Source organism: Danio aesculapii, chromosome 13 (assembly GCF_903798145.1).
Source record: "Danio aesculapii chromosome 13, fDanAes4.1, whole genome shotgun sequence".
NCBI lineage: Eukaryota > Metazoa > Chordata > Actinopteri > Cypriniformes > Danionidae > Danio > Danio aesculapii.
In genome coordinates, this window is record NC_079447.1 from 8,324,657 (window position 1) to 8,468,835 (window position 144,179).

At 36.6% G+C, this 144,179-nt stretch overlaps 5 protein-coding genes and 4 non-coding genes across 10 annotated transcripts in view; all 9 read left to right on the plus strand.

The window, feature by feature from the left end:
- Positions 1-4,303, plus strand: part of si:dkeyp-2e4.8 (oocyte zinc finger protein XlCOF15) — an 8,362-nt gene extending 4,059 nt beyond the window's left edge. For both annotated transcript variants that reach the window (XM_056471625.1, XM_056471626.1), the window contains exon 2: positions 1-4,303. This exon is cut by the window's left edge. In XM_056471625.1, the coding sequence (XP_056327600.1) occupies positions 1-155 (155 nt within the window). In that variant the 3' untranslated portion in view covers positions 156-4,303.
- A 502-nt stretch (positions 4,304-4,805) lies between these two features.
- Positions 4,806-6,371, plus strand: LOC130240188 (oocyte zinc finger protein XlCOF19). The gene has a single exon (XM_056471629.1). It carries the CDS (start codon positions 4,925-4,927, stop codon positions 5,513-5,515), a length of 591 nt encoding a protein of 196 aa, XP_056327604.1. The 5' UTR covers positions 4,806-4,924; the 3' UTR covers positions 5,516-6,371.
- A 5,427-nt stretch (positions 6,372-11,798) lies between these two features.
- On the plus strand, positions 11,799-28,630 carry glo1 (glyoxalase 1). The gene is made up of 6 exons (XM_056471630.1): positions 11,799-11,956; positions 16,502-16,584; positions 19,854-19,994; positions 22,778-22,845; positions 26,133-26,222; positions 27,746-28,630. The coding sequence occupies exons 1-6, from the start codon at positions 11,888-11,890 to the stop codon at positions 27,835-27,837; spliced, it is 543 nt and encodes a 180-aa protein (XP_056327605.1). The 5' UTR covers positions 11,799-11,887; the 3' UTR covers positions 27,838-28,630.
- A 3,793-nt stretch (positions 28,631-32,423) lies between these two features.
- On the plus strand, positions 32,424-60,848 carry btbd9 (BTB (POZ) domain containing 9). Its single transcript, XM_056470987.1, has 11 exons — positions 32,424-32,842; positions 35,591-35,794; positions 38,712-39,075; positions 41,492-41,759; positions 44,015-44,237; positions 50,905-51,024; positions 51,929-52,038; positions 52,754-52,943; positions 55,082-55,189; positions 55,313-55,391; positions 60,024-60,848. The coding sequence occupies exons 2-11, from the start codon at positions 35,610-35,612 to the stop codon at positions 60,183-60,185; spliced, it is 1,809 nt and encodes a 602-aa protein (XP_056326962.1). The 5' UTR covers positions 32,424-32,842; positions 35,591-35,609; the 3' UTR covers positions 60,186-60,848.
- A 7,083-nt stretch (positions 60,849-67,931) lies between these two features.
- On the plus strand, positions 67,932-68,004 carry trnav-aac (transfer RNA valine (anticodon AAC)). The gene has a single exon. It is a non-coding gene; the product is annotated as a tRNA-Val (tRNA).
- Positions 68,005-68,297: 293 nt separating this feature from the next.
- trnav-cac (transfer RNA valine (anticodon CAC)) lies at positions 68,298-68,370 on the plus strand. The gene has a single exon. It is a non-coding gene; the product is annotated as a tRNA-Val (tRNA).
- A 282-nt stretch (positions 68,371-68,652) lies between these two features.
- trnav-aac (transfer RNA valine (anticodon AAC)) lies at positions 68,653-68,725 on the plus strand. Its single transcript has one exon. It is a non-coding gene; the product is annotated as a tRNA-Val (tRNA).
- Positions 68,726-69,229: 504 nt separating this feature from the next.
- trnav-cac (transfer RNA valine (anticodon CAC)) lies at positions 69,230-69,302 on the plus strand. The gene has a single exon. It is a non-coding gene; the product is annotated as a tRNA-Val (tRNA).
- Positions 69,303-87,809: 18,507 nt separating this feature from the next.
- Positions 87,810-130,605, plus strand: zfand3 (zinc finger, AN1-type domain 3). The gene is made up of 6 exons (XM_056471080.1): positions 87,810-88,147; positions 115,443-115,483; positions 115,571-115,750; positions 116,180-116,245; positions 120,194-120,361; positions 129,412-130,605. The coding sequence occupies exons 1-6, from the start codon at positions 88,077-88,079 to the stop codon at positions 129,564-129,566; spliced, it is 681 nt and encodes a 226-aa protein (XP_056327055.1). The 5' UTR covers positions 87,810-88,076; the 3' UTR covers positions 129,567-130,605.
- The last annotated feature ends 13,574 nt before the right edge of the window (positions 130,606-144,179 follow it).

The following is a 144,179-nucleotide window of genomic DNA, read 5'->3' on the forward strand; positions in this document are numbered from 1 at the left end:
TGTGTGAGAGTGGATTCTCACGCCTTTATTCGCTGGAGAAACACATGCGGCTTCACACAGGAGAGAGACCTTACTCCTGTCCTGAATGTGGAAAGACTTTCCCTTTAAAATACACCTTGAAAATGCATCTTAAAACACACTCGGCCAAAGGTTGAGCATTCATTAGAGTTGTGGCGAAAAATCTAAACGGTTTTCAAAATGCATCGATATTCTCTCTTGAAATGATTGTAAACTTAGTTTTTAGCAGCAGATGAAGCTCTAGGCTATTTTAAAACGGCAGACGTCGCTCTAGGCTAGTTTTTAACAGCAGATGGTGCTCTAAGCTAGTTTTTAAACAGCTGATGGCGCTCTAGGCTAGTTTTTAAACAGCAGATGGCACTCTAGGCTAGTTTTTAACAGCAGGTGGCGCTCTAGGCTAGTTTTTAAACAGCAGATGGCGCTCTAGGCTAGTTTTTAAACAGCAGATGGCACTCTAAGCTAATTTTTAACAGCAGATGGCCCTCTAGGCTAGTTTTTAACATCAGATGGCGCTCTAAGCTAGTTTTTAACAGCAGATGTTGCTCTACGCTAGTTTTTAAATAACAGATGGCACTCTAGGCTAGTTTTTAACAGCAAATGGCGCTCTAGGCTAGTTTTTAAAAGCAGATAGCGCTCTAGGCTAATTTTTAAACAGCAGATGGTGCTCTAGGCTAGTTTTTAAACAGCAGATGGCGCTTTGAGCTAGTTATTAACAGCAGATAGCACTCTAGGCTAGTTTTTAAACAGCAGATGGCGCTCTAGGCTAAATTTTAACAGCCAATGGTGCTCTAGGCTAGTTTTTAACAGCAGATGGCACTCTAGGCTAATTTTTAAACAGCAGATGGCGCTCTAGGCTAGTTATTAACAGCAGATGATGCTCTAGGCTAGTTTTTAATAGAAGATGGCGCTCTAGGCTAGTTTTTAAAGATTAGATGTCGCTCTAGGATAGTTTTTAACAGCAGATGGCACTGCAGGCTAGTTTTTAACTGCAGATGTCGCTCTAGGCTAGTTATTAACAGCAGATGGCGCTGTAGGCTAGTTTTTAACAGCAGATGTCGCTCTAGGCTAGCTTTTAACAGCTGCTGTCAATCTAGTCTAGTTTTTAAACAGCAGATGGCGCTCTAGGCTAATTTTTAAACAGCAGATGGTGCTCTAGGGTAGTTTTTAACAGGGGATGGTGCTTTAGTCTAGTGCTGCATCCCAATTTGCATTCTGTCTATCCTAAATAGGATGCAAAAGTAGAATTGGTATGTCCCAAACCATAGTATGTTGAAAAGAGTATGCCAAATGTTCCCAGATGGTTTACTATTTCCAGTAAAAATTCGAAATGTAGAACCGTCCATACTCTAATTGCAAATATTGCCCACAACACATTGCACATTGTACGTGAATTTGATTAGAACTACAAACTTGTGTGTAAAGTCTAATATCTACCCAACTGGATCATATTTAAACCTCGTTTCCCGTGTTATATTTCATTTGCAACAACAATGTGAACTTGTATCAAGATATATTTTGACATTACATTCTGAATTCATAATTACCCATAGACCTGGGGAGATTTCTCTGCATGAAAGACTTGCAAATGGCAGATTGTCCTGCTGCTGCTTCTCCAATAAAGTAGGTCATTAAAAAGGAAAGAAATGTTAATGATGTGTCAAGATGATTGACAGGAGACGTAACTAAGCAACTAAGTAACTAAGCAAGGAAGTAGTATGTTCCTAAGCTTGCATACTCTTGTTACACACTCAAAAGTATAAACTTTTCCGTTACAAAAAAAGTACACAATTTCTTACGGCGTAATTGGGACACGGCACATGTTTTTTATGAGCAAATGGCACTTAATTTGGTTTTTAACATCAGATGACGCTCTAAAAAATGTAAATGTCCTAAATCTAAACTCAAATACTCATGAGGGGGAGCTCTTGTTGGTTTGGTGTGTCATATAAGATGGCTTTTATGTCACAAGTTTAATGTAAACACAGCTCACTGTGAACACTCTTGTAATTCCCTTTCTGAAATTTATTTATGATTATTTTTGGTTTAAGTGGTATTTGTTAGGAATTGGATGCAAGATGCATGGTTGTTTGTAAAGTAAACTATAAACTATCCTAGAGTGCCATATGCTGTTAGAAACTAGCCTAGAGCGACAACAGCTATTAAGAAATAGCCAAGAGCACCATCTTCTGTTAAAAACTAGCCTAGAGCGCCATCTGCTTAAAGAAACCTAGCCTAGAGCAACATCTGCTGTTAAAAACTAGCCTAGAGCGACAACAGCTATTAAGAAATAGGCCAGAGCACCATCTTCTGTTAAAAACTAGTCTAGAGCAACATCTGCTGTTAAAAACTAGCCAAGAGGGCCATCTCCTGTTAAAAACTAGCCTAGAGCGACAACAGCTATTAAGAAATAGGCCAGAGCACCATCTTCTGTTAAAAACTAGCCTAGAGCGCCATCTGCTTAAAGAAACCTAGCCTAGAGCAACATCTGCTGTTAAAAACTAGCCTAGAGGGCCATCTCCTGTTAGAAACTAGCCTAGAGCGACAACAGCTATTAAGAAATAGGCCAGAGCACCATCTTCTGTTAAAAACTAGTCTAGAGCAACATCTGCTGTTAAAAACTAGCCAAGAGGGCCATCTCCTGTTAAAAACTAGCCTAGAGCGACAACAGCTATTAAGAAATAGGCCAGAGCACCATCTTCTGTTAAAAACTAGCCTAGAGCGCCATCTGCTTAAAGAAACCTAGCCTAGAGCAACATCTGCTGTTAAAAACTAGCCTAGAGGGCCATCTCCTGTTAGAAACTAGCCTAGAGCGACAACAGCTATTAAGAAATAGCATAGAGCGCCATCTTCTGTTAAAAGCTAGCCTAGAGCACCATTTGCTTAAAGAAACCTAGCCTAGAGCAACATCTGCTGTTAAAAACTAGCCTAGAGGGCCATCTCCTGTTAGAAACTAGCCTAGAGCACCATATGCCGTCAAGAAAACTAGCCTAGAGCGCCATCTGCTATAAAGAAAACAAGCCTAGAGCGCCATCTCCTGTTAAAAAACTAGCCTAGAGTGACATCTTCTGTAAATTAAACTAGACTAGAGCGACATCTGCTTTAAATAAAACTAGCCTAGAGCGACATCTGCTGTTAAAACTAACATAGAGTGCCATCCCCTATTAAAAACTAGCCTAGAGCATCATTTGCTGTAAAGAAAACAAGCCTAGAGCGACATCTGCTGTTAAAAACTAGCCTAGAGGGCTATCTGCTGTCAAAAAAACAAGCCTAGAGCGACGTCTGCCGTTAAAAACAAGCCTAGAGCACCATCTCCTGTTTAAAAACTAGCCTAGAGCAGTGTTTCCCAACCCTGTTCCTGGAGGCACACCAACAGAACATATTTTGGATGTCTCCCCTATATCACCCATTCACTTCAGGTTTTGGAGTCTCTTCTAATGTTCTGGTGAGTTGATTCAGGTGTATTGGATTAGGTAGAGCTTGAAAATGTGTACTGTTGGTGTGCCTTCAGGAACAGGGTTGGGAAACACTGGCCTAGAGCAACGTCTGCTGTTAAAAGCTAGCCTAGAGCAGCATTTCCTGTAAAAACTAGCCTAGAGTGCCATTTGCTGAGAAGAAAACCATCCCAGAGAGACATCTGCTGTAAACTAGCTTACAGCGCCATCTGCTGTTAAATACTAAGTTCAAAATTTAGTCATTATAGAGATGCATTTTGAAAATTCCAGACTTGTTTTCTGGATTGTCTCCATTACTCCAACATTCATGTCACATGAGTTTTACTGGAAAATGTATTATTTTTGAGCCACACCCTTTTTTATTAATCTTTGTTCTTTATATTATCTTTTCAATAAAGATTGTGAGTGCACATGGTTTCCTTTTGATCAGTTTTTTATTTTTTCCAAGTTGTTTTGAGTGTGAATAAGTTCTATTACAACCACATTTTTAATATGTAAAATTATATTTTATACAAAGTTATATCTTGCTTTAATGGATCCTTTTCCCACTATTTTTACTTGCAAGTCAGTTTACTGGAATGCTATATTCAGCATTGTTTTGGTCACAGTGGCATCACGTAAACGTAAACCTTATAAATACTTTGGCAATACATTTGTCATGCCAATGAAGCAATTTATTATGCAAAATGTGTATTTGATGAATGAGTAGTGGAATATTCTGATTTGTGATATTATCAGGCTAGTTTTGTTGCGAAAATCTGGCAATCCTTCAGGAAAGACGTGACCATAGCCTCTCCCATGTATGTCATGCCAATAAAATTAAGTGAATTGAATTTGAGAGAAACTACTATTTACTGTGTTTACTATGTTTTTTTATATATGTATGTTCTTTTTAATGTAAACTTTATAGATGCATTGGCAATACATTTGTCATACAATGGATATTGTCATACAAATGGATATTATCAGGCTGATAATATTTTGTTGCGAAAAATCTGGCAACCCTGCAGGAAAGACCACACCATAGCCTTTTTACTAGTACTATTGTATGTTTTTTTTATATATATATATATATATATATATATATATATATATATATATATATATATATATATATATATATATGCACGTTTTTTAAGTTCTTTTTAATGTAAACTTTACAAATACTTTGGCGATACGTTTGTCATACCAATAAAGCATTATTTTTACAACATATAGGAGTAGTGGAATATTGATTTGTGCTATGATGGTAGTTTCGTTTTGTAGTTTTTGAAAATTCTGGCAACCCTGCAGGAAAGAGCAGACCATAGCTTCAAGTATCGGGGTGGTGTCTGTTTAGTTAGTTGGTCGCTGTTGCTCTGTTGGAATAAACCGGATTGTTTTGCTTCTCCAATTCAGTTAGTCGTTTCAAGGTTGCCGTTTCTCTTGGTGTCCTGACAGCATCGATATTAAACATGAAGCATGCTGTTAAAAAGCACGAGGCGACTGCGGAACGGGAAGGTCCGTCGAAGACTCCTGCTAAAAAGTTAACCTGTAAACTGTGTGGCAAAGAGTTCAGCCGTAAAACACATATGGCGAGTCACATGCGCATACACACCGGAGAGACGCCGTTCGTCTGTGAGTTCTGTGGGACCGGGTTTCGCTGTAAAGCATGGCTTAAAGTTCACAGGTTCATCCACACGGGCGAGAAACGAAAAGACGCGAAGAACTACCCCTGTGATCAGTGCGGGAAGAAGTTTCACTGTTCAACCTCACTGCAGAGTCATTTATACAAACACAGAGGAGAAAGGCCGTTCGCCTGCTCTCACTGCGACAAAACCTTCTTCAGTCAAACCAATCTGAACAGACACCACAAGGACTGCCATTGTGGGAAGCAGTTCAGCTGTCCCGTGTGTGGAAATGGATTTTCACGGCGCACGACGATGGAGAAACACATGCGGATTCACACAGGAGAGAGACCTTACTCCTGTCCACACTGTGGAAAGACTTTCCCCTATAAATACAGCTTTGACATGCATGTTAAACGACACTCAGCCAAAAGCTAATATATTGAACGATATTGCATGTCACACGAGTTCCTTATTTACCGTTTTAGACGTTGAAGTGCATTTGTTTACATTGTAATGGAGCAGAAGCTACTTACAATTGAGGATTCAGCAATAAAACGAAGAAGTAATACTCCCAAAAATGACTAACTGTTCAAAGGAACTGTATAGAGGTAAAGTTGGTTTTATATTCGCACATTCAAGTTGTAGTAGTACAACTTTATTGTCCTTGACAGAAAATTTGTTTTGGGCATCGATGGAAAAGACAATTGTCTCGCCATATTGCTGCAGACATTCACTAAAACAAGCAATAAAAACAATACAAAATACAACAGTTACAACATTTATAATGCTAATTAAGATAGACTCTTATTAAATAAACCCACTGAAACAGGTACAAAGGATTTCTTATAACGGTTTAACCTACACTTTGGGACTCTATATCTTCTACCAGTGGGAAGCAGTTCGTAATGTGGAAACAAATATTAGTTGGATCGTTTACAATCCTTTCCACCTGATTGAAGACACAATTCTCAAATAAAACTGGAGGATTAAAATATTCATCGTGCCCAACAATTTTCCATGCTGTCTTCAAGAGATGCATCAATTTAGATTTACACTGGATAGATAGGTTGCCAAACCACACTGTGATACCTCACCTGACAATGCTTTCAAGAACTGCTTTATAAAACAACATCATATGTTTCTTGTTAACTCCAAAAAGATGCAACCTCAGCAAAAAATACAATCTCTGGTGTAAACGAGAACAAACCCACTCAATGTGTGTTTTCCATGTGAAAGAACTGTCAATGTAAATGCCCAAGTACTTATAGGTTTCTGACTGAGTAATAGGATGGTCATGTACAACCACTTGGTCACCTATACATTTTGGGTCAAATACCATCTCTTCTGTTTTCTTAGTATTTATTTTTAGCTTATTTCTGTCACACCACTCAACGAACTGACTAATTTCTGACTGATAGATAACACCAATATCATCATTCTCATAAAGTAAGCTTAGTATGGCTGTCATCGGAGTATTTAAAAATACAATTTTTATTTTTGTTATTCGTATTTTTGTTATTGGTTGTCATTCATTCGTTTTTAAACTGTGACAGCTTCTTTCAGTAAAGTTTCCAGGTTGTTTCCTTTATTTTTGTCATTCGAAACATCACTAAAGATTGTTTCTGTTCTTGCTGGGTTCGATATATAACCTAATTTCGTTCTGTACAACATTAGTGCATCAATATACATACATTCACAATCTTTCCATCCTTAATAATAACAATAATGATAATACACCATTTATATAAAATAACAAAAATTAACAAAAAAATAAATAATAAGGTAAAATATGTAGCAGGGTGGTTAAAGTTCTCAAAATATGAAACCAAAATCCTCTAATGATGAATATAAACTACTAGTCTTGGGGACATTTTTTTAAATTTACATTTATGAATATAACATTTTAATAATAACAAATTATTCATCATATTAGATATCTTTTTATCCTTAAGTATTAAGCCAAACTTGATACTTTCCCATGAGAAGAAAAGTCAGACAGATATTTTTATGTTATATCCAAACTAATACTTCGTCCCAAATCTTTGTATCTCAGTACATTGGAAAAACGTGTTCAGTTGGTTCAATATCTAAATCACAAAACTGATGTACATTTGAGTCACCAATATTGAATATTAACCTTAGAAATTCTTTTGCAGGATAAATGTGATTCATCATTTTAAAGTGCACTTCTTTACATTTACATTTAATCTTTTTCTAATACCGTACACATTTTTCTTATTGTAATTAGACAATATTAAAGCTCTTTTAACAGGTCCTGGAAAACAACACTGTGTTAGTCAATATCCAGAGCCCATAGATTGTAATGCAGAACAAAATTACGTTACATCGAACCCAGCACTAACATAAAAACCTAACATAATAATTAAGCTTTTGTAATTTCATAAATGTATAAAAATATAAAACAATCACAAAAGGGAATAAATACTAATTGCACAGTTTGTTATATTATTGACAATTTGTGCTAATTTATATATTTATTAATACATAATTGCTATCAATAGTATTGAAAATATTGTCTAATTCAAAAGTCTTTTAATAACAGTATAAAAACTATCATGAATCCGAAATGATTTGCTTCTCAGGCTTCTGTACCACCTGCTAAATGGCATCAGCTTGAGCAGACTACTGTATGTCCAGGGTGGGTTGGATCCCTTAAAATGCTATTTGCCCTAGACATTGTTGTTGATACAGTTCCTCAATATATGCGGTTTTTACTAATAGACCTTAATATTTATCATCTTCTTGATGGTGTTCTTGTCAGATACACTGCTGTTCACATAAAAGATGGAGATGCCATTTGTCAGAACCCTCTCAACAGCGTCTCTGTGAAAAGTTTTGAGCATTGATGGGCTAAGGTGTGCTCCTTCATTCATTCATTTTCTTTTCGGCTTAGTACCTTTATTAATCTGGGGTCACCACAGCCAAATGAACCACCAACTTATCCAGCATATGTTTTACGCAGCGGATGCCCTTACAGCCGCAACCCATCACTGGGAAACCCATACACACTCGTTCGCACACATACATACACTATGGACAATTTAGCCTACCCAATTCACCTGTACCGCATGTCTTTGGACTGTGGGGGGAAACCGGAGCACCCGGAGGAACCCTACACCAATGCAGGGAGAACATGCAATCTCCACACAGAAACACCAACTGACCCAGCTGAGGCTCAAACCAGCGACCTTCTTGCTGAGAGGCGACAGCACTACCTGCACCAGCACTACTGCACCACTGCGTTGCCCTGCTTCCCTTTATATTGTTTGTTAATCTTCTTTGAATATTGGGTCAGAAATCGCATGCAAATATGACTTCAAAACAACATTAGCACTATTTAATTGACTGCAAACATTGTTGATAGCTGCTAATATGAGTTCAGTATTTAGATTTTGCAAAGAACACCCTTCTGAAATCATACTATTAATGAGTAATCCAAATGTGCAACTATAAAACCAACTTTACCTCAATAGAAACTGTTAGTGCTAGAGTTAGGAGGAGTGAGTGTTTTTTTTTGTGTACTGTTTCTACAGGTGGTTTGTCAAGCCCACTCACCTTTGTGAAGTACACTTCATAAAATCAATTATTTATTTATTTTAGATATGTAGTGATTGTAAGAAACTGTCGGGTTCAAATGTGGGTTAAAATATCAGAGAGATGAAAGAGTGTGTTTTCAACTGGTGGTTTGTTAAGCCCACTCACCTGTGTGAGGCACATTCAGAATTGCATGTTTTGAGGTTGTCGTGTGATGTGATTGCAGTAAAGATTAGTTTGTTTTAGTTATCTTTTTAATGATACTTGTGAATCAGCAGTCCGTGTGGGAATGGGAGATAGATCAGTTTAAACATTCAATATGTCAATGTTATGATAACTTACGATTTGAACGTGAATTCTTCAAAATACTACTAAGTGATTTATTATTTATGCTTTTAGAGTGCCTTTTAAGAATATTCTAATTGTCGTTTTCATTTTCATCGCTGCACCAAATGCTTATTTTAAAACATTTTTTCATGTTAATCATTCCCTACAACATGATTGACGAACATGATCTTGATTGAAAATCTGATTGTTAATTGAAAATGTACAATAAAGATTAATTTGTTAAATGTATGCAGTTAAATTCACAATTAAACTTTGAATTATTAATCTTGTGAGATGTTTAATAATAAAACAAGCTCATTTTTAACAAGCTAAAACAAAGTTTACTGAGTTTTATTTATTTGACTGAATCTGTGTTTAGCGTTTACTTCATGTGTTGCTTTAAATACATTTTGACAGTCCTTTTTTTGATCAAGCTAATTAAATTAATTTGCACGTTTTTCTAGTTAAAACATTGACAATCAAGTTTGTATTTGTGTAATGTTAAGGTTAATATATCTACTAATCAGACCTTATTGTGAAGTTTTGGCCAGGGGCGTAGCCAGGGGCGGACTGGGACAAAAATTCAGCCCTGGCACTGTAGCCACACCAGCCCACATTACCACACCGACACAGCCCCACCCATGGACATGCACATCCACACATTATATTAGTGTACAGATGGTGAAATAATATACGCAGTGCCAAATGTAATAGATATTAAAACATTTAAATGTATGTGACTGGAACAAAAACAACCTCTTTATAAAAAATGTATACATACAGTAAAAACTTTAAAAAATGTTTGTCTGCTATTATATGATAGAAGTAACCTTTGAATGTGTCTCACGCACACACACACACACAGAGCTTTACACACAAATGGACACGCAGCACGCAGCATGTGCAAAATGTCCTGTATGTCCAAAGAATTTTGTCAGTTGTTGTGTCTGAATGAGAAAAGAATTGATGAAATTTGAGAGATGTAATCATTAAATGCATTTTGTGCCAAAACAATGAGAATTGATCCCTAATTCAGCCCACATAGACTTATGTTGTGCTCACTGTGTCAAGAGTTTTGCAAAAGTGTCCTATATAGAGAAATGTGTCCTAGCGTCTGTAAAAACTATGTTAGAGACAGATCATTTAGAAACAGGGGATTAATAATTATATGAACGTATGATCTCATACAGCCGTCCCCCCCACTTTTAAAATGTCTGCTACGCCCCTGGTTTTGGCTTATTCTTTTACAATTTGATTTAATTTGTTTAATGTAAACATTGCTCTACAATAAGATTATGCACATAAATGCAGATAATTTCTTATTAACCTTACCTTACCTTACCTTTTGTGTGTGTGTGTGCAGTCAGTGTGACAATATTGTCATGGTATGTTGTGAAAAAACAGTTATAGCGACAAGAAAATGAGATTCTGTTATATGCCTTCTCTGTCTGTTGTGCTTACCAGAGTGAACTGTCCTTTCAACATATTTAGACAGAATCAAACAAATTAAAAACAGCTAAATTGATTCAAATGATCTGTGCAGAGTGAGTCTCAAGTAAATGATTCATTGAATGTACAAACTGATCTGAAAGGGATAGGTTTTATTTAAAGATTAAATGTAATTAATGATTGTTTATCCAGAGCGAGCAGAAGGGCTGCCAAAATCACTCTGGACCCCTCACACCCAGCACACTGCCTCTTTGAACTTTTACCTTCTGGTCGACGCTACAGAGCACTGCGCACCAGAACAGCCCGACACAGAAACAGTTTCTTCCCTCAGGCAATCCATCTCATGAACACTTGATGATATATATTGTTGAACCAACATCACTACTTGCCATACACTTTTATACACATATACACTTATTTAACAACACACTTTACATGCCAATTTGCACATAACAGCTGCACATATAATGTTGTATATAGTAATAAACATGTACATACACTTGTCAGTTTGTATATTTGCACTCACTACTTCTATTTTAAAAAATATATATTTATTATCTGTTTTTTGTCCTGTCTCTGTAATCCTGTTGCACTGTAGAAGCTCTGTCACGAAAACAAATTCCTCGTATGTGTGAACATACCTGGCAATAAAGCTCTTTCTGATTCTGATTTGTTTGCTCCTGTAACATAATGTACACTCACTTTCCACTTTATTAGTTACATTACACTATTACCGGATTGGACCCCTTTTGCCTTCAGAACTGCCTTAATCCTTCATGGCTTAGATTCAACAAGGTACTGGAAATATTCCTCAGAGATTTTGGTCCATACTGACCTGATAGCATCACGCAGTTGCTGCAGATTTGTCAGCTGCACATCCATGATGTGAATCTCCCATTCCACCACATCCTAAAGGCGCTCTATTGGATTGAGCTCTGGTGACTATAGAGGCCATTTGAGTACAGTGAACTCATTGTCTATCATCTATTTATCTATGTCTATCTATCTATCTATCTATCTATCTATCTATCTATCTATCTATCTATCTATCTATCTATCTATCTATCTATCTATCTATCTATCTATCTATCTATCTATCTATCTATCAGTCTGTCTATCTGTACGTCCGTCCGTCCGTCTGTCTGTCTATTTTAAAGTTTACACTCAATTCATTAACTCAATTAGATATGAAAAGTGAAATTGTGCCTGTATATGAAAAAAACACGACAACAGTGTTTGAATGAACAAATTTAGCAAATCCACTCTCTGATAAACACTTTTTTTTCGCCCTCTGCAGGAACAGAAGTGAAAGCACAGCACCATTTCATCATTCATATACTCCATCATCGCTCCTCCCACAGACACGTCATACCGGCGCGCTGCTCTGAGTGGCCACGCCCCTCCGCGAGGTGTCTTTCCGTCGGACTGTCTTTCTGTCAGCCGCCAGGTGACCAGCAGGCCGTAACACAAGTAAAAATGACCGATCAAGGGGTGACAAACGAGGCTGCAGCCGCCGCGTGTAAAGAGGGAAGCTCCATCACTAAAGTAAGACGCTTTTTTGGATCCAGAACAGGGCGGGACCTGTCGATCAAACACGAAGATCGTCGCTTTCCCCCCTGTTCTGCTTTAAGTATAACTAACAACAATTGAGGTAAAGTTTGTTTCTTATTCGCACATTCGTTCATTTTTTGAACAGTGACAACTTCTTTATATTGTTTACGAAGCTTCTTTGGAGATTGGGTCAGAAATCGCATGTAGGAATGGCTTGAAAACAACATTAGCACTATATTATTGACTCTAAACAATGTTGATCGTCATTGGCTGCTAATATGATTTAACTCTTGCAAAGAATACTTTTCTGAAATGATATTATTAATGACAAAGTCCTAATGTGCGAATATTAAACCAACTTCACCTTAATATTCACAATACTGCAGGAAAAAATCGATTCATAACAAATAAGTTAAGTTAAATGCTATTTAATAGAGCTTTATCAGCCTCTCTGTTAGCATCTCAGCAGACTTTGACTTTGAGTTATATATTTGTGTAATGTTGTATTGTAATATTACTGAGTCATATGAGAAAGAAAATAAATATAGATATAAGTTTCTCCAGTGACCTTTGACATTTTACAGTAATAAAAATCTTGACCTGTGACCTCTCTGGTGTCCCATACTTTAACTAGAATGCTACATATGGATATATCAGGGAATTCTCACAAAGAAATAGACATGAAATGGATTGAACAAGAATTTAAAAAGAAATTATCTAGCATTCCCGTTTTTTTTACACTCACCGGCCACTTTATTAGGTACACCTATCCAACTGCTCGTTAACGCAAATTTCTAATCAGCCAATCACATGGCAGCAACTCAGTACATTTAGGCATGTAGACAAGGTCAAGACGATCATCTGCAGTTCAAACCGAGCATCAGAATTGAGAAGAAAGGTGATTTAAGTGACTTTAAGAGTAGCGTTGTTGTTGGTGCCAGACGAGCTGGTCTGAGTATTTCAGAAACTTCTGATCTACTGGGATTTTCACGCACAACCATCTCTAGGGTTTACAGAGAATGGTCTGACAAAGAAAATATCCAGTGAGCGGCAGTTGTGTGGGCACAAGTGCCTTGTTGATGTCAGAGGAGAATGGCCAGACTGGTCCCAGCTAATAGAAAGGCAACAGTAACTTAGATAACCACTCGTTACAACCGAGGTCTGCAGAAGAGCATCTCTGAACGTCGAACCTTGAGACGGATGGGCTACAGCAGCAGAAGAGCACCTTTAGGATGTGCTGGAACGGGAGATTTGCATCATGAATGTGGAGCTGACGAATCTGCAGCAACTGTGTGATGCTATCATGGCAATATGGACCAAAATTTCTGAATAATATTTCCAGTACCTTGTTGAATCTCTGCCACAGAGGATTAAGGCAGTTCTGAAGGCAAAAGTGGGTCCAACCCGATACTAGTAAGGTGTGGCCAGTGAGTGTACTGCAGATTTAACCAATAGTCAAGTTAAGCAGCCGCTTGGGGGCTCAGGAAATCAGGGGACTCCCAGTAAATACCTAAAAGTTTCTATAAATAATATGTAACATATTTTCTATGGTGAGAGTCTAACAAATACAATTATGTAATTATTACATTCATGCAAATGTGTCCCTCTGCCCCAGTCATGGATTAGTCCAGCAATACAATCAGGTAAAGATTTTGTTTTTAAAACGAAATGTTTATTTATTATTTTTTGTTTCATAATTTTTTTTGGTCTTTTAAAGAATCAATTAAATGTAGAAATTAATTTAAAAATGTAGAGTTGTAGAGGCTTAGTCCCTTTTTTCATCAGGGGTCGCCACAGCAGAATGAACAGCCGACTTATCCAGCATGTTTTACACAATGGATGCCCTTCCAGCTGCAAACCAGTATTGGGAAACATCCATGCACACTTATACACTACGGCCAGTTTAGTTTACTCAATTCACCTGAACCGCATGTCTTTGGACTGTGGGGGAAACCCACGCCAACACGGGGAGAACATGCAAACTCCACACAGAAATACCAACTGACCCAGCCGGAACTGGAAGCAGTGACCTTCTTGCTGTGAGGTGACAGTGCTAACCACTGAGCCACCGTGTCACCCCATGTAGAGATTATATTAAGATAAAAATCTAGAAACAAGATTGGATGGATGGATGGATGGATGGATGATGGATGGAACAACCAACATACATGGATGGAATATAGATAGAAAGATAGAAAGTTGGATGGATGATGGATGGAACAGCCGACATGGATGGATGGATGGATGGATGGATGGAACAACCAACACAGATAGATGAAACGATAGATTGATGGATGGATGGAATAACCAACACTGATAGATGGAACGGTGGATGGATGGATGGACGGATGGATGGATGGATAGAACAACCAACACATAGATGGATGATTGGATCAACTGGCAAAGATAGATAGATAGTTAGATAGATAGATAGATAGATAGATAGATAGATAGATAGATAGATAGATAGATAGAAGGATAGATATACGGTTCGATGATGATGGATGGATGGATGGAACAACCAACACAAATAACTGGATGGATGGAATAACCGACACAGATATATATATATATATATATATATATATATATATATATATATATATATATATATATATATATATATATATATATATATATATATATATATATATATATATATATATATACACACACATACACACACAAATATACCGCATGAAGCAGGTTTGGATGCATTAAAATTATCCTGTATAAACAATGTCAATAGATTACATCACAATTTATAGATCTCACAAGAATTATTTCTTTTTTGTTTGAGAGATTTTTATTTGCAAATACATGGCACTCCAATGGGCACCTCATTACCACCAAACCATGCAAATTTATTCATGGGAAACTTTAAACATGATCATATTTATAATAATAATAAGCCATTCCAGTCAAACATTAAGGTTTGGATGAGATCTATAGATCGATCTATAGGCAGAGAACAAGAATTAGGCTCAGTTATAACTTTTAGAAATGCAAAAATTACTTCAATTAATTTACGACAAAAAAGAGCACTGATTTGGTTTATTTATTTTATATATTTTTTTGGATGTAGCAGTAACTGAAGTTAATAAGACATTACATACAACAATATATTGAAAATCAATGGATAAAAACACAATATTATCTATGGACATTTCACCATACAGTTCATATAAAACCTAGTTTGCCAGTGAGTCAATTATATAGACTGAAATGTAATTGCAGTACTGTAGAAAAGTTCAATAATCAGAAAAATACATAATTTTGATGTAATAATGAATAATGCATTGGATAAAGTGAGTAAATTGCATCAACAAGATTGCACCAAAGAGCAACAAGATTGTTCCGTAAATTGCTCATTAATATATGAAAGTATTGTATGAATTAATTCAGATATAGTAGGAAATAACTATATCTTCCATGTAGCAATTGTGCCAGAATCTAATAAAGTGTAAAGAATATTTGAATCTAGTAGCAGGTAAATGCATTCTAATAAAAACCTGCGTTACCTGCTCTACCCGTAATGTGGTCTGTATGTTAAAATATTTCTGCCAGATGTATATAGGGAAGTCATCATGTCTGTTGAAGTTGCAAATAGTGAGCATAAATCTAGTATACGACAACAAGTTATAACTTCGGCAGTAGCAAGACTAGAACAACTAGAAGGTATAGGAATTGAGGAAGTACATATGGGGATGTAGAAGAGAGAGGTAATCTAAATAAAAAATGATTGCAGAGAGAAGCTTTCTGGATTCTTAAATTAAAATCACTTGCACCAAGAGGAATAAATAAGGAATTGGATCTTTCTGTGTTTCTTTAGTGTATTATTGTTTTCTACAATGTTGTGAATAATGTATTTGTTGAGTGTATAATGAAAAAAAAAAACAATGATAATATATGTAAATGTATTTCTAATGTTTTGAACAGTTGGAATTTCATCGGATCAGTTGCAGAATATACGTTGGGGGAAATAAGTATTGAACATGTCACCATTTTTCTTAAAAAAAACAAAGCTGTTGTTGACTTGAAATTTTTACTGGATGTTGGGAACAACTAAAGAAATCCATATATGCAAACAAAACTAATTTAATTAGTTTACAAATTAAGTTATGCATAATAAAATGAAATGACGCAGAGAAAAAGTGTAAAACACATGAAGAATGGAAGGTGTAGAATGGCAGGGAAAGCCCAGACAGCAGCTGAAATCTCTCAGTAGTTCTTCAGCATCCCTCTGCCCTTCGTCATTGTAAATTAATATTAGCTGCTTCAGTCCAACATCTACATTAGCAGGGTGATGAAGATAAAACCAGGGTGGACATTTCAGCAAGGCAATGATCCAAAACACGGCCAAAGAAACTCTCAAATGCTTTCAGAGGAAGAAAATAACCTGCTTTTCAAAATAAGCTTTTTGTTCCCCCATTGTGTCTCAGTCTTTTGGATGACATTTAATATTTTATGTGTTTTAGCTTTTTTTTTTTTTTTGCCATAATTAATTAATAAATAATACATTTAATTTGTCTCATGTAGGACTTCATGATGCAGCAGACAATGCTGCGGGTGAAGGATCCGGTTAAATCCTTGGATTTCTACACACGGATCCTGGGAATGACGTGAGTGTACTAGTGTAAAAGATACAGATCTCACAACACACAGTGTCTTGGACTGATTTATGTTAGTCTTAATTACTTTGTAAAAGCCCAATTGTTGAAAAAAAGTGCACGTAGAAACAAAATACATTTTAGAGGTATTGATCAGATGTTGTGATTGTGTTGCTTAAAGTATGTGTCCAAAACCGAACACCTATTATTATTGTTAGGTCTTAATTACAGCACCAGCATTTCTCTGAATTTTAAACCTCCTACAACGGTGCTACAAACTGTAACATTGCTTTTGGTTTGACTGTGTCAGTTAGAACAGAGGTGTAAAACTCATTGTCGCTGGCTATTTTTTGCATTTTAGATATGTGCATAAAAAAATTGGTTGATGGAAATGCCAAGACGTGCATACATTTTGAAAATGTAGGATAAACTCTTTATTCGATAAGAAAAAATGTGTAGAAAATGCGATGGAAACACTTTTACCGCACCAATTCCAGTATGCGCATAAAAAAAGTCATGTGATTTTGTTATAAGAGATCATGTGGTGATAAAAATGTGTATGAATGGACAAATTAGCAGGCTGAGCACATTGAAAACATCTGAAATGTTGTTCTGGTCATTTTAAAACACCTCAGTATTAGTGTTAGTATGTTATTATTTACCTCCAGAATTGTCAGGATCGTCAACGTCTCATGTCTTCAGAGGCCACCGTGCGTTCAATACGTGTCGGCATTGTCTTCTGAGGCGCAAGTCATTTATTAAATAAATAAAGGATTCACACAGCTTCTCCTACCTCAGCAAACTACGTTTTTACTTTTGATATTTGCCTTTAGTAAATCAGGAAGTGACGATTTTGTTCTCTTTGACTCGTTGGAAGGAAACGCTGCTTTATTTGCACGTCTTTTATGCGATATTCCAGTTTGTGCACACATTTAATTCACCTTTTTGAATGGAAACATAGCTACCGAGGGCCACTTCAGCATTATGGCTGCCTTTAAAGGGCCAGTTATAAATGTTACTACTCCTTAACATACTGTTAAACAATTGTTTATTTCATGTATTTGCATAAATCAAACACAAGTCATGAACTTTCTCTAAAACTCACACATTTAAGTGGAGCAGAATTATGAAAAAACAAATAAGCTGGGTCTCAAAACAAACATGCATTATGGGAGATGTAGTTTATATTCAAGAAACAATATAAAGCAGCATTGATTTTATTATAATGCTCACACCATTATAATGTTCACACCAAATGTGAAGCACCACATCAATTGCTCTAGATTACTCGAGAGACACTTTTTGCCTTAAGCACATTAATCAATAGGGTTAAATATCTTGAATTTGTAAGGAAGAAGCAATTGATGTGAAAGGCAATGAAATGCACATTGCATTTTGCATTGACGCTGTCCAGTTTGCATTGACTTTGCACATATAAATGCCCATTTTTGCAATATTTTAGATAAATGTTACATATATGTTCATATATGAGATGTGCTGTATATCTTTGAAAGCCAAATATGAATTTGTATTCTAAACATGTGATATGCACATATGTCATATATAAGATTTCTATCAACTGAATTGGTTTTCTAGGTTTCCACAGTTTGTGCACTAGAGAAATCCTGCTTGCCACCATCTGAAGTTAGTTGGGAACAACTTCTTTGCAAAGTCCAACATTGACTGAAAGTCAATCTGCACACAGAGAACAGCTTTATTCTACATTCTTTATCCAAACCACAAGCATGTGAAACTTGCACAAGCTCATATTCTATGTCCCGCGACATTCGATTCACATCTAATTGAATTAAATCTGAGGTAACATAAACTAAATGCAAAGCACACCGGCGCCGCTACTTGCTAAACAAATGAATTCATATAAAGAAAACATGTGCATAATTTTACACGCTACACATTTTGCACTTGTTTAATGTTAAGGTTGCAAAATGCCAAGAGTTGCTATGCAAAAGTGCTTTTTTAGCTCTGTGTCTGGCCTGCATTTTGATTTTTTAAGGATTAGTTTACCCTAAAATGACAATTGTTTTAATTCCTCACCCTCATTTCAATATCCTGAGACCTTCATTCATCTTCAGAACACAAATGAGTTATTTTAGGTGAAATCCCAAAGCTCTCTCAGATTGCTTTCACTCCTGTTTTGTTCTGAAACAGGGATTAAAATTGTAACACGTTGCACTTTGTACTTGGTGCGGTTTGCTTTCACACGGCAAAGTTTCTAAATGGACCAAAACAAGTCACGTGCGAGTCAACTCTCCTCACGTTGGTCAGAGTTTCACGGTTTATTTTGCAGAGTCTCGCTCGGCTGTCATGCGTCCTTATTTTAATTTATGACGATGAGCAACAAGACATTACAAGCGACAAGCTGCGTTTTAATTTTGAATGGTGACACCCACAGACATCGTCACCAAGTATAAATCAGAGGTAAGACTTTCTCATACATAGCTATTGGCTAAAATTACGCATTATAGCCTTTACATGATAGAGAGAATTAACAGATAAACCAAGACTGCTGATAAACAGCTCTCGTTAATAGTTCAGCATGCTTTCACTTTCGTATTTGACATGAAGCGCACATTTACCGGTAGGAATGATGACACCCCGCCCTACTCATAATTCTCTCTGCATATAGCCATATATATGCATATATATATATGAAATGCTGTGAAATAGCCGGTCTCGGATCGTTTTGCTTTCTCACTACAATCGATCCGCTCCAGAGTTCGCTTCAATCGAGCCTAGACCACCTAATTCAGGTGATCTCGTACCGATTGTTTTGGCGCAGATCCAAGCCCGATTGCTGGATTCACGTATGCCAAACGAATCGCGCTAACTGGGGAAACGAGCCAGGTTCCGAAACAAAAGTCTAGGTGTGAAAGCACCCTCATTCTCCAAAGACTGCAACCGGATGTTCAGAATCCAGAAGAGGAACCGAAAACAAAAGACTTTGTTTTGTCAAAATTGTCAAAAGATTTCAACTGTAGTGATACGAAGCTCCAAGAACACTTTTGCGCACCAAAAACCTTTCCACATGGTGCACATTTACTATGGCCAATATGATGCTTGTGTTCTGCTGCTGACTTTAATGGTAGTTTTATCGTATTGCCCATAGTAAACGTGCACCCTGTACTGTTGGGGTGTTTTTGGCGCACAAAAGTGAGTGAACTAACCCTTTAATCATGCACGCACACCTGGGCTTTGAGCGTCCCTCCTTGAAGCATCAGTGAAGCATTGAGGTGACCTTAATGTGAATGTTTTATTTGTAGGCTGTTACAGAAGTTTGATTTCCCCTCGATGCGATTCACCCTCTACTTTCTGGGTTACGAAGATAAGAAAGAGATCCCTGCAGATGTGAAGGAGAGGACGGCCTGGACATTCTCCCGTAGAGCCACTATAGAGCTCACTCAGTAAGTGTGTGTGCAATGTTTTGCTGCAATTTATCACAACACTTTATTTTAAGGCCGTTTGACCACATAAACATTTATTCATTCATTAGCAGATGCTTTTTATCCTTATAAGCGACTCGCAAATGAGGATAATAGAAGCACTTTAAATCAACAGAAAAACAACAATATGTTAATGCTGTGACATGTCTCAGGTAGTTAAACATTGTGTATGTATGTGTATGTGAACTGTGTTTTTTAATACAAAGGACAGGCAGAGAAGAAATATAGTTTCAGAATGGAGTAGGGAAAGTAATAGGGCTGCCCAATATATCTAAAACCACAATAACAGCATATGCAATATCTGGATCGCAAAGAGGTGCAAGTCAAGCATTATGTCTGTTGCATGCATGCATTGGTTGTTTATCTAGATTACCAATCAGATGGAGTTTTACTCTTTTTCTACCCACATCCCCAGTAAGTGCTATTGACTAAACTAAAATTAAACCATGCCACCAAAAACAGCACTATTGGTTAGACTGGTCTTAAGCTGAACCTATTTTAGAGCTTTAGAGCAGAAAGCTGAAAGTAAATACTAAGGGTGCGAGTAGAGACAAGCAAAGAAGAAAACAATTGTGATTCATTTAAGTTTAAGAATTAAATTATTATTTATGTTTAAAAGTCGTAATATTTGCACCATGACACGACTTTTTTTTTAGCCTGAATTAGATTTTAGAATTTAAGATTAAAGAATAAGCGTGTTTATTTTACACGTGTTTACACGCTTGTATAACCGTGTTTATTTTACTGTTTACGGTTTATTTTACTTTAGATTTTTACAATTTTACTGTTTGACAAATTAGCAACAAAAAATGGTGAATAAAAATAGCATTTCTCTAGGGAAGTTTATATTGGGAGTTAATACCTTTATCACAATACTCAACATCTATAACTTGTATCATGTTTTCCCAGTGCAGGAAATTAAAGAAAGTAATAAAACCCCAAATCAGAAAAAGTTGGGACATTATAGAAAACGCAAATAAAAAAAGAATTAATGGTGCCATCACAGAAGTGCAAGTTACCTTTGCCAAGGGCACTGACACAGGCATGACAGACCCTGGCTTTTGGTCTTGTTGCTGTAACAGTCTGGATGATGCCATTCTTTGGTCCGGAGCACACGGCGTCCATTTCTCCTATAAAATACCTGAAATACTGATTCCTCTGCCCGCAGTACACATTTCCGGTGTTTGATGGTCCATCCCAAATGCCTCTGAGCCCAAAGAAGTCGATGGCGCTTCTGGACACTGTTAACATAGAGTTTCTTTTGGCACCTGTTACGACTTTATAGTTTTGCTCTAGGGTTTAAGAGGTAACATTTAAAGGTGGTTAAAATTTGTGGTGAGTTGGTGGAAAATTTTCAACAACAACAACCAAAATACTTCAAAAAATAAGTGAATTTATTTACAATAGTGAAAAAGTCCAACAGAAAAGAAAAAAAAAGGATTTTTTACAAGATCCCACAAAAAAAGAATAAATCAACGTATATTATAGTTGGAATTATAGTAGAAACGAGAATTAAGTGGCGCCAAATAAATGAAAGCAATATAACAAAACGCCCAAATCTAGCTAATATAACCCTCTAAACTATCTAATAGAAAATAAACAAACAGAACATCTTCAGCGTTTTCACGCTATAACTAAACCTACTCTACTAACCAAAATTATGGAGAAAACTTACAGCGGGTGGCGCTCACTTCTAAACTAGTGTGTTTAGACAGTGGAGTTATCTACGTGATGCAAGATGTATGTCACGTGACCTCTAAACTCCTCGAATCTCAGAGAAAGGCGGACGCCAGAGATCAGGGGATTTCCACAAGCACACATACAAGACGGTAACAGCTATGAACAAGAACAAGACCAAAATCAAAACTCTAAACTAACATCAATATCACATAACAAGCCAAAACACACACAAAAGCAAGCAACATAAGGCAAGCAAGACAGAGCAAAAAGCAGAACGAGCTTCCCCGCTCGCGTCCCTTTAAACTGTGAGCTCCTATTCTGATTGGTAGCTATGTTGATGACGTCACCGGGTGCAATAGAGATTGACATCTGCACGGACGAATCGGAAACTGGAATGGGCGTACCTGAGAATTGTCAGAGAGGGAGGGAGGGAGGGAGCGAGCGAGCGAGCGAGAGAGAAAGAGAGAGAGAGAGAGAGAGCGAGCGAGCACACACAAGCAAAACATACAGGCATATACATTTGACTGTAACAGCACCGTACAGTTTAAACTGGCTATTGTTGATGTAACTATGTATTAAGGTTTGCCAAAGTAGTCCTGAGCCTATGTGGTGAAATCACCTATAGATGAATGAGAATTGTTGATGCAGTGTCGCCTGAGTGATTGGGGATCACTGTAGTTGAGCTTAGGCTTGCGCCCTTGTCGTTTAGGCACTGAAATTCCTCCAGATTCCTTGAATCTTTTCATTATGTTCTGCACTGTTGAAGGTGAAATATCCAAATGTCTTCCTCTCTTTCTTTGAGGACCATTGTTTTAAAACATTTCAATAAATTAATTACATATTCGTCAACAGACTGGCAATACTCGGCTCATTTTTTTTGGCTCATAAAGGACTAGACCTTTCTTGGTTACACTTGTGATTGGATTAAAATGCATCTTAATGTCAGTTGTAAGTCAGGCTTCAGGATATTTAAATAGCTGATGCAGATATCTAAATTTGATGGCTAACTTTAGATAAAGCTGTTTTCATGTGCTATTTCTTTTTTGTCTATTTTTTTTTTCCAGTAATTGGGGCTCAGAAACAGATGACAGCCAGTCTTACCACAATGGCAACTCAGACCCAAGAGGCTTTGGTAAATATAGCATTTGTGACATTTTCTCTGTGATGGACTGTGTTTTATCAGCATATTAGCTTTAATATGAAATACTATAAAACATCCATCTTAAAGATTCACTGTGTGAATTTTGCCAACGATGATATTTGAAAGCTCCAAAACAAACACGCTCATAACCCAACAAACCCCTATGTGATATCTCCACTATACTTAATAGCAGGGGTGGGCAAACTCGATCCTGGAGGGCCGGTGTCCTGCACAGTTTAGCTTCAACACTAATCAAACACACCTGAACATGCTAATCAGTGTCTTCAAGATCACTAGAAATCTATAAACAGGTGTGTTTGTTTAGAGTTGGAGCTAAACTGTGCAGGACACCGGCCTTCCAGGATTGAGTTTGCCCACCACTGCTTAATAGACACGCCCCTTACTGCTGATTGGCTATAAATATGTTTCGGGACTGGTACTGCGTCCTAATTCATCTACTTATACCACATCCTAAAAATACACTGTTAACAATGTCCTGTAGAATCTACAGTAACTTACTGGCAGCAGTTCGCTAGTAACTTACTGTAAATCAAATACAGGAAAAATACCGTATTTATATTTACAGCATCATTTATATTGCTGCTTATGTATTTACAGAATTTGATGTATATCTTTACTGTAAAATAAACAGTAATTTTCACAATGCAACTTTAAAATACAACAGTAACATACTGCATAAATGTCTTACCGTACAATACAGTTAATTTTACAGTTAAATACGGTGTCATTTATAAAAATTGTTAACAGTGTATGTGCACTTTTTTTTGTGAAGTACCGTACATACTTTTGATTTAAGTGTGTAACAGAAGAGTTAGCTAGTGTATGCTTTGGGACCATAGACCGTAAAATATATGGACGGAGCATCCGTGACGTCACCCATAGGTTTTTGAACACTGCAAAAGAAGCTACAAGTAGGCGCGGCCAACCGTCGCCATTTTGTTCGCGCGTCATCGCACCCACAGCAGGATACCAAACAAGGGCAAAGAGGCGGAGAGTGGGCGGAGCTACAGACGCCTGCTGGCACTTTGCTTAGACCTGGCAGACAGACTTTACTTTGGGAGAAACTTCCAAACACTTAAGATATAGTGTGTGTTAGTAAATGCAGGACTATTGATGAAATCCAGCATAACACTGTATGATAACGCTTCAGATGACTGTTCTAGAGCCTACAGCTAATCAATCTGTCAGATTCTGGAGTGCTTTATGGTCTAAAGAAAAATATTAATGATAAATGATCTTAAATAAAACAAATACATTTATAGAGATGGTATACAAGTATATAACTTTACTCACATGGGAAACGAGGCCACGTGAATGGTTTGCGAGCACAATTAAGTGCACACAGCATCTCATATCATCTGATAATTGTAAGAAATAAGTCCAAAAGGCAGCTGACTGTGTAGAGCCACATAAAACAAAACAAAAATACGATGAATATGCTGAGATCAGTGGCTAATCTGCCGGATTCAGCAGAGGTGAAGTGACGGCGACCAGCGAGACCTAGCTGTCACTCAAGTGGCCACGCCCTTAATTATGCAAACTTAATATAACCTAATATAAAGGAAATGGATGAGTTATAAAAAAATTCACCCCCCTCACAGTTGTCACGGAGGGTAATAATAGCTATATAAACCAAAATCGTTCTTTGTACCAGGCTGTAAACACCTTTTTTTCTGCTGTAAAGTTGGCCATTCTAACAGTGGGCTCAATTGCACTTTGCTCTATTATGGAGCCAGGACTAGCGGAATTTTGATGAATTGCAGTTTCAGTTACTTCCTTATTGGCTTCCCGAGGGAGAGCGGGAGGTTGCCGCTTGTTTGGGACATACTACTTCCTCATTAACCGACTGTTCTGTTGCTTAGTTATGTACCCTGTCAATCATCTTCCACATTTTTCACGGAGCTCAATTTTTTTTATTTATGTTAGTCTTTTAACCCTTTATTCCCCTCGGCCGAATCTCCATCTGTCAGTGATCGTCATCTTCGTGTCATAATAAGTCCCGTGATCCCCCACTCCTCCGCTAGTGTGTGGAGAGAAAGCGTGTGAACATTTTAGCAGAACTGGAACTACATATTTGGTGATGTAGCGGATTGACATCGATGCGCTCAGTCAGAAGATCCGAACCCAACTCGATTCTTTTATTCGACTCTGAGTCAACTATTTCGCTAAAGAATCAATAGTTTTAAACAAGGTGAACTTTTAGATTTAAACCTCAGCTGGATGTTTTGTAGGGGTTATTTACAGTTTTAACCCAACGAATGAGCAGTCTGTCAGATGAAGACGAGTCGGAGTCAGAGATTCAAATAAATAAATAAAGTTACCTGAAGATAGTTTGCAGTTTCATCAGCAGAAGCCAGCTTCAACACTCGCAATGAGTTCCTATAGGCCGCTCTGCTTACAATCATCAATCCGCATCAATTCTACTCTCACATAACGTCATTAACTGTGTCATACATATAGGTGATCTAACCTGATTGGTTAAAACACAGATAGGCTACGAAAATTTCCACGTGTGTGTGTGTGCGTACAATACTGAACAATATCTTAAGCATATAAATGTCAGACATCCACTAGACTGTTTAGAGCTGACTCCAGACCTGTGAAACGGATCCACAATCAAATAGAACACACACACTTAAAGTACAATCTGTTTCTTATCCAAGGCTGAGTGAGTGTACTCTCAGCTGTCTTTATCAAAACTGGTTAAAAACCGCTATAATCTACATTCAGGCTATTATAATATCCTTACTACACAAAGTCTATCTTGAATAAAAAGTAAAATCCCCTTAAAAGAATTAACCGTAAAAATAGCTAAATCACTTTAGACATTTTAGATAGTTTTAACTTGTAGAAATAACAATAGATGTAAATGTTTCCAGTCCTCAACCCTTCAGTTCCACACGAGGTCTCTGAGACGTCTGACCTAGTTTGGTGACTCCTGAAAATAGTTACAAAGAGACCGGCAAATGCACTGAACATTCCTAAATTAAGCAATGTGTTTACTTTATTCATTATTCAATAATCATCTTTAATAAAAATAGTAAGAAACAGGATGATGAGTAAAGGAGAAACGTTGATTCATGCTGAGACGGATTGCAAGGTAGTAATCCGAATCCTTCAGTTTACATTCACTTAGTGCTGTGTTACACACTGCATGGAAGCTCATTTTCAAAAACCCATAATAGGGGCTCTTTAATCTCTGTAGTATGTTTCAGTGTCTAAAATTGAACAAAAATAAAATCTTCAATTAATTTTAGGCCATATTGGAATTGCTGTGCCGGATGTCTATGCTGCCTGCAAGCTGTTTGAAGAGAACGGAGTGACCTTTGTAAAAAAGCCAGATGATGGTATGTTTTTTCCCCCATCCTAAGCAATTATTATTTTATTTGCATAATAGAACACAACACAATACAATACAATGCAATATAATACAATACAATACAACACAATACAACACAACACAACACAACACAACACAACACAATACAATACAATACAATACAACACAATACAATACAATACAACACAATACAACACAACACAACACAACACAATACAACACAATACAACACAACACAATACAACACAATACAATATAATACAACACAACACAATACAACACAACGCAATACAATGCAATACAACACAACGCAATACAATGCAATACAATACAACGCAATACAATGCAACACAACACAATACAATACAATACAACACAATACAATACAATGCAATATAATACAATACAATACAACACAATACAACACAACACAACACAACACAATACAATACAATACAATACAATACAATACAATACAATACAATACAACACAATACAATACAATACAATACAACGCAATACAATGCAACACAACACAATACAATATAATACAACACAATACAACACAACACAATACAACACAATACAATACAATACAATACAACACAATACAACACAACACAATACAACACAATACAATATAATACAACACAATACAACACAACACAATACAACACAATACAACACAATACAATACAATACAATACAACACAATACAACACAACACAATACAACACAATACAATATAATACAACACAACACAATACAACACAACGCAATACAATGCAATACAACACAACGCAATACAATGCAATACAATACAACGCAATACAATGCAACACAACACAATACAATATAATACAACACAATACAACACAACACAATACAACATAATACAACATAATACAACACAATACAATACAACACAATACAATATAATACAACGCAACACAATACAACGCAATACAATATAATACAACACAATACAACACAACACAATACAATATATTACAACACAATACAACACAATATAATACAACACAATACAATACAACGCAACACAATACAACGCAATACAATACAATACAATACAATACAACACAATACAACGCAACACAATACAACGCAATACAATATAATACAACACAATACAATATATTACAACACAATACAACACAGTACAACACAATACAATGCAATACAACGCAATACAACATAATACAACACAACACAACACAAGACAAGACAATGTTTATTTGTGTTTATAGCACATTTAAAACAACCACAGTAAACCAAAGTGCTGCACAGAGTATAAAAAAACAAAGAGAAGTGAACAAATGTATACAATAAAAAAAAGGAACAATAAAACACACACTGAAAATGGAGAAGATTACCTAAAAATAACGAATCATTGTAATGCTGTATTGTTTCTCCACAAATAAATTAGCTAAACGATTTCTAAACGGCTTATTTCTATTTCAATGTATGCTTTTACTACATATTTATTTCCGTTGCGTCTCTCTCCTGCAGGTAAAATGAAGGGCCTGGCCTTCATTCAGGATCCTGACGGTTACTGGATTGAGATTCTCAGCCCTAATAACATGGTGTCCATCACTTCATAAAGACTGCCATTACGCTGTGACCTGATCCGAGAACACTAGTTATATAAATAAAGGACAGATGGGTGATTTAAGAAAGGGTGGTTGCTCTCTGCAAACAAGCGCAGTGAAGACTAACAGTGTTTACATCGAACAATATAATGCTACAATATCATTTGATAGTCACTTTTTGAATTAACGCAGGCCCTCATTCAGTTTAAGCTCAAAGGGATAGTTCACTGAAAAATGAAACTATTTACTCTAACTTAAGTTGTTCTATACTTTGTAAATCACAAAAGAAGATATTTCGAAGTATGTTGGAGGAAAAATCAGTCATTGATATCTATAGTACACTTAAAAGTGAGTTTGCGCTTAAAATGAGCTGAAACAACATGATTTTTGAGGGTTTTTTTTGGGACAACTTAATTGTTTTGTGTTCAATCAACTTAAATTTAAGTTAACTTAATTGATTGAACTTAAACCAATGAATTGTGTGGAATCTTGCATTATTTACTGTGTATGAACACAAAATGCTATGATATAAATTAATCTGTTTATAATCAACGTTTTCTTTATATCTGTGTTCAACAGAGGAAAGAAACTTAAAGGATGAGTAAATGATTGCAAGATTTGATTTTTCTGTGTACTGTCTCTTTAAAATTCTACTTTGTTAAAATATGCTAATTTTTGAAAGGATGCCGTTCTCCTAAAGCTTCTCCTTTATTAAAATAGCATTTTTTTTAATTAATACAATACATCCTTCATATCCGCCCCTAATACCCTGCCTATATTTGTTCAAATAAACCAAGGAAAGGGCTTTGTGGTGTCATTCGTTTGCTGACTGTCTGAACAAGAACAGAAGTACTTTCGTTTACAGTAATACGTGTAGCATGAACTATGTAAGGATCATTAAGATTCATCTTCAGATTTCTTCTTATAGCATACTTTGCATGTTTGAGCGTGCCAGGACATCATAAGATTCGCGATGTTGCATTTTAAGCAGATTAAGAGCTCAAACTGTTCACCGGCATTAATGTGTGACTAGAAGCAGAGTAAGCTGCAAACAACGCCTTGGAAACATTAGGAGTATGTGAGGTTGCAAAACGGGGAAGGCAAACTAAAAAACAAATCTTGCTAGGCAGCAATCCAACCAGTTTCTATATGTGTTATGACAAACAAGACAGCTGATTACATCAGTATTCATCCGTCAGTGTTTAGTTCAGTTTTATTACTAGAGCTATTCAGTATAACTAAAGGTAAACTACATGTCTAACTACATGTAAATGCATAATTATTGTGACTTGAAATTAATTATTACCTGATGCTTTATTTTAATTACCTTCGTCTTAAGCTTATTTCATTAAGCTAACTTCATTAATTTTCCTTTGCCTAAATCTTTGATTATCAGGAGTCACCACAGCGGAATGAACCGCCAACTTATCCAGCATATTTACACAGCGGATGCCCTTTCAGCCCCAACCCAGTACTGGGAAACACCCATACACTCACATTTTCACACATACACACACACACACACTCTACAGCAAATAGAGTTCATTCAATTCACCTACAGCGCATGTGTTTGGACTGTGGGGGAAACCGGTGTTCCTTCGATTTGCTTAACCTTGTCAGATTGTCCTACCTCCCTTTCAAAGAGTAGGTAGCACATTTTGATGACGCAGTATGCTACACATCAGATTTTGCTACCAGTCTAAATTTTAATGTGGAGTAGTGTGATATGAAGCTGTAACATCGCCCTAATCTACCTAATCCCTAACCTCAGAACCATTCAAATACAGTGTTGGTAGCATAATCGGATGGGTTGGATAAAATCTCAGGACTCTCCGGAGCACCCGGAGGAAACCCACCCTAACACGAGCAGAACATGCAAATTCCACACAGAAATGCCAACTGGCCCAGCTGGGACTCGAACCAGAAACCTCCAACCGCCTAAGCTAACTTGGTGTGCTAAAACTATGTACAATTAACAAACATATAAGATACTATGTTGATATACTGAAAAATAAATAATAATATGCTTTATTTTAAATAATTAGCTCGCTAAAACTTCAATAAAACCTTTAATGAAAAGAGAAATCTTTAATTAGACTTTTTTTTTCTTGAATTTTTTTTGGGATTTTCTAAAAATGTCCAGAAGAGTTTAAAACGATCTACATTTTAATGTGGAAATTTAATTATTTAATGTTCAATGTTTAATTGTTTTAATACAATTTGTTTAATACATTTTAATACAATAAAAATTGACCACCCTGCTGAACACAAACAATACAAATTTTAAAATATATAAGTAAAAATATAATTCTTATCCATACCTACATTAGCTGTATTATTATTAAAATTATGATTAAATTATACATTTAAATTAATTGCAATTTTAAATTAAACTAAATTATAATTAGGTGGTCAATCTACGTTCCTACTCTCACCTATGGTCATGAGCTTTGGGTCATGACCGAAAGAACAAGATCTTGGATACAAGCGGCCGAAATTAGTTTCCTTCACATGGTGGCAGGGCGCACCCTTATAGATAGGGTGAGGAGTTCTGTCACCCGAGGGGGGCTCCGGTTTCCCCCACAAGTTCAAAGACATGCGGTATAGGTGAACTGAATAAGCTAAATTGGTCGTAGTGTGTGAGTGAGAGTGTATGGGTGTTTTCCAGTACTAGGTTGCAGATGGAAGGGCATCCGCTGTGTAAAACATATCCCGGATAAGTTGGTGGTTCATTCCGCTGTGGTGACCCCTGATTAATAAAGGGATTAAGCTGAAAGAAAATAAATTAAGTAAAATTAAAATTATTATCAGGGTGTGAATTACAGGGGGGTTGGGGAGGGGGAGGAGGCGTAATTGACCCTCCTAATTAATTTTTGATCCCCGCTAAAGGACGTCAAAACAACATGTATGGGGGTCAGTCAATAAATAGTGAGAAATAGTTTGCTCAGATCTGTTTTTTAAGCAGTAATAATACTAATTAAAATAAGAGATCATTTAATTTTACATTTGACCACCCCTACAACGGTTCATACCATTGTGAATGCATAATCAGTCTGCGAGGAAAAAAGCATTCAACAGTCTGAAACTGGCCATTCTAAAGCATCGATAGACGTGGAAAGTGTTCACAAGACGTGTTTGTTTTTATATGTAGCCTAAAAGTAAAGCCCAATTAGCTGCATAGTTTGTATAATTTGACCTACAGCAAAGGTCTCAAACTCCTATATGGCCGCAGCTCTGCACAGTTTTGCTCCAGATTTGATCAGAAACACCTGATCCAACTAATCAGGGTGTTTAAAGCTGCGGTCACACTGGGCTTTTCCTCCCATAGACTTCCATTCATACGCACGCGAATGCGTCATACTGGAAACGCAGGGTCATGCGTTAAGTTTCGCAGTTCGCTGCGGTGCAAAGTTCAAGCTTGGTGAACTCTGACCTGCGAAATCGCATCACTTGACTGCGTTAGACCAATCGAGGATCAAAACAGGACCTCTCTGGGCAGAAATTTAAAACATGGACCAATCGCTCGCTTTCTTAATGTCTAATCATCTTGTTTAACCCCGCCCCTTTTCGCAGCGCCGCACGACAGAATTTGGCACACACAAACTCTGGTGTGACTGCAGCTTAAGACTACTCTGGAACACCTTCATGAGTTGGATTAGCTGTGTTGGAATAAAGTTGGAGCAAAACTGTGCAGAGCTACGGCCCTCCAGGAATTGAGTTTGAGCCTGGCTATGACCTACAGAAACCTCTGAAATAGCCAATCAGAGGACACTATGTCTGAATACACTAAATATCCCACAAAACACTGAAAACTTAAACATGCTGATAATTAAAGTAGATGTCAAAAACATATATTTGATTTACTGAAGCATGTATCTTATGAACTAGCATACCGGAAAAGCCTGACCCCCTTGATCGTCAATGTGTAATTCACACCCTGATTATTATCCCTATCCATGCCTACTGTTTCTGTCATGTATGTTTGCTGAGCAATTATGAATAATTTAAGCCTATTATTATTAAGAATTTTTCAGTGCTTATTCTATAAATGAATCAACATCATACATTTGTGATTAATATGATTATTATCCCATGTGTTATTGCATGTTTTAACTGGTACAGATTGATGCAATTAATAGATTTAAAGCTTTACTGAATAGTACCAACTAAATATAAACACATAAATGTATTTTTTGTGACTTGAAGTGAAATAAATATTACCTGATTAATTTTTTTAATTAAAAAAATAAATAATTATCTTAATTTTAGCTCTCGTTAAGTTAATTTGGTGTGCTAAAACAATTTAACAAAATAAAATTAACATAAATATGCAAATATGTTGTGTTTATATTCATTCATCGATTTTCTTCTGCTTAGTCCCTTTATTAATCAGGGGTCGCCACAGCGGAATGAACTGCCAACTCATCCAGCATATGTTTTACGCAGCGGATGCCCTTCCAGCTGCAACCCAGTGCTGGAAAGCACCCATACACCCTAATTTACACACACTATGGCCAATTTAGTTTATTCAATTCACTTGAACCGCATGTCTTTGGACTTTGGACGCCAACATTGGGAAAACATGCAAACTGCACACAGCCGGGACTCGAACCAGCGACCTTCTTGTTGTGAGGCGGCAGTGCTAACCAGTGAGCCACCGTGTCGCCGTTTTTAATGAATTATAATTCAGTTTCTGTCATACAAAATACCTCAAAAAGCGCAGAAATGTGAATCGTTCTTCTATCGGCGCGGAGGAAAAGGGACTATGTACCTCATATGTCCGCTAGCGGCGCTGTGACTTAAATACGTCACACATCTGCGACGTCAAAACATCCGGTAGAGGCTTTACCGTTGGAACTTGGATCCGATGGATTTGTTGTTCGACACGAATGTGTATTTACCATATTTAAAATAATATTTGACAGAAATATTAACAAAATACGTTTACTGGAATCAAAATACCGCTTCCTTCTCGGTCTGCTTCAGCCGGTGACTGATTAAATCTGTATTGGTGTCGGTGAGTCAGAATGTTCTCGACATGTGTCAGTTTGACGATAATATTGCATATTATATTGTGTGACCGAGCTGTTTGTAGATGTTATTAAACAAATGATCATATATCACTGTATCTTTTACTCTTTTATATGTTTTTATTGAGCATAATATGATTGACAACGAATTATCTCGCTGATGTTTTTTTATTTATGTTTATTTCTGTTTAAACAGCAATTTAGAGACACATGTTATCAGCGTTTGGACTTATAATCACATTTTAAATATATATGAGTGCTCTATATTACATAATTATATATCTTACATAACTATTACATCATTATATTCGTAATTATTAATATTAGACACCAAAATCAGATATAATTTTCATCTCGTAGATATTCACCATTTTATTAATGAACCACAAGAAAGTGCCAACTGTATTTTTAAAAAGAATTAAAATGCATTTGTGTTATATTATTTATGATAATAGTGTTTTAAAATAAGACAACATTTTGTTTAAGGTCAATGTAGTACAAATGTCCCTGGACTGGTGTCAGTTTTTGGAAATTGTGATTTACTATGTAAGATCTAAATATGTAAGCTTTCCATTGATGTTTGGCTTGTTAGGATATGACAATGTTTGACGGAGATATGACTATTTGAAAATCTGGAATCTGAGGATTAGAAATGATCCAAATACTTAGAAAATGGCCCTTGAAGGTACCATATTAAGCAATGCAATGAACGTTACTGAAAGAGAAAATAAACTGAAATGTATTTTCAGTCGGAAATTTGAAAATCTTCATTGAACATGATCTTCTTTGCTTAATATTCTGATGATTTTTGCATAAAAGAAAAATCAATCAATGATTGAAAAATCAGCCATTCCCCCAAATGTATTTTGTTTGATCATAGTGTATCTTTAGCTTGGTATTTTTGAGTTTGTATTTTAAGGGCTTGAAATTTATCATAGCTGTTTATTTAAGCTGTGAATATTTCAACTAAAATATTTCACAGACTTGTTCAATATTTTATATTTCAAATTTCTCTATTCAACTAGTTTTTTTATTTCGAATACATTTGGCATTATTTTTATTCCATAAAATAACTCCCATGTTTTCTATGCAGCAGCAGTAGCAATAATAATAATATTAATAATAATAATAATAATCAATAATTTTGACCCACCAATTTTTTTACCCACAATGTATTTTGTTTGACCATAATGTATTTTTGGCGCCAAAAGTATTGTTGAGTAGCACTAACTGAAAAGAAAATAATGTATTGAATTAACAAGTTGTTGCATTTTAATAACTTGATTTGCCAGGGTTTTTAGGTCTTGAAATTTATCATAGCTGTTAATTTAAGCTGTGAATATTTAAATTTAAAATATTTCACAGACATGTTCAATATTTTAATTCAATACATAATATTCACCTTCTAGAATTCACTATTTGACAAGCTTTTTTTTCCAAATACTTTTGGCATTATTTTTGTTCCATAAAATAACTCCCATATGTGTTTACCTTCTGCATAGTAGTAATAATAATAATTATAATCAGTAACAAAAAAAATCCCACAATGCATTTTGTTTGACCATAATGTAATTTTCGCTATTCTTACAAATATTCCGGAGCCACAAAAGATGGCTTTGCAAACTAGGATCACATATTACAAAATGAAGATAATTTGAAAATAATGTGGAACGAAAATAATGCCAAAAGTATTAGAAATAAAAGCTTGTCGAATAGCACAAGTAAAATAATTAGTCGAATTAACAAGTTCTTGCATTTTAATAACTTGATATGCCAGGGCTTGTATTTTTAGGTCCTGAACATGAACATAGCTGTTTATTTAAGCTAAAACTAAGCTGAAAATATTCAACACACATCTTCATGTTTAATATTTCATATTCACTTTCTAGAATTCACTTAGTGCTATTCGACAAGCTTTTATTTAAAATACATTTGGCATTATTTTTATGCCATAAAATACCTCTCATCAGTCATGGGACGATAACCGATTTCAAGGTTTACTGCGGTTTGGAAAGGTCAAGGTTTTAAAACCACCAGGACACGCATGAAAAGCTACTGGTCCAAAATATTTAAAATGTTTCTTAAAATAAAATATATTGTGTTCAGTGGGGGAAAAGTTTTTGTTCTTTACCCAGACATTTAAAATTAATTTATTTTAGAGAATTAATCACTATAGTGTGAAACCGTGATAATTTCATCCAAGGTTATCATACCGTCACAATCTTATACCGGCCCATGCCTACCTCTCATATGTGTTCTGCTACTGCAGTAGTAGTAGTAATAATGAAAAAATAAAACAATAATTTTGAACCCACAATATTATTTGTTTGACCATAATGTAATTTTGGCTATTCCTACAAATATTCTGGGGGCACAAAAGGAGATGGTTTAGCAATCCATAGTCACATATTACAAAAAAATAATATGGAACAAAAATAATGCCAAAAGTATTTGGAATAAAAAGCTTGACATGGAGCACTAACTGAAAATAAAATAATGCATTAAATTTGCTCTACTAAAAATATTTCACACATATTTTCATATTTAAGTTCAAAACATATTCCACAATTTCCTTCCAGAATTTACTATTCGCCAAGCTTTTTATTTCAAAAACATTTTTGGCCCAATTTTTGTTCCATAAAATAACTCCCATCTGTGCTCCGCTTCTGCATAGTAGTAGTGCTCCTTGTTTTCTTCAACTATTTTCAATGACTGTCTCAAATGTTTGTTTGAAGGTGTTGTCCAGCTGTGGTCATGAGTGACAGTCATCCTCTGCGGCCGATGAACTCCGCGTCTGAGATCGACCACCTGCATCTCCTGTCAGAGCAGCTCGGCGCTTTAGTTCCTGGGGAAGAGTACAGCGATGTTACCTTCGTGGTGGAAGAGAAGCGCTTTCCTGCACACAGGGTCATTCTAGCGGCCCGCTGCCAGTATTTCAGGTTTGTGAGATGATGTTGCAAGTTCGAAATCTGCAATAGACACATGGCATGTTCTGCAATGTCAAGTTGGGATAATAATTGGCAGCTGGATTAGTCCAAAAAGGCGCAGTACTTTTTGCGGTTGGATCTGTTTTAGTTCAGATCGTGTTCTCACCTCAAACAAACCGCTTCAGTATTCGTTTGAAAGCATATCGTGACCACCTCTTCAAGGAGGTCTCGGTACGCTTTTTTGGTGCGCACTCGAGTAAGATTGCTACATTCACACCTGCCCAAACGAATCGCACCAAGAAGTAAAATGAACTCTAGTGCAATTCAACTAAGTAAGGCAGATGTGAAAACACCCTTATTTAATTCTTTCTATAATTAAGTATATAGTAGTTAACAGTTGAAGTGGAACAAAAAAAATGTTGTCTTGTACTTGTCTTTAGTCATAGAGTGGTTGTTGTCGAATAGTTTTAGGTTAGTTTTAGTTTCACTCCCTTACAACATCATTACAATCAATGTAAAATTATGACTTTCAAAACAGATTTATAAGTCATGAGAAATATTAATGTTTATTGGAGAAAAATCAAATATCGCAATATCAGTTTTTACCAAATATGGTGCAGCCCTAACCTAAAGTATAAAGAGGACAGAATCTATTTTATATTAGAGTTGCACAATATATCTTTTCATCATTGATATCGCAATTTGCATGTTTGGATTAAATGTCGAGTTGGGATTATGAAGTAATTATGAAGTAATTGCAAAGATTGACCATAAGGTTACTAAAAATATGCATGTGCTTTTAAGGACTGTAACTGTAAGCATTTCAAGTCAGTTTACAGCATTCGGACACACAATAAATTATAATGTTTCTAAACTTTTTATTTATGTTTATGTGATCAAGACCAGAAGTCTTGTTGTTTTACATAAGATTATTTAATTTGTTTACCTGAATACTGCTTGACTCGCAGAAAACCATAAGTCATAATTTTTTTTTGTATGTGTATCTTTGCACTACTGAATTTATGCTGGTTTATTATATTTTATGCAGATGTACTGCTCTACAAAACTATCCCAATCAATCTAAAATTCTTAATAAAAGTCTTTTCCAAAGAGATTTGAAGTTTGTTTGATGAAATTATACTCAATATCACAATATGTGTTGCATAAAAATAAAATATCACAATGTCAGTTTTTTCAAATGTCAAACAGCCCTATTTTATATCATTGGGAAGCTTAGACAATTTTGAAACGGTTGCATTTACTATCAATTTCTATGAATCAAACAATCTATACATAAATAAAACAATCTATAAGTAAAAAAACTTGAATTTATGCATTATATGATGCATTGAGCAATGCATTTGTATTCGTTTTAATTAAACTTTGTTAACATTAGTAAAATGTCACGTCTGTTGGGATGTCACTATAAATTCTGAAAGTTAACATGGTTAATTTTTCACTTTTTAAAGGGGTCAGTTCACCCAAATTAAATTTCCTCACCACTTAATCACACTCAAGTGGTTCTAAACGTTTAGAATTTTTTTTTCTTTTGTTAAACCCAAAACAAGATGTTCTAAAGATTGTTAGGAAAAAACAGCCCTTGACATTCATAGTAGGATAAAATATACAAAATATTATGGATGGCTGTTTTTCCCATCATAATTTTCAGTATATCTTTCTTTGTATTTGACAGAAGAAAAGAAACTCAAACGAGTTTGGAAGACGTGGAAGAAAATGATGACAGAACTTTCATTTTTGGTTCATTATCCCTTTAATTTGACATTACAAGCCATTTGTGAAACTGGTCTGGAAAAAAATATTGTTTGCATATTTTAATCAAGCAAATTTGATATGCAAGTGTGTGTAAGGTTTGCCTTGCATCATTTTTTGTCTACAGTAGAACACTAAAGAAGTTTTTTAGCTGAAACTGTGATCCTTGGTAATACATGAAATGCAAGTCAATGGTTACCGGCACTTTGAGAGCCAAAAAAAATAGGCAAAACAAAAATAATACCTGTGGCTCCTGATGAAAGGTTGAGGTCTTATGAAGAGAAATTACCATCTGTAAAAGAACGCCAAATGTTATTAGCAATACTATTATCTTTAATTTATAGCTTTTTTTTTACTTTATTAATCCTCAGTGAAATAATGAAGAATCACCTAAATGTAATATCTGCCAGACTGCTCTCACCATCAAACATATTTTGTTGGAATGTAGAAGTTTAAATTCCATTAGACAGGATTTTTATAAGGAGAGTACTTTGATGGACATTTTTAAAAACGTACCACCAGGAAGAGTTTTACATTTTTTATCAAAAATAGAACTAAAACTATATTTAACTTTGAATACATTTTTTGTAAATTTTTTCTATTTATATTTTATATATTTGTCTAAGTAATTTATTTATTTATTAATTTTTTTATATAATACGAATTTGTTTTTATCATGTAATAGTTTAATGTATATACATTTGGCCACAAAATAGCCATAAGTTGCTGATGTGGCAATAAATATGTAATAATAAATAAATTAATTAATCCTCAGTGTATTGTCAGAAGCCACAGGTACTAAATTTTACTCTGAAAATGTTGGTAGCTTGTTGACTTGCACTATGAGAAACCATTTTAAGCTAAAAGTTTTCAGCTTCTATAGCTTCTATAAAGTTTTACTGATTAAATAAAGTAATTTACATGTTGGATGGATTTAGAGTGAGTAATGGCCAAAAAACGAGTCCCTTTCATCACTATTCAGATTCAGTGTTGATTCAGTTCTGTTCAATAACGATTTTGAGTTAATGTTGCAAAGTAGTACCATTTACCTTTCATAATCGTTTCTTGTTAATAAAATAAGCTTTATAACCTAATGTTGGCAGGAGTCGTTCTTAATCCCTACCTTTTACTAATTTGTCTTTTTTTTGTAATCCCTCAGAGCTTTGCTGTATGGAGGGCTGAGGGAGTCCCGGGCGCAGGCGGAGGTTAGGTTGGAGGAAACACGCGCTGAGGCTTTTTCCATGTTGTTGCGGTATCTGTACACAGGCCGAGCCACACTGAGTGAAGCCAGAGAAGAGACACTGTTAGATTTCCTGGGACTTGCGCACCGTTATGGTCTCCAACCACTAGAGGTCTCTATTTGTGAGTTCCTCCGCACTTTATTGAGCACGCGAAATGTCTGTCTGGTGTTCGATGTGGCCAGTCTCTACTGTCTGAATGGTTTGGCCGAGGCCTGTATGGCCTACATGGACCGTAACGCCATTGAAGTGTTAAAGTCAGACGGCTTTCTGACGCTTTCAAAGGTGAGTGATGGAATAATGTGAGTATTTGTAAGTAAAGTTGCAGAATATATTTATGCAGAATTAATTCATTGAGCATATGCATTAGTGTTTTATACTGAAACTAGCATATTTCTATTTGCCGGCTAGGGTTGTCACAATACTGGAGTTTGGTACCAATCGATACTGAAATTTTACGAATGTCCATTTGAGGGCTCAACAGAAATGACTGTGATTGGCCGTGAAGGTCATCAGTTCACCGAACTCACTGCTGTTTACTGAGAGTAAACAGATACAGGGACACTGGAGCGTTTCAGTCACGTTGATCAGCTGGTTTGTCTATAAGCTGACATACGATTGATCCTCTGAATCACGGCTTTAAAACGCTCCAGTGTCCCTGGATCTGTGGTTACACCAAAGAGCATAGAATCACCAAGAGGCGACACTCAAGTGCGATTTGGGTAAACAGCCACTAGATATAGCGGCGGCCATTTTGGAATAAAAATTCCAATAGAGCAAAATTATATAAGTCTGTAAAAATAAAATATTAAAAGTGCTGATGATTTGTGTAAGTGTTGTATTGTCATCTTTCTGATTGTATCTCAGCTTTGATGCGCTTTTTAAATAAATAAACAAAAAACAAAGCAGCTGCTTGCCATCGCGACAGCAATAAGATCCAATGGACAGCCGACCGCTTTCACTCCAAAATGGCGGAATCAGGGGCTGTTGCTGGGCGCTGCTGTTGCAATGGAACGTTCTATTGAGTGTCGCCTCTTGGTCATTATAAGCTCTTTGGTTACACTCAGTAAACATTGCTCAGTTTGGTGAACTGATGAACTTCACGGCCAATTACAGTCATTTCTGTTGAGCATGTGAACACGATGGCAAATCAGCTGTTTAAGAAGGTGCTCAAATGTTAGAGGGAAATGGATGTTTGTAAAATTTCAGTATCGATTTCAGTATCGATCCATTATTGTGGCAACCCTAGCCAGCAAAATAAAACCTTGATTGGAGAATATGTGAATATTCAGTATTGTAAATTTACAGCTACATTTTTTTTTTTCATTTTACAGTGCAATATTGCGATTACAATATTTTATTTTTTTCACAAAACAATTTAAAAAAATTGTGAAAAGTTATAATCATAATTATTTGGTACGAAAAAATAATAATAATAATAAATGTAAAATAAATATTTAAAAACTGTTCAACACTGAAAAATTGGGTTTAGAATTTTGTTTAAAAAAATTACATTTTCAACTTTCTATTAATTTGAACAAATAATTAAAAATCAATGTCCTCTGTAAATCTTTGTTTTACTCATTACCTAAAAATGAATTATGTTTTTCCATTATTGTGTATAAGTGTTTAATCTTACATATTTTTAGAATAAAACGTTTTCACTGTATAGACTTTTATTATTAAAAAATATTATATAAAAAATATTATTATATAATATTAAAAATATATTTTCCAAGCATATGAGCTCATATGTAATTGTTTTTTTAATCCTGTATTTTATGTCATTTTATATGCCAGTATTTCCCCCCAATATCATGTAGCCCAAGTAATTAAGATTAATGCATAAAATCTTGTCTGCAGTCTGCCTTGTTGACAGTTGTATTAAGTTTTTACTTGATTTAAAGTGTTTAACCTTACATAAAAAAGAATATTGTCACCTTATAAATAATAATAATTATTATTATTATTACTATAAAATATTAAATTAAAAACATTATTATTTTATAATAATAGTATTTTTTATAAAAAAGATTTCTATTTACATATGTGCTCATGTAATTATTTTTAAAAATCCTGTATTTGTTTTATAACATTTAGGCCTGTCACGATATCTGTCTTTTGCTGTATGATATATTGCACCAAAATATATTGCGATAAACAATATTATTGTCATTTTAAGACCATTTTATGCCACTCATCATACATTATAATGCCATAATGACAATATAATATCATCACGATGCGAGTACACTCTTCCAAAGAACACATCATATTTTATTCTTAAGAATATTTCATTTAATTATAGTAATTTTAGCTATGTAATAATTGGGAATCAGAATGTGAAAATGCATATCCTAAATAAATAATAATAATAAAAGTTAACAAAAAATTGCAAGGTAAAAAGTAACAGAGTCTGCGATATCTGCTACGTGAAAATATACAATAGTAATTTCTAAGTAACACTATAGTGTTTTTTAACCACACTGACACCTCCAATAGAGATAGAGATGTTGTATGGGCGATATATATTGCATCACCAAAAATGATTTAGGTCATGCCCATGTGTTGTACGATAAGTCCATATATTGATTATTGTGACAGGTCTAATGACATTATATATTTGAAAAAAAAAATCACAATGTTTTTCCCTAATATCATGTACCCAAATTAAGATTAATGCATAAACTCTTGTCTGCAGTCTGCCCTGTTAACAGTAGTCAGGAGAGATTCATTCGCTTCGAGTGAGAGGGAGATCTTTCAGGCTCTCTGCCACTGGTGTCACCACAACGGCGACGGCCCAGAAGCGAAGGAAGTGATGTCGGCCGTCCGACTTCCTCTGATGACCCTCTCTGAAATGCTGAATGTGGTTCGTCCCTCGGGCCTCCTCAGTCCGGACGACCTGCTGGATGCCATACAGACTCGCTCCGAGAGCAGAGACATGGATCTCAACTACCGCGGCATGCTGAGTGCGTTTGTCACTGTGTAGAAACAAGTAACACTTTTATTGGGTTATTAAAAGCAACACTTTTTGAAAGATGTCATGTTATGGCATTTTGAGGTATTAAAGTGGCAGCTCAGTGGTTAGCACTGTTGCCTCACAGCAAGAAGCTTGGGAGCTCCGGGTGCTCCACTTTCCCCTGCAGTATAAAGACATGGGCTATAGGTGAATTGAATAAACTAAATTGGCCGTAGTGTATGAGTGTGTATGGATATTTCCCAGTACTTGGTTGCAGCTGGAAGGGCATCCGCTGCATAAAACGTATTCCGAAATGGTTGGCGGTTCATTCCGCTGTGGCAACCCCTGATAAATATGGGACTAAGCTGAAGAAAAATTGAATGAATAATTGAATGACATTTTAAAGCTTTAATCTCGATGCGATAGACTTTGCAAAGAACTTGGTTTTGTTGGATAGCTCGGAGTAAAATATTTTGAATTCAGATTACTGTTTTTCAAACATTTTTGTAACACAACAGCAAAATGGTTTCATTTTAGGGGTGCAAAATAAAATTATTATATGATCAGCAGTGTTTTTAGTATCACTGAGATACTATTATACAGTTGAAGTCAGAATTATTAGCCCCCCTTTGAATTCTTTTTTCTTTTTTAAATATTTCCCAAAGGATGATTAACAGAGCAAGGAAATTTTCACAGTATGTCTGATAATATTTTTTCTTCTGGAGAAAGTCTCATTTGATTTATGTCGGCTAAAATAGAAGCAGTTTAAACATTTTTAAAAACCATTTTAAGGTAATTTTTTTTTCAATAGTCTACAGCAGTGTTTCCCAACCTTGTTCCTGGAGGCACACCAACAGTACATATTTTGGATGTCTCCCTTTTCTGGCCCATTAACTTCAGGTGTTGGAGTCTCTTCTGATGTTATGATAAGTTGATTCAGGTGTGTTTGATTAGGGAGAGGTTGAAAATGTGTACTGTTGGTGTTCCTTCAGGAACAGGGTTGGGAAACACTGGTCTACAGAACAATCCACCATTATACAATAACTTGCCTAATTATACCCTAACCTACCTAGTTAACCTAATTAACCTAGTTAAGCCTTTAAATTAAACTTTAAGCTGTATAGAAGTGTCTTGAAAAATATCTAGTCAAATATTATTTACTGTCATCATGGCAAAGATAAAATAAATCAGTTATTAGAAATGAGTTATTAAAACTATTATGTTTATAAATGTGGTGAAAAAAAATCTTCTCTCTGTAAACAGAAATTGGGGACAAAACAGGGGGGCTAAAAATTCTGACTTCAACTGTAGGTTATATTAATATTTTACTGTTTAAAGTTTTAATTTAGTCTTTTTTTGTCTTATAGACATTTTTTTAAGTGTAAATAGTTTTTTGAAGTTTTAGTAGTTTGTACTTTAAAACGAGAAGTAATATTATTTTTAATGTTGTAGTAATAGTAACTGTTTTAAAGTACAAGTTTTTATGGTTTTAGTGTTGGTATTAATTTTCATGTTTTGTAACATTTCTGTAACTGTATTTAACACAATGTGTTAACTAATATGGCAAAATCTTAAAGGATTAATCAAACCTTTATGAAACCTGTTTAGCTGTGTTAAGGCATTTTAGATAAGAGAATAAATGTATAATTAACAGTTACTGATGGTAATGTTAAAGATTTACAGCCATTGCTGCATTTATTGATGCAAAATTATTAGCCCTGCTGTGAATTTTTCACAATATTTTCTATAATATGTTGCCGTCTGGAAAAAGTTTTATTTGTTTTATTTTGGCTTAAATAAAAGTTGTTTTAGTTTTTTTTAAACCATTTTAAAGTCAATATTGTTCATAAGGTCATTATTATTATTATCCTTAAGCAATATTTTTACGACCGTCTACAGAACAAACCCCCGTTAGACGATCACTTGCCTGATTACCCTAACTTGCCAAGTTAATCGAATTAACCTAGTTAAACCTTTTAATTACACTTTAAACTTAATACTAATATCTTGAAAAATATAGTAAAATATTATGTACTGTCATCATAGCAAAGATAAAAGAAATCAGTTATTAGAAATGAGTTATTAAAACTATTGTGTTCAGAAATTGTTGAAAAGAGTAAATAGAAATTGTGGAAAAAAAGATGCAGGGGGGCTAATAATTTTGACTTCAACTGTAAATGTCGACAACATGTAATGAACTGTAGAGCAAGTGAAGTATTTTTTCTGGTTCAGTTTGAGTAAAATGCATCCTCTGCTGTGTTGTAGTCCCAGAAGAAAACATTGCCACCATGAAGCACGGGGCAGTGGTGGTGAAGGGGGAGCTGAAGTCTGCCCTCCTGGATGGAGACACGCAGAATTATGATCTGGACCACGGCTTCTCCAGACACCCCATAGAAGAGGAGGGCCGAGCCGCTGGCATTCAGGTCCGCTTGGGTCAACCTTCCATCATCAACCACATACGCCTACTGCTGTGGGACAAGGACAGCAGGTAATGAAATAAGAACGAGATCAGTGGTGTACAATTAACAAATTACAAATACCAGGGTGTCTGTGGGGTCTTAAGAAGTCTAAAATGTCTTAAATTTACTAAAATATTGTCTAAAATCATTCTAACAGGATTAATTTTACTGTTTATGTCAAGCTACCTAATCGATCCAATCACCAATCTGAAAAAAACTTACAGCAAAACTAATATTTTAACTGTCTGTTGTGCATCCATTTAGATTTTAAAGTTTATTTAGCTGAAAACTTGTATTTATACAACCGTGTTCTGCTTGTTTTGACACATTTAAAGTATGCAACTATGAAATAACTAATTTGTTCTGCCCTCACTCCGGTGTCTCTCTTCCCAAAGTTAGACAGACAGATAAACTCTTTCCAACACGTGAGATTGTGGGAGAATGCTGCTTTATTCCATGCCACATTGAGTATGTTGAAACAGAGTGAAACTATGTAAAAGATGTACATAAAATGAGCTATAGTTATCTATGTACATAACAATAACATCTGAGATAGAATATTAATACAAACAGATAATAAACTTACAGACAATGCTTCTACAGATGATCACAGGATGAGAGGATTGTAAGTGACTTCTTGTAAGGTATTCTTTTTTAAATGAGGCTAATAACTGATTCTAACTGTCAGAATGTATCTATGGCAACAACAATTTAAAAGAAGCTAAATGACTAGGCATTAATTTATGGATTCTAAATACTAATATTTAGTAGATGATCCAGCACACTCCCCGCCTGACATCTAAAAGATGTCATTACTATTGTCCACTTAGTTGAATTTCTGACAGCAACAGAAGGATTGTGTCAGAGATGGGCCGTAGGTAGACCCTTGATATTCCATCTCTTATTCTCTTAACCTCAACCTTCCGACTCTTCCATCATTTCCAGGGAAGCTCTTAAGGACAATGCCCATGGGCCAATCACTTCTCTTGGCTTGATTGTCCTTGAGTAGAACTATGCCTCCTTGCTGAAGGTTACGCTCCTCTTTTTGCCACTTTCTACGTTTTTGTAGAGTGCTTAGATACTTATTTCTCCATCGATGCCAGAAGGAGTTGGCTAAACTTTGAACTTGTCTCCATTGGCGAATATAGAGATCATTTTCCTTAAAGGTTCCATTTGGAGGTGTAAGTGCACCAGTCTTTTGTGTGAGAAGTGTTGCTGGGGTTAGAATGAGAGGGTTGTTTGGATCTGTAGATACTGGTAATAATGGACGAGCATTTACAATAGCAGAAACTTTTGCTTTGAATGTGATGAGAACCTCATGAGTGAGTTTTGCTTGACTGGTTTTGAGCAACATAGAATCTAGGATGCGCCTGGTGATATCTATCATGCGTTCCCAGCTGCTTCCCATGTGTGATGAGTGTGGTGGGTTAAAGCTCCATATGCATCCATTATGACTTAAGAAATCCTGTATTTCCTCGTCGTTTGTGTCTGTACTTATTTTCAGTTCTTTGCATGAATCAACAAAGTTTGTGCCGCAGTCTGATCTTCTTCCTTTAGCTTCAGTATGTATAGCTATCGCGCTCATACATGCAAATTGTACTGCCCAACGTTTGCTGTTAGCTTCACCTCCTCTACTTCGTCGTGCTATGTTATTTGTAAGTCTTTGGGGAGGGCTGCGAAAGGTAAGTGGAGCGACCCAGCTGTTTGTTTCATCTTGGTAGACCTCATTTTGCATCCTCTCCAGAAATGCAATGTCTTCCATAGATGGAGCAAGTTTGTTGTCATCCTTTGTGGATTCAAATTTGTCTGCTATTTTGCCTTTTGTGTGTGTTGTTGGAAGTATTTGTTCCAAAGGTGGAGATATAGAAGTTTCATAGTCATTGTAATGGCAAAATTTCTCTTTGATTTGGATATTGTTAGAACATGGTCTCATTTGGCTGTGGTGTCCGTCCATAAAAATGTTTGTCTTGAAAGTATTAACTTCAACTGGTTTGTGGGCACCATTCAAACAAACATCTCCTACTATTACCCATCCTAAAGCTAACTTCTGAGCAAAAGGAGTATGTGGAGGACCATTGTGCTGTTCCAATACTTTGTGTACCTCAATGATATCTCTCCCAAAAAGAAGAAGAATCTCTGCCTCAGGATCAAGTTGAGGTATGTTACAAGCTATTGATTTCAGATGAGCATGGTTCCAAGCAGCATCAGGAGTAGGAATCTCAGCTCTGTTGTCAGGTAGCTCATTGCACTCAATTAGTGTGGGAAGTTTGAAATGAATACTTTTATCAATTGGTTCTACAATGAATCCTCTTGCTCTGCGGCCTAAGATTTCTGATGTACCTGCACATGTTTTCATTGTGTAAGGAGATGCTTTTTCTGTGATATTGAATTTGTCAAAGAAATCAGACCTGGCTAAAGACTTGTTACTCTGGTCGTCTAGAATAGCATAGGCTTTCAAATTTACATCAGGATTATCTTTGCAATATATATTAACTAAGCAGATCTTGGAGCATGATCTTCCTCCGAAACTATTCCCACAGACCTTTGTGCAGCTGGATGTGGCAACAGTTGTGTCAGGGTTTTTATCGTCCTCCCCGCCATGCAGTAAGGAAGGGGAAAAGAATTCTCTTTTGGTCCAGGGTGCTGGGCCAGGATGAAGAGCTGCTACATGTTTTTCACTGTCACACTCTGAGCACTGAATTGTTGCTGTACAGGTCTTTGCTTGGTGTGATGTTGAAGAGCAACACCGGAAACAGATGAAGTTTTCTTTGAGGAAAGTTTTACGTTCATCTAATGGTCTTTCCCTAAATCCTCTACATTTGTGAAGAGGATGTGGCTTCTTGTGAATTGGACAGAGTTTGCTGACATCTTCTATCAACATAGACTTTGCTGTAGGAGGATGGTCTACTTCTGTCTTATGCACCATAACATGTGACGTTTTGGGTCTGGAGGTCATCTTCTGCTCTGTAGTTGATGCGTTTTGTGCAAAGATTGTAAAACTGGGGTCATTTCTCATATGCGCTTCATCTCTAATGAAGGTAGAAAAAAATGAAAAGGGAGGAAAACTGACATTGTGTTGTTGCTTATATCTAGATCCATTTATATCTGCATCCATTTATATCTGCATCCATTTCTCTTGGAGGGAAAATGGCAACTTTTCAACAAAAGGAGCGATTCCACGTGCAGTGTCCAGGTAAGACAAACCAGGTAGGCAACCATCTGATTTTGCAGACTCAATCTCTAACAGCAAATCTGCTAGCTCTCTGAGACGTTGGGGTTCTCTGTTAGAGAGCTTGGGAAAGCAGCCGATTTTATTTAAGAGTGCCGATTCTCTTGCTTCAGCAGAGCCATAGCATTGTTCTAACCTTTCCCAGATTCTGGTGAGTCCTACATCAAGGCGATTAATATGAACTGACCTTATTCTTCGAGTATGCTCAGCTGATTCAGGACCAAGCCACTTAGTTAGCAAGTCAAGTTCTTCACAAGGCTTTAAGTCGAGGTCTTCAATCGCATTTGAAAAGGTTGATTTCCATGCCCAGTAATTCTCTGGCTTGTCATCAAATTTTGTAAGTCCAGCAGTAAGTAAGTCTCTTCGTGCTAGAAACTTGGCTAAATTTAAAATCTCTTGGTTTTCAGGCTTGGCAACATGCAACTCATTTCTCATATTAGGTGAGTAAAACCTGTTTGAATTATGACATTCAGATGGTTGAGAATAATGAGGTAATGTACCTTGATGTCTTGCTGGTTTTTTAGGGTTTCTGACCGGCTGAAAGCTGTCATCTGGGTCTTGTGACTGAAATATTAGCTCATTGCTTAAAAAGACATGTTGTGGTGTTTCTTGAGAACATTTGGGAAATTCTCTATGAGATGGAAGAGCATTTTCTTTGTCATCCGAATTAAGCAAAGGTGTCACAATCTTTGATTCATAATGATTCTGATCATTAACATATTCTTCAGTTCTTTTCAGTGAGCTGAAAGTAGATCTTGTTGGTTTGCATTCATTCTCAGATGAATCTTCTATGTCAACTGCATTAACTATGGCTTCATAGGCTGTAGCTTCAGCTAAGGCAGCTTCTGCTTCCTTTTCCTGCTGGAGTGCTTCTAATGTCGCTTCCAATCGTGTTTTTTCTACTTGAAGTTGTGCTTTCTTTACTTTGATTTCAATCTCCCGTTGTGCATATGCTGCTCTTGTGCGTGCGGCTTCAGCTTTAGCTCGTGCCTCTATTGCAGCAAAACTGGCTGTTGATCTTCTTGAATGTGCTGATCTGGATGATTTAGAGGAGTGTGAATGTGAACACTCTGACCTGGTCGCACAGCTCACATTTTCCTTTGATAACATTCTTAATGTAGATCCATTCAGGAGATGAGAAGATCATTCACTGTTGTTATATTCTCTGTTGAGTGTATCTTTTCACTGATGTAATCATTGTTGAGTATGTCTTTTCACTGTTCTGCCCTCACTCCGGTGTCTCTCTTCCCAAAGTTAGACAGACAGATAAACTCTTTCCAACACGTGAGATTGTGGGAGAATGCTGCTTTATTCCATGCCACATTGAGTATGTTGAAACAGAGTGAAACTATGTAAAAGATGTACATAAAATGAGCTATAGTTATCTATGTACATAACAATAACATCTGAGATAGAATATTAATACAAACAGATAATAAACTTACAGACAATGCTTCTACAGATGATCACAGGATGAGAGGATTGTAAGTGACTTCTTGTAAGGTATTCTTTTTTAAATGAGGCTAATAACTGATTCTAACTGTCAGAATGTATCTATGGCAACAACAATTTAAAAGAAGCTAAATGACTAGGCATTAATTTATGGATTCTAAATACTAATATTTAGTAGATGATCCAGCACATAATTAAAATGAGCTTTTTAATGGGGCAAGTACATTTTTTTTCTGCTGGGCCATTAAAAAAAAGTCCTGTTTGAGAAATTTCATTCTTCATGATCCTAAAAAGGTCTTAAAAAGTCTTAAATTTGACTTGCTGAAGCCTGCAGAACCCCAGAAATCCCTGAGTTTTTTTTCTCAGGAATTGTAATTTACTAAGTAGTTTGTAAAAAAAAGTACTTTTACTACTCTTGAGTACATTTTAGTGCAGTATTAGTACTTTTACTCAACTTTTTCCTTCAACCTGCAGTCACTACTTTATTTCTTTATTGTCTATGGGGATTAGCTTAGTCCCTAAGTCCCTTAATTAGCTAAGAAAAATCAGTCCTGTGATTCCTGTCCAATCAAATCACACATAGAAAGTAAATTGCATCATACTGAACTACCTGGAGACTTTGGGCACTTTATAAATGCAGCAAGCCGTCTGGAAGCATTAAAGGTGTCTAAGAAGATAACAGAAACTGTTTGGACTGCATGTCACTGATGAGAAGATGACAGATGTTTACTGTATGATGACTGAAATCAGCAAATGGCCTTAAACAATAACTAAATGCACTATAAAATGTTACGTTTACTCATGCACAAATTGCATGTAAACGCATCAGCCTTTCACAGTGTACAACTCATGAGTATTTGAAAAGAGCTACTTTTTAGTCATACTTTGAGAATTTACTCACCCTCAGGTGGTTCAATACCATTTTTTTTGTTTTTTTCTGTTATTTTTTGAGTTTTTTTTCTGTTAAACACAAAAATGAACATATTTTCATTTTTGGGTGAACTATTCCCTAAAGTACATAAATCAGCAAATAAATATACAACATATGTATACCCTAGTTATTTTTTCCCCCAATTTCTGTTTAACGGAGAGAAGATTTTTTCAACACATTTCTAAACATAATAGTTTTAATAGTTATAACATTAAAAATAATATTACTTCTCGTTTTAAAGTACAAACTACTAAAACTTCAAAAAACTACTCTATAAAACAAAAAAAGACTAAATTAAAACTTTAAACAGTAAAATATTAATACAACCTACATCAGAATTTTAGCCTCCCTGTTTTGTCTCCAATTTCTGTTTAACAGAGAGAAGATTTTTTTCAACACATTTCTAAACATAATAGTTTTAATAACTCATTTCTAATAACTGATTTATTTTATCTTAAAATAATAACAGTAAATAATATTTGACTAGATATTTTTCAAGACACTTCTATACAGCTTAAAGTGACATTTAAAGGCTTAACTAGGTTAATTAGGTTAACTAGGCAGGTTAGGGTAATTAGGCAAGTTATTGTATAACGATGGTTTTTTCTGTAGACCATCGAAAAAAAAATAGCTTAAAGGGGCTAATAATTTTGACCTTAAAATCGTTTTTAAAAAATTATAAACTGCTTTTATTCTAGCCAAAATAAAACAAATAAGTAACAAATAATAACTTTCTCCAGAAGAAACAATATTATCAGACTGTGTATATCAGACTATATATATATATATATATATATATATATATATATATATATATATATATATATATATATATATATATATATATATATATATATATATATATATTTATATTTATATATATATATATGAGACACTGTTCTTGTGGTTTTTGGATATTTTAATAAAAAAAGAAGCTTTCTGGTCTTTCGTTAAAAAAGATATTGTGCTTTAAGCTTGGTTCAGATTGTTTACATGCATCTTATTTTTGAATGTGCAATATTTAAGCATACAAACATTTTGCAGTAAGCATCATTTGTAGTATTCTCCTGACTCGTGTCTGCAGGTCATACTCTTACTATGTGGAGGTGTCTATGGATGAGCTGGACTGGGTGCGTGTGGTGGATCACTCCAAGTTTCTGTGCCGCTCATGGCAGCAGCTCTATTTCCCAGCACGAGTCTGCAGGTAGAACACAAAAATATAAATTATAGTTTTGTTTTCTAATAAATGTGTGTGTATGTATATATATATTTATGTATATATGTTTATGTGTATGTGTGTGTGTGTATGTATGTATGTATGTATGTATATATATATATATATATATATATATATATATATATATATATATATATATATATATATATATATATATATATTTATATATTTATTTATTTATTTATTTATTTATTTATTTTTGGGGCTACTTATCAGAATTATGGGATGAACATTTTTTAGTTTTATGCTTTACCCAGAATATAAAAATACATATAAATACATTAATTCATTTTCTTTACGGTTTAGTCCCTTTATTAATCCGGGGTCGCCCCAGCAGAATGAACCGGCAACTTATTCAGCACATGTTTTACGCAGCGGATGCCCTTCCAGCCGCAACCCATCTCTGGGAAACATCCATCCACACTCACTCACACTCATACACTACGGACAATTTAACCTTCCCAATTCACCTATACCACATGTCTTTGGAAACTGGAGCACCCGGAGGAAACCCACGCGAATGCAGGGAGAACATGCAAACAGCCGAGGCTCGGACCAGCGACCTTCTTGCTGTGAGGCGACAGCACCACCCACTGCGCCGCCCCATATAAATACATTTAGATCATTTACTTTTATCAATACTAGTGGAATGTGAAAAGACTTTCAACCAGCACAACAAACATGTTTCTGAAGACAATCACCTACTGCATCTTTATTGTTCACATGATTCTTCAGAAATATTTTTAATGTGCTGCTATTATGCTATTATTAATATGATTATTATTATCGGTATTAATATTATAATCAATGTTTAAAATTTAAATCCTCTGCAGAGTTTGTATGACTTGTTTATTTATTGTTTTGGGAACAGGTTTATTCGTATTGTGGGGACACATAACACAGTCAACAAGGTGTTTCACTTGGTGGCTCTGGAGTGCATGTACACACTTCGACCCTTCACCCTGGAAAAAGGCTTATTGGGTAATGCAGTTTTCCTAATTTACATGATTTCCTAAATTACAGTGCCTATAGAAAATAATCATACTTTGTGAAAATCTATACCTTTACTTGCATTACATCCTGCTTTCAAAAGACCTTCAGGATAAAGTTGTAGAAAGGCACAGGTTACACAGCCATATCACCCTGCAGCCCGAAACCAGTTACTCACTGAAGCTAAGCAGGGCTGAACCTGGTCAGTACCTGGATGGGAGACCACATGGGAAAACTAGGTTGCTGTTGGAAGTGGTGTTAGTGAGGCCAGCAGGGGGCACTCATCCTGTGGTCTGCATGAGTCCTAATACCCCAGTAAAACTGTAGGGGCCACTATACTGTCAGTGGGCGCTGTCTTTCGGATGAAACGTTAAACCGAGATCCTGACTCTCTGTGGTCATTAAAAATCCCATGGCGCTTCTCGTAAAGAGTAGGGGTGTAACCCCAGTGTCCTAGCCAAAGTCCCTCTATCTGCCCTTACGATCATGGCCTCCCAATCATCCCCATCCACCAAATTGGCTCTATCACTGTCTCTCGACACCACCAATAGCTGGTGTGTAGTGAGCGAACTGGCGCCGTTGTCCTGTGGCTGCCATCGCATCATCCAAGTGGATGCTGCACAATTATTTCAAGGGGTTTGATGACTTCCTATAGGCACTGTACATCAGCTACTGAAACTTATCTCATGCCTTTTTTCTCCCTGCAGTTCCCACAGAGAACGTGGCGACCGTGCAGGCATGTGCCAGTGTGGTGGAAGGTGTGAGTCGCAGCAGAAACGCCCTGCTGAATGGAGACACCAGCCATTATGACTGGGACTCGGGATACACCTGCCATCAGCTGGGCTCTGGAGCCATTGTCATCCAGCTTGCTCAGCCCTACATGCTGGGCTCCATGCGGTATTATGCTTATTACAAGATAAAGAGTTATTATTATGATGTCTTAAATGTTCCTAATTTCGCTTTGCAGGTCTTTTAGAGTAGGTTTATAATTGTATTATTTGTAAATGCTGCTACATTACACACTGCATGAAAGATAATATCTGAGAAGGCATAATAGGACAACTTTAATTATAATAATGTTCTGAAGAATGCTGTGAAGAAGCAGCCACTGACATATTTTGTAGGATCAAAAAATGTTTTTTGCTGCTAATTTTATTTGATTATGCATTTGTTGGAGTTTTCATAGTTGATGGCATTTTCAAAATTGATGACATTGATCAGTTCCACACAGGATCTGTGTACATTTTTTGCTATTGTCTGCACATAACTTTGTACAAAATCTGTGGATTTATGCAAAATGAGTGTAGTAACTACAGACATAGCACATGAGATAATAACTTTTTATGTTTTATTTGTTTTCTCAATGTAAATCAGCTTGTTTGGTAAACAAAGCATATCTATAATATATCTACTGAAAGACAGAAAAATTACTTTCCAACCTGTGATCCACATAAGTCATAAAACAGTTAAAACATTTGCATGTTATTCAGTAATATTACTGAAATTAAAAATAAAAACTGATTAAATAAACACTCACCGACCACTTTATTAGGTACACCTTACTAGTACTAAGGTTGTACCCCCTTTTGCCTTCAGAACTGCCTTAATTCTTCATGGCATAGATTCAACAATGCACTGGAAATATTCCTCAGAGATTTTGGTCCACATTGACATGATAGCATCACACAGTTGCTGCAGATTTCCCCGAGAATCTCCCGTTCCACCACATCCCAAAGGTGCTCTATTGGATTGAGACATGGTGACTGTGGAGGCCATTTGAGTACAGTGAACTCATTGTCATGTTCAAGAAACCAGTCTGAGATCATTCACGCTTTATAATATAGCGCGTAATCCTGCTGGAAGTAGCTATCAGAAGATACACTGTGGTCATAAAGGGATGGACATGGTCAGCAACAATACTCAGGTAGGCTGTGGTGTTGACACAATGCTCAGTTGGTACTGATGAGCCCAAAGTGTGCCAAGAAAATATCCCCCACACCATTATACCACCAGCAGCAGCCTGAACCGTTAATACAAGGCGGGATAGATACATGCTTTCATGTTGTTGATGCATTATTCTGACCCTACCTTTCAAATGCCGCAGCAGAAATCGAGACTCATCAGACTAGGCAACATTTTTTTAATCTTCTATTGTCCAATTCTGGTGAGCCTGTGTGAATTGTAGCCTCAGTTTTCCTATTTATAGCTGACAGGAGTGGCACCCAGTGTGGTCTTCTGCTGCTGTAGCCCATCCGCCTTGGACGTGTTGTCAGAATCAGAATCAGAAAGAGCTTTATTGCCAGGTATGTTCACACATACGAGGAATTTGTTTTCGTGACAGAGCTTCTACACGAAAACAAATTCCTCGTATGTGTGAACATACTCTGTGTTCAGAGATGTTCTTCTGCAGACCTCTGTTGTAACGAGTGCTTATTTGAGTTACTGTTGCCTTTCTCTCAGCTTAAACCAGTCTGGCCATTCTCCTCTGACCTCTGGCATCAACAAGGCATTTGCGCCCACAGAACTGCCGCTCACTGGATATTTTCTCTTTTTCAGACCATTCTCTGTAAACCCTAGAAATGGTTGTGCGTGAAAATCCCAGTAGATCATCAGTTTCTGAAATACTCAGACCAGCCCATCTGGCACCAACAACCATGCCACATTCAAAGTCACCTAAATCACCTTTCTTCTCTATTCTGATTCTCTGTTTGAACTGCAGCAGATCGTCTTGACCATGTCTACATGCCTAAATGCATTGAGCTGCTGCCATGTGATTGGCTGATTAGAAAAACGAGCAGTAGGACACTGTTATAGTATTTTGCAATACTTTCCCTCCTATTTGAATTATTTATTTAACCTGACAAATTTTCAGTATTATATATTCATATTTTTATTTTTTGTCACTTGCTTTGCTGGATTATTGGTTTGGATGTAAACGGAGACAACAGGTTATTCCATTAAAAATAATTCAGTATATCAGCATATCAGTATACATGTAAACATACTCTGTCTTAACCTGTGAAATCTGTCTGTAGGTTGCTGTTGTGGGACTGTGATGAGAGGAGCTATAGTTATTATGTTGAGCTGTCCACCAATCAACAAAACTGGGTGAAGATTGTAGACCGCACTAAAGATGAATGCAGGTAAGTCGATACTTTTCTTTTTATATTAATACCTCTGTATTTGCTTGCATTAAAATGTTTTATCTTGTTATCCTTTCCGTGTTAAACCTATACTTTGTTTTTTTTACTCTGTAATTCTTCCAGGTCATGGCAGACTCTGACGTTTGACAGGCAGTCTGCTTCTTTTATTCGTATTGTAGGAACTCACAACACAGCTAATGAGGTGAGCGATACCAAAGTCCCTTTAAGGCAAGTCATTTCACTCGGCGGCCATCTTTGAAACACATCTCAAGCAGTATGCTCGGGCATTCTGTCTGAATGGGGAAACATCAAATTCTGCAAAACTGCTGGCCAAGCTTACCATTGAATTTCATATGTGGAATCACCAATAAAATTAAACAACAACTGTCCCATTAGTTTCATTTCTAAACGTCCAAATCACACAAAATCTGCAGAAACTCATGTCTGCTCCGAGCCCCTCCCCTGGAGTATCGTCAGTCTATGGCAATTGATGATTGGCCCTTGTACTAGAAGGCGGGCCTTATTTGCCATATAGCGATCGATGATTGGCTCTTGTACTAGAAGGCGGGCCTTAGTTGCCATATAGCGATCAATGATTGGCTCTTGTACTAGTAGGTGGGGCTTTATTGGCCATATTTACAGTTACAGTTTTCCCTATTCAAAAAGATACGAGTGACATGTCTTGTGTATTCTATAGTCTTTGGCGATACACTTATTTCTGTGACTTTTTCCAGATTTATTTTTTAATTGTGGGTCATATGGCATTTTAAAATGCCCTAATATTGAGTTAGAGTCTTCTACAATAGGTTTAATAGCAAGTACAGAAAACAATGTTATTTCCAGATTATGCGTTTATTAATAAAATCATTTTGCAATGTTTTAATATAGTTAAATTCAGGGCTCAAAAGTCGCCATGAAACTGTTAAGATTGAAAAGTTAAGATTGTCCTTTTTTCCTCTATCATGACGTACATCCACTATAAATAGTCCTGAAATCAGATAAAAATGTAGGGTGGTGCATGATTTCATCCTTTGGGAACCAGTTGGATTGATTGAAGATGGATGCTGCTTACAAAATGAAAGAAGATTAACAAACGGATGAAGGTAGAGCACAAACGAGACACAGGCTGATAGCCCCGCTCGAAATTACTGAAAGCCCCACCCTTAAGACATTTCATGCGACCAGAAGTAATAAAGTCATTTCGAGGGGGAGAAAAGGTTATGGTATTTGATTAAAGTTTATGAGGGAAAATAAATATTTGCAAAATAATGAAGTGCACTGATACATCGTTAATAAGAAGAACCACTATACAGTGGTCCCTCGTTTATCACGGGGGTTAAAAATAACCCGCAATAGGCAAAATCCGCAAAGTAGTCAGCTTTATTTTTTACAATTATTTATAGAAGAATGTTTTAAGGATACTGTCCTTCAAGAAATGACTAAAAACGCAACTGTTTAGTCTCCACTTTACTTCCTAATCTGCAACTGCCTCTCTGGCTATACCACTAACTGTGCCCCTCTCTCTCTCCTCTCTCTCTCCCTCTTCACCTCCTCTCTCCTCTCTCTCTCTCTCTTCTCTCCTCTCTCTTCTCTCTCTCTCTTCTCTCTCTCTCTCTTCTCCTCTCTCTCCTCTCCTCTCTCTCTCTCATCTTCTCTCTCATCTCTCTCTCTCTCTCTTCTATCTACTCTTCTCTCTCTCTCTCCTCTCTCTCTCTCTCGTCTCTCCTCTCCCTCTATCTCTCTCTCTCTCCTCTCTTCTCTCTCTCTCTCTCTCCTCTCTCTTCTCTATCCTCTTCTCTCTCTCTCATCTCTCTCTCTCTCTCTCTCTCTCTCTCAAAAAAAAAAAAAATTTTTTTACTAATGCTCTGCGTCTTAGACTTTACACACCTGAAACTTGTTCTATAAGCACTTGTTCACTGTTGCTCTTATAGTTGTGTAAATTGCTTCCTTGTCCTCATTTGTAAGTCGCTTTGGATAAAAGCGATAAACCCCTCACTACACACTTTATACACTTTTTCACAGACTGGCATTTACATTTTCACACTTTTCCCTCTTCTGAAAGTAAATAAGTCCAGTATTATAGAATGAAACCAAATATCAAAACCATTTGATCTAAAAATATGAGAGTGGCCTGTAATTTTCATCATAGGCATACCTCAACTATTAGAGACAAAATTAGAAAAACAATCCAGAAAATCCAGTGTATGATTTTTAATGAATTAATTGGGAAATTCCTCTGTAAAATAAGTATTTGGTCATCAACAAACAAGCAAGATTTCTGGCTCTCACAGACCTGTAACAACTTCTGTTCTGAACAACTTCTGTCCTTCACTTGTTACCTGTATTAATGGAATCTGTTTTAACTCGTTATCAGTATAATAGACACCTGTCCACAACCTCAAACTGTCACACTGTAAACTCCGCCAAGACTAAAGAGCTGTCAAAAGACACCAGAAGCATAATTGTAGACCTGCACCAAGCTCAGAAGACTGAATCTGCAATAGGTAAGCAGGTTGGTGTAAAGAAATCAACCGTGGGAGCAATTGTTAGAAAATGGAAGGCATACAAGACCACTGATAATCTCCCTCGATCTGAGGTTCCACGCAAGATCGCACCCCTTTTTCTTGTGATCAAAATGATCACAAGAACTTTGAGCAACAATTACGAGACGCTGCTCGCTGCAAAGCCACTTGGGCTCCAATGAGGGGGAGCATGAGCTCTAGCTCCTCCTGCTATAAGCTGTTGTAATGCGTACACCCACCCCACCCCTAACCCCTACCCCCAGTGACAACACTTGTAGAAGAAGCGCAGCAAGGAGGAGCTGGAGCTCAAGCTCCCCCTTGCTGGAGCTCAGCTCTGCCCAAGTGGCTCTTTAGTGAGTACCAATTGACAATTACAGAAACACACGGGGGGACCTAGTTAATTACCTGCAGAGAGCTGGGACCAAAGTAATAAAGGCTACCAATAGTAACGCACTGCGCCACCAGGGATTCAAATCCTGCAGTGCCAGACATGTGCCCCTGCTTCATCCAGTACATGTCAAGGCCTGTCTGAAGTTGGCTAGAGAGCAGAAGAGGATTGGGACAATGTCAAATTGTCAGATGAAACCAAAATAGAACTTTTTGATAAAACCTCAACTTGTTGTGTCTGGAGGAGAAAGAATGCTGAGTTGCATTCAAAGAACACCATACCTACTGTGAAGCATGTGGTGGAAACATCATGCTTTGGGACTGTTTTTCTGCAAAGGGACCAGGACGAGTGATCCGTGTAAAGGAAAGAATAAATGGGGCCATGTATCGTGAGATATTTGAGTGAAAACCTCCTTCCATCAGCAAGGGCATTGAAGATGAAACATGTCTATCAGCGTGACGATGATCTCAAACACAACACCCAGCCAACAAAGAAGTGGCTTCGTTCAAGGTCCTGGAGTGGCCTAGCCAGTGTCAAGATCTCAACCCTATATGCAACAGTTTGTGAAAACCTCGTGAAGATTTACAGAAAATGTTTGACCTCCATTATTGCCAACAAAGGGTATATAGTATTTTAATATAATATTTTAATATTGTTCAGTCTCGTCTTAAAGATCTTAAAGTGGTTTTAAATGTAGACAAATCTAAATGAATGATTTTCACAAATTGTTCTACTCCTGTGCAGAACCAACCATTAATTACCACTGCCCAAGGTCAACAAATCAATTTATTGTCCAGCTATAAGTATTTAGGCTTTCTACTCGATCAGGAGCTTTCTTTCAAAGAACATATAGCAAATTTGGTTAGAAAATTGAGAGTTAAGCTTGGATTTTACTATCGAAATGCGTCCTGCTTTTCTCTTAAAGCTCGTAAACATTTGGTGTGTGCAACATTTTTACCATTGATTGACTATGGTGATGTTTTATATATGAACGCTTCAACCAAATGTCTTCAGCCTTTAAACTCCATATATCACAGTGCTCTAAGGTTTGTTACTGGCTGTCAAAGACTTACTCACCATTGTGAATCGTATGCCAAAGCTGAGTGGCCTTCTCTGAGTGTAAGAAGGTACACCCACTGGATGACTCTGGTCTACAAGGCTCTCCTGGGACTGGTGCCTTCATATAGCAAAGTATTGAGAGGAAATTTTGTTATTGACCAAATACTTATTTTCCACCATAATTTGCAAATAAATCCTTCAATGTGATTTTTCTAGATGTATTTTTTCATTTGGTCTCTCATAGTTTAGGTATGATGAAATCTACAGGCCAAAGAGCTGTCAAAGGAAAGATGAAAATTACAGGGCTCTCTCATCAGTTTAGGTGGGAGAACTTGCACAATTTGTGGCTGACTAAATACTTTTTACCCCACTGTAAGTCAATGCTGCTCTGATTGGTCAGCTGACCCTGTTAGTTTTTGATAGTTTTTTTTGTTTATTTGTATCTATTGCATGTCACAAATGAAACGCCCATTTCAGAGTGTTCGTGTTTCATGGGCAGATAGGGCTTAAGCAAATGTGTTACTTTAATCATGTTTGTTACGATTATCGTAGATCGAAAGCAAATGAAAGATTCGAAAATCGACTCGTTGAGGTGATTCAGAGCTGACTCTTTCTTTTGAGAGATGTCTTTATCATGGACTTTTTTAAACTTTTCTTTTGTTTATATTGAAGAATAGCTACATTACAAACTGCTAATAAGATAGCAGTTTTCAAATACCCATATTACCTGTTCTTTAATGTTGAATCAGTCAAATACCATTGAAATAATATGTGCAGAATAAATTACACATGCATTATTTGTCAAATGAATCACTTTTTATAATGAAACCATGAAACTCAAATGCACTTTTCTTCCCCCCACCAGGTGTTTCACTGCGTTCACTTTGAGTGCCCTGCTCAAATGGACACAGTTGTTAAAGAAGGAAGTCCTGGACCAGATCAGCCAAAACCTGAAACCAGCTCCCAGAACTCCCATTCACAGAGCCTTATGGCCCAAAAACCCTCGTCGTCGTCTTCGCACGCTTAGATTCTGGATGTTTTCTTCATGCCACTTGCTCGCATAAGTATGAAAAGACATGCTAGGGAGGCTCATTTTACAAGGTTGTGTTCTTAAGGTTACGTGCTGCTACAGAAAGAACTGTTTATATTTATAATGGGAAGTTACTTGAGCTGATTATAACATGCTGGTGTCACATGCACTTATTTTATTATGTTAAGATAACTACAAACAAAACGTAATAATAAAAGTATTACAGACTTAGTGGGTTTTGGAGTAGCGTCTTATTTGTTAGATTAAAATTGTTTATTGTAATAATAAAAAAAATCAATTGAAAATGTCATGCGCCAAATTTAAATATTAATTATTTAGGATGATGTATAAGAGATTGATATGACTTTCAATTTTAGAGGTTTGATTTCTTGAATTTAATTGTATTTATTTATTTATTAGCTCTGTCAGTTATATTAACAACAAAAAAAAATGTATATTGTGGTTTGCACAAACAAGGTTTGTTCTTATTGCATGCAAATTAGTATTTAATATAACCTGGGTTGTATTTACTTATATGCAGCATTTGTTTGGTTCTTTTTTTTTTACGTTGGCATCTGACTAGCTTTTACCCAATGACAATTCACACTGAACAAATCATGGAGTTTGATCATTTACAATAAAAACTAAATGTTTCTAAAATATTTCTGATTTCCTCTTTACAGATGTGTTTTATTTTACCATCCTAAATTACTACAAGAAGTAGTTACAAGTTACAGACTTATTCCAAAATGGGTTAAATTCATTTATTTCCTCAAAATTCTCCACACAATACCCCATAATGACAATGTGGAAAAAGATTTTTTGAAATTGTTGCAAATTTATTACAAATAAAAAACCTGAAAATCACATGTACAGAAGTATTCACAGCCTTTGGTGTGAAGCTCTAATTTGAGTTCAGGTACATTCTGTTTCCACTGATCATTCTTAAGATGTTTCAGGAGCTTAATTGGAGTTCACCTGTGGTGAAATCAGTTGATTCAACATGATTTGAAAAGGCATACACCTGTTCATATTGTTGACTATGCATGTCAAAGCACAAACCAAGCATGAAGACAAAGGAATTGTCAGACCTCCAAGACCAGGTTGTCTGGAGGCACAAGGCTGGGGAAGGTTACAGAAAAATTTGTGCTGCTCTGAAAGTTCCAATGAGCACAGTAGCCTCCATCATTTAAAGTGGAAGATGTTTGGAACCACCAGGACTCTTCGTAGATATGGCCGGCCATCTAAGCTGAGTGAGCGGGGGAGAAGGGCCTTAGTCGGGGAGGTGATCAATAACCCGATGGCCACTCTGTCTGAGCTCCAGTGTTCTTCTGTGGAGAGAGGAGAACCTTACAAAAGGACCACCATCTGTTCAGCAATCCACCAATCAGGCCTGTGTGGTAGAGTGGCCAGACAGAAGCCACTCCCCACCTGGAATTAGCCAAAAGGCATCTGAAGGACTCTCAGACCATAAGAAACAAAATTCTCTGGTCTGATGAGACTAAAATTGAACCCTTCGGAGTGAATGCCAGGCGTTACGTTTGGAGAAAACCAGGCTAATACCATCCCTACAGTGAAGCATGGTGGTGGCAGCATCATGCTGTGGGGATGTTTTTCAGCAGCAGGAACTGGAAGACTAGTCAGGATAGAGGGAAAGATGAATGCAGCAATGTACAGAGACATCCTGAATGAAAACCTGCTTCAGAGTGCTCTTGACCTCAGACTGGGGCAACGATTCATCTTATGACAGAACAATGACCCAAAGCACACCGCCAAAATATTAATGGAGTGATTTCACAACAACTCTGTGAATGTCCTTGAGTGGCCCAGCCAGAGCCCAGACCTAAATCCTATTGAACATCTCTGGAGAGATGGGCAAAAATTCCCAAAGACAGGTGTGCCAAGCTATTGAGCAAAGGCTGTGAATACTTCTGTACATGTGATTTTTCAGGGTTTTTTTTTTTATAAACTCCTTGGGCTTTAGTGGCCACATTTGTGGACAGCACATTTTAGCTCTTAAGTGGCTATTTAAAATGCTTTGAATGTTTTATATTTTTTACAGACATACAGTGTCATCCTGCAACTGTTTTTCAGCATATGAAATGTCCCAAACCCTATTTTTAACTGTCCAAAACGGGGAAAAAAGAATGTTGTTTCTACTCTCTGATAGTCAACGGAAGTTAAAAAAAAAAAAACAATTCTATGTTAAATATGCATTAAAAAATTCTGGAAAAAGTGTTTTATGTAAAAGCTAATTCTATCAAACCTCTTCAGCTGCTTCAGAACGCAGCAGCACGAGTGGTCTTTGATGAACCCAAAAGAGCACATGTCACTCCGCTACTCACCCGTTTGCACTGGCTGCCAGTTGCTGCTCGCATCAAATTCGAAGCTCTGATGTTTGCTTACAAAGTGACCTCTGGCTTTGCTCCTTATCTGCTCTCACTTCTGCAGATTTATGTGCCCTACAGAAACTTGCGTTCTGTGAATGAACGTCGCCTCGTGGTTCCATCCCGAAGAGGGAAGAAATCACTTTCCCGAACTCTCACATTCAATCTGCCCAGTTGGTGGAATGAACTCCCTAACCACATCAGAACAGCAGAGTCACTTGCTGTCTTCAAGAAACGACTAAAAACTCAACTATTTAGTCTCTACTTTCCTTCCTAATCTGTAACTGCCTCTCTGGCTATACCACTAACTGTACTCTCTCTCTCTCTCTCTCTCTCAAAAAAAAAAAATTCTAATGCTTTGCTTCTTAGACTTTACACACCTGAAACTTGTCTATAGCACTTATTCACTGCTCTTATAGTTGTGTAAATTGCTTCTTTGTCCTCATTTGTAAGTCGTTTTGGATAAACGCGTCTGCTAAATGACTAAATGTAAATGTAAATTCGGACCACAAGTCCACATATATGGACATAATTTTTCTCTAAAAGTACATCATATCAAAACATGATACTTAGATTTTTATTCTAATTAGGTTCCAATGAGCCCAAATAGCAAAGAGAAATGAAAAATGCATGTAAAAAAACACCTTGGGCCTTAAGAGGTTAATAAATTTGCAACAATTACAAAAAACAAAAATCACATTGTCATTATGGCGTATTGTGTGTAGAATTTTGAGGAAATAAATGAATTTAATCCATTTTGGATCAAGGCTATAACGTAAAAAAATTAGGAAAAAATGAAGCGTTATGAATACTTTCCAGATGCACTGTAGATAAATTATTTTATTTGCATTTAGACTTGAATCACAAATGAATATGTTGTAATTTAGTTTTTTAGATTTTAGACTATGATGAGAAGCAGATGTGTGAACAGGTTTCTCTAGTCAGATCACATATTAACATGCTTCTCTCTCTGCAGAGAGTTAATAAATACTGGGTTTTAATCAGAGATGATTGAGTGACACCATAATACCACCTTCATTAGACAAGACGTACCCTATCAGACTTCCTCACAGCAATCAGGAGACTTCCCTTAGGCCTTGAGGAAGAGAATGACAGACAGACATGAGTGAAGTTGAATACAAGGATTAATGGACCATCTTAACCCTATAGAGCTTATTAAGATCTTATTTGATAAATGGATTTCTAAATGATGAACTTGATCAAAACTTTTCTGAGTGATGCTCACAATCTACTACATGCATTCTGTCATGTGTGTGATAACATCTGATAAATTATAAGAGATAATTATAAAATAGTTTACTGTAAGGTTGTGGAACATGCCTTCGCTCTGGTGATTGTTTTTTAAGTTATATTTAAGCAGAACTCTTATGTTGATAAACATATTTCTAGATCAGTGGTGGAGTCCTAAAAAAAAGGTGGTGTACTATTACACCCGACCCAAATTTTAAATGAAAGTAGGCAAAGAAACTACAAAAGTCAATGTTTCTTTGATTCATTAGCTATATATTAAAATAATTAAAATATAAGCTAGCCTACCAATCATAGCTTTTTTACTTACTTTCTGGCTTATTACTTTACATTTAATAGGTTCCTTTAAACATCATTCAGCCATTATTTTTGATTGTCACATTCGAGCATACTTGTTTTAAACCAAATTATTAAGAGTCTGTCTTCTGTTGTCGCTAGTATATACTAGTAGTTTCACTTTTAAATCGCATATTGTTACGTGATTTATGAGTAGTCTTTGCCTCATTGTTTTTAGTGTTTTAGTGCGTGTATATATATATATATATATATATATATATATATATATATATATATATATATATATATATATATATATATATATATATATATATATATATTTACATTTACATTTACATTTAGTCATTTAGCAGACGCGTTTATCCAAAGCGACTTACAAATGAGGACAAGGAAGCAATTTACACAACTATAAGAGCAGCAGTGAACAAGCGCTATCGACAAGTTTCAGGTGTGTAAAAGTCTAAGCAAAACATTAGTAGAAATTTTTTTTTTTTTTTTTTTTTTTTGAGAGAGAGAGGGAGAAAGAGGGCACAGTTAGTGGTATAGCCAGAGAGGCAGTTGGAGATTAGGAAGGAAAGTGGAGACTAAACAGTTGCGTTTTTAGTCGTTTCTTGAAGACAGCAAGTGACTCTACTGTTCTGATGTAGTTAGGGAGTTCATTCCACCAACTGGGCAGATTGAATGCAAGAGTTCGGGAAAGTGATTTCTTCCCTCTTTGGGATGGAACAACGAGGCGACGTTCATTCACAGAACGCAAGTTTCTGGAGGGCACATAAATCTGCAGAAGTGAGAGCAGATACGAAGGAGCACAGCTAGAGGTCACTTTGTAAGCAAACATCAGAGCTTTGAATTTGATGCGGGCAGCAACTGGCAGCCAGTGCAAACGGGTGAGTAGCGGAGTGACATGTGCTCTTTTGGGTTCATCAAAGACCACTCGTGCTGCTGCGTTCTGAAGCAGCTGAAGAGGTTTGATAGAACTAGCTGGTAGCCCGGCTAGCAGAGAGTTGCAATAGTCCAGTTTGGAGAGGACAAGAGCTTGAACAATGAGTTGAGCTGTATGTTCAGATAGGAAGGGTCGGACCTTTCTGATGTTGTAGAGTGCGAATCTGCAAGATCGAGCAGTTCTAGAAATGTGGTCAGAGAAGTTCAGTTGGTCATCAATCGTTACTCCAAGGCTTTTTACCATTTTGGATGCAGTGATGGTTGCTCCATCCATCTGGATTGAAAAGTTATGGTGAAGAGTCGGGTTGGCAGAAACTTCAAGCATTTCCGTTTTCGTGAGGTTAAGTTGGAGATGATGATCTTTCATCCAGAGTGAAATGTCTGACAGGCAGGCTGAAATGCGAGCTGGAACCGAGGGATCATCAGGGATCATCATATATGTCGTTCCCTGTAGCGGTAGGCATGATTAAGACACATGTGAAATACTGTTGTACAGGGCGATTTTAGGATTTTCATTTTAGGGTGAATCAGGAACAGATCATTTTGGGGTAAACAAAGAAAAATTTATATACATTTACACACTTATATATTTTTAAGTAAGAATTAAAAAATACACTAAAATTAGATATGTTTATTCAGAAAAATAAGTGAGTATACCAAGGGTATATGCAATTATTGATCCTCAGAAGTGGTAATACCTAAACAGCTCATGGAAAAAAGTAAGCATACTGAGTATACGTGCGTATAGCAAGGACTACACCACTGTTCTAGATGAACATTTACTGTGCTGGATCAACTTAGGATTTTCTTGATTATCCATGCATTACGCATTCTTTTGTTTTACAAATGTGTTAAAATGCAAGCAATTGTGATACAATCAATTGTGATACAAGCTTCAGCTTAATAAAATCCTAATTTTGCTATATTGTTAGGCCATATAAACAAAACATCTGCATAAAATGAAATAGTTTTGCTCAGTTTGGTCCTCTGGATAATCATTCAGCATCACATATAAAAATCACATTAATCAAATTTGACCCTGTAATGCTCTTATTTGTTTTGATAAATTTCTATATATTTAAATTTTACCTTAATTTCCCTTGTTTTCTGTTTGTAATTTGTATAGTCTTTTGTAATGTTTTCTTGAATGTGTTTGTACCATAGACTGGTTTGGAATAAAACAAACATCAAGTAGTCTAAGTCAAAAACGCATGTATGCAATTTATTTTATACATGTTTCTATATAAAGATAACGTAATTGAGAGAGTAAGTTTGTTTGAAGACTCATACACATTTAAAGCTAATATAAAGCAATTTGAGTCAACAGATTGAAGACTGGTTCACTTAAAAGATTCGCCTAAAACACTGATTCGTTTACGGTTACGAACGAACAACGAGTCTTTTCTTAACGGCTAATCGGCTACAAGAGGGACGGGTCCTATCACCTGTGACATGCTATTGTCGACAAAACCACAAACAGAATTACGAAAGGTAAAACAAATTGTATTAATAAACACTTTAATATGTTTTTACATGCAGGATACTGTTTTTGTTGACTGACTTACACTCTCCATCGTGTAAACCGTCGAATTTCAACAGACTACGTTCATATCTTAACAAAACACGGTTGTCAGTCCAGTTTTGATGCTAATTACAGTTATGGACATACACGTAATTTATAGAAAATATAAAACTATATCCAGTACAGCGACTTAAGTTTAAGATCAAATTTAGTCGTTAATGTGTGCTAATTGAGCCACGTTCGACGACTACGTTAGGCCTCATACCGCGCGGGACATTAACGTAAGTTAACGTAACATTTAAGTTGATAAAACTCCTCAGGCGATATTCGGGTGAAAATGACTCCTAAATTCTACGGTATGGTCAAAGATTTGGACAAAACCATAGTGTTTCATGCATATGACTCGCGCATTTTGTTTAAAACCTTGGCCTGGAAGGATTAACGAGAATCTTCTAAGGACATAGTTTGGAAACTTTATTAAAATGTTTCCAAAACGTTCCCGAAAAGCATTTCTTGGTAAATTTTCAGATATGTATTCGAATATAACGTTATTTTATCTTTAGGTAGCCTTTATAGGCCTAACTTTAGGTACCGAATCACGTAACTTTATAACGTGTTTTTCGTTTTTACTTCAAATATTAATGTCATTTGAGTATGTCCTTGAACATTCATCGCATGTCAAGTCATCTTGCTTTTTACATCTTTTGCTTTTTACCATGTAGATTGAGCAGCTTTATATCTGAAGAAAAATAAAATGTCAGACTATGGTTCATACTCGGCATATGATGCAGAGGAGTAACGTTGGAGGTGGTAGTAAGATACTGGTGTACTAACGTTAACGTTACTAGTTAGATTAACATCGATTCAGTTCAATTTAATATGAATATCAATGTTGAAGAATGAGCCACTGAAAAGCAGCTCAACCGACCCCAAAAAAGCAAGTTAAAAGCAACACTGAACCATAACTCCACCAATTGATGTAAATGCAGAATCAAAAATGCTTTATATAAACTATTTAATATTATATATAAATTTATTATTATTATTTATAAATATTATTGTAAAACAGCCAGTCCTCCACTAGATGGTGCAGTAAAATCATTTTGCTCTCATCTGGTTTGACTCTTTAGTGTCTTTTGTTTATCCTAGTCATTTACTTTGCAAATTAATCAGAAGTCTTAAATATTTGCAGAAAATAGCTTACTTCCGCTTTGCAAAATAAGGTGAAAAACCTACCTCTAAACCCAACCCTAACCCAAATAGATACATGATGTACACGGTGGGTTTGTGGAAAAAACCTCACGTGGTGTAAGATGTAGCATGCGGGTTTCCGTAGTGTAGTGGTTATCACGTTCGCCTAACACGCGAAAGGTCCCCGGTTCGAAACCGGGCGGAAACAATATTTATTATTATTTTTTTTATTTTTACAACTGGTATTACTATATTATTACATATGTTAAAGATTTAGACTGTACAAACTTGATCACTAGATGCACAGTACTAACATTTTGCCTGTTGTATGCTTTGCTGTGAGATGATTTGTAAACTGCAGATGTATAGCTTCAAAATAAATTGCTGTAACAAAAAGAATGTAGAGATTATACATTTCTTTAAAGAAAAAACAAAACCAAGCACGCACAACATCTTACACGAATCCCTTTTCCTCGCATGTTCCTTTAATTTTGCATGTAAGTTTCCGTAGTGTAGTGGTTATCACGTTCGCCTCACACGCGAAAGGTCCCCGGTTCGAAACCGGGCGGAAACATTGTTTTCATCTCAGTTCATTTTACAGTCTTAATTTATTTAATCTTTAACGATAGTCTTAAAAATAGATTTTAACAACCCTGCAATCTAATTTAAACGACTTAAATAATATTGTAAAACAGCCAGTCCTCCACTAGATGGTGCAACAAAATCGTAAAGTACACCAGATGTAGACATACAGCAAAATAAAGCACAAGCATATTTTATCAAGAGTGTTTTGTTGGGCTTCCTTCTGGGTTCTCAGGCAAAAAAACCCTCATGTGGTATGGGAAGTTTCATGTGGGTTTCCGTAGTGTAGTGGTTATCACGTTCGCCTAACACGCGAAAGGTCCCCGGTTCGAAACCGGGCGGAAACAATTATTATTGTTTTTGTTAATAAAACTGTTATTACTGTATTATTACATATGTTAAAGATTTAGACTGTACAAACTTGATCATTAGATTCATAGTACTAACATTTTGCCATGTTTGTATATGGATCTACATGGGGAAAAGATTATTTTTATATTTGTGCTGCACAATATGCTGATTATGGATTACACAAATGAAAAAATCACGTTAATATCTTTAATATTTTTCAACAGAAAAAGCCTTCAAAGAAGTGAATGTAACAAAACTGTTTAAGTTGAAGCTGCTAAATGGCTAATTTGGCTAACTAATGGTTCAGTGTTCAGTGCTCAAGTTCTGCACCTGAGCTGTGAGATGAGTTGTAAACTGCGGATGTATAGGTTCAAAATAAATTGCTATAACAAAAAGAATGTAGAGATTATAATTTTCTTTAAAGAAAAAGCAAAACAAAGCATGCACGACCTCTTTCACGGATCATTTGTCTTCCCATGTTCCATGGTACATACATGCAGGTTTCCGTAGTGTAGTGGTTATCACGTTCGCCTCACACGCGAAAGGTCCCCGGTTCGAAACCGGGCGGAAACATTGTTTTGCAACTTTCCGTTGATTTTACGGTCTTAAATTTCTCCATCCTCTCTTATATACCAAAAGTCTTAAATTTAGATTTTCACAGCCCTGCACTCTACTTTAAATGACTTTTTTATTTGGAAAAAAACTGTAAAACAGCCACTCTTCCACTAGATGGCGCAGTAAAATCAGTCATTTGTGTGGTCTTGCATTCATCTGGTTCTTACACCATGTTGATCTTTCTAAAACATTTTTGAATACATGATGGATTTGATCCTCATGACCTCTGTCTGTCTCTCTCTCTGCTGTCTGTCTCATTATTATCCCTGCACTCATCCTGCTTTAACATCTCTCACTCTTTACATTGCATTTCCTGCAGATTTTCCCTCTGTATTCCCTTTGATCTTTCTTCCTCCTTTTCCCATGCCCTTTAAAATCTCTAATAAGACTCCAGCTTTGGCACCGATGACCTGTCAGGCACAGTCAGGCTCACGTGACCAGACATGGACGTGTTCTGTCCATCTCCTTTTGTTTTTTTTCTCCCCTCTCTTCTGGGTATTCGCAGACTGCAATACTTTTGTTTGCCTTCTGTAGTTTCTGGCAGTTTAGAGGCGCTTTGATCAGCAGTTTGAGCGATGGCGGAGCGGCCCGCCCTGATGCTTGCTGGGTCATTTCACTTGTACACTGTGCCACAGAGGCTGCAGTCTGTTTATTTGCACAGAGAACAGACCAACTCCACGTGCCAGCAAAACCCAATATATCTCAATAACAGGTCAAGCAGTAAAGGGTTTTACTCCAGCTCATTTAAATATAATGAATCTGATGGCAAATGTTCTGCATTGGAAATAGTGGCAATTAGGACTGCACAATATTGGACAAATTTGACAATTGCAATATTTATTTTTATTCTTTTAATTGCAATATGAACACAATGTCACCAGATGAATTCAGTAGATCTATTTGGAAAGAATTTATTAGATTGATTAAGATAATTTTGTAGAAGAGTGAATGCATGAAATGTATTAAAAATATAACAAGCATATTGCATTATATATATATATATATATATATATATATATATATATATATATATATATATATATATAGGCCACTTTATTAGGTACACCTTTCCAACTGCTTGTTAACACAAATTTTAATCAGCCAATCACATGGCAGCAACTCAATGCATTTAGGCATGTAGACTTGGTCAAGACGATCTGCTGCAGTTCAAACTGAGCATCAGAATGGGGAAGAAAGGTGATTTAAGTGACTTTGAACTGTGGCATGGTTGTTGGTGCCAGACGGCCTGGCCAAAGTATTTCAGAAACTGCTGATCTACTGGGATTTTCACACACAACCACCTCTAGTGTTTAAAGAGAACGTTCAGAAAAAGAGAAAATATCCAGTGAGCGGCAGTTCTGTAAGTGCAAATGCCTTGTTGATGCCAGAGGTCAGAGAAGAATGGCCAGACTGGTTGGAGCTGAGATAAAGGCAACAGTAACTCAAATAAGCACTCGTTACAACCGAGGTCTGTAGAAGAGCATCTCTGAACACACAACACGTCCAACCTTGAGGCGGATGGGCTACAACAGCAGAAGACCACACCGGGGGCCACTGAGAACTTTAAACTGTGGCTATAATTCACACAGGCTTAACAAAATTGGACAATAGAAGACTGGAAAACTGGTCTGATAAGTCTGGATTTCTGCTGCCACATCCGGATGGAAGGGTCAGAATACGGTGTCAACAACATGAAAGCGTGTAATTATCCTGCCTTGTTTTAACGGCTCAGGCTGGTGATGGTGGTGTAATGGTGTGGGGGATATTTTCTTGACACACTTTGGGCCCATTAGTACCAATTGAGCATCGTGTCAACGCCACAGCTTTTGAATATTTCCAGTGCTTTTTTAAATCTATGTAACATAGGATTAAAGCAGTTCTGAAGGAAAAAGGGGGTTCAACCCGGTATTAGTTAGAGGTACCTAAAAAAGTGGACGGTGAGTGTATACTGTTGAGCAAAGCTAAAAGTGAAATGAATTGTGCTTTACTGTTTTCTGGGGAGTCCAGCAATGTTCAGGTACAGAAATTGAGTAACCAAATGTAAAGTAACATTGCATAGTCTTGATATTCTCATGCCATACAGGTAGGCTTTAAAAACAAATGGAACTTTCAGTATATTATGGTTAAATTCTGCAGCGACTTCACAAATCTAATGTGTTCTGGATTGTGGCTCCTGGTCAACTGTAATCTCAAATCAACGTTGCACTTCCTGCGGTGTGACTTGCGGATGCACACATTGCAATATTGATGCTGAAATTATATATTGTGCAGTACTGTGATCGTGATTACACCTGGTTATTAGGATGAGTTTCAGTTTGGGCTGAACAATATATTTGAGCATCAATATTGCAATGTGTGCATCGGCAATAGACACATCACAGGATTAGATTATTTATTAAAGATTAAAATGTAAAGATATTATTAAATATATCATCATTCATTTACCTTGAGTCAGTCAGCTCAGTCTCTATCTATTTCAGAGGTAGCCACAGCGGAATAAACCGCCATTATTAAATATATATATATATATATATATATAAAATATTTTACGTTTGATTGTTCAATTTCTGCACTTAAACACTGTTACATTCCGCCGAAAACCATAGAGCACTTTTTATTTCACTTAATTTTGCTATGTTAGTTAAATATGCTTGTAATTTATAGATATTTTATGGAGATGCACTGCAAGACTTGATCATCCCAGTTGATCTAAATTAAAAAATCTTTCCAAATAGAGCTGTTTAAATCATCTGGTGAAGTTATATTTATATTGCAATGTGTTTCGCAGCAAAACAAAATATCGCAATGTCAGATTTTTCTAATGTCGGGCAGTTTATGTCAATGTGATTATAGATGAAGGACATTAAAAACTGGTATCATTCATTCATTCATTTCTCTTCGGCTTAGTCTTTTATATATCTGAGGTCACCACAGCGGAATGAACCGCCAACTATTCCAACATATGTTTTACGCAGCGGATGCCCTTCTAACCGCAACCCAGTACTGGGAAACACCCATACACTCGCAATTACTCATACACTACGGCTAATTTAGTTTATTCAATTCACGTATACCACATGTCTTTGGACTGTGGGGGAAACCAGAGCACCCGGAAGAAACTCACATGAACAAGAGGAGAACATGCAAACTCCACACAGAAATGCAGACTAGCCCAGCCAGGACTCGATCCAGCGACCTTCTTGATGTGAGGTGACAGTGTTAACTACTGAGCCACCGTGCTGCCCCATATGGGTACCAAAGGGGTCTAATATGTTTTGAGCTTGTTCACTTTTGTCCACCTTCATGGGTTGTTGAAAATACATTTGATCAGGTTGCTTTTTTGAAGTGTAAGTGCTTCTGTGGTCTACTGCCTTTGAACAACCACTAAACACCACCTACTCTCCACCTACTGACTGATGTGGGACATGTTATGAAAAACTAAACCAAAGCAAGTTTTACTGCATTAAACTAAAACATAGGGATTTGATTAATTAAAAATCATAGTTGCCATCAACATCATTTTCATTTGCTTGCTTTCTTGCTGGCTCTTAAGCTGCGTAAATGGGTTTGTTGATTCAATAGGACTCGTGCATTATTTGTAGAGCTCTTGCAAAGGTGGAATATAGACTGAGTGTGGCAAAAAAAGAGAAGGGTCTCAAAGAAATTTGAATGCAAGTGGTCATGTATATGACTGCATATTAATATCAGCTTAAAACAGTAATGTGTCATGTCTGATCACTTTTTATCAAATCACTAAGAATGCATGTTAGGTTCTGACAACAATCAAGGTTTCGTCTATATTTTTTCCATTTGTTTTGAATTTTGTTCTTTCCACCAAATTCATCTCTTCATCTTTGCTACCTGCTGTTCATTTGGCATTAGCAAAATCAAAAATATATTAATAAAAATAAGTAAAATAACAAAAAATGTATTCCATAAGGGGGCTAATTATATTGACATTAGCAGTTTTCAAATATATTTTTTTATTACAGCCAAAATGAAAGAAATACTACATTCTTCAGCAGAAACATATAATAGAAATGACTGAGTTTTTAGAAAAATAATTTACATTTCACAAGCAGATAATTTTGTCTTCAACTAGTTATTTTAAATAGTTATAATAATCAAATAAAATGGTCAACAAATCATGAGAAACCATTCAAACTATTTTTTTTTGTAGTATATTAATGTGTCTTTGAACAAGTTTTCAATTGACATTCTTAAAGCATGTAAATATATATATATATATATATCTCAGTGTTTCCTCTAGGATTTTTTCCAGCTGTGGCCGCAGGCCTTTTTACACAGATCTACTAACTACCTGTGACGTTATTTCAATGACGAATGTCGTGAGCGCAGTATTACAAGTCGAGATCGCATTTATTTAATAGCCTACAGCATGCAAATCTCTTTGCTTGCGCGCCGATTTCCTCTGCTCGTGCACAAAACTTCTTGCGTGCCCTCAAATACGCGGTGCTCAAGCACAGCCTGATTGGGCGGTTTTGATTTTATTTTTGCGGGTAAAAAAAAGTGACATAGGCGGGTAGAGAAAATTTGGGCGGTTTTGCAACGGTATGCCCGCCAGCCCCGGTCTGCCCTCATAAACCTGTTTCTCCAAAAGAGATGCCATAGCCCCCGTTCTTCACATACATATGCTTAGAACAGTGTATAAATGCTTGTGATCTCGACAGCTTTTGGGCTGGAAACAGTCAGAATTATCTGGCAACACTGAACGCAGATCTTCTCGTGCGTTCTCAAATAAACGCTGCTAAAGTGTGATTTAGTGCGTTTATGTAACGAGTATGTCTCCAACATTTATTAGATTTGCTAGGAATACTTATGAATGTCTCCAATAGGCTTACAGAGCAGTATTAATGCGTCCTGAAGTAAAGTGAAACAGCTTTACGTCGTGTTTGCTGGCCTCACGCATCACGCACCTGCCAGTCAGCACATAACCTTAAAGGGTTAAACAAATGATGCACAGCACTACTACGGTCTGTTACAGAAAAGTTCACGCGGTTATAATTCACTTACCCTTTAATACGTCTTGGTGCGATTATCACCCGCTATTAAAAAAATAATAGGTTTTGAATGAGAAGCTGTAATGTAGCCGTGGCGAGATGAATTTTGGCGTGGGGCCCCGCCATGAAAGAATGAATGTAGCACATTGATCATTCAATCACATCAAGATTGAAATTTAATCATTGAACACCTATTCTTGTTAAGTTAAGATAAACACAGTTAGAGAGGCATATTACACAAACTGTAACCTCATAATAACATTACTGTAGACATTACATTACTGCAACAAGAGTCCAATCCAGTTATAACCCGATTAAAGTTTCTCATAAGAGGGATGCTTTCTGTTATCCTATCCACAACCCTATAAACACTGAAACACTGCTAGCGCACTGTCAATAAAGCTCTCGCTTTTTCTTGGGAAGGAATTAAAGGATAAGAGGAGCACTCGTTTATGGAGAGACATGCACACATAAAGATTTCCCATGAAATCCATGGGTGTTTGTATCTTAAACATCCCTCCTCTGAAATTGGCCCTCATGAATCAAGCAGCTGTATTGACATCTAGAGCAGCACACGTGGCATTTATTCTTTCTCTCTCATTTTTTTATTATTGCACTAAAGTGGTGCAAAAAAAAAGAGCATTTTAAAAGATATCTGTCTGTCTGTCTATCTATCTATCTATCTATCTATCTATCTATCTATCTATCTATCTATCTATCTATCTATCTATCTATCTATCTATCTGTCTGTCTGTCTGTCTGTCTGTCTATCTATCTATCTAATCTATCTATCTGTTTGTCTGTCTGTCTGTCTGTCTATCTATCCATCCATCCATCCATCCGTCCGTCCGTCCGTCCGTCCGTCCGTCCGTCCGTCCGTCCGTCCGTCTATCTATCTATCTATCTATCTATCTATCTATCTATCTATCTATCTATCTATCTATCTATCTATCTATCTATCTATCTATCTATCTATCTATCTATCTATCTGTTTGTCTATCTGTCTGTCTGTCTGTCTGTCTGTCTGTCCGTCCGTCCGTCCGTCCGTCCGTCTGTCTGTTTGTCTGTCTGTCTGTCTGTCTGTCTGTCTCTATCTTGTTGCACCAAAGCTTTTTAAAAGATTCATCCATCGGGGTCAAAAATATTATTCTTTTATGGCAAATAGGTGTCATGGTGGCACAGTGGGTAGCACGATCGCCTCACAGCAAGAAGGTCGCTGGTTTGAGCACCGGCTGAGTCAGTTGGCATTTCTGCGTGGAGTTTGCATACTCTCCCCATGTTGGTGTGGATTTCCCCACAGTTCAAAGACATGGGATATAAGCTAAATTGGCCATAGTGTATGTGTGTGAATGCAATTGTCTATGGGTGTTTCCCAGTGTTGGGTTGCTGCTGGAAGGGCATCTGCTGCATAAAACATATGCTGGATAAGTTGGTGGTTCATTCCGCCGTGGCGACCCCTAATTACAGTTTTTCTTAGTCGCTTTGGTGCATTTCTCACAACACTGTATATTTGCACAACTGTGCATTTCTCTAAACAATTAGTACAAACTGCAAAACCTAGTTGATAACCTGCAAAAACGTGTCACTTGCTCAAAATGGAGAGCTCATTCATGTCAAGTATTCATGTCAATGAAAGTGTCAGTGTCATCAAGATGAAAAGTCCTGACACCATTGTTTATGAACAAGATAGTCTTTGTCATGTTTTGATTATGTCAGTTTACTCTGTACATTTTTTTCTAATGTAAAAAAGTCAGATTTTGGTGACAGATTTTTGGTTTCCTGAAAATGCTCAAGACAGCACTATATACTATTTGCACAGCCATCTGAAAACTACAGTAAAGTTAGACATCACTGCATTTAGTGAGGTATCTGAGTACAAGACACTGAATATGTATGTTTCACATTTTTACTGCATTTGCTCTTTGAAATTCTAATTTATTCACATCATTGTGCAAAAGAATAAATACACTCTTATTTACAACAAACATAAACCTCCTTTGGGTAGAGCTGTGCACAACTGTAAACAATATTGCAGTACATATTGGAACTGAACCTACAACATACACAGGTCTGTAAATCATGCATGAATCTGTTCATTTTAGAAAACATTTTCAGGGAAAAAAAAAATATTTTTATAAAATTTGCTTGACAGATTTTGACAACTTGTTACAACATTTTTGTAAGTAATGACTCACGTAATGAAATAAGCACTATTAATTTTATATCGAATGACTATTCAGCATTCACAAGTTTAGTTCATTTTGACTGACATGACATAAGCAAATGATAATGTTATAAAACAGCAGAGAGTTGTATGAAAGCGATTGATGCATGTCCAAAAGCCTTTGCAATTTGTTGGAAGGAATGAGAAACTGCTACTATGATGTGCACAAATGACTAATCGTTTTGAGAAATGCTTTAACTATTGTGCAAATGTAAATAGTGTTGTGAGAAATGCACCAAAGCGACTGAGAAAAACTATAATAAAGGGACTAAGTCGAAAAGAAAATGAATAAATGACGATGAATGCCAAATATTAATGTTTCATTAAGATTTAATGTAAATATTTATTATAATTAGTTTTTATTAGCTATGTACACTGCTAAGCACTTCATTTACAAAAGTTTAAAGGTGATTTTCTCAGGCTGCATTTTACATCTTTCACATATACATTCACAAATACATTTTTTTAAACCCAAAAGCTAAAAAGATTTTAACCCAAGAAGCTAAAATTTCAAAAGCTAAATTTCAGATCTTAAAAAGTCTTAAATTTACTGAAATGTTGTGTTGTAGGTCTTAAATCTTTTTTTTAACAGGTCTTAATTTTCCCTTGATCACGTATAGCTACCCAATATGGCCATTAACACTCAAACAATCACCAACAATCCATCTCAATAAAACTTTTTACAATTAAAAATAGCATTTAATTACTTTTCTTACATTAACATTTGCTTAAAAGTTCTCCATTTTGTTTACTGCTGAGGATACTGACCTATATTTTTTATTATTAAATTATTATTATTGTAGACTGAAGTAATTGATAACTGTTTTGTTCTATTCTCTGTAAGGATTATAGGGTTTGTGAATGGATATATCTGAATATTAATAAAAATATTCAAACAAAATTATTATTATTATTGTATTATTAAATGTATTAAATTCTAATACACTGAAAAAAGTGCTTAAATTTAACTTGGTGAAACTTGCAGAAACCCTGTTATCTGTTCAGCTTTCAGGTGAAGTATACATCTCAAATTTCTAAAAACTGACACTTCTGTGGTTCTGTGGTCCAGGGTCACAAATGAAATCTTTCCATTACATAAAATGTTCTCTATAGTGGAATTTATTTTATCTACAGATGACTTTAATGCTCTTTAAAAGCTCAGCAACAAAACTGTTCCTTTAATAATGTTGAGTGATATGAAGACTTTTTTACCACATCTTTTTGACTACATATTTCATCACATTCACTACGCAGATTATTGATCGTACACATGCATTTAGCATTGTCTAATAATGATCAGACTGAATAAAAAACACATCATAAATACCAGCTGTAAATGGGGCTTATATAAACCATGAACATTCCAGGCTATGCAAGTGCAAGACACTTCATACTAATTTGCTTCAAATGTGTTTGTAGCTGTAGTAGATCTAATTTTCATTGAGTACACTGCATGTAACTTTAAAAGCTTTACCTTTCAATGCAGCACTTATTGAAGCATTTGAATGTGCCTACCTTGATAAAAGTTAAATCTAAGCATATAATACCCAAAGGCCTTGTTGCAGTGGTATTGAAAAGCATGAAAGTTCACCCATGTTCATCAATTCACTGCAAAATTATCAGTTGTTTCCCTGCTCTTCCAGGCACCTTGAGCTTCTGCCTTTTTTTTTGCACATCAATGCATCTACAAGGTCCCGCTGCACCCCACCTCCTGATTTCCCCCATTAAATAATCAAACCTCCTTTGAGAGCGTGTCGTCTTTGTAGTCTTTCTTCAGGCAGGAAACAACACAGAGGGTACAGGGGGATTTCTAACTCCGCAAAAAGTTGAAAAGTTGACGTGAACTGCTGTAAACCCTTATGAATATGTGTATCAGTCAGACGGTTATTTTCCTGAGCGACTGTTCCGTGTTTGCGCACGACACAAGTCAATGAAATGCTCCAAATCTGTGTCACTCTTGACTAGCTGAAGCTACATTATAGTTCTGTCATCTTTCAAACAGTTTCTCATTAATTCCTAAAGTTCTGTGTGTAGAAATGAGGGGAAATTTCCCTTTGAAGTTGTGTGGAGTGTCTCGGGAGACCTGGAGGCCTCAGGCTGGACTTTGCCAGTGATGAGGGAGATGTTGCTTTGAAAGGGAATCGTTCCACCCCTCCGCTCGTGTACAGCATCGCATGGTTGCACAGCACACGGTGATACTAAACACATCGCTTCAGCATCTGGTAAGTCATGAAAGACTGACTAAATTTGTTTTACAAATTCTGCACACAAAATTTTGATTCATACTTTGAAGGGCTTCTATGGTTAAAAATCTACTTTTCAAGCTGTTTAGACAGACAAATGTGCATGTATGGTGTATAGACTGTCATATTGGGGTGATATAAGCACACCCAGTGCTTTTTTTTCAATTTAACAACATAAAAAACGGTGGACCAATTGGAGTGGTTTTCAAACCGACCGCAACTTTACGTAGGAGTGTGGTCCCCCCGCCCACCAATATTGATTGACAGGCGCGTCATCATATCCTCAGTTTGTTGATTCACGTCCGCCATTTTCAGCGTGAGTCGAAGCAATATCACTAAAGGAACACCCTAGCTCTATTTTTAGATGCAAGGCTCATTGGACTCAACACAAGATCAATATTCTCCACATTATCGCTCTAATCGGAATTATTGGTTGTATCTTTAGGTAGGTTTGCAAACATGTGTACTTCTCATTTAGTCTACCTTATACTTCAGCCGTTTGCATTTCTCGCGATCCCAGAAGCTCCCTGTGATCTTAACTAGCATGCGTTTTAGAATTCTAAACATAGGTTTCTATCAGGGTACACTCAAGTCGACGGCTGGGCGCCGCGGACCACTGCAGAAACCTATGTTTAGAATTAAAAAATGCGTGGCGCGACGATTCGGGACACGTCATGTTTCTGCCGCGCCACAGAGAGTGTCTGGTGTGCCGTGTCGCGGCTTCGAGCGGCGCATCCGGTGCCTCAGTCAAAGTTAATTCAGTGTGCGTGGTTATTAGTTTCTGTGTACAAGCTCGGCACTTGAAACTAGCACACAGTTGGCTGTAAAACTGTACAAAGACACATATGATTTTGTACTCTCTGCTTGGTCTGTGTCAGAGTCGTACATGTACGACTGAATGCGGATCCTCTCCCCCTGCTCCTTCTCCTTCTCTGTCTGCCTGTCTGTGTTGCAAACACAGAGCGGGTGAGCTCATGGCCCCGCCCCCTTGTTACGTTGGGCGGGAAGCCGAAACTAGTCTACATGTGAAGCAACACACCCCTAAATCAGCGAACTGTGGACACGCCCCCAACATGACACTTTTTAACACATTATAATAAAAAATTCTGAATTGTGTTTTAAACTGAACCTAAACTGGCACACTCAGAAGAACCATAATGTTAATATTAAATCATAAAAAACAGGTAAACTATGTGAATATTAAATATATATATTATATATTTAATATATTTAATATATTAAACTATATTAAAAATATTTTTTTATATATTATTTTAGATTTTTGTTTTTCTGCTAGTTGATGTTGAACTCCAAACGTTATTTTGTGATTTAGTATTCGAAAACATTATGACAAAAGTAATTATTAATTTATGTACAGTAATGTATTTACAGTGTTGTATGGTTATCTTTACTGTAAAATATAGAGTAATTCTCACAAAGCAACTTTAAAACACAGTAATATACTGCATAAATGTCTTGAAGTAAAATACAGTGCACATTACAGTTAAATACTACAGGATGTACATGTGATAACAATAACTGGCATTATTAGTTTATATTTATGATATTATTTCATCAGTAGGCTAATCACTGTGCTGTAATGAATAGCAGAAACACAATATAATAATAATTCCTTCATTTATATAGTGCTTTTCTGGACACTCTAAGCGCTTTACACATTGGGGGGAATCTCCTCATCCACCACTAGTGTGCAGCATCCACCTGGAGACGCGACGGCAGCCATATTGCGCCAGACCGCACACCACACACCAGCTGATTGGTGGGGAGGAGACAGAGTGATTATGCCAATTATGGGGATGGTTAGGAGGCCATGATGGACAGAGGCCAGTGGGCAAATTTGGTCAGGATGCCAGGGTTAAACCCCTACTCTTTTGTGAAGGGCATCCTGGGATTTTTAACGACCACGGAGAGTCGGGACCTTGGTTTCTCATCCGAAAGACTCTATGAATTGTTGAATATTCACTTTAGTATTATTAGGCTATTATTGCATTCAATTGTATATTTTTATATTGTTTGGTAAGGTTGTCCTGATCAGGTTTTTTTGCAAGACATTTGATTTTGAGTATCTACCGATACCAAAACCCAATCCGATACTTCTATAATACATAAATAAAGAATAAAGAAGAGCGAGGAAAGAGCTCCAGGATGTTCCTTATTTTTATTTAATTCACCTTATTTTAACATTCAACAACTCTGTTTAGAAACAGAGCACTTCTGTGAGGTAGCTTGAACAATCAAGTTATAAATAACATCAATTCTTCACTTTTGGACTTTAGTGTTAATATAAAAACAAGTAGCACCTCAACTAAAATACCCGGCAAGCATGTAAACAAAAAATAAATAAAAGTGCCACAGTGTTGAGAGATTGGATGTGCACATGTGGCACAGATAAGATTGTTCATATGTGGACATTTATCTGCTATGAATCGGATCTGTGCCCTAGTGTAAGCAGTTTTCAGTGTAAGCAGATAGATCGTATTTACACCTGTCGCGCATCATTGATAACCCTAGCGAATGACTTGAACTCTCACGCTTTCTTTTCAGAACAGACTTCAACAGAGTTCCAAACCTTAAATCTCATACATGAGGACTAAAAAATCTTTCATTTTGTCATGTAGCACAAGTAATTAAGAATGTTAATGAGAAAGAGAGAGAGAGAGGGCGCACATCATCCGCCATGTATAAACCAATATAAAACTGTTCCATACATTATGTGAAAACAAATCACAGCATGGACATTACATTAAGACACCTTCTGATTTAAAAAGACCTAGATTAAAAAAAGATGGCAAAATGACAACTTTTTCTGTTATAAACTAGAGTGAAATCCAAAAGAATAAAAAACTACCTTATCAGGTTTGAGCCTGATTCTGTTCTCATCAAGAGATGAGAACAGATACTTTCGCTTTCCGCTTCAAGCTACTTGCGTGTTCTACTTTACTGGCATTCAACCTATAGTGTCTCTGCAACAAAGTGATGTCATTCTGCACAAGTTGCTGTTTTTGAAGTCAAGAAAGATGTCTAACTCTGTGCCACCGCATAACTATAGATGTGTTTTAAAATAATGAGAATATATACATACATATACAGTATATTCGAGTCCTGATCGGGAGATAACATCTAATTCAGATCGAGTCTGAAACCGTGTGATCAGGCCCGATTTCCGATCACTTGATCGGATCTTGACATCTCTAATTTTTTTGATAGTTTAGTGCATTGACCATTTGTGTAACCAGTTTTATATAACATGAAAATAATAAAATATACTATTATTATAATCAATTACAATAAATAATAAAATACAAAAAAGGGAAAATTCATGGTTAAGTGAAGTTTTATAAACTTTTGAGAGGAGCACGTGATATGATTGATCGCAGCTAGCCTCTCATCCGTAATCAGCAATAATCCAATCAGATTGATTTAAACTTAAAATTATACACCGATTTCACTCTACTACCTTATCTTCGTTTTGGAAGAATCCCTCCTTCCACCCCATGTCCTCCTTTTCCTCCTTTACCAGGGGGAGCTCTCGAGAGCTACCTGATCTCAGACCTGCTTATCTGCTTATTGACCAGGCAGGAGCCCTGGGCTCAATTATCTCCGAGCTCAGGGTCCTCTCCTGGGACAGCATGCCAAACCTGCTCATAGCGTCAAACAATATCTAAGTGTGAACTTCTGAAAGTGTGTTTAGTGTATCAAATCCACTGTAAATTTGTGGTTATATATTAATATTGCATCTAGATATTTTTTAGTCTGTAATGTTAGTACTGTATTTTTACTCCCCCCTCATCTGAAGTTTAACATCTTGAAAATGACGTGTATTTTGTGCAAACTGCAATCGTTTCTCTTTAAACAGACTATGAGAATGAGATCTATGAGGAGAAAATGATGGTGAAAGTGGAAGAAGGGAAGGAGATGATGCTGGAGGAGGAGGTGATGAAAGCGGTGGATGGGATTATAGAGAGAGAGGAGTAGGTGGTGATTTGAACAGAAGAAGGTGAAGGAGAAAGAGGAGAGGGTGGTAATGGAACAGGAGGAGGTGAAGGAGAAAGATAACACAAAGGAAGAGACGCCAAAGGAGGAAGAGAAGAAAAAGAGAAGAAAGAAAAACATTAGTAGCCGATTGTCAGAGTAGGTGTTTTGGAGGAGGAGAAGAAACGTGGAGAGGAGAAGGCGGAGGAGAAAAAAACTAAAGAAAAAGATTAGAAGTCGTCTGTCATAAGAAGAGTTTTGGATGAGGAAACTGGAGGAGGAGGAGAAGAAATGTGGGGGAGGAGAAGGTGGAGGAGAAAGAGGAGGTGGTGGTGATGGAACAGGGGGAGATGGAGAAATATCAAACAAATGAAGAATAGCTAAAGGAGGAAGAGAAGAAAAATAAAAGAAAGAAAAAATTTAGCAGCTGATTTTCAAAGGAGGAGTTTTGGAGGAGGAGAAGAAACGTGCAGAGGAGAAGGTGGAGGAGAAAAAGAAATGAAGGAAAAAGATTAGCAGCCGGCTGTCTGAGGAGGAGTTTTGGAGGAGGAAAATTGAGGAGAAGAGAATAAAAGAAAATATCTCCAGAAGATTATTGGTGGGGAAGTTCTTGATTGTGCAAATGAAGGAGGAGGAAGACAAGATGAAAAGACAGAAAGAGGAAAATGAGGAGGAAATAAAATACATCAGGGAGGAGAAAGTTAAGAAGAGGAGGAGGAGGCCAAGGAAAAATTGCAGGGTGGACGAGGAGGAGATGGAAGAAAAGGAAAGTGAGCATGTAGAAACAAACACGGAGGAGAAAGAGAAACTAAATGACATTGAAACGGAGGAGGAGGCAAATAAGAAGTGGAAGAGGTTTTTGGAACTGTGGGGGAAACCGGAGCACCTGGAGGAAACCCACGCTAGCATGGGGAAAACAAGCAAACTCTACAAAGAAATAACAACTGACCCAGCCAGGGCTCGAACCAGCGACCTTTTTGCTGTAAGGTGACAGTGCTACCCACTGCGCCACCGTGCAGCCCATTTTCAGACCAATGCAACCATAATTTTCCATTTTGCACCTCGTAGTAAATCCATTTGCACCGCTTCGTGGACTCATGGGTGTGCTGGACTAGAAAGGAGGTGTGTTAAGGCGCATTGTTTTGCATAGTTTTGAAACAAATCTTTGCACTTAACAAATGAAATTAAATATGTAGGCTAATGGATGCCTTTAGTGGAGTGAGTACAACACCGTTTTCTTACGTCACTAAAGTAAAGGAGTAAAGAGTAAAAGTAAAGAGAAAGTAAAGAAGCCGAATGGAGGAGGCTTGTTTTTTATCCTCCAGCTGCAGATGCTCTGTTTAACTCTTTTTCTCGCTAGTGAACCATTCAGTTTATCCACTTACATAGTCCGGCATGGAAATAGCAAATGAGCCATGGCGCGACGCATCTGACTCTTAAAGGAAATGTGAGATGAGACAGACTATGAGAGTTGTTTAATGCACGTTATGCTCAAAACACACACATAACTCATTTAGAGAATAAGCACAACCCTGTTAGACCGTGTGCTGGGGCGCAAACCGTATTTTCCGTCCTTAAAATAGCAAAAGTGGATTCAGACACGATTTTGCGCCATGAGCTTTGCGCCTAGATCATTAAAATTGAGCCCATAATGTTCTTGCCCATCCCTTTTTTGACCATGCGACCAAAACCCAAATTTGAGACATTCAGATTGAATCTTCACCAAGGTGTGATAAAACTGCAGACCCCTGGAACAACACTCATGTCAGCCTACAGGCCTGTTCTTAATCAGCACTTCTGTGCCTTTTGGATTTTCTATTGGCCCTTTTGGTAAAAAAAGATATGCTTTTGAATTAAAAACTAATGCCTATGACAATTTTCAGCTATTCAGACTTGTGATTTTTGCTGACCAATTATATGTGTGAATGTCTGATAAGTGCAATTTTCCTTTACATCACGTGAATGGCTGTGTTTGTGTGTGCCATTTACCTGAAAAAAATGGCAGCAGGATGCCTGTGGGATGTCAACAAGTCTATGGAGAGGGCAATACTATTGGCAAAGTTTTGCTGAAAAACCCTAGGTCCATTCCTGCACTTTGTCACATGCTGTTTATCTAAACATTGTTTGTGACCAGGTACACCCATCAATGACAATGGTGAGCCCTGGTGGAAAAGCCCTCTTTCAGCAGGATAAGGCACCCTGCTGAGCTGCACGCATTGTTTGGGTGTGGTTTGAAGAACATGACGAAGAGGTAAAGCTTAAAGATCTTAAGCTGTTGTGTGGTATAAATGCTGGACCAAACAAGTTTGATCCTAGCAGCTCCACCTCGTTACCTAAAGGACTTGTAGGATCTGCTGCTAATGTGTCGATGCCAGAAACCACAAGACATCTTCTGAGATCTAGAAGAGTCCATGCCTCAACAGGTCGTTGTTGTTTTGGCACCATATGTGGAACAGACAACAAATTAGGCAGATGGTCACAATGTTGTGGCTCATTTTGCATATGTATGTAATGGAAACGATTGGATGATGCAGCAGTAAACTAGCTGCTATGAAATCATGCATATGTATTGGAACTTTAAAGGGCACCTATTTTACCCCTTTTTAAAATTTAAGATAAGTCTTTAGTGTCTCCAGAATGTGTCTGTAAAGTTTCAGCTCAAAATACCCATCAGATTATTTATTATAGCTTTCAGAATATTTAATTTTCTTAACAAACGAAAATTAATTATTTAGGCTAAAGGATGTCTTTAGGGAGAGCGTACAACACTGTTTCCTTATCCACGAGGGTGAGAAAGAGAAAGTAAAGGCCGATTGGAGGAGGCTCGTTCTTTATCCTTGCGCTGCTGATGGTCTGTTTAACTGTTTTTTGCTAGTGAAGCGTTCAGTTTTTCCACTTACAAAGTCTGCCATGTAAATAGCAAATGCGCCATGGCACGACGTTGCTGACTCTTAAAGGAAATTGGAGATGAGACTCTGATTGGTTTATTCTCAAAACACACCCATAACTCATTAAGAGAATAGGCACAACCCTGTTAGACCATGCACCGCGGCGCAGAGTGTATTTTTTCGTCCTTAAAATAGCAAAAGTGGATTCAGACATGCCCTTATTGCTTTTGCGCCCTGCGCTTTAGACAATCTCTGGCTGTGTGCGTCAGATAAACAGCACAGTGACAGACATGAACGAAGCAGATCTCATGTAACGTTTGTGAGCAATACTACAGTAAGAACTTTACCAATGATTATTTGATGTATTTGTTGTGGAGTTAATTCAAGTTTTTCTGCAACGATGAGTGACACTCAATGTCATTACAAAGCTCGCGTTTAACTTTGTTCTTGCATGGCTATTGTGACAGGATACACGTTAATATCTACTGCTGTATGGATATCCATTATGTTAATGTACAAAATAAACCCGATTTAACATCCACAAACCGGGATTGAAGCGTCTTCTTTTATAATTGTTCTGACATGCGGCTGTGGTGATAAAGGCCGTAAAATTGCTGTAATTCATTACAAACATGCACTGTTTTAAAAACATTTAAAACTTGTAAAACGCATTCTTAATCACATTTGATTATGACTGACTGATGATCACAGAGAGCTGAACAGATCTTTTAATCCCAGTTGCTTTGTGCACATCCTGTATTGCTGATATGATTATACACGTTACTACGAAAGCATGTTAATCAATCAACTCGGTGGGCAGGGAAACTGCACTCCTATGTCGGCCTCAAAATGAGGGATTTGGATCCTATTTTAACGTCAGGAAATAAAAAAAACAATGATTGAGTTTATATCACTCCAATATGACTGTGAACACACTATACCTACACACAGTTTTGTCCAAATAGCTTCCAAAAGATGATATTTATCATAGGTGCCCTTTAAGGATAAAACTTAATGTAAATGACAAAAGTTCTAATAAGTGAGCAAGTGACAATATTGGTATAGATCAAATAAAGCCTGTCGGAGCCTCCCTAGTTGCAATTTAATATTACAATTATTATATTACATCTATTAGACTACTATTTGTATTATTTGATACCTACATTTTTGCTTATACGTCAATTCCATTGGAACAGTTGTCATAAAAAGTCTGCATGTGCAGTGTATATGTATATGTATTTATTAAGCATTGATTTTGAATAAGAAACCAACATATAAAAATAATCGCTGCAATGAAAGTGTGTAACAGCTAGCTTTTTTAATATAGACTATTTTGTGTGTATATGAAGTATACTGTATTAAATTACTGTAAGAATCTCTAATTGTGCATTGTTTTTTTAGTTGCAGAGTCTGACAGTACACCTGACTTGTATTGGTTTATTTATGTTGCCTTGACAATGTCAGTGTGCTATTGTATAAATACACAAGGCATCGTATATAACATTTAAACTAAAACGCTTATTTAGTTGGGGCTAGCCAGCTATTTCTATAGCAATTTTTGTTATCTCTTCTAAAATGTCCATTTCTGTAATTTACTTACAGTGCATATACCCGTTCAATGACTAGAATCTACCTTCCAGTTAGCAGAGAGAAAGAAGCATTACTGTATGGCCTTCAGCCAGTGTGCTGCTAGTGTGATATTCAATGTCATGTATTTGTAATATTTCATACTTCCAATGTCATAGTGTACAACTTGCTTAAATCTGTGAAGTTGTCAAGGCCACCGTGAGAGCAGTTCACCGTATGTAGGGTCTGCAGCAGGTCTTGTACTTAAACAGCTTTAAAGCACAAATCCCCTTTACAAACAAGGAATACAGCTTGGACTGCTCCAGTTTATTTTGGGGGGATGTTGGTTTCCTAAAACATTAATAAAACGCGATTTTAAAATATTATGTACAGACGTTTGACCATCATGATATACATTTAGCTTTATAATATGATTTGGTGTATAAGGCGTAAATCCTACGTATATGGGTTAAAATGATTTTTAATCATGATTAACAAAACCCTATTCATGAGTTGGTATCTTCCACTCGCCAGCTGATCGGCCTCGACTCCCGGTGCGGTCCGTCGGACTGTACGCGGCCGTTGGTTTCTTATATTTTGTTAAAATTGCCTCGAATTTATGGTAGCGGCCGCTCGTGTCCGCATCTTACAGTTCTTACGCTGCATTTTCTGCTCGGGGATTTCGTTGTAAGGTATTTTTCATCAAACTTCGAGCCGAGGAATTCCCGCACAAGCACTAGGCCGCGAGCGGATCCCCGAAGTTTCCTGCAGAAACCTGCCGCCTTCACATCGCCACCATGGGGGACACAGGAAGCGAGCGCAGCAAGCCGCCTAGTATTCCTCCCCGCTGCCCTTGTGGATTTTGGGGGTAAGATCATTCAATATACACGTGAGTTTACCCGTGCTGCGAATTTGATGTGGGAAAGGCGATACATTTCAATGAAATGTGCAGTGTTTGTTGTTCATTGTTGTAGGCCGATGGATGGGGGTGGGGAACAACCACTCCTGTTTTTCACATCCACAGCTGTTGTTTCCTCTCAAACACACGCATAAAACATATACTTCCTTCAAAAGTATATCACATTCCAACTTCAAGGCTCATTAGAAAACAGATTTGGGCGATCTAGTGATTTTTAACGAGTCTTCTGAGCTGGACTGACAGATCAGTGATATCTTACTGTCCTCCAGCACTGTGAAAACCTTATCAGGACAGCATATTTGACATTATAAATTAGATAATGTTTGTATTCTTTTTAAAATCATGATGAAGTGGCCGTTTTAACAGCATATACATTTGCATGTATTTATGTCATCATAATGGACGTCGTTTTTTTATATTACAAAACCTATAGCTAGCACAATATTGTTTTTCATATTGGAAATCCACTGCTACCTGCTTGACTAGCTTGTGCCTGCTTGTATAACATTTAACCATTATATATGGCAATATTATTGGTCTGAATCTTAGAACACGGTAAGCTGCCAATCTTTAGAATCATTTTTATAGCATCACATGGGACATTGAGTGCTCAAAGCCTATTAGATGCAACTGATCCTCAAATTATAATGAGTAACCTAATTTTTTTTTAAATAATTAATTTTAATAAGAAAAAAAGTAAGTTATTTTATTTACATTAATTTATATATATTTTTATTTTTTATTTATTAAATTTATTTTAAATTGACCTTTTTTAATTTAATTTTTTATACACTTTTTAAACACTGTGGCCTCTTTGAAGCAATAATCTTCAATTACAATTTTCAGACTTTATAGTATAAAATACATATTTAAACCTAGTGTGATTCCGACCTAGAAAGCATTTTGGATATTGTGGGTGCTTACAGCATGGTTTTTGACATTACTGCGGAAGTAGTTTATGTGTTGTAAATCAAAACATAGTGAATGGCATTTGGTATTTGATGCCTTAAAATGCTGTCTGGGTAGATTTTTTATTTTATTTATATTTTTTACATGTATATGAATTGAAGGGAAATGATAGAGCCTGACACATCCTCATGTATGTGTCAGGGGCACAGGTGCAGTCATTTGACACTTCATGCCCTCTGTTCTGCAAACAAATGCTCCATATCTGGTCTAGACCAACACAGGCTACCGACAGGTGATCATTCAGCAGCCATTATCAGCCATTTGGATTTTGAAAGTGGTAGTCTGATTAAAATTTTGATTGAGTTGGTTTTATATTCGCACATTGGTTTCTTTTTTTGAACAATGGCAATTTGTTACACGCTACTTTGAATATTTGATCTAAAATTGCACAAAAGTAAGACTTTAAAGCAACATTAGCACTATTTAGTTAACTGTATTAATAAACTATAACTAATACTACATGTAATTATCTAATTAATTAACTGTAAACAAACGTGTATTGATAGTCATTAGCTAATAATAAGATTTCCCTATTTGGAATTTGCAACAAATATTTTTCTGTAATTATATTAAGAAGGTGATAGTCAAAGTGTGTGACTTTAAGGTTGTTGCGATACCATTAATTAATCTTACGATACTATACCAGCTAAAGTATCACAATACAAAGTAGTATTGTGATACTGTAATTCATAACAACTTGTATAGAGAATTTCTGTCAGAAATACTATATTTAATTTTATAATAGGCCTACCTGAATGTAATACATAATTTCCTTAAGGCCAAAAAGTATTATATGCACCTCACTTCACCTAAAATGTATTCATTCTTTCTGTTTATGTTGCAGATAACTGACCAATAAAAATGCATTAAAATAAAGATACAAATTATACCAAATGAAATTTGTTTCAAACGAGCATTTTTCCAACAAAATTAGGCTGTATGAAGTAGGCATGGGACGATAACAGTTTTTAAAGTATACCACGGTTTGGAAAAGTCAGGGTTTTAAAACCACCAACATTTTCTGTATTACCGTTCCTAAGGTATATGTAATATTTTTTTATTTACATTTTGGTTTTTTAGGACAACAGTATCTCCAGCAGAAAAGATGCTGTTTAAATTTTAAAGAAATCTGTGTTTTTGAAACTAATGAAGACAGCGGAACTCAGTGATTCATTTTCATTATTTAGCCTGACATGTTTACTGCTCCAAAATATGTAAAATCTTTCACAAAATTAAATGCATTGTGTTCAAAAGGGAAATTTTTTTTTTATTTTTTTACCCAGACATTAAAAAGACATATTTTAGAGCAGTAATCACAATACTGTGAAACCATAAAACCGTGATATTTTTATCCAAGGTTATCATACCATCAGAATCTTATACCGTCCCATGCCTAGAATGAAGTGGTCAAAATTGTTTCAATGTTTCCTGTTGCTATTTTGGGTTTTTCATCTATTTGTTTTTTCAGTCTTATGAGGTAACATTCCAAAGTAATTCAAAATTTCACTTTGTGAGTCGTTCTTTTTAAGATATTGTCGCTAATAAATCATATTAACAGGTTGGTTCGATAGACGATGCCATTGTCCGTTGCCGATGACTAATAGATTTTGCTATCACAATGCTGAGCCGGTACCGCCTCCGTCGCAGCAGCAACCCGCTCTCGAAAAATACACATGACTCTGTTTACACTAATATGTCTTAGTTTTAAAATTGCATTTTAGAACGAAAACGATCCACGTCCACACTGGTGTTTCATCTAGCATTTTTGAAAAGCCCTCCTTCCACACTGTTCTGCTGAAAACGACATCACACAAACACACACACTCTGTCATGCGCTGCAGATTCTGAACTCCAGCAGTCAGCCCAGAGAGCAGTGCACATCGAACAGTTTATCAAGGATGTACCGCTGGGTCGCGTCTCACTATAGTTGTTAAACGTGATATTTAAATAATGTTGTCTCTGTCTATTGACTCTTCGGTCTTTTGAATCTATCAGGTAACGTGTCACAGCATCAGTACACTGCTTTAATATTTCGCTTTCACGCTTGTACTTAGTTGTTTTAGCGAAAACCTCAGATACTGTTGGTTGGTTCCTTTTGGTTTTGCACCTTTTTTTTACCAACCAAGTTTTTTGACGCCATTATTACGACACAGATCACTCGGCCTATTCATGCCAGAGTCCCGCGGAAAAAAAAGTGATTGACAGGTGTTAATCTGTGTGTAACTTATCTTTATTTGTTTATGATTTGGTTATGGGTAAAATAAAGACCATGCGGGTCAGGTAGTTGAAACGGTAGGCTACAAATAATTAATTTGTTATTAATTAATTATTCATAAATATTTAATTCATTTCCGCCTATGACGATGATGTCATCGTCCTTCGCAATGTTTCACATTAGACATCGTACGATGCCAAATTGGTTGACATTGCCTAAACAGGAACAGAAATGAACCGATTTAGATGTGCGTTCGAACTGAAGCGTTAGTAAATGTGCATTAGGCAACCATAAAAGGTGTGAATTCTACACAGTTTTGCAACCTTAAACGGCTCCACAGACTATTTAAACAAAATGGTTTATTGTTGCACAAACGTGTGAGCATTTTAGTGACTTTTCCACATACAGCATTATCTATTGTAGATTAACCATTAATGACGATACTACCGCTTACAAACTACCGTAGCACTGCCTGTATTTTGGAACCATAATATCGCGATACTACTACAGTACCAGTAAACCGTGCAACCCTGTGTGATTTCAATCGAATTTAGATGATACACCAGTAATTACAGGTTTCATTGGCTTCTTTATCAGGTGGTTTATTCACATAAAGCCCCTCTTACATTGCCCAGTGACTACGCCAGGGGTCACCAAACTTGTTCCTGGAGGGCTGGTGTCCTGCAGATTTTAGCTCCAACCCTAATCAAACACACCTGAACAAGCTAATCAAGGTCTTACTAGTTATACTTGAAACATCCAGGCAGGTGTGTTGAGGCAAGTTGGAGCTAAACCCTGCAGGGACACTGGCCCTCCAGGACCGAGATTGGTGACCCCTGGACTACGCCATTATTAAATACCCAGTTGTTTTGTGTAAATTTAGACTAAGCCTGTTGAGGATGTCCTTGATTTGTTAGGTTAAGGATTTATGGAACTGATTGTAATAGAAATGGCTTCTATACTAGGGTATAAACAATCCAAAGCAAGGTTGGCTGAAAAAATGTTGTGAGATGTGATTAGGACTAGCTGTTTGAAGACTTTTTAATTTGTTTGGCATTTGCGCCCTGCTAGTGGTGAAAAAAAATGTCAGATGCAAATGGATCAAGCACTTTTGGGCTTCATTCCAGCTCTACATGAGAATACTTTTTACCACTTAAAAGTGTGGCTACTAAAAAATCAATTTTTGATGTAAATCTCTAGTTCAGTTTTGTTTGGATTTATATTTGCACATTCGTTCATTTTTAACAATGACAATTTGAGACATGCTACTTTGAATATTCGATCTGAAGTTGCATGTAAGTATGACTTCAAAACAAAACTAGCACTATTTATTAACTGTATTAACTATAACTAATTACTGTATGTAAATAACTAATTAAAAAACTGTAAACAAAGTTGTATTGATAGTCATTGATAACTTGATTTTCCTATTTGGAATTTGCAACGAATACTTTCAACTTTACCTTAATCGAATTTAGATGATACACCAGTAATTACATGTATCATTGGCTTCTTTATCAGGTAATTTATTAACATAAAGCTCATTACCCAGTGACTACTCCATTATTAAATACCCAGTTGTTTTGTGTAAATTAGACTGTAAGTCTGTTGAGGATGCCCTTGATTTGTTAGGTTAGGGATTTATGTAAGGGATGGCGATAGATATGGCTGCAATACTAAGATCCTAACAATCCAACAAGGCAAGGTTGTGTGAGAAATGTTGTGAGATGTGATTAGGGCTACCTGTTTGAAGACTTTTTGTTTGTCATTTGGGCCCTGCTAGTGGTGGAAAATGGCAGATGCAAATGGAAAAAGTTTTTTGGGCTTCATTCCAGCACACATGAGAATACCTTTGCCACTCAAACAGTGTGGTTACTGAAAAATCAATTTTTCATGGAAATCTCCAGTTCACTTCTGTTTGGATTTACTAAGCAGTAGTAAAATAAATAGTATAGTAATGACCCTTAGGACCTGTTTCCACCTGGTGTTAACATGCAAGTTTAGCCAAGTGGTCAGCCAAGGCGCATTACCATTTCCAACAGGAATTAAAATGCATCTGTTTGAACCACTTTTGTCATTTTATCACGCTCTACATTATTTCCCATGAGTACTCAGTAAGATGAGCGTGAATAAACTGATTTTCATTTATATTTACCTGATATTTAGTTGATTTGGCTTTGGTTGATTTTAGCAAATGGAAAAGCAAACGTTCAGGCCAATTGTGTAGATGCCGACTGCTATTTTGATCGAAATAGTGTGCTTTGTCTCAACCTGTTCCATAATGATCACAAATGAGGTCAGTAGGCAGAGAGTAGGTGGCCTTTAATCCCCCTTGGAATGCATTTAACCAAAGCATCATACACTATATGAAGGCAATCCAATTGAATACATTTTGGACTACCACAGGAAAGGCCAAAAAACAGGGGTGGATCTAGGGGTGGGGCCACAGGGGCACTAGCCCCCGTTTAAATGGGTTTGGGCCCTGTTGTGCCCCTCTCCTTTAAGTCATTGCTGATTTATATCAAAGCGTGGACATAAAGATGCGCTTTAATTCATGTCGAACGCCAGTGATACCCGTTACTTCAGCTACAAACCCATTTTCAAAATAGTTGGGACACTACAAATTGTGAATAAAATCTGAATGCAATGATGTGGAAGCTCCAAATTTCAATATTTTATTCAGTATAGAACATAGATGACATGTCAAATGTTTAAACTGCGAAAATGTATAATTTTAAGGGGAAAAATAAGTTGATTTTATATTTCCTGGCATCAACACATTTAAAAAAAGGTGGGACAAGACCTTGTTTACCACTGTAAGGCATCCCCTCTTCTTTTTACAACAGTCTGTAAACGTCTGGGAACTGAGGAGACAAGTTGCTCCAGTTTAGGAATAGGAATGTTCTCCCATTCTTGTCTAATAGGTCTTCTTTGTCGCATCTTCCTCTTTATGATGGGCCAAATGTTTTCTATGGGGGAAAGATCTGGACTGCAGTCTGGCCATTTCAGTACCTGGATCCTTCTTCTATGCATCCATGATGTTGTAATTGATGCAGTATGTGGTCTGGCGTTGTCATGTTGGAAAATGCTAGGTCTTCCCTGAAAGAGACGACTTCTGGATGGGAGGATATGTTGTTCTAGAACTTGGATATACCTTTCAGCATTGATGCTGCCTTTCCAGATGTGTAAGCTGCCCATGCCACACGCACTCATGCAACCCCATAACATCAGAGATGCAGGCTTCTGAACTGAGTGCTGATAACAACTTGTGTTGTGTCTGTCCTCTTTAGTCAGGATGACATGACGTCCCAGTTTTCCCAAAAGAACTTCAAATTTTGATTCATCTGACCACAGAACAGTTTTCCACTTTGCCACTGTCCATTTTAAATGAGCCTTGGCCCAGAGAAAACGCCTGCGCTTCTGGATCATGTTTAAATATGGCTTCTTTTTTGACCTAGAGACTTTTAGCCGGCAATGGTGAATGGCACGGTGGATTGTGTTCACCAACAATGTTTTCTGGAAGTAGTCCTAAGCCCATATTGGGATTTCCATTATAGTAGCATTCCTGTTTGTGATACAGTGCCGTCTTAGATTGTTTCAGGTTCTCTGAATGTTTGGATGATATTATGCACTGTAGATGGTGATAACTTCAAACTCGATGCAATTTTTCGCTGAGAAACTCTATTCTGATGTTGCTCCGCTATTTTTTTGGCGTAGCATTGAGGAAATTGGTGATCCTCTGCCCATCTTGACCTCTAAGAGACACTGCCACTCTGAGAGGCTCTTTTTATACACAATCATGTTGCCAATTAACCTAATAAGTGCAAAATTGGTCCTCCGGCTGCTCCTAATATGTACATTAGACTTTTCTATCCTGTTATTGCTACCTGTCCCAACTTTTTTGGAATGTGTAGCTGTCTTGAAATCCAAAATAAGCCAACATTTGGCCTGAAATTTAAAAAATTTCTCACTTTCAACATTTGATATGTTATCTATATTCTTGTAAATAATTGCATTCCTTTTTTATTCACAATTTGTTCAGTGTCCTAACTTTTTTGGAATCTGGTTTGTATTTTTTCTTGTATGACAAGTCTTTTCATCCCTGCAGATTGACTGGTTTGTTCCCAAATACATTAAAATAACTATTAAAATGGTCACAATGTTGCTTGCCGTACAGTTCTCTTTTAAAATGGATTGCTTTAAAACGGACCAAAATTGATAGTCATATGCGAGTAGACTAAACGTCATTCGTTGATCAGAGTTACAAGGTTTATTTTTCGTGAATCCGCTCATAGCTGTCATATATGCGCTTCATGGTGAAATCGATAGTGTAAGCAAATACTGCTTCTGTCATTTTCGGTGCAACTCGGAAACCTAAAATTAATGTGCTTTATCAATATTAGAAGGTTACAGAACAACTGTGAAGCCCAATCTGTAAAAAAGATGGACATCATTTACCGAACGTGACCTAATATCGCCGTCTAAATATCTGCTTTTTTTTTTAAATAGCTGCATCATTCATGACATTTACCACAAGTGATAGCTGTGCATCAGGTTAGGACTTAACACACTTGAACATGTTCTTCACATTTAGAAACACAGCCAGAATACAGAGTTAAAGTTATTTCAGTTTGGTGAACTAATAGCAACCATATATCCAGTTAATGCAAAAACGTTATTAAAGAACAAAGTGAACTAACTAACAATTTTTATTTTTAATTAAATGGATAGTTCACCCATAATGAATAATTTATTTCTACTAATGAAAACAAAAGAAGATTCTTTGCAGAAAGCTGAAAACCTGTAACCATTGACTTAGGAGGAAAAACAAATAACATGGAAGTCAATAGCCGCATTTCCACTATCGGGCCAGTGCGAGCCAGGGCTTTAATCGGGCCAGGCCGGGCCAATAGCCCGGGAGGTTGAGAAATGAGGCCGAAATCATGTCGCGTTTCCACTGTCGGGCTAGTTGCTCGCAGCGCGTCACGCAAACACCGCCCCCAGAACGTCCCCCGAATCAAACGTCACACAACCCGTCACACAACCCGCCCACTTCAGCGGGAACAAAAAACTCAAATTATAACCACAAACACAACCTGCCATCACTACGAGAGCTGGAAGATGGAGAACACCGAAGCAATTGCTTTTTTACAGTTTGTGGTCTGTTGGTGTAAGGCCAGACAGCGATCCCAGGTTAAGGACATTCGAGTTCGGCGGCATTTACTTTGAACACAGATTTTTCTTAGTGAGTTGATCAAGCGCGATAGCAAAACAAATGTAAGGGAAGAAAGCATCTTGTCTCCTCTTTACCCGACAGGAAAACTCCGCCTTTGTACGTAACCCCGCCCCGAAGCCCCAGTTGGCCCTCCTTGGCCCAAGGTATTCGGCGGGCCGAAAAAGGCCGGACGCTGGCCCCAAGGAAGCCCCGCTTTGGCCCGATTACGCCCCGGAAGTGATAGTGGAAACGCGACTGGCCTTGGCTCGCCCTGGCTCGCTCGCTTTAGGCGCGATAGTGGAAACGCGGCTAATGGTTGCATGTTTCCAGCTTGCTTTAAAATATTTTATTTTGTGTTCAACAGAAGAAAGTCAAACATGTTTGGAACAGGTAAAGGCTGAGTAAATGATGACAATTTTCAGTTTTGGGTGAATCCCTTTAACACTATTATCATTTCTCCCCCTTCTTCTGAAATTCAAAGTCTGCCACAGGTTTCCTGAGAAGAGTCTGTGCATTCAGACTCTGACCGATTTTTGCAGGGACACCACTGTCTGTCCTTTGCTTTCAATGCCCAGGCGCACTACAAAAAAGGGAAATGTACCAAAATGCACCAGCTATAACATATTTACTTTTTAGCAAGTGAGATTGAAGATAGCTTGAGAGTTTAGCATATAACTAAACTTATGAAACAGCTTTTTCATCTAATGAATGCTAGAGGAAAAATATTAGTTTGTCATTAGAATCAGCTTCTTAAAAGATAAATAAAATAAAGATAAAACCTACAATCTGGCACCAAGACATGTGCAGCTTCTCCTGTACACTTAAATTGATCTTAGAGTGTATGATATAGATGAATATGCTGTTTCTGACTGCTAAAATGGGCAGTGTAACTAACCCCATGTTACAACACTCTCCCCAGTCTGCCATATTTGTTAACGCAATAATTTTCTTTCTCACAGAAACACTGCAGGTAAAATTATGATTTTCTGATATCTCTGCTATATGGAGATGTAAAATTAACCCCTAAAAATATGATAGACCTATATATAGTAATATATACTGTATTTCTAATAAGACAAAAAGAATTATATGCTCTATAGTGCAAACACCAATTGAATAACTTGGCCCCCCTCTGAAAACTGGCCCTGCCATTAAAAATTTGATCTGCCACTGTCAAAAAATGGACAGAATTCAAATGTTTTAGACCACGTTTAAACCTGGTTCCACTTGTAATTGGATTGATTAAAACACGTCTCTATACCATGTGTAAACTGGGCTTACTAAAGGGTAAATTGGCCGCTGTCATAGTTATTATTTCAGGTACATGTTCTGGAATGAAGTCAAAGTGTATTTAGGTGTGTGTGTTTATAGGTGTGTGTAGATAATCAAGCTGACACGTGATGAATACTGTACAAATGAGCCTTTTTATCATCATAATTGCTCGTCGTTTTCAGCTCAACGCCTTAAATGTGTCATGTTTGTGTGGCTGACGGACTCATAAATAGTAGCTGCGGTTTATTTTGGAATCTTCTTTTTGAAGGCACATGGTTGTTGTTGTTGAAGATTCACATAAAACACCACACCATATCTGGCTTTATAAGGAAATCAATGCTTTTCCAAGAATGTCACAGATGTTTAATGGACTGTGGTTTAAATCTCTGAGACACATTAGCCATCTCTATTCTAATTCTTTGACTGCTTTTCCATTCAGACTTTGACTGATTTGTGGTGGAGATTTGCAATGATACAGTTGATGTTCTGAAAGTGTCTCTGTTTGCTTTGTAAATCAGTTGTTTAATTCAGTTTACTGTAGTAATAAATTGCTCGTCTGCATAGTGTGTAACTTTTAGAGGCTTACTATATAAACTTTGTTAAACAAGTTTGTTTACTCAAACATCTGTTGTCATTTAACCCAAGATTTAGCATTATTTTAAAGTAACTTTTTTTTCTTAACAGTAAAAATTCAGTTTTTTTTTGCTTTAAAGGGCACATAGTTTACCTCTTTTTTATGATTTAATATTAATATTATGATGGTTCTGAGTGTGCCAGTTTAGGTTCAGTTTAAAACACAATTCAGATTTTTTTATTATAATGTGTTAAAAAGTGTCATGTTGGGGGCGTGTCCACAGTTCGCTGATTTAGGGGTGTGTTGCTTCACATGTAAATTAGCTTCGGCTTCCCGCCAACATAACAAGGGGGCGGGGCCATGAGCTCACCCGCTCGGCGTTTGCAACAGAGTCTGACAGGCAGACAGAGAAAAAGCTGGAGTGAGATGATCAGCATTCAGTCGTACATGTACGACTCCGACACAGACCAAGCAGAGAGTACAAAATCATTTGTGTCTTTACAGTTTTACAGCCAACTGTGTGCTAGTTTCAAGTGCCGAGCTTGTACACAGAAACTAATAACCACGCACACTGAATTAACTTTGACTGAGGCACCGGATGCGCCGCTCGAAGCCGCGACACAACACACCAGACACTCTCTGTGGCGCGGCAGAAACATGAAGTGTCCCGAACCGTCGCGCCACGACTTGAGTGTACCCTGATAGAAACCTATGTTTAGAATTCTAAAACGCATGCTAGTTAAGATCACAGGGAGCTTCTGGGATCGTAAGAAATGCAAACGGCTGAAGTATAAGGTAGACTCGATGAGAAGTACACATGTTTGCAAACCTACCTAAAGATACAACCAATAATTCTGATTAGAGTGATAATGTGGAGAATATTGATCTTGTGTTGAGCCCAATGAGCCTTGCATCTAATAATAGAGCTAGGGTGTTCCTTTAGTGATATCGCTTCGACTCACGCTGAAAATGGCGGACGTGAATCAACAAACTGAGGATATGATGACGCGCCTGTCAATCAATATTGGTGGGCGGGGGGACCGCTCTCCTACGTAAAGTTGCGGTCTGTTTGAAAACCACTCCAATTGGTCCACCGTTTTTTATGTTGTTAAATTGAAAAAAAGCACTGGGTGTGCTTATATCACCCCAATATGACAGTCTATACACCATACATGCACATATGGCTGTCCAAACAGCTTGAAAAGTAGATTTTTTTACCATAGGTGCCCTTTAATGATTGGAAGCTCTAAAGAAAGCACAATTTTAGGTATGATTAAGTCCACATGTTATTATAGACTCAATAGTCATTGCAGATCTGTCATTACACATTGCAGCATTTCTCAATTTTTTTGTTCAATGAAAAGTAAATCATACAGGTTTGAAATGGTTGGTGAATCATAGATTCTATATGTGTCAGTTGATGCTGTTCACGCCATACGTTTCTGCATGGAATTTTACATTAAAACATCAGTGAACCTAAACTCACCGGCCACTTTATTAGGTACAACTGCACGTCATTGCAAATTTCTAATCGGCCAATCACATGGCAGAAATACAGATGAGCGTACATGGTCCATTGGATAATTTTTTATTTATTTTTTAGTTTGGTGAATATAAATCATAACGAATATGCATTCATTTTGATTTATTTTTTTATTGTAAAGATTGTGAAACTTTTAAAACTGTATTTTGTTTTTGCATTAAGATTTTAACATACAAATTGTTGCGACATAAAGATTATTAAGTCATCTAAGATGCATATTTGTCAATGCATTCATTTATGTTTAATTTGTGTGTAGTATCACCCAGCTCTTTTTTTTTTGTTGGTGTTTTTGGTTTCTAGTTGGACAATGGCATGAATGTCAAATAACTAAGTTAAATTCATTGCCTTAAATGTTTGTATTGTTTTACTTGCTACATTGCTATTGCATTTGCTACTTTATCTCTTGTTTAATTTGAACTAAGTTACAGCTCATTTCAAATACTGATATTTTGTGAAGTCACCAAGGATAAGGGCCACAAATAGTTTGCTTTCCATCAAGGTTTATTAGGCATGAAATCCGTTTTAGTTTGTCATGATTTATTAATCGTAAAGGCTTCTCAGCACCGTGTTTCTGCACGGAACAAAACTGCAGCAACTAAACAAAGTTATGCCAACTGTTAGCTAGTTTCAAGTTCTGAGCTTGTACACCAAGTCTAATACCTGTGCACACTGGATAAACTATGGCTGTGGCTGTTAACTAAGAGCCGTTCACATATTGCATCTTTTGCGCACACAAGTTCATTATTTCCAATAGAGGTGTGCGGCTTGCTTGCGCATATTGGGAGTTACGCACACGCGCTCATGCTTTCCAGACGCATCTAGTTGAAAGAATGCCACAAGTCACGTGACAAGAACTGACAGATCAGCTTCATATTAGTACGGAATATACACATTTCTACTCCAATGAGAGAAAAAAAACACAAAATTAAAAATACCAAACATTCTTAAATAAATAATTTATTAATTCTTATTTTTATATATTTATTTATAAATTTTTCTGTCATTTATTTTCAGTGTAAAATTGTTACTTGTGTCTAAATGTCAAAAACTTTTTTTCACTTATTTTTAAGTCTAAAGCAAATTGGACTTATGTTTGTTTTTAATTTTATTTTGAGCTGTATTATTTGGTTACTGAGCTGCAATTAGTAACACTTTAAAATAGGAGTTTTCATGTGATTTTTCTAGTAGTGTTTTGAAATGAATGAAAGCATCATAATCATGAAACCGTGATTATTCCTCAGACTGTAATCATAAATCAATAATCGTTGCATCCCTAGGTCTGATAGACCTATATTTGTCTTGCTTGGCATACATAAATCACATGCTTGTAGGGTAGTTGTTTTGATTGTGCAGAACATAAATCCAAGTAAACCGATACTTGAGAAAGGTTTCGGCTAACCTGTTTCAAGTGTGAAAACGTGAGTGATTTCTTCCTTTAACCTTGTACCTTGTGTGGACTTGCCCAACTGGTGTTGAATGACACAAGCAAATGTGGCTCTGCTTTGATAACTAGTGTCAGGAAAAAGTGTGTTCTTGAGTTGTAAAATAACAGCACATCCTTACTAACTTGTCCAGATTAGACCGTTGTATCTGATAGTAAATCACGTGCGTGAACTCAGTACATGTTTTTTTGAAGAAGGTTGTCTGAATATGTGGTTAACTATTACATGGATAATAGCAGCAACTCCTAGTATAAAGTGATGGCTTACTCCTATTTCTGTGAATTGGAGAAAAAACAATATGGTGGACCAAGTCTTTTAAAAACAATTTGCAAACTATTTTTGTCGCTGCAGCTGCTCTTATATTTCTGCTATTTAATGTATTTTTTTTTTTAAAGATGTATGCTTAAAATATAGCTTAAAGTATAAACAAACAACTATTGTGGGACAGTATGGCACGCACATGACAGTTAAAAGTATCGCACACCAGACGCGCACATTGCTATTTTAAACGAATCTATTCAGATGGCGCTCTGTGGCGCGGCAGAAAAATTAACCGTGTCCTGAGTCGTGACTGGGCGCTGCGGACAGCCACCAACTTGCGGCGCCGGTGTGTGTATCCTGATAGAAACCTATGTTTAGAATACTAAAATGCATGGCGCTGCGTGGTGCTATGCAGGGCGTCACCGAGCAGTGCTTCTGGTGTGTGACCCCCTTAAATGTCAGGTTTGTTGCTGAAATATTTAAATGTTAATGTGGCAAGCAGTTTTTGAATGGGTACTGCTTACATGTGATTTAATGTACATTTTCATCAATCCAATCAATTGGACGATTCTAAAAACAGGTGTAAATGGGGTGTATTAAAGGGATAATTTACTCAACATTTAAAATTATGTCGTTATGTACGTAAATGAAGATATCTTGAAGAATGCTGGAAACCAGTAAGCCATTGACTTCTATAGTATTCATTTGTCCTACTGTGGAATTTATATACTCATAAAACTGATACTTATTTTGTTGTACATGTAATAGCAATTTACGAATTAGATAATTATGCGCTTGTGTCTGTTTTGGGGTCATTTTTGCCATTCTAAGGTAATTTTTGGTAATTCTCACCATTGCTTGCCACGCGTCTATATTAAAAAAAAAATTAACTTCTTAAGCTGATGGTAATAACGTGCACGTTCTTCTGACATCCTTTCAGAAATGGACAAACGCGAGACTAAAGCGCGAAAAAGCAAAGTAGCAAATGATTCTTTCAGCAGCCTAAAACATGAACAAACTGCCATGTTTAACTATCATCACCTCATGGACTATTATGAAGTCGGAGTGACGGAATTGCTTTATAACGGAGGTTGCATGTGCTGCTGAAGATTAAAGAGACAAGTATTTATGTGTGTAAAGCATCTGTTTTGTGAGAAGTGCTTCTCATATCATATGTAACGACCCGTACAGCTTTACTGTAGACATTTCCTTGTGCGAGAAGGGCGTTGACTGAAACTTTCTGTTGTACACCATGCCCACCATTGGTACCCTTTTAGCAGTGGAAACGCAAGCCTGATAGAGGTGATCCGTACCACTCATTGGTTAAATATGTTTAATTCAATTAAGTAATTAAATATGTTTGACCTGTGTTAGGTTTTTGACCTGATTATATAGATCAGTGTTCCCCAACCTTTTTAAGAAAAACCTTGCTGCAGCTCTGATACAAGTTTTATTTGTGGAGAAAGCACTGCAGTGTTTGTCTGACATAATTAGTCTACCAAAATGTGTATATTCCATACAAAATATGAAGCTGATTGGTCAGTTTGTCATGTGCGCTCATGGCATTTTGAAGGTGTTTTTAAATGGGGGTGCCTGGAAGGCGTAAGCATGTTGTGCCTGTTGCACGTGTCACTCGCTATATGCCTCCATTGGGAAATAATGAACTTGTGCATGGAAAAGACGTTAAATGTGAACGATCGCCATCATTTGCGATCTCCAGCAGTTGATCTTGTTGCACAGACATGCTGGATTCACCTAATTTGTTGACAAATGGGTTGTGGGTCCATTACTTGGCAGTTCGTGGGTCTTTCACTGGGCGTTTTTACACTTCTCAAAGAAAATTTCCAAAGACGTCTGTTTCTTTCTTATTTTGTTGATTATGGGTTAAATTTTGGCACTCAATTGACCAAGATGTAACCAAGAGAATACTGTCATTTAAAAAATATATATATATTTTTCAAAATAAAAGATTGTTCAGACTCTGATATTAAATAAAACTGAAATAATTAAGGATTTCTTGTGCGGCCCGATACCAATTGATCCACGGACCGTACCGGACTCCGGCCCGAAGGTTGAGAACCATTCATCATTAATGCCAAAGGTTTGAAAGACTTATGCGATGCCACTTAGTTGCTGGTATCTTATGTTGATAATGGCTGGACCTCAAGTATTAAATTAAATAGTCAAAATGTTGTTGTTTTTTTGTTGGAGAGTCTATATCATCCTAAATGAATGATGTTTGCTCTGGTTCCAAAGGCATCTCTCTGTGTGGAGATAGAGGGCGTCGCAGTTCAAAGGGGCTGAAGTGTGAAGGGCAGCTGTGGCATTTCATTTTTCATTCCATTTCCGTGCTTCCATCTGGCATCTTCCATTTTAACACCTGTTAGCACATTGCTCTTCCCATTTTCAAGCATGCATTATCTTTTGGGAGCCAGCGCGGGCAGGGAGTGAGTGTGGATAGTGAGATCATCTGTTGTGTTCGGACACACCGTCCCCTGTGATTCCCACAGAATAATCTCATTATTTCTAAAGAAAACCTTCACCGGCTGAATGTTGCTTTAATTGCCTTTCATTGTAAGTGCTGTAATATCAGACAGTAGTGTAGGAAACCAGCATGTACTATTTAAAACATGCAGCAATTCTGTTGCTTGTTGGGCTGCTTTAGAAGACACACACACACATGGTTGTGATTTGGTCATCTGTGTTTATTCAGTTGACATTGGTAGGACTTCACATGCTGATATTGAACAGCTCCTGCTTCTGGAATGTCCTGAGTAAATCAGTGCATTTGCTTTAGGTCTGGTCTGAATACCATTTTCTTTAAGCTTCTGTAAATTATTAACTTTGAATATTTGAGTAAGAATTTAATACTCAAAATGTAAATTTCAACACATCTGCAAGTTCACTTGGGTGAATGCGCCGAATGTGATGCCATCGCAGTGTGGGTGGAAGTTTGCTTTGAGTGCGCGCATCATCATTTCAGGTAGCGGTGTGCACAAAATCTTTTGTAAATTTATGCGTTGTTTCACATCCAAAGATGGACAACTTCAGGCCAAGTTGGGTGAAAGTGCATGTCACATCTTAATGGCCTGTTTCCACTGAGTGGTACAGTACGGTACGGGTCATCTTTATCAGGCTTGCATCTCCACTGCTGAAAGGGTACCTATGGTACTCCTGGTGGGCGTGGTGTACGACAGAAAGTTTCAGTCAACGTCATTCTCGTTCGAGAAAATGTCTACAGTAAAGCTGTACAGGTCGTACGTATCAAATGAGAAGCACTTCTCAGAAAACAGATGCTTTACACACATAAATACTTGTGTAGAAATGTTTATTACTAATCTTTCTATGAACATAATTTGATTATAACTGCAGATCAACGACAGTGTGAAACAGCCTACTGTCAAGTCTGCAATTATAAAAAAAATAAAAAATACAACATATATGAACACATACAGCCCCTTACAGTCTCTGATATGTTATCAATTATAGAAAACTAGCCACATAAATAGCTGCATACATTTAGGCCTTATTTAGGTTCAAAAACAATATGCAACATATAGCCCACAGTCAGTGCAAACCTCTCATCTGCATCTTTAATCTTCAGCAGCACATGTAACCTCTGTTAGAAAGTAATTCCATTAATCCGAGTTCATAATAGTCCAAAAGGTGACGATAATAGTTAAAGATGGCAGTTTGTTCATGTTTGCTGAAAAAATTATTTGCTCCTTTGTTTTTTCTGGCTTCTCCTTTGTTTTTTCGTGTGTCACTCTCACGTTTTTTTTCTGAAAGGATTGGGTTTCAAAAGCACTTCAATAATCAAGCGCATGCTATTATTATCAGCTCAAGAAGTTTGTTATTTTAATTATAGACGCGCACGCGAGTGCAAGCAAGAAAGCTAAACCGTTTGCGATTTAGACTGGCTCGTAAAAAAACTACGGGGCACAGGGTAGAATCTGCTCTTCTTATTGGCTTTGTGGCTGTTTAACAAGATGACGACAAGGTTTATTTGAGCTTGGGTCGACCATGGCTCGTTATTATATGTATATATTATTACGGTGGAATGTCTCAGCTTTGTTTTCATTCTAGCTTGTTGCGCGAGCGAATGACGTATCTCTGTAAACCGATAGCGTTCAGCTGCATGTCTAGCTCTGCCTTTTGGTACCCTTGGTACCCTTTGCAAAGGGTGACCAAAAAATGGTATGGTATGGTATGGTTTGGTTCGAACCGCAGCGTACCATACCACACAGTGGAAACGGGCTATTAGAAGCCCCTACCCAAAAAAAATCTTAAGTGTAGTCCTTCTATTCAAGCTTTGAAGTAAAAGAATGCATATATTTTGTGCATAGGTTGTCAAAGGCTTTGTTTTATTACTTTTATTGTTGCCCCCTGTTGTTACAAATAATAGTACAAAAGCCTCCATAACTCGCAGGTTTTTGTATATTGTATATTATCTATATGTATATGTATGTATATATATATATATATATATATATATATATATCTATATATATATATATATATATATATATATCTATCTATCTATCTATCTATCTATCTATCTATCTATCTATCTATATCTATCTATCTATCTATCTATCTATGTGTCTGTCTGTCTGTCTGTCTGTCTGTCTGTCTGTCTGTCTGTCTGTCTGTCTGTATGCATGTATGTATATATATATATATATATATATATATATGTATATGTATATGTATGTATGTGTGTGTGTATGTATATATATATATATATATATATATATATATATATATATATATATATATATATATATATATATATATTAGGCATGGGCCGGTAAAAGATTGTGTCGGTATGGTATCACTGTATTGTGATTTAATGCTCTAAAATAAGTTCTTTTTAAATGTCTGGGTAAAAAACCACTTTTCCCCCATTGAACACAATTAATTTTATTTTAAGAAACATTTCAAATATGTTGGAAGAGTAGCTTTTAATGTGGAGGGCCTCTTTTGCTGGAGATACTTTTACCCTAAAAAACTAAATAAAATAGTCACAAAAAACATGTTAAAATATACATATACCGCAGGAATGGTAAAACAGAAAATTCTGGTGGTTTTAAGACTTGACTTTTCCTAACTTTTGACTTTTTCATGTCTGGTGGTTATGTTGCTGTGGACTAGAGCTGTACGATTAACCAAAAATATTGCCATCTCGATTCGACCCTACACACGATCTTAATTTAGCTTCTCTACGATCCAGCCAACTATACTTTCAAGGTTAGGAGAGAAGCATGAAGGTGGTCGTCTTTGCATTGTTTTATTTACGTTGCCCAGCAACATGGACGCTTCCAAATGATGTTAAAAGTGTCACATACTGTATTTATAAGGTATAATTCACCCAAAATTTAATTTCTGTCTTAATGTAATGACGTATTTGCGCGTATTACGCATTACACGCATGAGCTGAAGTACTGTTTTGTTTACTACCGAGATGATGCACACTTGCTTACCAATGATGGCTACTTTAGTCAACAGAAGCTGCATAGACTGTGAATAACAGGTGATAAAGTTGTAAATAACGTTCAATTTGTTGCACAGAGTGATCGTTTGGGAACTGATTGGGAGGTATGATTTGCATGTATGTTTGTTTTTTCTTAAAGTGACGGCAGACATGAGCGCACTCGGCAGCAAAAGTGAAAACGAAAGTGGGCACGTCATGTAAATTATCTAATTGCAGTTATGATTACGACAAGCATTTGATATGTTTTTTTCGTTCATAGCAAACACAAAGTGTTGTGCATAAAAATAAATGCTTACTGGTCCTGGGTCAGTAAAACTACTCTAGCCTATATAATGCATGAGGGAAGTAATAATGTAATAATGTTGTCAATGACAAATGACAAGCATACAGTATGTCTCAAACATAATAATTTAACTTCAGAATTATGAATAGCTGTATTCTGATGTCATCACTTTACTGTGAATTAATAACCAGGACATATTTAAAGTCTGTTCAAGTCCACCAGTCCAAGTCTATACAAAATTAAGCATTTTAACCAACAGTAGACCTGCAGATAGACCTAATATTATTATTGTTAATCATATGTTTGAGAATCACAATAATAATAGCCCAGTCAAATTAACTTTTATTTTACACCTATAGAATTGTGAGAAAATTGTGATCTTTATTTTAAGCAAAACAAAAATTGATTCTCATTTTAGGCAGGCTCATGCAGCCCTACTGTGGACCAAAGGAAGTGTAGCGTTTTGTTTAAGTCGAATCTGGACATTTTTAATGAATAAACCTCTAATAAACTGCAGAATTGCCAGAAGTGCGTGCCTCATGCAGGGAGAAAATATGAATCTCAAATTTGACAATCGGAGCCAACCCACTGAGTAAGTATTCTAATAGGATATTCTGGTCCCTAATTTATACATATATGAGGGTATTTCCAAAAAAACAAGAAGCTCTTTGTTTCATTGGTCTTTCATTAACACTGTTGAATCAGTTTAAACTATTATTATTTCAGTTTTGAGGTTATAACCCCAAACATGAGCATAAAAGACACTAATGATGTGGAATTGGATGAGAACATTTTTGATATGAAGTAATATAAAGAGTATAAAGTCTGTAAACACACAAAAAACAACCCAACTTCTGAGTTGTTGTTTAAATTGTATTTGAAAGCAGTTCAGATTTAATTACGCATCTGTTGTTTTTGAAGTTTTATAGAAATGAATTAATGAAAACTTATCCAAACGTTAGTTTTGTTTTGTTTGATATGCATTTGGATCCAATTATTTGGCGGGAGGTTTATTCTTCACGAAGCGTTGCATCAAGCACATCTCTAAATTAGACTCCGTGTTATTGTGGTTATTTAGAAAATGGCTTGATTAATGGTGTGATGTGATTTTTGTTCTTCGGGGTTGTTGACTCTTCAGAAGGTGGGCTGAGGTGTGTGCGCACGCTGAAGTCTTGATTGGGATGTTGCTTCTTTTCATAAGCAGTAATTGCAGATGACATTTAACAGGAGATGTCAGATTAATCCGGAGAGAGGTCTGCTTGATTGGCTTGGAATCTTGTGAAAAGACCATAGAGACACACACATGCATACACGCATACATAAACTCTGTTTGCATTGTTTTAAATGTTTAAAAAAGTCGCACTATTTGTATACAATGCTATGTATTTCAGTTATGTAAAAGCTGCTGCTGTATGATTCGTGGGGTCATTTGCCTTGTAATTGGTGTAGTACTACCAGTGTGATTCTTTCAGGCCAATTTGCCAATAGGTTGTAAACGTGTGATGGGCGGACTTGTGGAAAAGAATTGTTTTTACAATACATTATGATTGCAATGCTGTTGCAATCGATTCACAGACAATATATTGTGATTTTAAAAAAACAAAAAGAGCATCTATTACTGGTTTTTGAAAATGACCTTCAATGCAGTATGCGACACAGCTGTAAGTGAATGAAAACAGCTGAGGTTTAAATCTGAAAATGCGTCTTGTTTAAAAATATTCAGTGTTTCCTCTAGGATTTTTTCCAGCTGTGGCCGTAGACTCTGTGGGGCATTTTACACAGATCGACCAACTACATTAGGCATTGTTTCACTGACAAATGTCGTGAGCGCAGTATTAAGTCGAGATTATATTCATGTAATAGCCTACGAGCATATCAGTCTCTGCTCGAGCGCCGATTTCCTCTGCTCGTGCACAAAACGTATTGCGCGCCCTCAAATATACGCTGCTCAAGTGCAGATTATCTTGTGCGCTCTCAAATAAACTCTGCTGAAGTGCAATTTAGTGCGTTTATGTAACAAGTATGTCTCCAACATTTATTAGATTTGCTAGGAGTATTTATGAATGTCTCCAATAGACCTACAGAGCGGCATTAATGCGTCCTGAAGTAAAGTGAAACGGCTATACACTCCAGCAATATAAAGTCACTGTATGCAGAGCTATAGACCTTAATAAAACTATAAATAAACTATAAATAAAATATAACTATAAATCTAAGACTATAAATAAAACATAATTATGGAAACTGTTCATCATAACGGGTCAAATAAAGAAGGCATTACAGAAAAGTTTGCGCTGTTTAATACGTTTTTGGTGCGATTATAACCCGCTATTTAAAAAAAACGACCAAATGTTTTGAATGAGAAGCTGTAATGTAGCCGTGGCGGGATGAGTTTTGGTGTGGCGTCCCGCCATGAAAAAATGAATGTAGCAGAAACCATGTTATTATATTTTTATTTTTAAATAAAAGTTTTGACTCAAAGTCGTTTAAATGATTTGTTGTTAGTCTGGATTTTTTGCCTGTTCGTATCGACGTCAACACAAAACAATACCAAATATTAACTGCCATACCCGGTAAAACGTGAACGCACCTTTCCATTCAGATACTAGCGGACTGTGAGGGATCATGTGATTTGATCACGACGTAAAGATTACTATCAATGAGAGATAACCAGACATGCGGCCGTGGGAAATAAAGGGTTGAAGTTCATTTTCAACACCACAGTATAGCCAACCTAGTGCTGTGTTTGTTCATGTAATTTTTTTTGATGATCGATACAATAACCTACCATGCAGTGTGGCATTTGCCGGCTGTTTGTTATTAAAGGAAGAATCAGCAAAGACTACTAATGTTTGAGACTTTGTCAGTAACTGTTACACAGTTTGTATGGACCAGTTTCTTCTTCCTCCAGATTCTGTAAGTGTTTTTCCTTCCGACACAACGTGAAGTGTGAATAAAATAGTTAAATAAGTAAAGTCCACTGGTGGATTAATTCTGAATGTGTGTCGTTGTTATTACTTGGGGTTAGGGTTAAAAGTAGAGTAATATGCTGGTGTTTAACTGCATTGCTTTAATGCATATACATATACACATATACTCTGTGCTCTGACTACTTCTTGGCCGTTTCTCTCCGTCTCTCACTGAACCCAGTCAACCAATCACAACAGACTGGGTCATCAGACCAATCAGCGCAGATTAGCCTCACACAAAGGAGGGGTTTGAGTACAAAGAGTTCCAGCTGATAGAAAGCCAACAGTAACTCTAATAAGCATTCGTTACAACCAAGGTATGCAGAAGAACATCTCTGAACGCACAACACATCCAACCTTGAGGCGGATGGGCTACAGCAGCAGAAGACCACACCAGGTGCCACTCCTGTCAGCTAAGAACAGAAAACCGAGGCTACAATTGGCACAGGCTCACCAGAATTGGACAATAGAAGATTCGAAAAACGTTGCCTGGTCTGATGAGTCTCGATTTCTGCTGTGACATTCGGATGGTAGGGTCAGAATTTGGCATCATCAACATGAAAGTATGGATCCATCTTGCCTTGTATCAACAGTTCAGGCTGGTGGTGGTGGTGTAATGGTGTGGGGGATATTTTCTTAGCACACTTTGGGCCCATTAGTACCAATTGAGCATGGTGTCAACACCACAGCCTACCTGAGTATTGTTGCTGACCATGTTCATCCCTTTATGACCACTGTGTACCCATCTTCTGATGGCTACTTCCAGCAGGATAACACACCATGTAATAAAATGTGTATCATCTCAGACTGGTTTCTTGAACATGACAATGAGTTCATTGTACTCAAATGGCCTCCACAGTCACCAGAGCTCAATCCAATAATGCACCTTTGGGATGTGGAGGAATGAGAGATTCACATCATGGATGTGCTGCCAACAAATCTGCAGCAACTGTGTGTTGCTATCATGTCAATAGGGACCAAAATCTCTGAGGAATATTTCCAGTACCTTGTTGAATCTATGCCGTGAAGGATTAAGGCAGTTCTGAAGGCAAAAGGGGTCCAACAGGGTACTAGTAAGTGTACCAAATAAAGAGGCCAGTGAGTGTATATCGCCTAAACGATTTTTTTCCAGAACTGTGGTAAACCTTGAAACCATTTATCGTCCCATGCCCTACTCATAGTGCTCATGAGACACCTAATGTTTTTTTTTTTTTTTTTTTTTTTTGATGGATCAACAGGTTTAACTGCATTAGATTATCTCTATAACCATCATGCGTTAAACTGTCAGAACACATTTCCAGTCTTTTTATGGCTACCCTGCCGATGTGTTCATGCGGTGATATGCTCTTCAAGACTCATCTTCTTAATATGCATTATTCCTACCCACAATGCCCTGCTCTCTCCCCATGCTTCCTTCCGCCTCCTTGATTGGGCGCTGATTATGATTGCTCTTGATTGTGTTGAAGAAGGTCTGTTGATGTTGTTTTCATTGCTAACCTGTGGCATCCTGAGAGAGCGAGGGTTTTGAGTCTCATGCAGGAAGTGCATGCATCTGTGTAAATAAAGTGTTTGATATGTCGCCGCCTTCAGCCTGCAGGTAAAAACAGTGAAGAGCACTTCACTGAAGAGGCAACTGAAGCTTTGTTGTTCACACTGCAAACTATTCAGATTAGTTTTTCAAACGTGCCCACTAAAATATCTCATTAAATAAGTATTAGTTTAGTGTAGAGGAACATCTAAATTGTAAGTCGTAGCAATGCTTGTTTTAGGACCTAATTTCTCTGTGGCTCTTTCAAGTTCTTTTCAATGAGTCGAATTAATTGATTCTGAATCAAATTAAGGGCTATATGTTGGCTCAGTGGTTAGCATATTAAGAAGGTTGCTGGTTCGAGTCCCGGCTGAAGCAGTTGGCCTTTCTATGCTGAGTTTGAATGTTCTCCCCGTGTTGGGATGGGTTTCCTCTGGGTGCTCCGGTTTCCCCCACAGTCCAAAGACATGCGGTATAAGGAATTTTTTTTCCGCTTGATATTATGAGCACTGCTCCATTTAAGCCCTCGCCATAGTAGTCATAATAATAGCAATCATATTTCCATCTGTTTCAAGCTACGAATATTTGAAATTACATATCAACAGAACAAAACAGAAATATGATCACAATCTGAGCACTTGCGATCAATATACTTCACCCGCAGCTGTTTTTCAGTAATTTATAAGCCTCATGTCCATGTCAGAGCTACAATTCACTGATGTTTCATCGGTCTTTTGGAGATTTAGTCATTGGTGACGATGTTATAGCGGGTTATTTTCTGCTTTTATATTTGGTGTCGGATAAATATTTGCTGGTTGGGAAAATCTATTTGTTCACTTTTGCTGTTTATACTTTGATTTGCATTTCAATTTATTTATTTCTTCCACTTAACTGCAGATTAGAATAGAAACTGCATAAAGAGCACACAAACATGCTGACAGTTATAGATACTGTACGTCGTTATGGGTCAATGATGCTGATATTCGGCACTAATCCATTAGTTTCCCCTTTGTGGCTGTTCTTTCTATGAATGAATTTTGTAAAAGCACTGTCCGTGCTTGTTTCCTCGTCGATTAGTAACGCTATATTTCATTACACAACATTTATCTATCAGGCTTTTTTTCAGGCTGTTGAATGGTTAGCGTTAAGACGGCTAGGCTAACCTTGCTTCAATTTTGATTAAATTATTTTCTTATCGGTTGCCTATTATGTCGTGAATATACCCCTGTAATGCATACTGCAGTCCTTTTTTGTCTGGCTTTCTCACATATCTCACCTCTTCGCTAAAAATGACTAATTATATCTCCCTGGCAATGTCTGACACTGGCACATACATACTGTAATAGACGTGCCAGGCTCGAAAGCTTGACAGGCGTAGCAACAGTAACTAAGGAGGGCGGGGCTTAGTGAAGGATCAGTTGAATAAACTAAAATGGCCGTAGCGTATGTGAATGAATGAGAGTGTATATGTGTTTCACAATACTGGGTTGCAGCTGGAACGGCATCAGCTGTGTAAAACATATGCTGGAAAAGTTGGCGGTTCATTCCGCTGTGGCGACCCCTGATGAATAAAAGGACTAAGCCGAAGGAAAATGAATGAATGAATCAAATTTAACTTTATTTTGCTTTGCTATTGAATTATGAAAGACTATAAAATTGTTGTAGTGTTTATCATGGTGTTACATTTTATTTGAATGTCCTTGTTAAAGTGTTACTATTCATTAACTACTGAGTAATATCTATTAATTAAAAATACATACTATTTGGTTAGGGTTAGAATTTTTTTACTGCTTTTGTACAGTATAGTATAGAAAATATGATATTGCGATATGAATACAATTTCAACTGATAGCTTGAATAGCTCGATTTGGAAAGATTTATTTATTTATTTTGACTGATTTGGGATTATTGTAGTGATTATTTTGGGATTATTGTGTGAATCATGTATAAAATATAATGAACAATTTAATGCAAGATTTTCATTTTATACATGGGTAAACAAATTGTATTATTGTTATTAATAAATACATTTATTATTGACTTTTAGTTTATTAAAGTTACAATTGGCATGACATGGTGGCTTAGTGGGTAGTACTGTCACCTCACAGCAAGAAGGTCCCTGGGTCAGTTTGCATGTTCTTCCTGTGTTGGCGTGGGTTTCCTCCAGGTGCTTCGGTTTCCCCCACAGTCTAAACACATACACTATAGGTCAGAGATCACCAAACTTGTTCCTGGAGGTCCGGTGTCCTGCAGATTTTAGCTCCAACCCTAATCAAACACACCAGAACCAGCTAATCAAGGTCTTACTAGGTATACTTGAAACACCCAGGCAGGTGTGTTGAGGCAAGTTGGAGCTAAACCCTGCAGGGCACCGGACCTCCAGGACCGAGTTGGTGACCCCTGCTATTGGTGAATTAAGCTACATAGGCCGTAGTGTGTGTAAACGAGTGTGTATGTAGTCAAATATATATATATATATATATATATATATATATATATATATATATATATATATATATATATAATAAATAAAGGGTCAAAGCTGAAAATAAAATAAATGAAAGTTACAATAGGTACAATATCTTCTGCCTGAATTCACAGTCAGAAGTCTTCTAAACGCATGCATATAACAAACTTTCACTGTATTGTAAATAAAATCCACAAATCTCATGCTTTTGAAATTATGGCCCATTCAAATATAATACCTGTGTATAAACTTAACATTGCACACCCTGCAGTGTGACTACTGCAGATGCACACATTGCGATTATGATGCTATAAAGATATATTGTGCATCTGTACAGTATAATATAACATTTCTTATTACAAACTGGTAGTTACATACCAACATACATGGGACGGTAACAACAAAAAACAAGCCATGCTGTCTAAATAAAATATTAGATTGAAATAAATATATAAAATAAATACAAATATTCCTGCAACTGTGGTGCCCCAACACAACCTGCAGATTTGCCAGTTTAATGAATGACTCCCGCTTGCTCAAAAAGACATGCTCTTTCCTTAAGATATGTTCTTTTGCTTAATAAATCATATCTTTTATGAATGTAAAATTTTTCCCAACTCCATGATTGACGTATATCAGATGTTGGTGCTGTTTCAGACAGTGTTGTGAAATGAGTGGTTTTGCAAGTAGGCTGCTAAGGGAAACGGCTTGTGTTTCATATTTGCTCAGTCTTAATTCTGGTGTGACCACGCCAAACGTTAGGTTAATGCTTAACTGCATGCAAGTCATTTTGGACAAAAGTATCTGCTAAATGTAATGTAGAATTTAGCATAATTAATAGTAGTTTCTATAATAAGTACACATGTAACATGGACACCTTAACATAAGTGATTACCAATTGAAGTTACTAATATTTTATGTAGTATTTTGATAGGAATTCCCATCATTTTAAATGCACTATACTTTCTATACTGGTATTTAAGAGAATATCTTCTTTGTTTTCATTCTCCAGGTCCAGCAAAACCATGAATCTTTGCTCCAAATGTTTTGCTGGTAAGTTACTTTGTCTGCATACTCAAGACTGCACTTGAATCAGTGTGTTTTGAGAGACTCCCACACACACTCTGCTCTCTCCATCAGACATACAGAAGAAGCAGCCAGACGAGGACTGCACTCCAGAACCCGCCCCCAGCTCCAGCAATAGCCAATCAGCAGTCTTCTGTAATGAGACGAGCAGCAGCAGTAGCCAAACCCTGTCCTCCAAGCCAGCCAGCTCCGAGGAGCCCTCGACAGAAGCCACGCCTCTTCCTGCACAGGACGGTGAGGACTTGTTTTCTGTCTTGGCTTTAATAACGGAGATGAAATTTTGCCGTGCATTGCGTCTACTCTCAGATGGGCCCTAATCATATTAATATTACACAGCGGTCATGGAAAATGATAGACTGCTGAAAGAGAATATTGCAGATGAAACAGATCATCTGCCACGTTCTAATAGTGTTTGTTTACGTTTTGGGCAATATGAAATGCCAAATAAAGTTTGAGACAACCTGAAAGTCTGAGTGCAGAGGTATCTGCATCTCAAATGGTGGGTTACAAAAAAAAACACCCCAAAATAGCAACACCAAGGTCATGGGTTTGAATTCCAGGGAATGCATGAACTGATAAATGCAATGCAAGTCACAATGAATAAATGCATTCGGCAAATGCATAAATCTAAATCTTCTATCATTCTCTCTCTTTCTCTCCCAGAAGTCTCCAGTACAGACACCGCTCGCGGCACGCTATCCACTCCTACAAAACGACCCTGCGACTCAGGTACACTGTATGTGTGTGTGCGTCTGGCAGCTTTTGATAGCCTAGCACATCACACCACTGAGTTGTAAATGTACAGCAGTGTACAAATGGGGTTTGCAAGTCTCAAAGCAGCTGTTTGAAGTTAATCAAATCCAGTTATTTAGCTTTTTTTAAATTAATGCATTATTTTTCCCTCTCCCTCTCTCTCCCTATACATTACCAACTCTCTATCCAGAAAGAAGAAGAGTTTTAAAGCTCTAAAAGCACCGAAAGCTGTGGTTTAGACTGACTAACCAAGGTCAGAGAGAGCTAAATCAATAGAGTTGAAGCTGTGGTCAAGCCATACCCGCTGTCTGGAGCATTTGCAAACTTTCTGCCGTCTCTTTGCAGACACTTCATGATGTACTCAGTTCTTAGGGCTGGCCGGTATTGCAGTCTATTTTGTGGTGCTGTTATAAAGTGTCTGATGATAGATTTTTTTGTGGATATAAATATATCCAGACTGCTTAGAATTATTGACATGTTAGAGCAATAAAGAAAAGATGCACATTAACACACATTTGAAGAAGTAGACTGCAAGCTGCTTCTCAGACCATGTACAAATTCAGTTTCAAGCATCTTAAATGGATAGTTCATGCAAAAAGTGACATTTCCTCACCACTTTCTCACACTCAGGTGGGATTTTCTTCTGTAATTGAACACAAAACAAGATATTTTGAAGAATGTTGGGAAAAAAGCAGCCATCGACATCCATAGTAGGAACAAAAATACTATTGATGTCCTTTTTTTTTGAATATTCTTCAGTATACACTGACCAGCTACTTTATTAGATACACCTGTCCAACTGCTCGTTATTGCAAATTTTAATCAGCCAATCACATGGCAGCAACTAAATGCATTTAGGCATGTAGACATGGTCGAGACGATCTGCTGCAGTTCAAACCAAGCATCAGAATTGGGAAGAAAGGTGATTTAAGTGACTTTGAACTGTGGCATGGTTGTTGGTGCCAGACGGGCTTGTCTGAGTATTTCAGAAACTGCTGATCTACTGGGATTTTCTCGCACAACCATCTCTAGGGTTTACAGAGAATGGTCCGAAACATGCAGTGAGCGGCAGTTCTTTGGGTGCAATTGCCTTGTTGGTCAGAGGTCAGAGGAGAATGGCCAGACTGGTTCCAGATGATAGAAAGACAACAGTAAGTCAAATAACCACTCGTTACAACCGATGTCTGCAGAAGAGCATCTCTGAAAGCACAACATTTCAAACCTTGAAGCGGATGGGCAACAGCAGCAGAAGACCACACCGGGAGTCAATCATGGAAACTTAGGCTTAGGGTTAGGCTACAATTCACACAGACTCAGTAAAATTGTAAAATTGGGAAAACACTGCCTGGTCTGATGATTTTTCAATTTCTGCTGCAACATTCAGGTGGTAGGGTGAGAATTTGGTGTCAACAACATGAAAACATGGATCCATCCAGCCTTGTATCAATGGTTCAGGCTGGTGGTGGTGGAGTAATGGTGTTGAGGATATTTTCTTGGCACACTTTGGGCCCATTAGTACCAATTGAGCATGGTGTCAACGCCACAGCCTACCTGAGGATTGTTGCTGACCATGTCCATCCCTTTATGACCACTGTGTACCCATCTTCTGATGGCTGCTTCCAGCAGGATAACAAACCATGTAATAAAACGTGAATCATCTCAGACTGGTTTCTTGAACATGACAATGAGTTCACTGTACTCAAATGGCCCCTACAGTCACCAGAGCTCAATCCAATAGAGAACCTTTTGGATATGGAGGAACGAGAGATTCGCATTGTGTATGTGCAACCAACAAACCTGCAGCAACTGCATGTTGCTATCATAGATCAAAATCTCAGGAATATTTCCAGTACCTTGTTGAATCTATGCCATAAAGGATTAAGGCAGTTCTGAAGGCAAAAGGAGGTCCAACCCTAGTACTAGTAAGGTGTACCTAAAAAAAGTGGCCGACGAGTGTATATTTCTTTGTGTTAAACAGAAAGAAACTCAAACAGTTTTAGAATAAGTAGATGATGAGCAAATGATGACAGAATTTTACTTACATTTTTTGTTGACTGTCCCTTTAAAATAAAAAAGTGGTGAATATAGTTAAGACATAAACACAGTTGTTTATGTCTTAAGTGAAAACGAAGAGTGTGAAAACTGGATGTCTGTATTAAATTCATGTATGATGTCTTAAAGGCAAAGATATGATCACAAGTAGGTTGAGACACATTCCTGTTTACGCCATGCTTTAATTGGTCCCTAGTGACCAGTTTTTTGATTTCCATTTATAACACCTTAGCAACCACCTAGGACGTGCATACATCCCCGTTACCTCAAATCTGCTCAAATGTTTAAACTAATTGTGACCTATTTAATTTTAAATCACTTCTAGATAAAGTGTGTAGGACAAAATACTTTATCCTGTAACACTTTATAATAACTACACACTATGAACCATCTATTAAGAATTAGCAAATAGTGAATTAATTATTTGTTAAGCATTACTCTACATTAATAAACGTTATTAAGCAGTTTGTAAATGCAGCTACAATTGCTCTAGTCTTGACTTACAAGTACATGTGTAATGTGTTTCATAATTGATTAATTCTTCATTACTAAATTAAGTATTGCATTATTCACAAATCCAGTTATTTAAACATAGTTGGTGGTATTTAAAGATCATTCAGAATGCGTAAGTGAATGATTAATAAACTATTTTAATTAACATTTATATATCTTATTATTCAGGCATATACTAATAGTTAATAAATGCTTTATTAATTCAACTTCCAGTTTTGTGACCTAATCTTATGTGAGGACTATTTATGCTTTATAAATCCCTTATAAATGACAATTAAAGGCTCTAAACAGGAACAAAAATAAACGACTTTATTAATTTCTATTAATTTGAAGATACACAATTGATACTGTATCAAATAAATCTTTGCAATCTTAACTAAAATAAAAGTGCAGTTTAAACATCTCTAAATAACATTGAAATGTTGTATCATAATACATTGTAAAATTATTATATTGTTTTGTTTGTCTCCAGTTATTCGGCAGTGTTTAAACTTTACAGTAATTGTATTTTTTAGAAAAGATTGCAAAGATGCTTTGTTCATACTGAGCCTTCAATTGTCATTTATAAGGGATTTATAAAGCATAAATAGTCCTCACTTAACATTAGGTCACAAAATTGTATGAAGTGGAGTTAACAAAGCATTTATTAACTTGTATAGTAACCATTACTATATGCCTGAATAATAATATATATAAACATTGATTTGAATAGTTTATTCATTCTGAATGATCTTAAAAACACCAACTACTCTTAAATACAAATGGTTAATGCAATTCTGAATGTAGCAATGAAAAATCAACCAGTCACAAAGTATGAAAGTACAATTATTAAGCACATTATAAATATGTTTGTAAGTCTAGAATACAGCATTTGTAGCTGCAGTTATAAACTGCTTACTAACATCTATTCATGTAGAGTTAACGCTTAAATAATGAGTTCATTATATTCTATTAATAAATTATTCATAGTGTGTAGTTATTATAAAGGGTTACCCTTTATCCTAATTTGTTAATGAGATGAAGAGGAAAAAAAGTGCTGTTAAACTCAACTGCTTTTGTGTTATTCTCTGTAACTTAATAGCTAGGGCCAGACAGAATCTGCGGACGTTTTTTTGTTATTTCTGCGCAGAATTTTGTCCGTATATTTTCCAGATATATGCAGAATGATTTTGGGAGTATCGTGACTTGCCTTTAAAAGTAAGTTAAAAACAACTGCCCTAATTTTGTCAACTCAAAACTAATCCTGTAATTCTGAGTTTGTTCAGCCAGAATCACGGTGCAGGCCTCGGGTTGTTCAGCAGTAATTGTTATGCCATTACAGCTGAGTAAGCATTAAATGTATGTGTTTGTGTGTTTCAGCCTCAGGTTCAGAGAGCGAGTCGTCCCCGGAGAAGCGTGTCCGTGTGGGAGAAGCCTCATGTTCTGAAGACTCTCCACGGGTTCCCAGGCAGAAGAATCGTCGGCGGTGCCATCGCTGCCAAACCAAACTGGAGCTCGTACAACAGGAGCTGGGGTCCTGTCGCTGTGGTTAGTATCACTGTCATTTTCTGCCAGACGAGAAAAATGACGCTTCCTGACTTCCATTAAAGTCAGGACAGCTTTATTTAGGATAACGAATGATTCCTAGTTTCTTCTGACCGATTCTCGATTTCATGTGAGCTTCAGATCCCTCAAAAAATCTAAAATATATTTAACCCCCCTTGGTCATTTAAATAAAGTGAGCGTTTAAACATAATTGCGCTGCTAGCATCAGTTCTCCTGGCTGTGCTGGTTATTTTTTTTGTCTTGTTTTGTTAAACTGAAGGTGGTATTGCAAGTCATCAGTCTAATCACAATTCCCACTGCTCTGCTAATACACTTATGGATCCCACTGTTCCCGTGACAGCTCGCATCGGTGTCATTATCCCACCAGGGTTTGTCTTAGACAGCACTCCTGCAGTTATTCAACGTTGAAAACTCTGCTGCGTTGTCGTCCTAGGGTTAAGAAATTTTCTGAAGTGCTTTTTATAAATTTACAGTGAAGTAAAATGTCTTGTTTCCACTGAGGGGTACAGTACAGTATGACTCTGTATGGGTAACTCTTATCAGGCTTGCGTTTTCACTACCAGCATACTCTTAAGACTGAATTATACTTCGGCGTCGAGTGATTGCTTAACCATGCCTTTATACTTCTGCATTCTGTTTGTGTTGCTCTGCAATAACACTTCTGAAGCGCTAGATAGCAGTGGGGTTTCTCTGTATCGAGTTTTTTTTTGGGGGGGGGGGTTTGTTTATGCCTGGAAATACCTATAATGCTACTTTACTGTATGCTTAAACTCTCTCTTAAAATCAGTTCACTGCACTTCACCGCTGTTCACAAAGCGCAAAAATAAATACAGGGACACTGGGGTGTTTTTAAACCAGTGTAGATCAGTTGACCCATCAACGTATCGCTGGTATGTCAGCTCATAGACAGATCAGCTGGTCAGCGTGACTTTGAAACTCTCCAGTGTCTCTGTATCTGTGTTTGCACTCGGTGAACAGCAGTGAACTGATGACCTTCACAGCCAATCACAGTCATTTCTGTTGTGGGACTATTAGTGGGAAATGGACGTATTTTAAAATTTCAGTACCGAAATTCCAGTATCCATCCATGTACACTCGATGCAGCAGTATAAATCAGCCTTTACTTGGTAGGCATGTTGTTTGCCAGAAAGTTCGACATCAGTTCTCAATAGAAGAAGAAAGGTGTATTTGCCGTTCACATATTGTGTCTTTTGCATCCTCAAGAAAGAGAGAGAAAGTTTCTGTGTAAACTAATAGCATTCAGCAGTGAGTCTAACACTTCTCTTTTTCTTACCATACTGTTTATTACTGTACTGTGCTAGGTACTTTTATGAAAGAGTCCCAATAAAATGGCTTGGTACTGTTTCCTATTTTGCTATTCAGATTGGCGTTGGGTCTTTAAAAGTCTTAAAATGTCTTGAATAAAGTTTGCTTTATAAAAAACCTTCAAAACCTTTAGAAAAATTTCACTTACTGCAAAACAAATGTCTTCAGTCGGACAGACCCAGGGAATATTTTAAATTGTAAAACTGGGCCAGTAGAAAAAGTCCTTAGCTTTGGGGGGTGTTTGTGTGTATATCAATTTAATTAAATTCATTTAATTTAGTGTTAAAAAGGTCTTAAAGTCATAAATTTGATTTGTTCAACTCTTCTAACAGCGAAAATGGAAATAAAAGCATACTGCACTGGACTTAGTGGTGCTTAGTGGAAACAGGCCATTAGAGCAGTGTTTCCCAACCCTGTTCCTGGAGGCACACCAACAGTACATATTTTGGATGTCTCCCTTTTCTGACCCATTAACTTCAGGTGTTGGAGTCTCTTCTGATGTTATGATAAGTTGATTCAGGTGTGTTTAATTAGGGAGAGGTTGAAAATGTGTACTGTTGGTGTTCCTTCAGGAACAGGGTTGGGAAACACTGCATTAGAGAATATTTGACTGATTCGTTTATATGCTTATATCCTGAATTTAGCTTGTACAAAAGAATAATGCATAAATCATTTAATAAAAACCATTGAGAAATTAGGGCGGATAATCGGAATTAAAAATTGAAGTACCATTCTTAGAAATATTGAAAAACCACCTCTTTTTGTCCTGCATTAAAGAAAAGAAACAGAAAGATGGGGGAAAAGCCCTGCCTCAGAGTGGCAGGCGACATGTGCGATCACAAACACTGTCATGTTATCTTGTGTTCAGATGCCTGATGTTTGGGAACACAACCTTGTGAGTCATTTCTGGGAGGAAATTTAACCAAATCATATTGATGACAGACTTTGGCTTTTCAGAATGACTAAAACAACATTTGAGATGGTGTGCTTGAGATCAGCCTGCTGGTTAGTCCATTTATCCATTCACATGATGTATTATGATATGAGGCAAAGTGTATTGTTGCACATCTGAAGACTTCATGCACATCTTCGGACACTACCATTGCGCAATATCTCAAATACACATAAAAATACATGGATATACGGTGTTCTTTTTTTTTTTTTTAAAGCTGATAACTTAATCTACTATATATATATATATATATATATATATATATATATATATATATATATATATATATATATATATATATATATATATATATATATATATATATATATATATATATATATATATATAGATAGATAGATAGATAGATAGATAGATAGATAGATAGATATGCACATTTTGCAAAGTTGCTCCTGAATAGCGCTATATTATTCACTGGTGTGTGCAGCTCTTCTGTGGCTGCTGTAATTGAAACATTGTAAGCTTTTAATCATCTCTGACTCATTAAAAACACCATGTGTATTAATGAATATATTAAACTTCTTAACGCGACTCTCTTCTTAATGAGGCTCTTAAGACAAAATGGATTCTCCTCCGTGTGCGCAGAGCTGGTTTTATTTACATGGAAATGAACTCTGATCGCAGTTTGTAGACTCTCTAGAAAGTCAATCTACGTTTGGTCGGCCTGTAATTAAAATGAGAATAAAAAAATAACACCTTACTAATCATAAAACAACTTTGTGGTCTCCCCTAATTTAATTATGTTATTGTAGCTTATATTTTTGTACTGCTAATTTCAGAATGAATTGTACTTCTTGTGTTTGTGTATGTTATTTCAATATGTATTATAACTAGGGCTGGGCGATTTGACCTAAAATCAAAATCTCGATTAATTGAACATTTTAACTCGATTATGATTAATAAACAATTATTTTACTTTTATAAATATATATATTTTTTGCCTTCATAGGTTAACTGACAAGTTTTGTACAGTAAATATGCTCACATATGGCAAGTCATTTCTGAATGAAGGGTGCATTACTTGATTTTAAAATAATTGACGGGAACGCGCACTGTCTACTATTTGTGATCATTTATTGAAGGTTAATGTTGAACTACTGAAATTAAAACACGCACTGCCTAAAATGAACAGTCACTTTTTTCTCAGGGGTCATACAGTCATGGAAAACCTGGAAAAGTCATGTATTTTTGACATGGTATTTTCCAGGCCTAGAAAAGTTTCCTAAAAACAGAAAAACCCAGAAGGTTTTGAAAAAGTCATGGAAATTACATTTAGTAGAAATTTTTGTCCAAAACGACTTAAGCTGCGGTCACACTAGAGCTTGTGCTTGTGAAATTCTGTCGTACGTTGCTGCGAAAAGGGGCGGGGTTAAACAATATGATTAGACATTTAATAAATAAGAGCGATTGCTCCATATTTAAATTTTCTTATTTTAAATGATCTTCTATTGGTCTCACGCAATCACCTGATGTGATTTCGCAGGTAAGAATTGACCAGGCTTGAACTTCCGAATGCAGTGAAATGGGAAACGTGCCGCATTCGCATGCCTATGAATGGAAGTCTATGGAGCCAGTCAGTGCGATCGTGGCTTTATAAAAGAAGTAGTTTTACCTACTATTACTAGTTTAACAAACTATTAAGATTATCTAAAATTTGTTTGACAAATGTCTGTATATTGAAATGGAGGTTAGTTGTTTTTACTTTTTTTCTAAACATGCTCTCACATTATTAGTGCTGTGTAAGCATCATCTATTTAACATAGATATAAAAATAAATTATAACTATTGCGTGTTTTATGATATGCTGTATTAAATTTAACTGTTTCCTTATGATTTCCCATGTATATGTAGACATTACATGAAACATTAGGTTATGAAAATTGACTTGAAAGTCCTGGAACTTTTGTAGTAAAAATGTGTATGAATCCTGTTTTTTTATAATAAAGTGAAAATAAATAACTTGCAGTGCTTTTCATATTAAAAGTAGAAAATAAGCAGTATCTCTTCTAAATAAAATAACTCTTGTATATGCTGTAAATAATATTTTAAACAGTGCATTTTTTGCATCTTCTGTAAACAGATATTTGAATGTAAATAATTTGAATGTTATGGAAAATATGTCTTCTCAAGGCATCTCTGGCACAGCTTACAATCATCGTCAATTTAGTGCAAAGTAAGGTTCGAGAATGGATCCATCATCTTACTTGACCAGAGATCATGTGGCTGCAAAGTGGCAGCAGAAGTATAAATCAGCCTCGGAGTTTAAAAGCTGATTTATACATCTGCGTCGAGTGATCGGCCTGACCTTCACGGGACTCCACACTTAACACTAAACACTCGCTCCAACCAGCTCTCTGCTGTTCTGCAGCTCTCCGTGCTGCCCACGCGTGTCAGCGCTACCTAACCAACACATCACAGAGCTTGTGCTACACGTCAACGCTACCAAACCACCCCGTTACAGAGCTTGCGCTACACGTCATCGTAATGTGGAGTTACATTTTTTAGAGGTCTGTGGGTATGCGACTACGCAAAGGCTGCGCTGGATGGAACTATACGCGGTATGAAAATCAGTATAAATCAGCCTTAACAGAGCTGGGGTGACTCCACACACAGTAGGGAAAATAATCGATCTGGGAAAATAAGATCGATTATAGATTCTGATTGTCGATTTCGATTTATTTTTCGATTAATCACTCAGCCTTAATTATAATTTCAATTTATTACTTTATTATCTATTATGTAGCTAGTAATTTCTTGTTTGGATATTATATGACATATTTGATTGCCTTAATTAGGGTTAGTAGTGTTTTTTAGCATATTTTTTCTCAGTTTACGCATTAATTACGAATGATTCCTCAAAATGTGTGAGAGAACACATTAGAAGCCATGTAGAAAAACTCTTTTGTTGTGGTACCTTTTATTTTTTTTGTTTTTATTTATTCAATTATTATTTCATTCATTCCTTTATCATATTTCATATTATTTAGTCTCTAACAGCTGATCTGTAGACAATGCTACGTTTTTGTCATATTATTAAAACCCTAAATTGGAAGAAAAGGGAGAACATGGCCCCAAAAAATCCCATAGAATTGCACCAAAGGAGAGACAAAAGCCATATCTCTGTTTAGGATATTGAAGAGACTTTGGGATTTTTTTGTTTTTATTGATGTTATATTTTTCCTTGTTTGTTTGTTTTTTCATTTGTTAAATTATTTGCTTTTTAATTATTTATAGGGCTGTACAATATATCGTTTCAGCATCGATATTGCAATGTGATCATTCGCAGTAGTCGCATGGCAAGTATATGCAATGTTGAGTGTGGATTATAACTGATCATTTCACAAGTGTTTTTTGAGGCCTGTGACTGTGTGAGGGTTTTAAAAGCATTCAGGCATAAGAAAAAGAACAGTTTGAAACTTTGAAAAATTCATTAAAACGATTTATTTTATGGAATTGTTTTACAAAACGATAATTATGCGGTATTATTTTACATTGTATTATTCAATGTATACTTGAATATATTTGGAGGTTTGAAAAACAATAAAACGCCGTTTATTTAATTAGCATTTTTTATTGAATTTATCTATGCTTGTAGATTATTATATTTGATGCACTCTCCCTACAGAATCTTCCCAATCAATATAAAAGTATAGAATGTTTACAAACATTTATTCAACTCATCTAGTGAATTTGTATTCATATCGCAATATATATTGCAGATTTTAAAAAAAGATCGCAATGTTCATTTTTTTCCAATATCGTGCAGCTCTATTTATTTAGCTTCTAACAGCTGAGCCACACACACTCTGAATTTCAGAAATATTTTTTGTCAAACAATAGAAAACTAAATTGACACTGCTTGGTTTTGGAGTGGAAAAAGAAAAGAAAAATCTCATTGAGTTTGTCTGATAGAGAGACCAGAGCCGTATCTTGCTGTAGGGTGTCTAAAGGGCTGCATTCACTGTCGACAAAATCATTTATTGTAGTGGATTTTATTGTATTTAGTTGTATCACATTGCACCATTTGTGTCTATTGCTGTCGCTATGATAGAGACTTGGGTATCTTTTATTTTTTTACATGTAATTAAAGGGCTTGTTCACTCAAAAATGAAAATTCTGAAATCTACTCACTCTTCACTTGTTTAAAACCTTTGAGTTTCTTTCTTCTGTTCACAAAAACATTTTGAATGGAAAAACAGCTGGAAACCAATAACCATTGACTTCCATAGTATCTGTTTTTCCTACTGTGGATGTCAGTGGTTACCGTTTTTCTGCCTTCAAAATATCTTATCAGAGAAGAAACTCATAAAGGTTTGGAACCACACAACAGTGAGTAAATAGTAAATAAGTATTCACTTTTTAGCTTTTTTGTTTTATATTACTTAGCCTCGTATTATTTAAAAAAACACACATGCTGAATTGCATTGAAGATTGCGTCTGAGCAATGTTTGTCTCCAGGAATCAGTGACTCTTTTCACTTTGACCAGTTAGTATCCACCCACAACACCACTTCATCATGTCAGCGATGCATTGCATGGGCAAGCACCTCTGAAATGTATTTTTTTCCCACTTAGAAAAGATCTAAGATCATTATAAATCTCTTTGCCAGCTCTCTGGCATTCATTAAAGAAACCGACACTTCAGAAGTGTTAACAGTGACGTAATTAGTGACTTCTCAGAGCCATTCCTGATGTGTGTGCACTCAATGTGCTCTCAAGTATGCTTTTAAGATTCGTTATAGGAACACTCCACTTTTTTTGAAAAATTAAGCTCCATAATATTCAGCTGCACAATGATAATATGGAGTGCTGTTACCTAGTTTACCTAACTAGAGAATGCATAGTATCATTGCTCCTGATGTAGCCATAGTAAATTAAATTCCTTGATTATGGTGCTAGAATGACAGTATACAGGGTATCCGTGGGGTCTTAAATTTTGAAAACAATAAAATCACTGTTGTAAGTCATTTTAAAATCACTTTAAACAGATCTTAATTTTTCGACATCCATGTAAAGCTACTCGATCGGGTCTTTCTATTTTCCATTTGTTTTAGTACACAATGTAATTATAGAAGAGTCAAGTTATAAACTCGTTTACGATATTTTTGAGCAAGATGATGCTAATGGTCTAATCTGATTCAATGATCTATGCTAAGCTAAGCTAAAAGCGCGCCCTCTGAGATCGCAGTCTGGGAGAAGCACTTTTATCTTAGCATAGGTCATTAAATCGGATTGAACCATTAGCATCCGCTCAGAATGTCAAAAAAAATCAATAATAATTTATAATAATAAATTATAATCCATAATAATTTTCCTATTTAATTCGTGATTCGTCTGTAGTTTCATTGCGTATTGATGAAAATGAAATGTTTTCTTATTTATATAAACAATGGATATAGCTAGGAACTATACTTTCTTTCTGGTGTAATAAACAATGAACCAAGGTTGCAGCAGCACAATGATATTATGCAGTGCTGTTACCTAGTTTACTCAACTAAGGAATATTTTCAGGCAATATGTAATATCATTGCTCCTGTTGCAGCCATAGTACGGCAGTAATATTCCTTGATTATGACACCGAATGAGAGTATACAGGGTATTCACGGGGTCTTAAATGTCTCTAAATGTTAAAAACTAAATTTTAGGCCTTAAAAAGTCTTAAAATCACTGTTGTAAGTCTTAAATCATTTTAAATGGGTCTTAATTTTCCTATGTCCATGTAAAGCTACCCAATCAGGCCAACATGCCTCCAATCATTAGTATTCCACCTCAATAAAAGTTTTACCAACACTTTATGTATTAAATAACGATTTATTACCAATATGTTTTATGTTCTCTAAAATAACATATGTTTTTTTGTTTTAATTGGGCCATTAGAAAAAATCCATAGTGTTTATCCTTGTGTAAGTCTAAAATTGAATTCATTGTGATCTTAAAAAGTCTTAAATTAGACTTGAAACCTGAAGAAACCCTGGTATAGTTCCAAGCCATATCAGCCTAGATAATAGCAATTTTTCATTTTCCATTTGTTTTAGTACACAATGTAATTACAGAAGAGTCAAGTTATAAATAGAAAAGGATCTAAACTCGTTTAGGATAATTTTGAGCAAGATGATGCTAATGGTCTAATCCGATTCAATGATTTATGCTAAGCTAAGCTAAAAGTGATCCCTCTGAGATCGCAGTCTGGCAGGAGCACTTTTATCTTAGCATAGGTCATTGAATTGGATTGAACCATTAGCATCCGCTCAAAACTGTAAAAAATCTATAATAATTTTATTATAAATTATAATCAATAATAATTTTCATATTTAAATCTGGATTCGTCTGTAGTTTCATTTCGTACCGATGTAAAATTAAAAGTTTTTCTATCTATATAAACAATGCATATGGCTAGGAACTGTGCTCTCATTCTGGTTTAATAAACAAGGGACCAAGGTTGAAGCAGCACAATGATATTATTCAGTGCTGTTACCTAGTTTACTCAACTGAGGACTTTTTCAGGCACTGTGTAAGATGATGCTAATGGTCTAATCCGATTCAATGATCTATGCTAAGCTAAAAGTGCCTGAATGGATTCAAAATTGGTGAAACTCAACTGTTTACCTCTAAGGGATCCATAACATGAGCCAATTTACAAAAAAGGTGGAGTGTTTCTTTAAATTGAGTGCAGCCTTGAGCAGGTTATACAGTTCTTCCATCTCATTATGATGCTTCTCTGTATCTCTTGTTCTCAGGTTATGTGTTCTGCATGTTGCACCGATTGCCAGAGCAGCACGACTGTATGTTTGACCATCTGGGCCGCGGCCGAGAGGAAGCCGTGCTGAAGATGGTGAAACTGGACCGCAAGGTGGGCCGAACCTGCCAGCGCATTGGAGAGGAGTGCTCTTGAACACACACACACACACACACACACACACACACACACACACACACACACACCCACACACATACACACACACACGCATTTCCACTGATCACACATACTCACCCATTAGTGGCATCTTTTATCCTCCAACACATCTCAGAGGACCCCGCACCCCCCTGCTTGACCTCTGACCTCTGACCTGTGACCCCTCAGCAGCCACACAGGCGAACCCGCACAGCCTTAACTTTCTGTTATCAGTCCCTCACACGCGCAGGTCAGCAGGTCAGACCCGTTTTTCGGAGAACTGCTCTGGTCTGCGATCGACTCCAGGGGAAACACATCGATCGGTCCAGACTTCTAGGGATTTTTTCTGCTCCATCACGCAGACGGATGATTACTGAGGGAAGAGGGGTGACCTGGATCACACGAGTCACCCCCTGTCCCGGGAAATAAACCTCAGCTCTGTTTTGGCTCTTATTGGTGTGAGCCACTTCAGAGCCGAGGTCGTTTTACACACATACACACTCGCTCACACATATGCACTTACAGCCGTGTTTTCATGTGCCGTTCTGGCGAAATCAAACGGTACCCTTTCAGTTTGGCTTGGGAAAAATGGCCGCCCACAGCTCATCTGAGAACTGTAGTTCGTTCAGGTCTGAATAAACACACTCTGTAACCTCGTACAGCTCCCATCAGCCCTTGCGTCGTCATACACTCTGCCTCTTTTAAAAGCAGCTGAAGATTTCGGCGGCTTTTTTTTTTCTCTCTCATTCGTTGCTCTCATTATTCTCACTAGTTCCTGTACTTCTGCTCATGCTAGCCTTTCTTTCTGTATTTTTTTGTCTTTCTTTTCTTTGCTTCCCTTTCATCATGGCATTATGGAGGGATGCGTTCAGCTCTGGTGGGAACGAGGAAGGCGGAGTCTCAATTTAGCCCCCCGACTCCACCCTGCGCTTTTATTTTAATTAGATTTTTTTTGGTTTTACTACTACTTCGGTTTTTGTTTGAGATTTCCACATGGAATGAACTGAAGATAAGAGATGAATATTGTGTATCTTAAAAATCCTTATTTAACCTCCTTTGTGTTTCTGGTTAACTCTCACTCTGAGCATAGAGCTGCATTACTTTGCCCTTTTTAGGTTAACATTAAAAAAACATACAAAAAATGAAGATATGGATAAGATAAAAGTCTGTAGCCTTTCTTTTTTGTTTTCTCGTTTTCCTTTTTTCCCTTTCCTCTTTTGCTGAAAAAGAATAAAACTGGATTAGAGGACATGTGGAATGATGATTTTCTTTGTTTGCGTTACGTGTGGTTTTTATTTATATTGATTATGTGTGTGAAATATGCTAAGACATAATTCATGAATACACTACATGACAAACGTTTTGTCACCTATCCAAGTTTAAGGAACAGCAAATAATGACTTCTAGTTGATCATTTGGTATCAGAAGTGGCTTATATGAAAGGCAAAGGCCTCTAGATTACGCTTATTTTACAAAAAAATGATAGTGCCTAGATTTTTAATGATTTAATTAGGACATTAAGGTCTGACTTTGCTCAGACAAAAGTCTTGTCACTTAACAGAAATAATGTCCAGTATAGAATATAAAGTCATGCTGCAGTGGAGAAAGAATAATATTGTGTATGACTCCCATGAGCTTGGAGGACTGCATCCATACATCTCTGCAATGACTCAAATCACTTATTAATAAAGTCATCTGGAATGGCAAAGAAAGCGTTCTTGCAGGACTTCCAGAGTTCATCAAGAATCTTTGGAATTCATCTTCAAGTGCCTCCTCCATCTCACCCTAGACATGCTCAATAATGTTCATGTCTGGTGACTGGGCTGGCCAATCCTGGAGCACCTTGACCTTCTTTGCTTTCAGGAACTTTGATGTGGAGGCTGAAGTATGAGGAGGAGCGCTATCCTGCTGAAGAATTTGCCCTCTCCTGTGGTTTGTAATGTAATGGGCAGCACAAATGTCTTGATACCTCAGGCTGTTGATGTTGCCGTCCACTCTGCACATCTCTCGCATGGGCCTTATTGAATGTAACCCCAAACCATGATTTTTCCTTCACCAAACTTGACTGATTTGTCTTGGGTCCATGCGGGCTCCAACAGGTCTTCTGCAGTATTTCTGATGATTGAGATGCAGTTCAACAGATGATTCATCAGGAAAATCTACCTTCTGCCACTTTTCCAAATGAACAACTGGAAGTGAAGTTATTATTTCTTAATACTGGGATTGATGATAAGACTTTTATTTTTAATTACTCTATAATATTGTAATATTAGTTTTGATATCGGTAAGATAGTAATACATTTAGAAGGCTGCATTTACATTACAAAAATCCAAACAAAAAAAGTGAAAAGTTATTACAATTTAAATTCTTTATATATATATATATATATATATATATATATATATATATATATATATATATATATATATATATATATATATATATATATTACACACCCAAAGAAGCATGACAGCTGGAAGGTCGCTGGTTCGAGTCCCGGCTGGGTCAGTTGGCGTTTCTGTGTGGAGTTTGCATATTCTCTCTGTGTTTGTGCGGGTTTCCTCCAGGTGCTCAGGTTTCCCCCACAGTCTAAAGACATGTGGTATAGGTGAATCGAATAAACTAAATTGACCATAGTGTATGAGTGTGAATGTGAGTGTGTGTGGGTTGCTGCTAGAAGGTCATCTGCTGCCTAAAACATGCTAGAATGTCTGTCGGATCATTTCGTTGTGGCGTCCCCTGATGAATAAAGGGACGAGGCTGAAGAAAAATGAATGAATTAATGGTATATGTATATTTTTAGGGCTATTTGATGAATGGAAAACTCAAAAGATCCGCATTATTTAGCGATAGAAAACGTTTTTTTAACAGCATAAACCTTTTAAATTGGATCTATTTGGTTATGTTAAAATCTTGGATAATATTAATGATCTCAGACTTGAAACAAATGCTTTCAGTAAAGCTTTTAACCATATAAAGAAGTTCATTGCTAGTACCTGCACTCAATAAAATATATTTGCTGCTTGTTCTATTTACTTACTTAAAAAGGGGTTGAAACAACAACACAGTTCTTGAGTTTTTTTTAGGGGGCAAACGGCTAAGAATTAAGCTGTTACCCCTTAAAAAAATTCAAGAATTATGTTCAATCAACTTAAAATGGTATGAACCATTAAGTTACCTTAATTAATTTGCGTTGGGAGACATGAAGGGATTGTTTTTACAGTGTGTGCAGTACAGAGCCAAAATTGGAGCATAGCTTCGTATTTTTAATGTGGTTAAAAAGAAAAATTGTCAACCAGCGTAAGCCAAATGTGAATTCCTCTGACAAATAGGTTCGCCGCGAAAGCTGGAAGCACAACCACAGGACAGACAGAAATTAGCGGCCCAGAAGAATGGCTTCATAAATTCCCCTGGACGGAATGAACACCTGTGACCCACTTTCAACAAAACTGGAATCACGAAGCCCACAAAACATGAGTCTGACGGCGGCCATTCATAAAGCGCTGTTGTTTAAGGTCAGTGATGGGAAACCTGCAGTTGAAGAGTCTAATCCTGGATCTATGAGAATCGTTGAACAATACTTGTAAAGCATTTATTAATAGTAGTCAAAAGGCCTGCAAATCACTCAGTAAATATGCAATATTTCTTGTGTTAAGAGTTCTCTAAAGTAATGCCTTTGTTATTTGCCATTTTAATCATACCCAGCAAGGATTTTTTGTGTTTAATAGACATCTAATAGACATCTAAGCATAGTCATCTTGGCTAAAACAAGGCTAAATTTGGGCTGTCAGTGAAAATCTAATAGACGTCTAAGAATAGCCCAAAACTAGACTAGTCGTCAAATAGACAGATTAGACAGACTTCATATGTGTAGTCATCCAATTCTGTTTATTTGATGACTTGTCTAGTTTTGGGCTATTCTTTGATGTCAATTAGATTTTCACTGACAGCCATGTTTAGCCTTGTTTTAGCCAAGCTGTATATGTTTAGATGTCTATTAGACATCTATTAAACAAAATTGTTTGCTGGGTTTGTATTGATCCTGAAATAAACAGGTATTAGGGATTTAGGCTGAGGTGAATGGCTGCGTCTCAAAATCAATGCCTCTGACCAAAGGATAATATTTTGTTGTGAATTGCTAAATATGGCAGTATATAGCTAAAGTGTTCACTTGATAAGCCCTATGGTACATTTTAGTGTCCTGTTTTTTTTTTTTTTTCTCTCCATTTAAGATAAAAAAAGTTAAATTATCCCTTTTTAAAAGCATGTGTAAGCCGTTATTATGGAAGAGGATTAGGGTCGATGTAGAGTAATAATTCATAAAAAATCCATTAGCTCCCACGATAATACAAAAGATACATAAGATGAAAATTAAAGACTTTATTCTCGGTAATTAATCAGTTTATTCTCAACATTACATTTATTTTTCTCATTTGGCATGTTTTATTTGTACAAAAATGTGTGCCTTTTTCTCCGAATTTAATAAGATTATTCTTAGCATTTTATTGACTTTTTTTTCTCAAAATTTAACGACTTTTATCACAAAAATTAATACATTTTTATCGCAATAAAATGAGTCTGCTCAAAAGTTAATGTTTAATTTCGCATTATAGGCAGTTCATTCTGCTGTGGCAACCCCTAACGAATAAGGGACTAAGCAGAAGGAAAATGAACGAATTTCACGTTATAATAAATTTAATCACAAAATGTTTTATTATTATTATTATTTTTAATGGTTGGCACTAATGTAATTGTTTTATCATTATTGCTTGGCCCCAATCCTCTTCTGTATTACATTTTCAGCTATCGTTAACTATTAGCTATGTTTATTCAGTCTCTGAAGTTTCCCATTTTCTTTTATCACATTGTTGATTTTTCATTTAACTGAATATATAAAGTATTTTTTATTACTAACAATTTATTATACATATAAACTAGCCTACGCACATATTGCAAATGTATAGTCTTGTTTTTTATTGTGTTGTTTTTTAAGCAACAAAGCAATTACATATATAAAATATGTATGTAAAACTTTATTGATTTCATTTCAACTTTATTTGACTTCAATTGTCTTAGAACAAATAAAAAAAATCAATTAATAGTTTAGATCTTCAGATATATAAATATACAATCACTTATTTTCTTATTTTAGATTAATTAAATGCAGAAATATATTGTTGTTGTTTTTTTTCAACATTTAAATACACATGCATTTACAATTTATTAGATACGCCTGTCCAACTGCTCGTTAACGCAAATTTCTAATCAGTGAATCACATGGCAGCAACTCAATGCATGTAGACATGGTCAAGACGATCTGCTGCAGTTCAAACCGAGCATCAGAATGGAGAAGAAAGGTGACTTAAGTGACTTTGAACGTGGCATGGTTGATGGTGCCAGACGGGCTGGTCTGAGTATTTCAGAAACTGCTAATTTTGTGGGATTTTCACACACAACCATCTCTTGAGAAAATATCCAGTGAGCGGCAGTTCTGTAGGTGCAAATGCCTTGTTGAGGTCAGAGGAGAATGGCCAGACTGGTTCAAGCGATATAAAGGCAACAGTAACTCAAATAAGCACTCGTTACAACCGAGGTATACAGAAGAGCATCTCTGAATGGACAATACGGCCAACCTTGAGGCGGATGGGCTACAGCAGCAGAAGACCATGGGGTACCAATCATGTCAGCTAAGAACAGGAAACTGAGGCTACAATTCCCACAGGCTCACCAAAATTGGACAATAGAAGATTGGAGAAACTTTGCCTGGTCTGATGAGTCTCGATTTCTGCTGCGACATTCAGATGGTAGGGTCAGAATTTGGCGTCAATAACATGAAACATGTTATTGACATGGACATTTGTAATCTGCACACTCCTGATTATTAATAGCATCCTGTACATATATCCATTTATTGTAAATCTCTGTTCATAACTAATACAACCTGTATATAATGTTGATAGTACATCCATCTGTAAATATTACCATAGTTTTTCTGTACTGCACTTTATAACTTATACCTGTATCCTGCACTTGCTGCTACTGCACTGCTGGTTAGACCTAAACTGCATTTCGTTACCTTGTACTTGTACATGTGTAATGACAATAAAGTTGAATCTAATCTAATCTAATGAAAGCAAGAATCCATCCTGCCTTGTATCAACAGTTCAGGCTGCTGCTGGTGGTGAAATGGTGTGGGGGATTTTTTGGCACACTTTGGGCCCATTAGTACCAATTGAGCATCCTGTCAAAGCCACTTGAGTCTTGTTGCTGACCATGTTCATCTCTTTATGACCACGGTGTACCCATCTTCTGATATCTACTTCCAGCAGGATAATGCGCCATGTCTTAAAGCGTGAATCATCTCAGACTGGTTTCTTGAACATGACAATGAGTTCACTGTACTCAAATGGCCTTCACAATCACCAGATCTCAATCCAATAGAGCACCTTTGGGATGTGGAGGAATGGGAGATTCACATCATGGATGTGCAGCCGACAAATCTGCAGCAACTGCGTGATACTATCATGTCAATATGGACCAAAATCACTGAGGAATATTTCCAGTACCTTGTTGAATCTATGCCACGAAGGATTAAGGCAGTTCTGAGAGCAAAAGTTGGTCCAACCCATTACTAGTAAGGTGTACCTAATAAAGTGGCCGGTGAGTGTATATGATTTGTTTGTAAGAAATCACTTTCAGACCGAAACTAAAAAGAACTGGTCTTTGACACGAAAACAAATCATCGCTACTAGTCATTTTTGCAAGTAATTATAAATAAATAAATACAGTCTGCAGGCTATATTTATACCTTGTTGATGGAAAGTGTCAGTCAGTTGTGTGTGTTTGTGTGCTGAATGTAAGGTAAGCGGAGTTCAGTGTTTTCAGACATCAGTCTCTCAGCTCTCTGTCAGCAAAACTGAAATCTCTGATCAGATCTCACCTTCAGATTGAGCTCCACTGCAGCGCTGGCAGACTCACACGAGGCAGATGGGCAGATCAATCACATAACTGGAGACTAAATATTCCTCATAAACACTGATTCTTGATAAATATGTGGCTCATTGTGCTGAAACGCTCAGTTGAAGGCAATGCATGCTGTGCAGTTTAGCATTAGACTACTGAACAGTTAAATAAGAGGCTTGAACTCAGTGTGGGGTCAGCTATGCAATGCAATACATGTGCTTGTAATATATTGAATATAATAGTATAAAATATAAACAAAATGTATAGATGGAAACCATATGACAATAAAGTAAACATGCATGGGTGAATTTCAATTTACGGGGTTTATACGGTCATGGAAATCCTGGAAAAGCCATGGAATTTTGACATGGCATTTTTCAGGACTGGGAAAGTTTTGGGAAAACAGAAAATACCCAGAAAGTTTTGGAAAAGTCATGGAAATTAGTTTAACAAATATCTGTATACTTGAATTAGGGCTGCTTGATATTGGACAGTATTTTGCATTTCCCTGATGTATATTGCGATGTGAATACAATTTCAGCAGATGGTTTAACCGGTTTATTTGGATTGATTGTGGGGATTTTGTAGAGGAGTGAATCTTGAATAATATACAACAAATAAATGACAAGCATAGATAAATAAAATATAGGGATGATAAAAGTGAATTATAGTTTTCAGGGATTCATTATTCAGGTACAGATATTGAATAATCAACACTGCATAGTCTTTATTGTAGATTATTTAATCTTTATTAAAGTTAAAGTAAATTTCTTGTTGCCGGATGTTTCAAACTCTGAAATATTGAAATGTTCCCACAATCACAGGCCTTAAAGGGACAGTGCAGTCAAAGATTAGAATGTACTCACTATTTACTCACACTTCACTTGTTTCAATACTATAGGAGTTATTCATTTATATTCTTTTTGTCTTCATTAAAAAAAAGAACTTATAAATGTTTGAAACAAGTGAAGGGTGTCATGAAAATAAGTCATTTTTGTGTGAACTATCTCTTTATAAATGCATGCAGATGATAAACATTTACTCCATTTTGATTAAACTCTATAAAACTATAATCCCAGGTTTAAAAAAGTGCGCTAAAATACACTATTTAAGTATACTTGGTACACCTTTCATTAATGTACTAAAAGTGCTCTATTTTCAACACACTAATTTTGCACTTAATGTACTAAAATAGTGTTAAGTATATATTAGATAAACTTAAGACCATCTAAGTGTACTCAACTGTGCTATTTTGAGACACCCTGAAATTAAACTAAACTGTGTTTTTAACATACTATATCTGTATTTAAAAATATATATATTTAGTTACAACTACAAATACACTTGAAGCCTAATTTAAACATTAAACTATTCTTAAATATATTTTTAAAAGTATAAAACTACTATGTAAACAAAAAATGTGAAAAAGGGTGCTAAAATTCACTTTAAGTACACTAAGTATACTTTTCAGTATTAAAAGTGCTCTATTTTCAACACACTAATTTTGCACTTAATGTACTAAAAATAGTATTAATTATATGATAAGATAAACTTAAGACCATCTAAGTGTACTCAACTGTGCAATTTTAAGACACCCTGAAATTAAACTAAACTGTGTTTTTAACATACTATATCTGTATTTTAAAAAGTAAATATTTAGTTACAACTACAAATACACTTGAAGCCCAATTTTAAACATTTATAAATATATTTAAGAATGGTTTAAAGTATAATACTACTATATTAAAAAATATACAAAATGTGAAAAAGGGTGCTAAAATTCACTTTAAGTACACTAAGTATACTTTTCAGTACTAAAAGTGCTCTATTTTCAACACACTAATTTTGCACTTAATGTACTAAAAATAGTATTAAGTATATATTAAGATAAACTTAATGCCATCTAAGTGTACTCAACTGTGCTATTTTGAGACACCCTGAAATTGAGCTAAAATGTGTTTTTACCATATCTGTATTAAAAAATGTTTTGTTATAACTAGAATTACACTTATTTTAAACATTTATAAATATATTTATGATTAATCTTAAGTATAATAGTAATATATTAAAAGAATATACAAATTGTGAGAAGTATGCTAATATATCCCATCATTACAGTTCCTGCGATGTGACTATTGCGGATGCACATTGCGATATCGATGCTGAAGCGCAATATTGTGCAGCCCTAACTTGAATATAGGTTAGTTGTCTTTACTTCTTTTCTGTCCTTGGCCAAAAACTTGCTCTCACATTGTTAGTGCTGTGTAAGCATTATCAAAATCAATTTTACAGATATAAAAACAAGTTAAAACAAAACAGACTGTTGCGTGTTCTATGATAAGCTGTAATACATTTGATTGCCATTGTTTTTCTTATTATTTATCACGTATATGTAGACATTACATGAAACATTACTTCATGAAAATGTACTTGAAAGTTCTGGAAAAGTATTGCAATCTTTGTAGTAAAAATGTGTATGAATCCTGTATTTCACTTCTTTGCTTTTGGACAGATGTACAGCTTATTATCCTTTAACATTGCAATAATGAACAGGCAATTATTTTTTATGACCTACTTTTTTAAAAAATAATATTTTATTTTATTTAGTCTTGTTATATTATGCTAACTTGTCATGGGAGTGCAGCGCCGTACAACAGAATTTCGCACACACAAACTCTAGTGTGACTGCAGCTTCAGAGCTTGATTAGCTAGGCCAGGTGCGTCTGATTAAGGTTGGAACTAAACTTCGCAAGACACCGGCTCTCCAGGACCGAGTTTGGACACCCCATGCGTTTGACTTTTGGAAAAAAAACAAAACAAATGAAAACAAATTAACAGGCACATCATTAATGACGTCTTCCTTCAGGAAGTGACATAATTTTGGAGGAATTCGATGAGCTCAACAGCACAAACATTTGCGTGAGTATTATCAGTGGATTTGATTAATCTGTGGTGTTTTGTGGCCTGAGTTGTTTTCTCCCACATCTTCATTGTAGTTGTTAGTTTGATTAAAATAATTGTTGATGTAACAAATGACTTTAATTTGACTGCCTAAAGATAAACAGCCATAACTGAGTTATTGCCATATGCAGTGGGCAACAAAAGTAACTTAACTATAACTAAGCCAAAATTGGTTAGAGTAAGGCTCAATATACAGCTAAGTGCTATGTCAAGTCTTTACATTCGCAATTGCATTCCAGTTTAAATTAAATCAGGTATAAATGGCCTTTAAATAAAGTTCCTGTCAGAACAGACGAAACTAGGCTAACAGTTACCACTGCTAATATCTGTTATTATTTTCACTTTCACATATGAGTTTGCAGTGTTTCCATTTAGGTGTTTTATTAAGTTATTGCACATTGCTGATAATAAAATTTAATTACATTTTGTATTGTTTGATTACTTTTGAACAGGTTATGTTTGTCCTTACTCAAGGACTCAAAAGTAAACATGTTATAATTGTTTTGGAGTTGTTTGTACAAAATACCACCCGATATTGAACGCAGGTCACACTTGTGTGTCAGTAACCGTAGTAAAACAATATAACAGTCTAAAACATTAACCTTTAAATAGGTTTTTATGAAAAATGGTACATTTGTTCCGCTCTCCCTTAACGTTAGTTGTAACGATACCGATTTAAGTATTAAAAAATAGTTTTAGTAGTTCACAGTAACCCCTGTTTAAAATATATATAAAAAATTAAATTCAGGCAAATTAGTGCTAATTTAAGTGACTTTTTATGAATATAAACATCATCTCTGCACAAAACTGGGACCGTGGCGGCGGCGGCGTGTGTTTGTCTGAATAAAGCTGCGGTCACACTGGGCTTTGTGTGCGAGAAATTCTGTCGTATGGTGCTGCGAAATGAGGCGGGATTAAACAAGATGATTAGACATTTAAAAAAAGCGAGCGAATTGCTCCATGTTTTAAATTTCTGTCCAGAGAGGTCCTGTTTTGATCCTCGATTGGTCTCACGCAGTCAAGTGATGCGATTTCTTAGGTCAGAGTTCACCAAGCTTGAACTTTGCAACGCAGCAACATGCGAAACTTGACGCATGACTCTGCGTTTCCGGTCTGACGCATTCGCGTGCGTATGATTGGAAGTCTATGGGAAGAAAAGTCAAGTGTATCCGCAGCTTTGTTAACACCGTTGAGAACTGGGTTAGGAACTGTAATTGGACTGGGTTTCAGACGGCGGCTGCTGCGATCAGATACTATACGTTGGCAGACTGGGGGTGTAGAACAAGAGCATGTAGAACAAGAATCTGGTGGAGTTGGCAGAAAACAATTAGATTTATTTTTTATGATATAAAAAATGAAACGGTAATGTAACAACCGATTCTGCTATGTGCTACTCTGCTTCACTGTAAACAGCGCGCTTGTCAGATAAGTCCCCAGTCTGATGTCACCGGTGTCTTTTTTCGGTTAGCAAAAAAATCGGGTTTTCCAGAAGTGGGCAAAAACAGACACCCTTCCTTTAAAATGTGTGCCCTTGCACTTCGTAAAACATTTTAATATGGTATTATTATGTAGTATTTTCACAAACGATTCTCCCTTTTTTAAAAATAGTATTTTAACCTACAATATGCTCTTTAAGCGCTGTTGAGCGTGCTCTTAAACACAGCAGGTTTGCTATAGTATTCACCAGTGCTCACCAGAAATGATTGTGATTGGCCATGAAGGTCATTACCAAGTGCAAACACAGACGAGCAAACGACTGATCTTCGTGGCTTTAAAACACTCCAGTGTGTCTGTATTTGTACCTAGGTCATTTGTGAATACTATGGCAAATTAGCTGTGTTTAAGAACGCGCTCAGCGGTGCTTGAATGTTAGCAGGAAATCGACGGTTTTAAAATTTCAATACCATGACGACACTATTACAGACAACATGAGGGTGTGCTACAGGGGACTGCATTGTTTTATCACTCACTGGGTTACGTAGGCTGCAGCAGGGAATCATCTCCACGGTGTTTACCTGGTGCCATTAACTGAAGCCTAGGAGGACACCTAAGCGTATTACTCTTTAAGAGATTGTGATGTTGTTTGATGCTAAATTGCTTTTAATTGTTTAAATGAAACTTAACTGAATGATATTAAAGTGATGTTTACACCACATCTGTATTTTGAAATCACAGCAACAGCTGTGGGTTTGTAGTCAGTATGTTGTTGTAATGTGTACAGTGCTGCTGATCCTATACTTCAGTATTTCTTCCCACCGCAGCCTCGCTTTCGTGTTTTAAAATGGCGGCCGAGTGTACAGAGCACCAGAGCTTTTTTTTCCAATTAAAATATCCCGAAAAAATTAAAGAAATTAGAAATTGTTAAAAAACCAGAGCAATTTTTTCAGAAGTAGAATAGAGGGTGTTGGTAATAGGTAGGGATGCAATGGTTCTCTGTAAAAAAAAAAATCGTGATCCGTGGTTCAGAATATGCATTATTAATATTGGTTTGGTGAGCAACTGCAGCAAAGCAAAAGAAGTTTCACCTTTGTCCTGCTGATTCACTTTCACATACATTGCATGTGCAAAGATCTCTCCAATCACCTTTTAGTGTGTAACTCAGTTGTTGACATCAAGTTTCCTCACTGTGTGTTGGGTTTCTAAGTGTTCAACATGGCAAACGAAAGAGATAAAGCGAGACCCGGACATACAGGCTGTAGATCTATGCGCAGGTCTGTTACTTCAGTCGCGCGTCCGCTAGGTGTTCTTCCATACCCGATCACTTCCACAATTTTTTTCATTCTGTTTACCCGGGGTCAGCTAAGAAAAGTTTTCTTCTTGATTGACTGTTGAATGCTCTCTTTGCTGAAGTTTCATTCGCTACGACGGTGCTGATAAGTGATAACGGAGCTCTTTGGAATGGATGTTAATAAGTGCGTTGTTGCTTTGGTAATGCAGGCATAATGTAAACAGAAGTAATCAATACATTAACCCTCTACCGCATGCATTATGAAAAATCTATTAAAAAAATATTTGACTTTTTCTTTTCTTAAAATGGCTTAATTTGAAGTGCTGTAAATTATTTTTTTTTGCAAAAATGTATGTTTTAAGGTACTTTATGATGTGTTGCCATATGGCAACAACGTCCAGCAGTTGATCCAACTTAGAAATTTCAAATTTAGAATTTGTAATTAATAATTTTGTATTTTGAAATGATTTAATTGGAGTTGTAGCCTTATAAGCTGTAACACAGAACTTATAAATGACACCTTATACATGCATTCAAACAACTCGTATTCCAACAGCTCTTATTTATTCCGTTCGTTTTTGCTGAATATTATTGAAAACAATCCTAATATTGTATAGAGTGGAGGAACTATGACGTCAATTTGTATGCAAAAATCCGGAAGCGAGTTAGCATTTTAGCAGTTCTGGTTCCCTCGTCCCAAAGGTTGAGGGTCCATGGCTAACAAACTCAAGATACTTTCACATTTTGTTCTACGACATCAAACACATCAGTTAAATCACACTCTTGATTTTTTATTTTTTTTTAAACGGTTACGCTTCTTTAAAAAGACGGTTGCTATCAAGTTGCTAAATGGGACTACAGGCGGTGTCGGAGACATATGACATTGAGCTGGACTGGTCTGGAACGCAGCTCGCTTGCGCTGGACATTTTCATGAGTAGTATTAGTCACTGCTAGTCTGAATGAGGCATTACTTTGCACTACATTGATGATGATGGGAAGTTGTGCCAGAGATGCCTTGAGACTTCAAATATAACTTGTCCGTGAACTTTGAGGGCCAAAAAAAAAAAAGAATAATAATCGTAATCGAGTTAAAACCTTCAATTACTTGAGATTTAGATTTTAGGCCAAATCGCCCAGCCCTATTGTCAGGTGTTACTTAATAAATGTGTATATTGTTCTTTGAATTTTTCGGTAGCCATTTTTTTCTTCTAAACATAGCATTTACCAGGGCTGCTCGATAATGGGGGGAAAAAGCATAATCATGATTGTTTTGGTCATAATTGTAATCACGATTATTCAAAACTATTATCAGTTCAAGTCAAAATTATTATCCCTCCTGTGAATTATTATATTATTATTTATTTTTTTTATATTTCCCAAATGATGTTTGGAGTAAGGAGCAAGGAATTTTTCACAGTATTTCCTATAATATTTAATATTCGCTAATAATTCAGGAGGGCTAATAATTCTTACTTCAACTGTTTATACACAGTTATTTTCCTCCCTGTAAATAAGGAAAGGGAAAGAAATGCAATAGAACAAAAATATGAAACAAACTGTGCTTTAAGCATCTTCACTGTAAGAATAAAACTTTAGCTACAAAAGTCCTTGAGTCAAGAGCAGTGAGGGATTTTCTCCACTTGTTGTTTGATTAATGATAAAGTCGGCATCAGTATTATTGTACGCTGTCACTTTAAGAGCAGTACGGTTCTGATTTATGGTTTCTCTTTCACATGTCTTTTGATTCTCAACTTGTTTGTTTATTACACAAATGAGGGTTAATATGAATAATCACTAAACAGGTTTTGACACCTATTTGACCATTAAAGCGCTCGCATCAGGGTGACTTTAGATGTGTGTGTTCTGCTCGTCTCTGAGGCTGAGCGCACACACACAGCAGCGTGCGATCTCTAAAAACATGAATGATTCGAATGTACATCAGTGAATAATGTGCATCCC

Excerpts from the sequence above, each read along its gene's own strand:
- LOC130240188 (XM_056471629.1), top strand. The coding sequence starts at position 4,925 with ATGAAGCATGCTGTTAAAAAGCACGAGGCGACTGCGGAACGGGAAGGT.
- glo1 (XM_056471630.1), top strand. The coding sequence starts at position 11,888 with ATGACCGATCAAGGGGTGACAAACGAGGCTGCAGCCGCCGCGTGTAAA. Across the intron at positions 11,957-16,501 it reads AGGGAAGCTCCATCACTAAA|GACTTCATGATGCAGCAGAC; the intron begins GTAAGACGCTTT and ends TGTCTCATGTAG. Across the intron at positions 19,995-22,777 it reads GCCACTATAGAGCTCACTCA|TAATTGGGGCTCAGAAACAG; the intron begins GTAAGTGTGTGT and ends TTTTTTTTCCAG.
- btbd9 (XM_056470987.1), top strand. The coding sequence starts at position 35,610 with ATGAGTGACAGTCATCCTCTGCGGCCGATGAACTCCGCGTCTGAGATC. Across the intron at positions 41,760-44,014 it reads CAACTACCGCGGCATGCTGA|TCCCAGAAGAAAACATTGCC; the intron begins GTGCGTTTGTCA and ends GCTGTGTTGTAG. Across the intron at positions 52,944-55,081 it reads TACATGCTGGGCTCCATGCG|GTTGCTGTTGTGGGACTGTG; the intron begins GTATTATGCTTA and ends ATCTGTCTGTAG.
- zfand3 (XM_056471080.1), top strand. The coding sequence starts at position 88,077 with ATGGGGGACACAGGAAGCGAGCGCAGCAAGCCGCCTAGTATTCCTCCC. Across the intron at positions 88,148-115,442 it reads TGCCCTTGTGGATTTTGGGG|GTCCAGCAAAACCATGAATC; the intron begins GTAAGATCATTC and ends TTCATTCTCCAG. Across the intron at positions 115,751-116,179 it reads GCCTCTTCCTGCACAGGACG|AAGTCTCCAGTACAGACACC; the intron begins GTGAGGACTTGT and ends TTTCTCTCCCAG.